The sequence below is a fragment of the Abramis brama genome (assembly GCF_963993115.1).
Source record: "Abramis brama genome assembly, chromosome: 18".
In the NCBI taxonomy this organism is placed as follows: domain Eukaryota; kingdom Metazoa; phylum Chordata; class Actinopteri; order Cypriniformes; family Leuciscidae; genus Abramis; species Abramis brama.
The window spans coordinates 12,085,455-12,229,633 of NC_139980.1; the positions used below are offsets into that span (position 1 = coordinate 12,085,455).

General features: G+C 38.9%; 2 protein-coding genes across 2 annotated transcripts; one reads left to right on the plus strand and one right to left on the minus strand.

The window, feature by feature from the left end:
- Window positions 1-1,364: 1,364 nt before the first annotated feature.
- On the minus strand, window positions 1,365-19,603 carry rhoj (ras homolog family member J). The gene is made up of 5 exons (XM_084091759.1): window positions 18,899-19,603; window positions 8,864-8,922; window positions 5,415-5,579; window positions 4,966-5,061; window positions 1,365-3,875 (listed from the first exon to the last, which is right to left on the minus strand). Exons 1-5 carry the CDS (start codon window positions 19,110-19,112, stop codon window positions 3,729-3,731), a joined length of 681 nt encoding a protein of 226 aa, XP_083947885.1. The 5' UTR covers window positions 19,113-19,603; the 3' UTR covers window positions 1,365-3,728.
- A 1,118-nt stretch (window positions 19,604-20,721) lies between these two features.
- Window positions 20,722-108,209, plus strand: kcnh5a (potassium voltage-gated channel, subfamily H (eag-related), member 5a). Its single transcript, XM_084090133.1, has 11 exons — window positions 20,722-20,866; window positions 33,469-33,592; window positions 35,419-35,525; window positions 37,844-37,972; window positions 45,830-45,945; window positions 47,313-47,705; window positions 55,989-56,418; window positions 78,409-78,608; window positions 80,310-80,562; window positions 83,576-83,772; window positions 106,957-108,209. The coding sequence occupies exons 1-11, from the start codon at window positions 20,794-20,796 to the stop codon at window positions 108,118-108,120; spliced, it is 3,186 nt and encodes a 1,061-aa protein (XP_083946259.1). The 5' UTR covers window positions 20,722-20,793; the 3' UTR covers window positions 108,121-108,209.
- The last annotated feature ends 35,970 nt before the right edge of the window (window positions 108,210-144,179 follow it).

A 144,179-nucleotide genomic window follows, 5' to 3' on the forward strand; every position in this document is an offset into this window, starting at 1 on the left:
CCGTACCGTACCATGCAGTGGAAATGCGCCATAAGTGAGCCGAACCGAGCCGTACCGTACCATGCAGTGGAAATGCGCCATAAGTGAGCCGAACCGAGCCGTACTGTACCATGCAGTGGAAAAGCGCCAAAACGTGCCGTACCGAACCGAGCCGTACCGTACCATGCAATGGAAAAGCGCCATAAACCTACCAATACTAAGGGGGGTTATAATCGGGCGGGGGTCAGAATTCAGCACAAATTTATATACGCATCGTAAAGTATTTTGTACCAATGTAAGACATCTAAGATTTTTGTACCAACCTAAGATCTTTGACCTGAAACATGGCTTAATCTGCACAACAGCAAAAAAAGCCAGTGACTCTGGAAAAGTGGATTCACGTGTGCTTTCTAATAATGGCCATGACTACGAAAGCGGCTTGATTCAAGACGAGCATCTGGTAAAAGATGAAGAATTTCCGCTATTCCCTGCAAAACTGTCACAAAAAAAGCCAACCTTTTCCAAAGTTCATGCTGGAAATATATCTAATTCCGATGATATCATTACAATGCTTGCTAATATCTTATCTTATCTTAATATCAAGACGTGATGCCCTGTAAACGATGGTGCAAACCGCCTGTGCAGAAATAAAAGCACTGAAAACCAAAATGCTTTACATCAAGAAACAGATGGACAGGGACGAACGAACAACCAGAGTGTGCATGAGTTGGGTGATGGATTTGGCGCTGGAACCTGCGGCAGAGAGGAGGTTATCCTGTGTGCCAAGAAGTCTTACCACATTGAGCAACAAACTACCAGATTCTATAATATTTCTCACCGACTGGGAACCAGAAGTGCTAATGAGACGATGTCCCGTGCAACAATCATTCGGTTCACTGCCAGAAGATTCAGAGATGCAGTATGGAAGGTGGCTAAAATCAGCGAGTTTCTCTTGAACCAAGGCATGCAGGAGGATCTGACGAAGGAGGACAAAAACTAGACAGTAGTTGTGACCAGCAACTGATCAAAAAAGCGAGAGATGATGACAAATCTGCTTACTTTGTTGGAGGTCGCAGATTTATTGAAGGAACAGAAATTACATGGTGAGAGGAGCAGACAGAGAAAGGACAAATTTTCAATACTTTCTCAAGATTCTCCGAATTTCAAGTTCCTCTGTTACACTGAATGGTAGGCTCTGGTATGCTGGTACCGGCTGGTACGCTGCTCCGAACTCTACTCTAATTTGCAGCTTCTGGGATAAAGTCAATAAGGAGAATGCATTTTGTTCAAGTTGGGAACTTCTGAAATTTGAGGTCACCAAATACTAAAGGAAATTTGGCAGCCGAATACAAAAGAATTGAAGAAACCAACATTATAGACAAAGACAATTTCAAAAGTTTTATTACAAGCTTTAATCACTCTGTGTATATTTACAACATATTTTTAGCTTTGGCAAAGAAAGCTGTCACGTTTCTTAAGCAAATAAACCAATACATGAAATTTAAAGATGAAAAAAACAAACATATTAAAAATATTAAATATAAGTTTACAGTTGAGTTCAAGACTGAGTTCAAGTTATAGCTCTTTCAACCAGCGACTGAAAACTGGTCTTCTTATTAGCATTAGAGTATAACAATTGCATAGGACAATGCAAGGCACAGTATTGTAAGTGCACTTAAACTGAGTGAAGAAACAATCTCTATGCTACATTAAAGGTAAGTGAATGAAGGCTCATTCTTCCTCCTCTCTGTGGAGCAGGTTTGATTCATCAGCCCGAGGAAGGTCGCTAGCACCTTGCGGGCTCTGGAAAGAAGTCCCTGAGGTCAAACTAAGGAACGACTGATGTGAAGAGCAATCACAACAAGAAATCAGTACCAGTTCTGGTGTCCAAAAGCATGGTCGTCTGAGAACTACAAGTTTTTGGTAAGTGGAGTGATGATATGGAGACTTGAACTGCAAGGTTTCAGTTCATTGCTTTGGCAGATGGTTAATATACTTAAAAATTGTTATGTCCCATGTCCAAAACAAAAAGGTAAGGGCTGCACATAATATTGTCCAAACGATTTTGACACTTGTTCCAAAATACAGTAGGGAACGTCCTCATTATGAAAAGACCAAATAAGGCGGGACTGCAATTTACAGCATAACCACACGCTACACATGAGGGGAAAAAAACAAGTTTGAAGAACAAAGCCATTTGTGTTTGAGCTGATCTTTAAAGGGGAAAATAAGGGGGTGGCTTTAGCCAGAGGAAAAACACAACAGTTAGACAGTGTATAAGCCTGGTTCTTAGTCAACACACCAGCATTTGAGCTGAAATATGGATGTGTTTTTTTCACAGTTGTAAGATCATAATGAGTACTATGAGTGCCACTTAATAATAATAAATATTAAAAGTAAACATTTGACATTGAATTTATGATTAATGATTAAAACTAAAATAATACATCAATTAGGCTACCTTTTTAAATGCATTTAGAAAAAACAACAACTGGCAAATGGATAAGAAAAGCAATTTGAACATGCTTTATAAAAATATAATTTAAATGTTGCATTTAAAATGATTTATCAATTTATCATTACATTTTACAAAATTGTTAATTTAATTTGAAAAGTGATTTATCTATATTGAAATTTTGGAATTAGTACATTAGTTACTTCTTTTTATTTTTAAGTGGCACTTACGGTCCTCCATCGGCTCATTTTTAAAGAGAACAATGAGAGCATGTTTTAAAATGTGTATAGGCAGAGTAATTTGTGATCAAATACAGAAAAATCTTCTTTTATTCATTATTTTAGCTGTAGTTTATACTTCAAAAATCTAAATCTAAATGCGTATGAAAAATGTAATAATTACAGCACCATTAAATGGCATCATTGTTCTGCACCTACATTGTATAAAGATCAAACTCTGATGGCTCATAAAAATGTGACTAAGTACACTTCATGGCATCTCAGTTTTAAAAAAGTGAAAATTAAAAAAGTAAATACGAATGATTCATGGGCTAATGTTGTCACAATATACATTTTCCCTTTATCCTGTCACTGACAGACTTCAGTCTCCACATAGTGTGCTTGATTGTCACTCTTTTTAAAGTATTATTGTTGGTGTCTTTGGATGTGTAGGTAGGCAACGGTTTATAAGTGTTTATTTGCTAATCGTTAGTTGCTAATTTTATATGACCCAATGATTTGTGGTAAAGATGCACTTCTTACACTTGCGCTCTCTCTTCTTCTTTCTGCTCTACCTCTATTCATGAGTTGGCCATCCTCCAGAGAATTTCCCTTATTAACTAGCTCGAACTGCTGAAGCATTGACTCCAGAAAGAGCACAATATTGATTTGAGGTGACTGAGAAAAAAACAGCTTGCATGGAGGAATGGATTTTCATTTTTTCATAAGCCTTGAGAAACCATATAATATATGGCCCAGAGCTGAATCTAAAACGTTTGTTTGATTGAGATTGGCGACGTCGCGCCATGTCGGTTCAAGTAACCGCAGTCCAGTCTGAAACTTCTTTGGCTTGAGAAGTGAATCCTGTAAGGCAACGTGGGGAGAAATTAAGGCACTTGTTTTGGAAGCTCTCCACGAGACACACAACCCGAGGGCAAGACCGCTCATTGTCCTGAGGGACAACAGGCGGATGGAGAAAGGAAGGATGTACAGCAGACTGGAGGCGGTTTAGGGTCTGTTACATTGCCTGAAGCTTTGGAGGACTGTGGGTTTTCACAGTTGGAGATGTTTTATCCTCACACGATAGCACAACATCTCCTGCAGGCTGCGCAGCCCCGTTTTTGTTTCTTAGGGCTGAAGATTGTCAGGATGGCCTCATCAAACACTGTCTTTAGTCCCTTCTGTGTCAATGCCGAACACTCCAGATAGCACTGGGCTCCAATCTGGGGATAGCAATATATAATAATAAGACAAAACACTCAGCTTTAGGTTGAAGGATAGTTCACTCAAGTACTCTGTCATCATTTACTCACCCTCATGTTGTTCCAAACCTGTATGACTTTTTTTCTTTCATAGAACACAAAAGGAAAAGTTTAGCAGAATGTCAGAGCTGCTCTTTTACATGCAATGAAAATGGACCGCAGTGACCAGGGGCAATCAAACTCCGAAAATTATTATCAAAACAGACCTTAAAGCTTGTCCTCTTATATAATCCCTGAATTTAACTGTTTATTCACTAAAAATGTTGCCTTGAAAATGTGGTCACCATTCACTTACTGAATAGGAAAAAAACAGCTCAAACATTCTGTCATTCTTTTTCGTGTTCCGCATGAGAAAGAAAGTCATACAGGCTTGGAACGACATAAGGGTGAGACAGAATTTACATTTTTGTGTGAACTAATGGCGCTTTTCCATTACCAGCACCAGCTCGACTCGACTCGCCTCGGCTCGGCTCGCTTTTCGCTCCGTTTTCCATTGCAGATAGTACCTCCACAATAGTACCTGGTTGTCATAGCGACGCCGCAGGAAACTGCCGTGACTTAATCTTCTACGCAAGACGCGCGAGACACACCTGCTACCCACACACACAGGACAATGGAGGAAATCGAGTATATGCTGTTTTTGGATGTTTTTGTTTTTGCGTTTTTTTTATTGAGGATACTCCGTCTGGCGCGTGCAATGATGACGCAGTGAATAGTGACGATTCTCTCTGACCAATCAGCAATCTGTCGTGTTTTCACGTCACATTTTAGTATCGCCTCAGCTCGCCTCAGCCCGCTTAGAACCTCGCCGGAGGTGGTACGAAAAAAAGTACCTGGAAGCAGGTACAGGTACAGGTACAACTTTTACACAGTGGAAAACCAAACAGAGCCGAGTCGAGTCGAGCCGAGGCGAGCTGGTACTGTGTAGTGGAAAAGCGCCATAATTCTTTCAGTGCTTTGACACACAGTGGTGATTGTTCATAAATCATGCTTTCTGTTTTTTGAAACCTGGAGAGATAAAGAACAAAAAAGCGTTAAAAAAACCCATCACCTCTCGGGCTAGTTTGAGGCCTTGTTCATAGGTCAGGGGCTTCTCCTTCATCTGGAGCAGACGTGCCAGTGTCTTTGGGTCATCTCGCAAGTCAATCTGAATGAATTGGAACACAATTTCAATAAATAAATGCCAAAATAAAAAATGTATTAAAAAAATGCCACAATGTTCTGGGATCTTTTCCTGGGTTCAAGCTCCTCCATATTCAGATTTTTATTTGATCTGATGCCTAATCTCAATATTTGATCTAATAACAATTATTATCATTATTAATAATATTAATGGTTGATCTGATAATATAAATACAACAACAATAATTATTTTTCAATAATAATAAAATGCATTATTATTATTTGATCTGATAATTAAATATAAACAACAACAACATTATTATTATTATTATTATTAATAAAAAATCACATCACTGTCTGAATTAGAAACTCTTGCACCTGTGTTCCAATGAGGATGTAGGGCACGTGAGGCATGCAGGATTTGAGCTCAGGTACCCATTCCTCCTGAACATTGTGATAGGAAGCTGGATTCACGACGGAGTAGCAGATGAGAAAGACGTCTGTGTTGGGGTAAGAGAGGGGTCGCAGCTGATTGTAATCCTCCTATAACACATGACCAAGATGACGAGGAGTGAATAAAGACCTGCTTTAGACTCAGTTCATCTCATCAACCGAAACATATCATTTGGAAAAACTAATAATAAGATAAAGAGGGCAGATAATTCATTTAAAGGTTAAAGCTTCTAAATCAGTGTTTCCAACAGTTTTTTGTAACAATAAATATATTTATTGAAATGTTTCTTAGGCAGAAAGCCAGCCAATTAGTATGATTTCTGAAGGATCATGTGACACTGAAGACTGGAATAATGGCTGCTGAAAATTAAGTTTCGCCATTACAGAAATAAATTACATTTTAAAATATATTAAAATACTTATTTTAAATTGTAATAATATTTCAAAATACTACAGTTTTTACTACTTTTTTTGGAAGAAAAAAAATTATAATAAAGAGACTTATAATTTAAAAAAAAAAAAAACCTTACAGACCACAAACTTTTGAATGGTAGAGTAAATGAAAACCAGTCAACACAGTAATTACATTTTTACAGGTTTTAAGTACAACTTTGGAAGAAAAAAAATTATAATAAAGAGACTTATAATTTTTTTTTTTTTTAAACTTACAGACCACAAACTTTTGAATGGTAGAGTAAATGAAAACCAGTCAACACAGTAATTAAATTTTTACAGGTTTAAGTACAACTTGGTATGCATGTACCCCTGTTTGGAGATCACCAGACTAAACCACTGCATGTAAAGAAGTGTCATATCTGAGTATTTTATATTGGCCATTTAAAAGTGCATATTAAAAATGAGGACCCTGAATGTTCTGGTAAAATAAAAGTAACAAGTTGAGCATCATTAACATCTATGACTTTATTCTGTCTCTTATTATGAAATGCAAATGAACATTAATAATTTACATTAGGCTTTTAAAGTGTCAGTGCCAAATGATAACTCCGCACCAGCGCCAGCATCTTGTAAAAGTCAGTTCTTCTTGAGTGCAATTGATCTCTTAGTCAGTGATCAATAGAAGAGAAGGGCCAAACATCACACAAATGCTCCTCTGTATCATTGAACTGCTTAAAGGAATAGACATGCTGAATTATATAACTTTCATTTATACAGCAATGTGCTGCACACTACATTAGTCAGTCTGTTAAATTCTGAAACACAGCAAATATGTATCATTACAGCTCATCATACTGTCCTTGCCACAGCTATAGATCCTAAGAAACATTTACATAATTATGCTGAACAAATACTCACACTTTAGCTTTCTTTATTACTTCAGTCCTTAAAACAAAGTCAAAAAATTGACCCTCAGTCAGTGCATTGTTGGTAAAAATGTATATTTGCAAATTGGTTCCCTATAGCTCTTCATGCCAGTCTAGTGCCGTATCTGAGACATCTATTGTTAAATATGCACATATTGCTATTCTCCTTGTACATATTGCATGTTTTTGCATATAAAAGAATTGTTTATTCCCTCATTATTTATTCAAATAGGCTATATACTCTGTAAGAAACTCCATACATCTTATTAAATGAATGCAGCCCCCCAGTGCAATGTCAGCAACTGCCAAAGTCAATATAGTCAATGATAGAATTTTCCCTGACAGGAATAATAGAATTATAGAAAATAATAGAAGGGCAAACTTAACAAGCTGACAGTAATGATCAATCATGAAAACAGAATAATTATCTGACTATAATTCTTTAATTATTTAAATTATAAACTATAAATCAGATAATTATTCTGTTTTCATGATTGATGAAATATATATATTTACATTATATTTTAATTATTATATATATTTTTTTTATAATGATCTAAATTCAGTAACAGCTATACACAAATGTCAAAAATGCCTCATTTCTATTTTTGGATTGGTGATGGTGTCATTTTCAGTTTAACTTTGTTCATTTAAAGTTCATTTAACTTTGACTTAAACAATTTTATCTTAAAATGCTGAAAAAACTGGGGGAAATGATACAACAACCAAGCCAGTATATATATATTATTTTATATATATATATATATATATATATATATATATATATATATATTTTTTTTTTTTTTTGTGTGTAATTGAAATAAATGAAATAAATTGAAAATATTAGATGAAAAAAAAGCATAAATTAGAAATGTTGCCCTTTCAACTAGCCTAACTAAAATAATTACTAAAATTACAAAAACTAAAACTGAAATAAAAATTAAAACTAAAAAGAAATATTTAAAAATACAAAAACTAATAAAAATGACAAAAGCACAATAGATAATAGAATTTAAACTTTAAAAAAAAATTAAAAAGAAATTCTAAATCCTATATAAAAAACTAAAATAACTGTCTGACACTGTACATAAAAAGTTAGAAACTAAAGTTAATTTGGATGTTACACAGGCACTGGATAGAAAGAGTGGAGGAGAGTCATAGTATGAACAAGTTCTTTATGTTTATGTTCAGATGTTGTAATCTGTTGCATTATTTATATTCCAGTATTAACTCTAACAACTGGGGTCCTATAATATGGTTATTGCAGAGATGGCTGACTCTGTGATGCCTTTAGACACACAAGAAAAGTAAACCGCTGGGCTTTGATTTAGATGTATTTCTTCAGGCTGTATCTGACTATTCATGTGAGTTTATTTTTGAAGAATCACTGCAATAATAAGCCAAAATCAAAGTCATTATGGTGGGCTGACAGTGACAAAAACAACCCAGCCTGTGGTTTGTTGTAATTTCAAGCCGCTGCTTGCAGCTTTATTTACATTATTCAAAACAGGCTGTACATTCTGCCATTAAACGCGACTGTAATTTAAAATCAGAGTGATATGATGCCACAATGTCACTTAGTGATGATTTTTTAAGAGTATTAATGTAAATCCTTTTGCCATTTTTTAAATGATGAAATTCTGCTGTATTTAGTAGGGAATGTTGAAGTAAACCTAGTGAAAAACATCAATTTGTTTAGTGTCAGGTCGGTTGCTGAACTCAGTTGTTATTTGGTAACAATAGTAAATGTATGAATGAATTTAAATGCAGTGTAGTCAGTTTTATTGAGGTTTTGTTATTGCGTGAATAATGTTTGAAATCGAAATGAAAAGATCTGAAATGCATGCCATAGATCTTATTCTTTTAATCAACCTTTTAAAATATCATACTTAATCTTCCAGTAAAATGACAGAATTCGTGACGTATGCCGGACTTCTTAAATATTATTGTCCGTTGGTGTGGATAATAATACAGTCATGTTCTTGGTGTGAACGGGCCTTACTCAGGTTGTTAAGCAGATGGGCTATATAGACCTCAAAAACATGAACTTACTTGTCCAGCAGTATCGTACAATCCCAGTAAGTGCTGCCTTCCAGATACTGTTACATTCACTGTAAAAAATCAAAACAAAACAACAGATTCATTATACTTGTAAAATAGAAGAACAGTGCAGAATATGTCTGCAAAAAGTGTTTATGCTCCTGCTGTATCACATCCCTCTGATGTACTTCCAGAACTCTGGACCTGCTGTTTGGTTGTGGGTGGGAAGAACGGAGGTTGATTTGGAACAGGACAGCTGTCAACAGCAAGGGGTGACCGGTTTTGGAAAACAGGGAGGAAAGAACGGTGCGTGCGTGCATACATTTTTTATTCTGTGTTGTGGGTGATGAGGGGGAGAGAACGGCTGTGTTGACACAAGTAAAAGAAAAACCCCCAGACAAGTCAAACTTTTGTCATCAAACAACATGCAATAAAGGACCACTGCTGAGAACAGGAAAACAGCTGGACTCAATTGAGATATCAAACAAACTGCAGTTACTATCCACTGTGCATCCACACTCTTCACAGACTCAATGTTTTGAGCATGAAGTGGTTTGCTAAGGCTGATAAACTTTAAAGGAATGTGTGAGAAAAAAAATCAACTCCATGATGGCCTGAAATACTGATGCCTGGGATGACATAATTAATGCTTAGGATCTTATCCAATTTTTGATAGCCCACAAACTGTACTGAGCCAGATACCCATTAATGCTTCCAACATGGCCAATGCAATGACCTTCCAGTCATGAAAACTGTGGACAGAACCAAAGCACTTCCTGCAAACTATTGCTCTGGCTCCCTGGATGAGTCAAGAAGTTTCTGGAAAAGGAGAAGACAGACAACCTCTCCAACGTTCCTCGAAAACAAGCCCAGCAAAATGTTCAGAAGAAATTCAATACAGATGATTCAAATTAAACTCTCCAATATTGTGACAATAAAAATATGGCAATGCAGAGTTTGAACATAGATGAACACCACTGACTATCAAAATAATTTGATCTTTAAAATCAAGGCTCTCCTTTTAGCCTGCTGCCTTCAAGCTTCAAAAATGACAAAAAGCACCATAAAAAACTATAAAACCGGTTCATACAACTCGTGTGTCATATTACAAGCCCACTGAAGTCATATGATTGCCTTGTGATAGTATCAATGTCAGATTCATGAACAAATTGTTTGACATGAACTGTCCCATAAATATTGTTTCTTATGCTCAAATAGCATTTAAAAAGTATATATATCAGGTTGGTTCAGCCAATGTGCATGTCAGGACACTGACTGTTTCTGTTTCCATTTCTCTTGTAACAACAGATGCAGTGATGCGATGACTTTTGGGGGTGTATTCCACCAATAATGCCTGTTACAATTTCTTTTATTGATAATAATACAAGTGAATCATCTTTGCATATACAGTCTTTGAATATTGTGATCCAGTTCTCACGTTCAAGTCATTGATTCAATGATCCAGTTACAGCAGTTAACAGCTCATTTGAAGGAAAGATTATCATGGAATATTGAGTAAAATTTGAGTTCAGAAAGCTGGAAATGTAGCGCAAGTCATTGGATGCACTTTTATTACAATTCTTTAGTACTTAGCAATTTTAAGGAAATGTATCTTTTATTTCAACTTGCAAAAAGAGTGCTAAAGAAAATAATGTCAATAGCCTATGACTTTCACAATATTTTATTATGAGAAAAGTTGCTTTGTTGCTAAACGTATATACTGAAAGCATAATTTGAACGGACCTAATCAGTTATAAACAAATATTAAATCCTAAAAGACACTAAAAAGCCCTAAAGACGTGCTTATGTTAGCTGTACTGCTTCACTTGACAGGGCATAATGTTTGTTTCATAAATTATGATTACAAGAAAGGACTATGCAGCCCTTTTAAAATTCAAATCTTACACCGCTTTGAGCGATTGCTAATCTCAATGCTAATTTTAACAATCATGTGCTCAACACTGGGGACAAGAGACAAATTCAAAGCAGCACTAGCCCTAATGCTCCTAGCTTAGCTGCATGTATGAACACGGGGTCACTGAGGAGCCACGTGGACAGTGGTGTGCAAGAACCTCCAGGGTGGTGTTTTGCTGAAAGAATGGGGCGAGGTATTGCAGCTGTGGGAATCTAGCCAAGCGGTGTTTTGATTAGATGTGCTTAGAAGTTCTTTCCCTGTAGACTGTGAAGATGGACCTGAAACAGTGGCCTTGATTCTGCCACTGCTTATCAGCTGTTCCTGACAAGTCTTTTTACCAGCACGATTCTCTTCCCCTCCTGGGGCCAGGCTAAATAAGGAGTCTGAACTAAGTGCAGACACACACACACAAAAAGTTTTTCCTCATTTACTGCTTCTCTGACTCTTTCTTTACCTATATATGAGGAGAACTGCTAATACAAAACAAGGCTGAGGTAAAAGTTTGAGAAGTAGAAGCTGTGTAGAAGCAGGTCGGTGGAGACAAAGAAGGGTTAGTGGCTGTGAATCAGGCTCTCAGCTGTTCTCTCCTGTCAGCTGCTTTTCCCCATGAGGCTCGAGCTCTCGGCAAACCCCAGCCCCCATTCTGTGGCCTGGAGAAAAATCAATGTTGGGTTACAGTCTCACTCAAGACTAACCCACTGTTGTGAAACGTGATTTGGGGCGTCAGAAGCACCCACGTCCTTCCAGGCCAACTTTCTCACCTCTTTTCTCTTCACAGACAGGCCTGTACACATTGGAGTCAGCCACTATCTGCATTCAAGAGCTTTAGCCCATAAGAACAGTACAGCGAATTGTATAGATACTCACATGGTAATGGCAAGAGACTGCAAATTTAATTTAGACACTTTCCATTCCAGCACAGATGCATTAGGTCTCATTTACTGTAGGTGCTTTCACCGCTAATCGCAAATGACACCCATTCTTGATGGACTGTTGTCCACCATCCAGTCCAGCAAATTTCCCATAAAATTGTATTTTAGAAATAAATGTATTGGTGTCTAAACTGCAATCTGGTAATCAGTGTGTTGTGCCCCATTCAGAATTGAACTGAGAATGCCTCAAAAAGGTTTTTCTCAATTGCAGTCTTAACATTCTCTAAACTGTATAAGTGCAATTGTCACTGTTTTATGTGACATCACAACTCTATTGCATGTCTAAAAACATCTAGTAACTTACCCAAAATATTTAATTCATGCTTCAAAGCCAAGTTATTTTGTCAGTAAATTGGCAAATGCCACCAAAATGAGACCATGGCAATCAACCCTGGAGATGATTGATACAAATAAATGTTTTGTTGACACTGTACATTTTGTCTTGCTTAATGCTATTGTGTATCAAACTGAGTTATTTAGATACTTATTTCAGCAGGTTGTTTACTGGACAAAAGTCAATCTATAGTAAACAGATAAAGAATATGCATATTTGTATGTATACAGTTACAGTACATATATTTATAGCAATGTGTGCATGTAAACAAAAACATTCAATGTGAAAGATATTTATGAAATATACCTGTATGTCAGACAGATTTTGATAATTTTCATTTTGCATGTGATGGCTCACATGATGGAAAAAATGTTGTGGAGAGTGACAATTTAAATCAACTCATCAGCTTTGATCACCAAGCCATGTGCATTTAGTTACTTTGAAATTGTAGACAATTGTACTTATTCTTTTGCACATGTGCCAAAACACATGTAATTTGCCCAAATGAATAAGAAATTCAAATCTGATCTTATTGTTTTGAGAATTGAGCCATAGCGATAGTGAAAATTCCAGTTCAATTCCTGAAATTGAATTTAGTAAACAGGATGCAGAATTGCAATAGAAATTTGAATGTAAGGAAGTAGAATTGATATGATTTGAAATAAAAAATAATAATTTGAAAAGCAGAATTTGTCAAAAGAACATATTTACCAGGACTTGTAAATGCTGTATGTACATAATTTCCTACACAGTATTCTATAAGATCTGCTCTTCGCCCAAGAAAGCAAAAGCTTTACGTCGACATGCCAAATATATCCAGTATGTGCTTGCAGTGTGATGTACAGTGAGGAAAATAAGTATTTGAACACCCTGCTATTTTGCAAGTTCTCCCACTTGGAAATCATGGAGGGGTCTGAAATTGTTATCGTAGGTGCATGTCCACTGTGAGAGACATAATATAAAAAAAAAAAATCCAGAAATCACAATATATGATTTTTTTTAAACTATTTATTTGTATGATACAGCTGCAAATAAGTATTTGAACACCTGTCTATCAGCTAGAATTCTGACCCTCAAAGACCTGTTAGTCTGCCTTTAAAATGTCCACCTCCACTCCATTTATTATCCTAAATTAGATGCACCTATTTGAGGTCGTTAGCTGCATAAAGACACCTGTCCACCCCATACAATCAGTAAGAATCCAACTACTAACATGGCCAAGACCAAAGAGCTGTCCAAAGACACTAGAGACAAAATTGTACACCTCCACAAGGCTGGAAAGGGCTACAGGGAAATTGCCAAGCAGCTTGGTGAAAAAAGGTCCACTGTTGGAGCAATCATTAGAAAATGGAAGAAGCTAAACATGACTGTCAATCTCCCTCGGACTGGGGCTCCATGCAAGATCTCACCTCGTGGGGTCTCAATGATCCTAAGAAAGGTGAGAAATCAGCCCAGAACTACACGGGAGGAGCTGGTCAATGACCTGAAAAGAGCTGGGACCACCGTTTCCAAGGTTACTGTTGGTAATACACTAAGACGTCATGGTTTGAAATCATGCATGGCACGGAAGGTTCCCCTGCTTAAACCAGCACATGTCAAGGCCCGTCTTAAGTTTGCCAATGACCATTTGGATGATCCAGAGGAGTCATGGGAGAAAGTCATGTGGTCAGATGAGACCAAAATAGAACTTTTTGGTCATAATTCCACTAAATGTGTTTGGAGGAAGAAGAATGATGAGTACCATCCCAAGAACACCATCCCTACTGTGAAGCATGGGGGTGGTAGCATCATGCTTTGGGGGTGTTTTTCTGCACATGGGACAGGGCGACTGTACTGTATTAAGGAGAGGATGACCGGGGCCATGTATTGCGAGATTTTGGGGAACAACCTCCTTCCCTCAGTTAGAGCACTGAAGATGGGTCGAGGCTGGGTCTTCCAACATGACAATGACCCGAAGCACACAGCCAGGATAACCAAGGAGTGGCTCTGTAAGAAGCATATCAAGGTTCTGGCGTGGCCTAGCCAGTCTCCAGACCTAAACCCAATAGAGAATCTTTGGAGGGAGCTCAAACTTCGTGCTTCTCAGCGACAGCCCAGAAACCTGACTGATCTAGAGAAGATCTGTGTGGAGGAGTGGGCCAAAATCCCTCCTGCAGTGTGTGCAAACCTGGTGAAAAACTACAGGAAACGTTTGACCTCTGTAATTGCAAACAAAGGCTACTGTACCAAATATTAACATTGATTTTCTCAGGTGTTCAAATACTTATTTGCAACTGTATCATACAAATAAATAGTTAAAAAATCATACATTGTGATTTCAGAATTTTTTTTTTTAGATTATGTCTCTCACAGTGGACATGCACCTACGATGACAATTTCAGACCCCTCCATGATTTCCAAGTGGGAGAACTTGCAAAATAGCAGGGTGTTCAAATACTTATTTTCCTCACTGTATAAATGGGTTTGTATATTTTTCGAGTGGTTGGCATTCCTGAAGTGTGATTTCTAAAGAAGCTTGTACCGCTAGTGTTCATTTGAAGGCATTGGTGGGTCAAAGTCCAAAATAAGCCACAGGGTTTCATCCTAATTTTAATTCCTGTTGCTGCAGAACTGTGCTTGCCAGAGGTTCGAAGTGTACATAATCTACACATTTTGCATAGCATACCTAAAAAAATGCATTAATGTGATTAATCTTGCGTTCTGAAGCCAAAAGAATCTGTAAGACCCTTACACAGCACTTGTTATAAGATTAAGCATTGCCTGCTGGTGAATGTTTTGTGACAGTACTTTCACTCAGCAAAACATTAAATAGGCTTAACCACTCACTGTACATACCCCAGTAATTATGAGCTTTTATTTAATTACTTATTTATGAACTCTCTCTTTCTACTCTCAAAAATTAATAAATTTATGATATCACCTAAAGGGACAGTTTACCCAAAAATGGAAATTCTGTCATCATTTACTCACCCTATTGTCATCGGAAACCTGTATGATTTTCTCTCTTCTGTGGAACAGAAGAAAATACTTTGAAAAATGTTTCAGTTAAGTTTTGGACCCCATTGACTTTCATTGTATGGACAAAACAGTTGAAACATTATTGTTTTGTGTTCCACAGAGGAAATAAAGTCATAAGATCAAATTAGCATTTTTTTCTCAATAATTTAATTATCTAGAACTAATTCAAGTGAGCTTTAGACGTACTCAAGTAAACATTTACCGCTAAGTAAAAGTGACAAGTTCAAAAGAAGGTTTACTTCTTTCAACCACTCCAACCAATTTCAACTTTTGTTCTTTCCACCAACCAACCACTAACCAAATCTGGCATGTTTATACCACTAACCATCAAACCACATGCATATTATGGGGCAACAAAGAATAAAATACATCTTCAAAACCAGAACAAAACTCAACAGAACTTTCCTGGGTGTTTCTGGTATCTTTTACTGGTATTAATTTAACTATTATGGATGTCAGTGTTAAGAAACACTGATAGGCTATTGTTTTATTTATGACTTATCTCAAACATAAATAGTTTTATTTTGTACAGAATATTCTTGCTTATGGTGAGTTAAAAAAAAAAAAACTTTCAAAGAACTTAGGTGCTTTTACAGATCTGACAATCCAAGGATAGAAAATGCGAACTGCTACTTTCCTATCCTGCCCCTGACAAAAAAAAAAAAAAAAAACTTTAGCTTTACAGCTATATATGACATTTCAGTATTGACCATGTGGGAATATCTACAATGCAATATAATTGGCGGATTAGTTGATTTTGTTAGGAGTCTAGTGGGAGCCACACTAGACGATGACTCATCTCAAACACATTAGCAGGCACTGTGTCATGTCCCGGGAATGTCATCGGTTTGTTTTGGACAAGGGAATTCTGATCCCATGGGATTTATTGACGGAAACCATAGTCCCACATACTCCTGGGTTGAGCTCTGACTCTAATAGGTTGCAATCACAGTGGTTCTGGTGAAAAGAATATAATGTCAGTTCACTCCTGATGAATATATTATATTTGGCCTTATTTACAGAGTTATGTCAGCAAAAGTAGTGGGTATGTAAGCCACCAACCCAACCAAATAAAAATAGATTGTTTAGACAACAAACTAGCTGGAAAGGTGAAATGCTGTACTAAAATATATCATCATTACACTCGTGTTTCAAAGTTTGGGGTCAGTAAGATTTTTTTTTTTTTCTAATTAATAATTTTATCCAGCAAGGATGCATTATTGATCAAATGTGACAGTAAAGACTTACATGGTTAAAAAAAAATCCTGACATGAATGTATCATGGTTTTCACAAATATTGAGCAGTTGTTTGAACACTGATAATAATAATAATTAATGTTTATTGAATTATATGTTTATTTAAATCTTTATATTCTACTATATTACCTTGATGAGCATAAGAGACTTCTTTCAAAAGCATCTTAGAGACTCCAAACTTTGAACAGTAATATATATATATTCAAACAAAACTGTATTTTAAATTATTTAAATATTTAAACAATATAAATAAATATCCAAATACCTGCAGCTTGAATTCCTCAGTTCACAATTTCAGTTCATACAATTTGAAAAAGACGTATACTTATTAATTATATTTTCACTGATAATTTGATTGCAGTATTCCCAATGCGTTATATTGCAAACTGTTCAATTACTGCTGGAGCATGAATGGTATAAATGCAGAGTTTTTCATTTAAGACCAATTCTAGCATAGCAGCACAGTAAAGCTTTCAGTGGCCTACAATGGGAGCTCTGTGCTCTTCAGCTTGGACATTAAGCCACTATGTGACAATTCACTACTTTATTATGATGCTGTGTTAAGGCCCCTCTCAATGTGGAGACAGTAGTGGGGCCTAATATGAATGTAAGTGATTGATTGGTACTAGAAGAATATTGTTACTGTTCTCTCTCAATTTCCCTTTTGCTCTCTCTAGAAAATGCTGTATAGTGATGATACCAAAAAACACCTCTTTCTGGATGGGCAATATAAAATTATTTCATAAAAAGAATTCCAATGCAAATCTCAATTGCTGATATTCAACAGAACAACAGAGTATTTGATGGACACTTAAAGGGTTTTACCAAATTAAAACCTACATGCATTTCTACTTTCATGTACTGTAATGATGGCATTCTACCTATAAAGTGTTTGAGTGCTTCTACCTTTTACAAACCATGCATTCAATATGTTTGCAGCACACTATAATGGAACCAAATAAAAATGCCTTTATGTGTCCTCTATTTTTTATGAGCACCGTTTCATTTCCTTAGGTGAAGTGTGTAATTTATGCACCACTAACATAAACAAAATGAATTGTAAAAATATTGATATAAAGTATTAATGAAAAAAAAGGATATGAGAAAGCTTTAAACTTCATTCCTTATTTTTTCATTAACATGTCTCCATTCAAAATTTTGGTCTGTGACAACATCCATTTAAGTGTCCTCTGGATGGCCTCCACATCATAACTCATCAGCTTCATTTAACCAGAGGAGTTGACCAAGAATCACACTCCTTGAAAATCTTTCCATCTCATTCAGCTCCCAAGAGTTTAAAAGTTTTACTCACTCCTTGAATTAGTTCAGTCTGTCTTTATGTCTTGAGCCTGCAATGACCAGCTGGAGAAAATTACAACACAGGATACTATTAAAATCTCATAAAATGGAAACTGCCCAGATAAACATGCCTTATTTGATCAAATTGCACATTAGAAAAAAAGGAAAGAAAATCACTTGACAATACCTGTTTAAAAGTTTTAGAGCTTTCACAAATGAGAGAGCCATAAAGATATATATATATATACATTTGAAGATGAAGATTGCTGGATAAGAGACTTTGCAAACATTGGAAATAAGACAATCTCTCTCCTCCCTTTTTCTCTCTAGCCTGTAAAAATGATAACTTTTCCCACTGCTAATAACACCAAAAGAAAAAAGCCAAGCATTGCATTGGGAAGGTCTACTTTTGTAGCACTCATCACTTTAAAAGTGTTAACAAGCAATTTTTCAGCGTATAATTTTGGAGTGCTTGGGAGAATTGAGTAAGGGAAAACTGATAGTAAAATATATTGTTGGTAATATTTCTTCCTATAAGTTCTTTGTTTTGGCATACATTGTATTTATGAGGGAAATGCCATGCTGCTCTCACAGAGCTGTACCACGTTCAGAGGATGTTGAAGCTGACCTGTCAGCCACTGTGTAATTATGACTTGATCCTCATGATTCTCAGAGCATGCATCACGGGGGCTTTCCCTGCAAAGAAACCAAAGCCTTATGCTGTAGTGCATATGCATGAGAGTCAGAGAGAACGAGAGAGAGAGAAAAAAAACTTAATAGACGGTAAACTTAATGATTGGCAACACATTTGTGCAAAACACTGTGGTTCCACAAAGATGCATAAAGCACAGTACTGACAGCGCGTTTAGATCTCGTCTGCTCCTGTGATCAACAGGTTGCCGGCACGCGAGCTCTGACACGCACCTCGCTGCTATTACCCGTCTTGCGGAACATAAAGTGTCTTTGACGTCCCTAGCACAGTAAGAAACTACCTTAAAGAAGTTTTAAGCACATAATAACAAACACTTAATTATTTTTGCATTATTATATAATCTTTGATTAACCTAAATTAGCGGAGACAGACCCTCCCCCCGTACCCCGTTTCTACTTTTTAGTCTGTCGGCCCTGCAGTCCTCGCTCTGGAAGTTGATATCTCCTCTTTCAGGCGGCTATTCTTGGGACCGTCCCCTACCCGACTGTATGGGGTAGACAAGGATTAGGTAGACATGCTGTAAACTTCACTTCATAAACAGGGATAGCAGTTGAATGTTTTGAGCTAGAAACCAACTTACCTGCGTAGTGATCGAATACAGTTGGCACATATTCCTCGGGAAAAGCATCATTTGCGTAACTCATCAGCAAACAGGTTTTTCCCACCGCTCCATCGCCGACCACAACACACTTCAACATCTTCTTGGTCGTAGTATCGACAGGATTGCTGTTACTGCCTCCATCCTCAACCGCTTCCACTGCATTCTGCCTACTTTTCGAGCTGAGAGTAGGCATGATAGTTGGACAAGTCCAGAAACTATATTCACCACAGGTAGCCAAGTCTTCTGTCGACAGAAATATCAATCTTTGAGACGTTAATCTTGGTTTGACCAGTTTAAACACTCGAGTTTAAGTGTCGTAGGCTTCGGTGAGCAGGCAAATCCGTCAAGTAGGTGACCCACGCTTTAGCTCGCGCTTCCGAAACAATCCGGCGCCATCGAGAGCAGCTTCATGAAAACTCACAATAACTCCTACAACTTGCATTCCGTCATTTTACATTTTGCAGGTCCGACGACGAAACCAATACAAAAGCCGTGTCTGTGACCCTGGTTTAGCCTACTCCCCTTAATACTCCAAACAGCTTTCCACATTCGCCCCTACGCTGCTACGCATCGTCAGTGTCAGGAAATCATTGGTTTCCTTGCGAAATTCCATATTAGGCAGGAGTGGGCTGGGAACAATAGGGGCTCTGTCCACAGCCTACTCAGACAGGGGACTTCAGCGGCACTGGAGGGGCGGGAGGGAGGACGTCCCCAATCTAACTGCATTTCCGAAAATATGGCGCCACAGGATGGCTTGAGTTGGATTTTCATTCATTCATTCATTCATTCATTCATTCATTTCTTTCTTTCTTTCTTTCTTTCTTTCTTTCTTTCTTTCTTTCTTTCTTTCTAAGAAAGTCGCTCATATTTGTTAAGCAATAATACAATATAATAATAATTTATCTATAGTTTCGTTTAATTAATTTATTCGATGTTTCTTTTCTTAAAGTAGCGGCAGTCTCGTGATGATAAACTTTTAACCTCATTCATGCATAATGTTGGTGAACGATCATTGAAAGTTTTAGGCTATAAAATATTCACTATGATATTGGCGTAGTTTGGAACAATTAAGATGATATTATTCATTTACTCTAACTCTGACTGGGTTATGGTATCACTATATCCATGGGACCGGGCATCGAAATTCCTGTGCCAGTCAATTTTTATTGTTACAGCTTAAGCTTGCAAGTGCGCAGAGCCGGGGAGCGCTCTGTGGCTCCTCCATCATTTTAGTTGAAACCCTAAAACACCCCAGGCTTTAAATTGCACTTGGCAGGATAGTTATGAGGCTTTGTGTCTTTGTCCCTCATTTACCCAGCTCCTACCTGGTCTTCTCCTTTGTTTGGGGACAGTGCCGTTTGTTTGAGTTTTGCCAGACCAATTAAGGCCAGTCAACTTTTATAAGGCTTAAAGAAACTATCATACAGTTTTATAAAATATGCACTATTTATATTAACGTAATTTAGAGCAACTGATATCATTAAGATTGCGCGAATATTTCCTTCCTTCCCCCTGTTCATGAATTATAGCATTCCGCTACTGTGAGTGTTCAGTGAGTTTTCATTAAATCGCGCGCAATTGGCGCCATCTGTTGCATGAGACTATCTCCATGGCACCGGGCATCGATGTCGAGATTCCTGTGCCAGTCAATTTTTATTGTTACAGTTTGCAAGTGCGCAGGCGCAGAGAAGGGGAGCGCGGAGCCTGCAGAACTGCCAGCGCTTTGTGGTACAAAGGACCCATAACAGTCAGACACGGCGCAGCGTTACAATGATCTTCTCCATCCCACCGATAGATTCCCATCCCGCCTGCATCACTTTTACGACCAGCTTCCACCAAGTCCGCGAGCCTGACCGACACTGCCCGACCGCAGAATGCACGGGGGAAAAAGAGGACTGGTGGCACCACAGAACACTTTTTTGGAAAATATTGTCCGTCGCTCAAGTGGTAAGATGATCGGTTTCTTCAGATTGCAGTACCTGATAAAGCAAAGAGGGAAAGTCTTATGATAGCTTAAGATATGTATAAATTCTCTCTCGCTTTCTTTAACTTTAATAGTGTATTTGCTTAGAATTATGCGTAAAAACAAAGCTTGTAGGCTACGTTTCTTTCTATAAAAATGGGAAACCTAATCTGATCAAAGTAAGCTTGAATATTTGCATACGACGCGACTATAGCCTACGTATAGTCACTTCTAGCTTATTGACAGTTTAATAAAAACTTTATTTATAATTATTAATGCTTAATATTAAAAAGAGCGGCAATACAGGGAGCAACCGTGAGCAAAACATGATCGCACTATTACCATAATAATAGTAATTAAACACTGTTAATAGCACATTGCCCAATTGCTTCTCAAAAAATTACCTTTCTACTATTGCTGCCCATTATCGGCAATAATGTATTAATGCATCAGTAAGACTGTTAGTCATCTATTCCTCAAAGAATTCCGAATAAAATATCTAAATTTCCACAAAAATATCAAGCAATTACAAAATGTTTTCAACATTGATAATAATAATAATATGCCATATTATTTGATGACATCTACAACCTATATTCGGGATGAATCTCATACGGGGAAACATTTATTTGCGTCAATTGACGCTTGTGAAAAGTGCGTGTATTTTGTGTGGAGTCTCACCAACAGCCATTTCGTCACACGAACAATCTTTCTAGCTTACGTGTAAAACTTTAAACCAAAAATTTAAACTAGCACTTCAGGTTCATAGTGTTTGATGGGAACTTCACTATTATAAATAATAAATTATTTTATTTTTAAGTTAAATTATGCATTGTAATCACTTTTTAATAGCATGCATTTTCAGTTTTATTTATATAATAAAAATGATTATTATCATTATTATTAATTTCATCCAAGTAGTCAAAGAGGGTCTAGAATCATCATGGGTTTATTTACATGTTCATTTCTCAATTGCTTATATCATTAAATTATTTTTAATCATAGCAAAAGTTCATTTAAAGTTGATACTGATTTTCTTGGCTGCTTTGCGGTGGATCTTCTCATTTGTGAAGGGCTTGACGCCTGTAGTGTGAATTGCAGTCGTTTTGTGTCACATACATTTTCCATGTGAATCTGCCACTGGACTTCACCAGCAGAGGTCACACATGATTACTGCATCAAAAGCTATTAATATCCCTGCACACAAATACACAGACTTAAAAGGCATAAACTTGGTGTTTTTGTATATTGAGACCAGACAGTTCTGTCTGATAAACTCTGCGTGTGTGTGTTTTCATGCGGTACCCTCAGCTCGTAATACCATGCCTTGACATTTGCTGTGGGCAGCTCTCTGACTTCCAAGGGTCTCCGGATCTCCCACACACTCTTTACCAAATCTGAGGCAGAGCTTGTATCTTTTGAGAAAAAAAAAAGGCTCTACATAATTTTTTTTATAAATCCTGATCATATTCACTGTTTTAACGAGATGCTGATGTTTGCTCTGTGAGCTCCCCTGTCACTGTGATCATCGTTTAATGTTTCATCAATGCATTAAGTGGAAGAATTTAGAATTCCAGTTCAGATGAAGTTGTTAAGCACATCTCATGTTGTTTTTGGACATCCTGCCTCATCCCATTACTAATTCAAATATGCTGACAGAATCTGAATGGGCTGGATAATTGGTTCTTGCATTTAAATTTACATTTATTTTCTTGTCAAGGATTTTTAAATAAGAAAGTTCATGCATCTGTATCTGGATGAATGAACTCTTTCACAGGCGTCAATTGGTGCAAGTCAAAAAGAGTCAAGAAGTATTTAATGCCTGAGAGGTTGAGTGTAAATAAAAGGGAAGGTAAGAGCATCATCCTTCCCACAATTTCACCAAGGTACATTTACAAAATAGTCAGTGCCGAGTCAGTGCCGATAGGCTGCCAATGAGCTGCCAGCTCCCACTGAGGCTCCATGCTGATGGTGATTTTAAAATTATATGGATGAACACTACAAAATTCTCTTAACATTTTAGAATTGTAGAGCTGATAATTATTTACAATATGATTTTGCAGCTATAATATGGTGGTGGTGTGCAAGTGGTAAATAAAGTAAGTTAACACTGATTTTTGGAATAAATTGGAGAGAGTTTGGCAGGAACTGGATCTCGGTCTAGTTGGAATCTACAGAGGTATTAGAAGTCTTTTATGTTGTCTTTATGAAGTTAGGATGCTAAGGTTTCAAAAAATATTTTCCAAAAAAGATGAGACTTGATTTGGTTTGACTACCTCCTTCATCATTTTGAAACCCCAAAACACCCCAGGCTTTAAATTGCAGTTGGCTGGTTGAACGAGGCGTAAAAAGCTAAGCAATCAAAACTCTTCATTATTGTCAATTATGTAATAGCCAAAAATGATCCAATCTTTGAGCATAATTCAGTCAATTCGTCAAATCGTTCAGGCAATTTGTTTATCATATACCTCTTATAACATCATACGCAGCATGTCCACCTCGAAATAATGAAGCCTTTGACGAGTTCAGGTGTTTCTGCGGCTTTGTGTCTCTGTCCCTCATTTACCCAGATCCTCCCTGCTCTTCTCCTTTGTTTGGGGACAGAAGAGTTTGTTTGAATTTTGCCAGTACACTTAGGGCAGTCGAAACACACAGCTGGGGGCAAACAAAGTCAACTTTTATAAGGCTTTTTCTCTTGTTTGAACAGCAAAAGCAGTGCATATTTCTCTCCAATTTTCTTATGTATGTATAGAAACAACTGTGGTGAATTATAATGTGTTAAAGAAGCTTTTTGTAGTCAGGTTGATGTTTGGCTAATCAGTGACAGCAGGAGCTCTCACTGACTGGGAAATTAAATGATTTCACAAGTGCTTTTTGACATTGAGGAAGCCCATACCTGCTGAACCAGCTTTCAAGGCTGACAATTCCAAGAACAAATTGCATATGTTTGGTTATATGGGTTAAGTTTTTTTGTTTATTTTTTATTTTGTTTTATTTTATTCTATTTTAATTTATTTAAATTATTTAATTTATTTATTTAATTTATTTATTTATTCATTTTTATTTTTGTATTATATATTTATTTTTAATAATAATAATAATTATTATTTTTATTGTTGCTGTTATTTTCAGTATGCAGTGCTGTATATTTTCTCCCATTCTTGTACTCATTTATTCTCTCTCTTTTCCTACCTCCTTAGAACTGTTCATTTGCGTATTGCGTATGGGGCTTATGTAATAATGTACCACAGCTCGTCTGAGCATGGTTGCCCCTGGCCATCCTCAGCTTGCTCTTTTGTAACGCTTGTCACAGTGTAAGGTATACATGCACACTACACACTCTCAAAGAGAGAAAGACACACACACACACACACACACACACACACTGAAAAGGGATGTTTACGGTTTAAAAAGATAAGTAAAATAAACAAGCATTTATTACACACATTATATTACATATATACTTCAGCAACAAACTTATGAAAGGGAAGCTAGAGGAATTGATAAAGTTGGGTTTGTTTGGTAAAAGGAAACTTTTGAAAGAACCAAAAAAAAAAAATCCTTAAGGAGATCATAAGACTAGTGAGGAAAAAAGATATCCATGCCAAACCAAAGCAGAAAAAAGAAAGTGCTAACCACTGTTTGCCAGGTCAGAGAGCTGGTTATGTTTTGCGTTCAATAAACCGGAGGAAACCAATATCTGATGTGTATCTAAACTGAAAATTCTTCTTTTTTTTTTTTACATGCTTGTGATCCATAATGGCTAACATAAATTTATTTTTCACAAAGATCACAGGCGCTAAAAATGGTGTACTCCTTGTAAATATAGGTTTATCTTAATAGGATCTGTTTCTTCTTCCACTTTCCCTGTAGTCGTCCTTTCACCCAGAAGCAGGTGTACCAACCTGCTTCCACGTAAGCAGTGCAAGAACACACACAATGCAATAGCATCACATACACAGAAAAATCTGAATGTTAATGGATCCAAAAATAGAAGAATGTACGCTTGTTTATTGGCATTACTCCCAACTGCAGTGACCGCCAGTAACATGCAGATGAGAGCTGGAGAAGACACTTTGCACCTCCTAATGGCAACTATAGGGAGCATGTACTTGGTGAATTGTTTGTTACGGTCTCGATTTGCCCCACCATCTTCTTTTCTAGCGTAGAAGACTGGTAGAACATCTCTGACAGCTCCCTCAGAAAGTACAGGCTGCTCTATGTTTTCTTCTACAGCCTCGCTGTGCTGTCAGTCCAGTCTACTGTTCGATGGATTTTCTATGTATTTGTGGCTTTGTACCATCCCCATTTGTTCATTCTGAATGGTTGCTGTATGAAAATCCACCACCAACTCCACTGTCTCACTTAAGTTTAACTGTAGGTTGTTTTCCATAAGAAAATTCTGTCATTAATTACTCGCCAAACCCCAACAGAATGCCACTACAAACTTCCTTCCGGGGTAGGACAAAATTTGATTTGTAGAAAGTGTTTAGATTAGAATATACCCAATATAAATAAATGGGGACTAGATCTATCAAGACCAAAAAAGAACAAAAAGCGCCATAAAATACCATCGAATGTTCCATATGACTCATGAACTTGTCAAGACTCATGAACTTGAACTCACTCTTGTGCACTATCGAGACGCAAGTCTCACCTCAGAATCATCCTAATCTACATTTCCTTCCCTCTTCCCCCGTCCCTTCTCCCTCATGCTGAGATCACCAAAATTCACCCAAGAATCTATATGGTTTAATGTGAATAATTATCATACAATATTATACATATTTGGTATCATTTGAAATGTCTCAGTGCGTCTGGTACAAATGTAAACCAAAAGGTAATAAAGTTTTTAAGAGTTTAGAGAACTTGCACACAAAGGAGGGTGGGTCTTCCAGGCAAATGGTCTCCTGCTCTCGAAAGGTGTAAACTCTGAATGTTAGCAAATGTTTCCATGTGAAAAGAAGTTTCTGGCTAGATAATGAAATGCAACAGGAGGCTCAGGGCGATTCTGTAACTCAGATCAGCCCATAATGTTGAAGGACCTCAAGGACTTCAGCATTATGTATTTTTTTAAATGTCGGGTTTAGCCTACATCTTTTACTCTTTATCTCTGAGCATATTGATGTTATTGTATTGATTATCTTTGAACTGATTATGAAATTGGCATGATACATTTACCTGACATAATAAATTGTAAACAATTGATTTTATTCTAACTGACTCTGAGTTAAAAAGAAAAGTCAAACATTTGCTTGCAGTCACGTCCAATTCAATATGTCGCACTAACCCATTAAAAGTATTAGTTAAAAAAAAAAAAAAAGAACAATCCGGCTCACTACCATTTAAAAGTATGGGGTCGATACGATTTTTTTGGTAACACTTTATTTTACAGTGTCGTTGTTACACGTTACATGTAATAAATGTAGTAATAACTATAAATTATGCATAATTGCATGCAATTAACCCTAAACCAAACCCTCATCCTAACCCTAACCCTATAGTAAGTACATGTAGTTAATTAATATTACTCAGTACTTAAATATATAATAACAGTGTAACAAAGACACCTTAAAATAAAGTGTTACCGATTTTTTTTAAATTATCTTTCTTTTTTCTTAACATGCTGCAATTATTTGATAAAAAATACAGTAAAAACAGTAATGTTGTGAAATATTATTTCAATTTAAAATAACTTCTATTTGAATATATTTTAAAAAGTAATTTAATCTTGTGATGGCCCAGCTGAATTTTCAGCATCTTTACTCCAGTCTTCAGTGTCACATGATCCAGAAATCATGCTCAAGAAACATTTATTATTATGTTGAAACATTGTGTAATTGCTTAATATTTTTTTTGTATAAATTGTGATACTGTTTTTCTGAATTCTTTGAGGAATAGAAAGTTCATAAGAACAGCATTTATTTGAAAGAGAAAGTCTTCACTGTCACTGTTGCTCAATTTAATACATCCTTGCCTAATAAAAAATCTTACTGTAGTGTATGTCCCATAAAACACACTGTACAGTAGGCTCAAAAAATGCCACCAATTGGTAAAGCAATGAATGATTCATGAGACTGGGGTTCTCCACCTGATTTGTCTTTGGCTTGATTCTAAGTCAGCTTGGCCAGATGTATTTATAACATTTAAACATAATAAAACGGGCCATTTGTGAAGCTGAAATAAACTTGTGGCAAATTGTGTATTATAAAAAAGTGACATATTAGCCCTCAGGAAATCTCGAAGTTCGTCAGACCTGGCCTGAACCTTCCCTATTGGAATTCCTAAGTGTACGCTTGAGATTAAATTGACAACGATCCTCAAAGCCGTTTGCTTAAGGCAGGACCTTAGGTCGGAGATTGGCAGTGGTTATTTCCTAATGCACACGCCGTGGACATCTCTCTTCTTGCTGGAAGTAATGGAGTCAAATGCTGACACACACAAAGTGTCACACCGTAATTGAATAGAGAATTAAAGAGGGATAAAGAATGACAGCGAGAGGCGATGAAGCCAGAGAAAAGGTCACAAATTGTCTCAAAGCAGAGAGTCTATCGCACAGCGTTTAATAATCCGTGCAATTTATAAGTCTGCTACCCTCTTTTGTCAAACTTAAAAGTTTTTGAATCTGAATCATGGCCTGTCTTTCTTGTTAGAACACTGCATTCCAAATGTCAAAGAATAACATTTTCTATAGCATGATTTTGAGTCACAAATGCTAAGAAATGTGAATTTGGATACATAAAAACACGTGTGAGACCAATAATATTTCCCTCAAATGTTGTTGCTATAGCCTTAGAGAGTTGTTTGAACAAACAGTTTCATAATGAAAAATATTGCTGACTTGCACATTCCCAGCATGCATTGCAGCAGGAATAAACTGTGTGGATTGCATTGTGATGCATCATTTTGTCTTTTGCTGACATTATGCTGTTGAGGTGTATTGATTGTCAGCATTATTTTAGTCTTGCGTAGTCAGACGCTTGACCTGTGGCATAAGATCAGGACCTGATCCTCAATTGTTGCAACTTTTTGCTGTGTCCGAAATCACATACTGAGTAGTAGGTACTACATTTGGTTTCAAACTTACTTCGCGACTGTTAAAAAAGTATGTTCTAAATAGTATGAATGTGTGTAGTATGAATTTAATTCGGATGTACAACATACGGCATGTTGTCATTGTCTTGTGACTGGCATCAGTCGCGTTGCTTCACCTCCATTCACAAATCTTCTCCCATGGCCTCATGGGACAGTAAAGTGCTCATCAAATGCACACTTCACAATCTCTCCGGAAGTGGTAGGCCATCCAGGTACTTTCCACCTGTTTAATGAATACTATGAATTCGGACATACTCACACACTGTTTTTCACCTACTTTATAGCATGGATGTTGGCATATTCGGACACAGCAAAGAACTTCCATTTTCAGCAGGAAGTGACTGTCTGATTGACATTTAAAGTGACCAACCACAGTTTGTTTGTTTTTAAGGGGTGGGTTTAAGGAATATATATATACAGTATTTATCTAGAGGCATTTAGGGACAGGTTTAAATGAAATATATATTTTATTAAACACGCCCCATAGGCAAACAAACAAACTGTGGTTGGTCTCTTTAAATGTTAGTCAGACAGTCTCACCGTAAAATATATGTTGTTCATTTCTGACTGATAGAAAAAAGAAAGTTGGCAGTCAATCAGATTATAACTTGCTACCATTTGTGTGAGTTTTTTTATGCAGTTTTTACGTGCATCTAAACGTAACTATTTCATATAATATTAATAAATATTTGCCTTGATATTCTCTTCCTCACTGTTTTTAATATCCGTCATACACATAATTGATGACATTTAAAATTATGAACACTAAATTTGTTTACTGAAATGTATAAGTCATCCAGTGCAAAAAAGCTTAACATAATTAAAAACGCATCACGTTTCTCAGCATTGATGTATAACTGTTCCCAATTTCTTTTTATAGTGCATTTTATTATGTTGCATTTACATGTGTTGTGCAAAAGAAGATGCAGCTGTTTCATGAGTTTGTGTGAGTGGGCAAGTAAAGCGGAAAGAAAATGATATGTACATATGTAAATGTGGCCATGTGAGTGCTGATATGAGATGTTTTTCCTGTAAACACACTGCTGTGGAATTGTAGGAGCAACCTAGCAGCTGTCTGTTGGCCTCCCACGTGGGGTTGGCACGCACATCACTAAGTCTTTCATCACTGTCAATATGCCTCTTATTCACCATTTACACAATAAGCTTTCGGCAGCATCATATATTACACATAAAGTGCTGATGGACTGCCGTATGCTTCACATGGATCTGGAAGTGCAATCAATGCGTATGTTACAACCACTTGGGCTATTTAAGGTCTGAATCAGCTGACATGAGCTGCTCTTAAAAACAACAAGACTAATTCAATAGAGACACAGGTAAACCTAAGTGTTAATTTGCCTCAAGTGAGATTATAAAGATTAAAGTCTTTCTAGCCTCAATATTCCATTGATTTTACATGCCGCCAGACAAAACAGCTGTGTCCTCTTATGGCCTGTGAAATGGATGCTCTTTTTGCCTTGAGGTGGATCTGGATGTGTGCCGTCTGTGTATTGCATTGCTTTATACAGCGTGGTTCAATTGTTTCAACTGTCTTTGTCCATATCATTTTAATTATAAATAAATAATGTTCATAATAATTTGTTTCATTAATAAGTAATGGGTTTGTTAACAAAGACTGAAATAAAAAATATAAATGGAAAAAAACTTTAACTAAAATAATTTTTTAAAATGGGCAAAAATGATTTTAAGCTTTAGTTTTTGATATATAGTATATTATAAAGCTTGAAACCTTTCAAATACCTGCATTAAACATACCACTATAACAGTAGAGTGTCCTGAGAAATTTCATTTGAAATTTTGAAATTATACTAGTCAGTGCATTAACTTTGGCAGCCACACTATAACCAGAATAAAAGATAGAAAGCTCTGAAAAAATTAAAACCAACATTGACAGATTGAAAACTTGTCCATAAGGGGTCATGGTGATGGATAAAAATGATTATTTCTTTGCTTTTGCTTTCACTCAAACTTTTGTGTTCCCAGAGAAACCTTGAACTCGCTCACTTGAGCATTTTACCGCAAAAGTTTTGTGAGCCAGTGTTGTTTTGTACCATTGAGATACCATTATAGTTGTTATTAATATTTTGAATTCATTTTTATTTTCCATTTTCCATGTCTTGTGCATTTTGCCCTTGATTACCTAAACTTTGTCAACAAGGCTATTAAGTGAATGCGAGTGCATTAGCAGGTAGTTGTGAATCACAGGTGTTTATATGAGATGAGGACATTGCTGCAGCCGCTGATGAGGCTGAAACCAGCATATCCCGTGCAAGTAGGCTTTGACCTTTAATTATATGAAACATTATTTTATTTATGCGTTATATTGAAGAGAACTTTTGAAGGATATTGGTTAACTTTTGCATTTTTGAGCACTTGAGCTTAACTGAGACTTGAGTCTTTGTAGACAGATAAGAGGCTCTTGTGTCAATTGCAATACTGAGGAGTTCATTTTTTCTGAATAAACGTGATCGTTCTCCTCACAAATCACTTTCTTATTTTTTAATTGGCATGTCTCTTAGGTGTCGAGGACTAGTGCATCTTTGAGCCTACAAGTGCTGTTAAAATCAGACACTCCAAAACTTACTCAAGTGGTATTGTGACTTGTGACTTGTAATTGCGTCATGTTCGCTGTAAGGTGTCTGTACTTTTACTTACTAGTATGGTTTTCATGTACTCTTTACACCTCTGATTGAAAAAAAAAAATTCTTTACCCTTCACCATGTCCCTTTAGGGGCTATGTAAAAATTGAGAAAAACTGGGCTATGTAAAAATTGAGAAAAACTAAAATAAATGAAAAATAATTCTAACAAATTAACAAAAAATAAATAATTAAAATGGCAATAAAAAATCTAAACTTTTATGACTCCCATTGCAACAACATCTCAGTCAACCCAACGGTCATTCCTCGCAAAGACTATTCTTTGTTATTGTTATGCTGTGGAAGTGACTGCTCCACTCGCCTGAACTCCTTTTCTATATTAGTTATTAATGCTTGACTTCTTGCCAGAATCTGTATTAGTCTGAACGTGCTGTCTTGGCTGAGAATATGATATATCATCAGTGACAGAGCTTTACATGATTATCATATCCGAGCCCTGATCTGCAAAACAGGATCTGGGTCTCTTGCATCCTCAGGGAGTACAGTACTTCCTCGCAATTGGCCCCTGATCCAAGGGCAGGGGCCATGGCGTGGAGACCGCTGTAATGAGTCTCCACTCTCCTTCCTCAAGGGGACAGCACTTCACTTTATCCTTTCCGCTTCTCCTTTCAGCTGGTCCTGCGGAGGCAAACTGAAAGAGGAGGAGGAGGAGAGATAATGGAGACTATTCAATGGAGGAGAGAAGCAGCCACTTTTTTTAAAATGGCTGTGTCAAATGCCACGCTCTCTCTCTCTCTCTCTCTCTCCTCTCTCTCTCTCTCATCTTCTCTCTCTCTTCTCTCTCTCTCTCTCTCTCTCTTCTCTCTCTCTCTCTCTCTCTCTTCCTCAGGGGGGACTGCATGTGTCCAGAGAGAACTGTAGCTCTGCCGCAGTATAAAAGCCTTGTGTGTATGTGTGAGCCAAGGTGATTCTGTTTGTGGGTGTCTTTATTTGTGCAAGGATTTGTATTGTCACAGACATTTCTATGACAATTTGTGTCCTGATTTGTGCTGTAATGTCTTCTTTGCCTGGCTATTTTTATACCTGCGTTGGAGGCTGAAGTCAGCTGGCTTTAGCCTCACTAAAAAGCTAATGAAGTCTAGAGAGGATGACTTAGTCTCTTTAATGGCATAAGTCCTCACAGGAAAAATGTTCAGGTCTTTGACCCACCGGCTATGCCACCTTGCATCAATTACATTGATGTCAAGACTGCATTGCAATTCAATTTGTCAAATGAAAAAATTAACTAATTAAGGCTGTTTCCACAAATTAAGTCCAAAATAGGACTTGAAACTCAAGTCTTTTTTTCTTTTCAGCAAAGTGCCATTGAAAGTGAGAGCTTAAATGAGTCTGTCCACCTCACGTGATTAGACTAAATGTTATATGTTGCTGTTCTATTTGATATTTATTTAAATTTATTTGCAGTCACACATCTACAAAAACTACAAATGTAGTTTTATACCATAATTTGTTAAATAGGTTAATTTAACAGATTTAACCACCACATGTTAGTTTGTAGTTAGTATATTTAGTATATATTGTTTTGATAAATAAAAGAAAATATATGTATATATACTGTTCAAAGGTTAGGGACCAGTAAGATATGAATGAATACTTTTGTTCAGCAAAGATGCAATAGAACTGATCAAAAGTGTCAGTAAAGCCTTTTATAATGGAACAAATATTTCTATTTCAAATATATGCTGTTATTTTAAATTTTATTTTCATCAAAGAATTCTGGGGGGAAAAAGGCATCAGTTTCCAAAAAAAAAAATTAAGCAGCACAACTGTTTTCAACATTGATAATAATAAGAAATGTTTCTTGAGCAGCAAATCGACATATTGGAATGATTTCTGAAGGATCATGTGAAGACTGGAGTAATGATTTTGACAATTCAGCTTTGCCATCACAAGAATAAATTACTTTTAAAAATGTATTAAAATAGAAAACAGTCAAAATTGTCATAAAATTACTGTTCTTACTGAATTTTTGAGTAAATAAATGCAGCCATGATGAGCATAAGATAATTCTTTAAAAAACACATTAACCACAGTTACAACATCTACCAGCAGGGGGCTAATAGTGTCATAGGTCCCAACTATGCAGAAATTCTATTCTGTTCTTAAACTTCTGAGAGTTTTGGCTTTCAGGAAAGCATCTACAAATTATTAAGTACAAAACTGTTTTTGCTGTTCAAATATTTTGTCTTATCCCGAATCACTACGGTACACCTATAATAAGTGTTTATATTTGGACTATTTTAGACTGGTTCGGGTCGGCACTGCTCCGGAGTAGCCCAGTACCTGCGTGACTCGTCATAGACATAAACAGAGAGAAGTAGCTCCGGCTACAATGCCGTTTTCTTTATTAACTGCTAGAATGGCAAAATTGACATAGTGTACCTTTAAGATCTGTTAAACCATTTAAAGCACTGGTCTCAAACTCAGTTCCTGGAGGGCCACAGTTCTACACAGTTTTGCTCCATCCATAATTAAACCCAGCTAATGAAGGTCTTCAGGATTACTAGAAGTTTCCAAGCAGGTATTAGTTGGAGCTAAACTCTGCAGGGCTGTGTCCCTCCAGGATCTGAGTTTGAGACCACTGATTTAAAGTGTTTTTTTTTTAAATTCCATTAATTCCATAAAGCTGGTTTAACTGAAGTGCAATAAAATCCAGGACACAAACTGGTTTTTAACTGGAGACATGAATCTCTGAACTACACCCAACCATGTATTAAGATAATAATATGTACACTAAATATACATACTGTAATAGTTATTTAGGCACAGTAATAAATGTGTCCTTCTGCCTTCTCTTATTTTTCAATGCAGAGACAAGTTTCTTGTTGGGGAATGCGCAAATCGTGGAGTGGCCTATAGTTTACAGTAATGACGGATTCTGCAAGCTCTCTGGTTACCACAGGGCAGAGGTCATGCAGAAGAGTAGCACCTGCAGGTGAGTCCCTCTCCCAAATGTCCACTTGTACCGTCTTTATTCTTTAGTCAAGGACAGACAGTGAAAGATAAATTTATATTCGCAAGGCATGCAGGATTCAAAAACGCATTAGTGTGCATCATAACTAAATGATGTGTTTTTACAGAATTAAATTGTTTTGAATATGGAAAGGAAGCCTCACACACTCTTCCAGAGAGATTATGCCTGGGTACCTGAAGCTAAATCTATTAAACTGATGCAGTGCAGAATGTGAAGTAGTGGAAAGACAGGAAGGACAGAGTTTGATTGTTTTGTTTTGTTGATTTATTTCTCAAGTGAGTACTAACCTCTCTATGCCTGCCAGTTTCACTCATCACAGGAGTGAGGATATTACTTGAATGATTTGGTGAAGTGTTAGAGACAGAAGTGTCATTTTCTCACTCTGCTTGAGTTAGCAAAGCTGCTACAGCATACTTCTCACATCAGTTCAGCTGCGTTAAGCCATAGTAGAATCTGCTTGCGCCATTTAGCCACTCAGAGAGCGCATTTCTCCTGAGCTATCACTGAACACCTTGTTAGCGCTAAATAAGCTCAGTAAGGTGCCAATCATCGGAGCAGAAATAGAAATACCAACTACAGTGATTTGGCTCTGCCTACATACAGTGATATGGATCTGCCTACAGACTGTGATAAGCCTCCAGATTGACTCAAGGATTCAATGGGAATTTTAGAGGTAGAACTGGCACAAGCCTTTGTCAGCTAAAGCAATAAGGGTGAAGATTTGATACTAAAAATCTTTGAGTAGCTTATAGCCACAAAACTCAAATGCACCATAAATCTCTGTATTTTTGGTTTTATGGAAGCTGAAGTGATAATAAGATCCAAAGGAAATTTCTGGGGAATTCCGTGCATGCTAAAGAAGTTGCAAAGTCTTCCAGTCCTGATTGTAGTAATTTGCTAAAATCACTATTTTGTTAAAACAAATGTGAGTTTAATGTTTTATCTAATATATAATATATATCATGAAAATGATCCACCCCACATTCTCACATATTCAGCTTTGCCAATGTCTATTGCACATTTTTGTTTTCCAATAAATATATATATTTTTTGTCAATTTAAATATTTAGTCAAATGATAATTTAAGCAATTTGATGTATGCCTATGTCTCATTTGTTATCATTAAATTGTATTATCCCAAAGTCTGAAACTATGATGCTTCCAGTTGACATTTAATGCAAAAATTATATAATAAGCATATGAATTTCAATGAAAAGTTGAATTGGAAAATGTTTTTTTGTGTGTGTGTGTGTATTTCTCCCTTTAATGACATTATTTGCTTATTTGATAAGCAAGAATTTTAATGATTTTGTAAATTCATTTTATGTTTCCTATAACCTATCATATTTTTCCAGGCTAAAATCATATTTTGAATGCTAGATTTTCAAATATGATTTCAGACTTTTAAACTCCACTGATCACAGACACCTTATTCGCACAATTTGCAAGAACTTTAAACCCATACCTTGTTTTTGCTGCTGTTTGAAACTTGTCTGAACAAGGGCTTCGTATCTACTGTTTGACCAGCCTCCATAAGTTAAATAGAGCGGCTGCAGTAACTGACAGCCCGTGTCATCAGCCTCTCCCCTTGTGCACACTCTGTGTATTAACTGACAGTGAAAGACAAGGTAGAGTTTATCGAGCGGATGTGTGTGCCACACAGGTGTGTGCGCTCCCCTAACTCTCTCTCATTTTCATCACCTGCTTCTCCCTTTCCCACCCACTTCTCCCACTCTCACAACCTTTTTTTGACTTGTACTCTTATGTGTCTCTGTCCCTCCCGGCAGTTTCATGTACGGCGAGCTGACAGACAAGAAGACAATAGACAAAGTCAGACAGACCTTCGATAACTATGAATCCAATTGCTTTGAAGTGCTGCTGTATAAGAAGAACAGTGAGTATTCCCAGCTATGATTGTTTGCTGTCCTTGCTGCATCTAGCAGAAGATTGAAAGTGCAGAGATGCAGTTGTGCTCTATATAAGAAGCTGAATTCTAGAAATAAATGAAAATAACTTGAGAAAATGACTTAAGACTAAATTTATATATATATTAAAATATTTAAAGTTTTAGCCATTCATGTGGATGCATTCATGTGGATTTGAGGACCGGTTGCAATGAGCCTATCATAGAAACTGTGGCATGATCCGCGTGAATGTGAAAGCAACTCGAACTCGGGTGCGCACTTGTTCAGGAAGTAAAGTAACCTGCGCATGCATTTTAGCCAATGGCAACGTCAATAGTTCAACAAAACACATGTTATAATTGATGACAGTGGTGATGATTTACCTTGGATACAAGCAAGAGTGAGCGTGCAGCGTAGTCGCACATAGTGAGTACTATCAGAGCGGATAATGAATGGTCCACAATCTGCTGTCTCCCCAAGAGTCAGTTTTCAAGCAGCAGAATGCCGTCCTCATGCGACACACATACAGTAAACCCAAGCAGTTCCCTCTTCTGTGCATAATCAAAAGATTTTAAAACATAATATATTGACCCCCATCATGTTTTCTATCATGCGCCGTGCATGTTTGTGATGACGTGAGATGAACACAATTGCACACGGGTTCGAAAGAATCAAGTTGAAGCTGTATCCCAATTCAGAGGCTGCATCCTTCAAAGGCGCGAACGTCAGACTGAGCATTGTTAAATGGGACAGTCTAGCCAACTGTCTGAAAAAAAAAAGAAAGAAAAAAAACAGTGTTCACTAACTGTCTAAATATGTTAATCTTGGTCCATTTCTGTATATAATAAAGAGTATAAACTATATAAAACCACTTCTTAGTAAGATATAAGTCAGTTTCTCTGCAATGTTTCTCAAAAAAATCCTGCCGTCACTGGCGCGCAATGAATTCTGAGGTAAGCAAGGCTGCAAAGGATCCATCTGTTGTATCGTACATTGCCCAGGAAATGAAGGACACATTTCAAGCCGCATTTGAAGGAGCCTTCGAATTGAGACAGCCTTTGTTTTTTTGGGTAACCTTGCAGGCTTGCCTTCAAGTGTCTTTGATGCAGCCTCTGAATTGGGACGCAGCTTTGAGTGTGAAACTTGACCAACGCTGCGGGGGCCGCCGGGAACAATCGCACTCAGACCACAGCAAACGTGACCAGTGTGAAAGCCTCCCATTGAACAGCATTTAAACCTTAAAACTTGCATTATATAAACTTTATTTTCATGGATCTGCCTGGGTGGGTGGGCAAGCTGGCAATCGTAGCTCCGCCCCTGAGCTAAAAGCAGGCAAAAGATGTCATTCTGAAACTTTTCTCCGCTCTTTCGCGAAAAAGGTGTCCTACTAAAAATGGGTTTGGGCATTTTAGCCGTTTTGTCGAGTACTCGGGGTAGGCTAATGTGCAGATACTTAAAAAAAAAATCATTTTTATATTCGTCATACGGACGTTTGGTTATTACATCGCGTTTTTTTTTTTTTTTTTTTTTTGTGATTGCGATGCAGCCCGCTTTCTGTTTCCGTCACTTGCAATCAGTGTTGCATGTTTAGTACGCAATAAGAAGTTAAAATATTATTTTAAAGACTGAAAAACCTGTGTTCTGTTTTATTCAGTTGCACGCCGTTTAGCTGATAAGGATAGAATACCGGGTGTGCGGGTACACACACACACACACTCGGTATTTTATCCTTATCTAGATTCTGTGAAAGTCAAGTAATTTGTGATCATGACTGATTATCGTCTACTCTGACCATCCCTAAAAACCCAACATATTTGCTGAGTTATTTGACCATTTACACTTTGAGGCATCTTGCATTGTGGGCACAATTGCATCCTCTCTGCACTTGAATTTCTGTAATGCAGTTACTTTGAAGATATATCACCTCATGTTGCCTCTGAAAGATAAAGCTGCCCTGTTAAGCTTAAATGTAATGACCCATTAGGCACAAGAGTTACATAGTATATTTCTCTTATGGGTGAATGAGGACCTTGGTCTCATTGATCTTTGTGTCTCCTTTTTTCCTGTCTTTCTCTTGCCATCTTTATTTGCCACCATAATCTCATAATTTATTCCTCTCCTTCCCTTCTTTTAACCACTATGTCACTTTCACTTTCTCTCACTATTCTCATCATTTTCATCATGTCTTTTATCTTCTTGGTCATGACTTCTTTTAAACCCTCTATTTGCTTCTTACCACTTTTCATCCTTTCCTTTCCTTTCATCCTGCTTTCTCTCCTCTCTCATTGCGTTCACCCGGTGCTGTCAGGAACCCCTGTGTGGCTCTACATGCAGGTGGCCCCCATCAGGAATGAGAACGATAAGGTGGTCCTGTTCCTCTGCACTTTTAAGGATATCACTGTCTTCAAGCAGCCCATTGAAGATGAGACCACCAGAGGTAAGGACTCTAAACCTCATCTTAAAAGTGTACAATTTTTGTTGTAGAAATTGCATCAGCACACCAAAAAACTTGATTTGATGCATCGTTTCATTTTTTTTTTTTTTTCTCTTGAATGAAATTATGCAACTCATTTATGTCAAATGGTTGCATAAATGCAATCTGGATGATCAATGATATTTTATTAGACTACAATTTAAATGTCAACATCCCATAAAAATTGTTAGTTTGTCTTATACACAACACTCTACAAAATCATATTTTAATAATTAAACATTTTAGATTTTTTAATAATTTTATTTGTATTTTTCTCTTGTTTTCATGTAAACAATATTCTTAAAACAAGATAAATCTACATGGGAAGCAATACTTTTTGATTTCAGAGAATATATCTTGAATTGAGTTTATTTTTCATAACCTGTTAACAAATTTCTTTATTTAAATTACTTGATTTAATGATTGATTATTTATTTATTTGTCTATTTTATTTTTAAAAGTATAAGTTAAAGTACAGATCACAAAAAATAGAGGTTTAAATAAAAAAGTCCCTAATATCTTACAACATAATATTCCTAATAAATATCCCTAATATTTTCTACAATATTTCAAGTAGATTGATCTTATTTGAAAGATGTTTAGATATTTTTACTGAAAAAAGACAAAAATACTGATTAAGGTTAGTTGGATGCAGTGATGAGGCCAGACATTTTAAAGGTGAGTGGACCTTGTTGAAATAGGGTGTAGAAAATGCCTACTCTTAAATTACATCATTGTACAATACATGGGATAAAAATAATTAGACAATTAAGATTAGTTAAATGTGATTTATTGTCAGCCAACAGTTTCATGAAAACATCATAATCCATTTATAAATAAAATAACCAATGAACAGAATAAGAACAATAAACAAAAATAATCATTGAAGGAGTGTGTGTAAGGCTTAGGGTGCGTCTCAATCTGATCCCTAGCTTCCCTAGGTTGTGAATCAGTATATTGTGTACATTAATTTGGGCTCTGGTAAGGACAGTAAGGCTCACTACACATTGGGACACTGATGACTCTATTTCCAGTGACATGAAAACATATTCTACAACATCACAACTGGTATTTACGTATGAACATCAGAACAACTTTCTGACATGATGTTTTAATGTTATTTAAAGTACATTATGATAAATGCTTTGCTTGTTACATATGTGCAACATTTCAGCCTTTGATAAATTATAAATATTAGCTAGATTATGTTCAGTTACCTGTCTAGCGATGAATGTTTATGCTGAAATGTAATTAAATAATGGTTTGTATTTTAAAAGAAATCTTTCGAGTGTCATTATGTGAAGTGAGTTGGCGCACATGATTTATGTTTCGCGCTTCAATGCTCAATGCTTTGTGGTTTTCATGGTGCATTGTGGGACTTTTTAGGGAGCAAACGTTTTAGTGCACTGGGAAGATTTCGCGATTTAGACAGCCCTTAAAAAGGCCCTGACAGGCCCTTAATCAGTTCCCTGACTACTGAACTAGGGAGCTGATTGAGACGCACCCTTAGTCTTCCTCTGGCCACGGGCTTGAGACTAGCATGGAATTTTCTCACTCAAACCACTGCCTGCTGTTGCTTTTGATTGCTTTTAGAAGGAAAAGCTGCTCATAACTGCTGGTCTAAGATCAGTTTTCACCGTAGCACATTGGCAATTTGACAAAAGATTATTAGTGTATTGGTGTTTGCACTTTGGAGAGCATCATATGTTTCTATTTACAATGTAGACAGCTTTATTGATTATAACGGAACTTCATGATATTGCGTCATCATGCCTAAAATGTCACCTAAAAAAGGCGATGTATAAGCAATTCAGAATTTGAATGCATCTTTTGTATTTCATGCTTGACCAGCAGCCACGTACACGCTGTAAAATTTTGGGAGTGACATTTCCTTAATTCATGTATATTCATGTAATTGTCTCATTTGATTGTATGGAACAGACTGTCAATCTGAGTGTGCCAGTGCCACCCTGGTCCTTATAAAACCTCGCCACTGGTTGGATGTGTTTTTACTGTGTGGTGCAGCCTGCTTGGCACAATAGTGCATGGTAGTTTAATGAGATTGACAAGCTGTCACTTTAGGTTGGAGAGTGCTGCTTATGGGCAGAACTGCAGTCAGCCGTAGAGCGTTCCTTGTATATATGTGCATTTATGATTGATGGGCATTGTCAGATCCCACTTTTTCCTCCATTTACTCTCTCTTTCTGCTTTTCTCTCTCTCGATCTCTTATAAACCAGTGGCTATTTTCCTTGTCAGCTTGTGCCACTGCTAAACTGAAGCACTTGTCCTTTGACAGTGATCCTAGCCCACACAGGAGCTCTTTGAAGACACATACAAACACACACACACACAGGTATATATATATGGAATTTCCCCTCAGAGACTTGATAGCAGCTGCCGTCACTTTATGGCAGTGCACCTGTGCCCAGCTGAGTCTCTTGTCAGTGGGTGTGTACAGAGCGACAGGAAGTGGCATTAAAGTTCAGTGAATATCACTATCTAACAGATGGATAGCCAATCAGATGGATAAACCTGGTGAAATGAAACCTCTCTGCAGTTATTGACATCTGTGATAGGCAGCATAGTCATAGTCTAGCTATAGTGCTTGCATCAATCATAATATACCTGCTTTGGCAATTGCAGTCACATGGTATATTAAAATGCATAAGCGTAATTTGCGGGTGGGACATGTTCCCACCACTTTTTCTCAGGGTCGATATTGTCCCCACGACTTTTTGAAACAGATCGAGGCACGGATGAATACAAATAAATAAAACATCTCCAGTTAAATAGCAGAGCATTAATTTAGTTAATTATTAAATAGAGACGATCTAGCGCATAAATGTGTTGTTTTTAAAATCATGCAGAGAGAGTGATCGTTGCCGCTGCTATCAGTGGCGCGGATACAGTGTTTTCTTGTGGCTCGGGCACTGTCTTCACTCGGACCCACGCTTCAATCTATCACTTGACGCTGTTGCGGAGACTCTATATTCGTTCCAGTGAAATCACAAAACAAAATGCACACAAACGTGTCCCTGCTTTAACCACTGATGAACATGTTCGGTTTTGATGAAATTTTTTTTTACGAGTGCGGATTAGAACCCGTAACCTCTGACATGCTTGGCAAAAGTTCTAACCACCATGTTCTTGTGTACATTACAGTACAAAAGAAAAATTACCGGATCTATGGATTTATTTAACAATATATATTAGTAGATTTCATTAAAAGACAGATTAAACCCAATGTTACTTTACTATTAAAATTGATTTCTAGATATCGTAATGTTTTTTTTTTTCCTAAAATTGTTATTGTACATATATACAAAAAAACCCCACCCCCACTCACACTCACACCTGTACCACCCACTTTTTAAACAGTGATTTCAGTATGACTGTGGGCTCAACCAATAACTGCATACCTTCTCCGAATTGTTTAAAGGGGTGCTATAATGAGCTTTTCACAACATGTAAAATAAGTCTTTGATGTCCCCAGAGTGTGTATGTGAAGTTTTAGCTCAAAATACCCCACAGATATTTTTATATAGCATGTTAAAGTTGTCACCGTTTTTGTGCCTGTCCCTTTAAATGCAAATGAGCTGCTGCTCCCAGCACATGGGGTGGAGCTTCAAGAGCTCGTGTCCTTTTACCTCACACAGACATGCACTGAAATTTTAAAAACTTTTAGCCTTTTATGTTCAAACCGAAGTCAGAAAGATGGAGAGACTCGAGAAGAAGTGACAACATGTAGACATTTCTGAATGGTTAGTTGGTGAATTTATGTAGCTTATGTGTAGTTATCTTCTAGTCATTGATTAGCATATTCTGTCTTGATAATCTATAAATCGTGTTCTGGGGGCAGGGTTTATGTAAAATAGGGTTGGTGATGTCACAAACCTGGGAGGAATGTTGTGTAGTCCCCATCGTTTGTTGTAGTCCTTAAAAAGCAATTTCTTTAAAAGAAAATATCTCCCTTTGCTTTGAACTTTGAGCGTCAGAACTTTGCAGATGTTGTTTATGCTCAAACAGCAACATTACACACTAACTAAAGTTAGAAAAGTGAAATCATATTCAACCATCCCTTTAACCAAAAACACTTCTTGCCTGGCCATATGTATCCATATGACTTTTATTAAATATTTATGAATATAGAAAATGATGCATCACAGGTGACTGCACTAACATTCCGTTGACATAGAAGGGCCTCTATTGTGGCCGTGTCGAGAATATGAGTTGCTTATCTCCACACCATACCACTAACTTTATTTAAGCATCTATCAGGCATTCAAATAACCTACAGTGATTACTTTGTAAATGAAGGACTCTTTGCCCTTATCAAAATGTTAATCTATGCCGCTCCTGACCCTTGATGCACTAATAAATATTAACAGCACAATCAGATTATTCATAGCCTGGCACGTCTCCTGAGCTTGTTGTTTGGTAAATATGAGATCTGTTGTTCTAAAGGGGCATTTGTTAAACGTCACACTCCAGGTGTGTATTCAGTATTGCTTCATGAATAGCTCATGTGCACGTATTGATGAGACTGTTCCTTTAAGCCAGACTTTGCCTTCCGCTGTTGTTTTTTAAGGTAAAGAATTACACGCATTGTGCATAGTTAGTGAAGCTTTTAGTTTTATTTGCATCACAGGAAGTTAGTAATTAGTTGTATAACAGAGATCTTCCCTAGAGCTTAATTCCATGTGACTGTACCACCCCTGGGGAGAAGGATAGAGCTAAAAGCAAGAGTTCTGTATGTGTGTTCATGTATGTGTCCATGTATGCTGGGTTCAAAATCCCATTGGAATAGTGTTCCTGTCTGTAAGGCTCTGCTCTGCACTGGTGGTCCAATGAAATATGCAAAGTATATGCATAATAAAGCACCATTCGGCATCAGTTTTCCCAATGAACACTGGGTTATTTTGTGTTGACTGTGTATTCGTCCCTAGAGTTTAAATGATTTGTGAATAAATTTAAAGCACAATAGAGTGTGTCCTCTCTCTGAAGACCTCTGACCTATCAGCATGATCACATTGATGGTGACTTACCCAGGGGCACAAACTTCAAATAATAGCAAATAGGGAAGGAAAACGAGGAATGAATATGGGCTCCATGGCAACAGTGAAACCCTTTGATATCCTTCCAGATCTTTCTGTAAGCATCTGATAGTTACCTGGAGAGGATTTTCAGCTCATCAAAAGTATACTTTAGGACCTCAGGATTGACAAGAGCATAAATTGAGAGCTAGCCAGTAGAAGTTGAAGGGAACATAGTTAGCAGCACTCAAAAAGGAAGAAACTGTGTTTATACGGTAGTTAGGTTCAGAGCTATAAATATATATAAAAAACTGCATTCAGAATTAGTTTGTTCATGTGTTTCATTACCTTATTTGCTTAATTCCTTTAGTGAATTGGGCGGCAAAACAATGTAAATATCATGTGCAAATAAATGCTGCTATCAGTGGCTGTGATTCTTAGTGAAATCTCCCTTTAGTCTGTGTTTTCTTGACTGTTGCATGTCTGCAGTCTAGCAGGCACAGTTTGCCACTCTTCTGCCAGATGTGTTGCATTTGGGGAAACATATGCTCCATTGTAGTTTAGGTCTGATAGTGTTCTATTAGGCTGTGATGGCCAAACCGAGACTTCCCTGAGGCTTTGCCATGTGGCCACTCGACACTGGCTACCCAGCGCCGTTTTTCCCCTGTGGAAGGACTATATCTGGAAGACGCCTAAGGTGTCCTATGCAGTGACTCTTTGCCCTTAAACAGCCAGATGGCCTGAACCATCCATTGTTTTTCTCCTTTTCTTCCTTCTGTCTGTGACATTTTTTTGTCTCTTTCCTTTTCCCCGTCATATATCGTTTTCTAAACTTTTTTTTACAATATTGTCACTATGACAATGGTACACTGTAAACCCTAAAACGACCGAAAAAACAAAACAATTTAAACAACTTTTAATAATACACATTCAGTTACATTAAGTGACACGGGGGTTTGCTTTATTAAAAGAAAAGGAGGGATGAGTCGAAATGACTTTTTATGGTAAAAAAACAAAACATTATTTCATAAATGCTTGACTTGTATTGATTGAGTTTAACTTGTAATGAATCTAGAAACTTCTTTTAACTTACATGTAGCCAGTTTGCTCTGACATAAATCTGTTCCCCCCTGAATAGAGACAGAGCGCAATGCGTCATAATCTGAAGACCACGCCCACTGGGGGGGAAAACAGTCCAACTGTCTCCATTGACTTTGCATTGCGAGAGGCTGCCTCCTTGTCATTTCTTGCTTCTAACAAAAGACAGAATTATGCCTAAAAGCTGCTATGTGACAAGGTGTTCAGCAAACTAAGAAACCCAGAAATAAGTTTTCATAAGCTGTCGACCATAAGCGTTTGAGGACATAAAAGTGGATACAGGGTGGAACGAATGGGTAAATTGTGGGATCCTGACACTCAGTATGCACTAAAAATACACCACGTGTGCAGTAAGTTAAACATTTGGTCACTGGTGAGTCAAATATCCAAATGTCAGTTTTATATATTATATTTCTGTAAAATAAACTATCCTGTGTTGCCGATTATGGTCTCCTCCAGCGGGCGTACATTAGTTCTCAGAGTAATGAGACACGTGACGCTCTGTCTCAACTGCCTGTATCCACTTTTATGTCCTAAACACTCGTTTTTTGGGGTCGAGAGCTAATAAAAACGTATTTCTGTGTTTTTTAGCTTGTTTGCTGTACACCTTGTCACACAGCAGCTTTTAGGCATTTTCTGTCTTTTGTTAGAAGCAAGAAATGACAAGGAGGCAGCCTCTCGCAATGCAAAGTCAATGGAGACGGTTGGATTGTTTTCCCCCCGGGTGTGGGCGTGGCCTAAATACGCTCTGTCTCTATGGGCTTGAACAGACCAGCGTGCTATTTTCATACATCCTACCAATAAGTGCACACGGCTGATTTCCTCTCCTTATCCCTTCACTGAGTTCATTGTTCATGTGGCCGTGCAGAAAGACTTCCCCTCTATGTCCCTGTTGTAATGAGAGAGAGTGGCTGCAAGAGCCCCGATGTGCTCAAACTTACTCTGGCACTGTATTGTTGTGTTTGTACATTCATGAGATGTGACTTAAATGGGTGAGCCGCACTGTTATTAATGTTTTACTTCTTTTCCCACCTTTTAAAAGCGTTCCGTCCGTTGTGAAAGCAAAAAGAGCGTGAATGAGATTAATGGTAAAACATGGCAGTTACATTGGAATACACTTTGTAATCACTTGTTAAAGATCTTCTTGTGCAGTACTCAACTAACTCAACTGACTTTAGGGTTATTGGGCTCAAAAGAAAAAACTTCCCATTAGTCTTTATTAATGAGAAAGCAATAACTTCAAAAGAGGCTCTCCATCGGATGCAACTTCTCCCTTCATGTCTCCAGCATGCTTTCATTTTAAAGTCATAAAGAAGCGTATGCCTTTGTGAAGATCCCCAAAGGTTCATAAGTCTCAATGTGAATAGATGAGGAAAGAGTTAGGCTGGTTAAGTTTGTGACATGTTGATGGCATAGACTTTAAAAATGGGATGTGGGTACACAAAATATGGGACTTTATTTGGAAGGAAAGGATGGGGAAGAACAGTTTTCACTGGTGTCAGCAATTGAAGGAGCCTCAGTGGAAATCAGCATGGGCCATTGTTTTTCGGTTGTGGAGCGTGATGCCAGCAGCGCTACTAGTTGTGTGGAAAAGTGTGATTGTGAGTAAAGTAAACAGGAAGAAAGGAAGAGAAGAGGCAAAAAAGTGTTACAAGTTGCTGATACACCATTTGGTGCTCTGTGTGGCAGGATGGACCAAGTTTGCCAGGCTGACCAGGGCATTAACCAATAGCCGGGGTACACTTCAGCAGCTCACGCCTATGAACAAGACTGAGGTCAGCCACAAGCATTCACGACTGGCAGAGGTGAGTGTCACGCGAAAAAAAAAAAAAAAATCAACCTGTTGGGGACTTTCCATTTACTTTTATACTGAGCTAATGACATTTTATGTTTTATGACATATTTGCATTTTTATATTTTCATTAAAACTGCATTAAGTTTTTTTCCTCGCTTGGACCTTTGAGTGGTCAGGTTTTAGGGCTGATTTTCATTACTTTTTGGAGACTTCTGGGCCTCACAATGTAGGAAAAACCTAACCCACACATATATAATCTATATGCACATACAAAAAGGTCAGCTGTCTTTGTCTTCAGTCCCACATTGCAGAAATAAATTCTGACATCATTTCCAGACAAATGATTGTTGACTCAGCTGTCCAATAGCTGCTGAAGTAAGCTTTATGTCTCTAAGCATTGGGTGTATTATATCGTATGGTTCCCTTACAACATGAATGGCCTTTTAATTCATGAGTTACAGTATAGTATATATTCCTTACAGTGCATAATTTTGACAGAGAAAAGACCAGCTTAGACCAGCATGATTTCTTTTTGTAGTGGCTTTGATGCACTGCAAAAAAAAATCCCAGTATTATTTTCTAGAAAAAAATAAATAAATACAGACATCCTTTATACAAAATCAATTGACTTTATATGGTACGATTTTTTTTGCGCCATTGTTTTAAGCAAAATTCTAACAAAAATGTATTGAGGTTTAAGGCCCGTTCACACCAAGAATAATAACTGTAATTATAACTATATTAGTGTTCACACCAACAGGTGATAATATTCTGTTTATTGTAGTCATGCACTGCAGTTTGCTGTCTGCCACTTTAAATGCTCAAACTCTTTTAAGCTGTGTGATTGGCTGATTGGCTGCCAGTGTTTTTATTGTTCATCAGCTGGAAAAATGTTCTGAAAGTGATTCCAAAGATATAATTATTCTGTGTTGTTATAGTTGTGGTGTTGATATCGCTATTCTCATAACTATTACTTTATAGTTTATAGAAATCTTATAGTGATCGTCACCATCCTTGGTGTGAACAGACCTTTATGGTTAAATCAGCAAAAAAAAAGTATGCAAATAAATGCATCTCGTTTTAAGGATGTTTGCATATGTTTACTTAAAAACAAGGCAAAAATACTGAGGAAAAAATCCCGATGGGCCCGCATAGCATGATATAAACCAGCAAATCTGGATGACTTTCTTTTTTAGCAAAGCTGGTTGATAAAGGTAGGCTTTAGTCAAGCAGTTAAGAAACCATGTGGTGACACCAGAACATTAAAATTCCATTCAAAACATATGCTGGTGACTAAAAATCTCAACGTCTGACCCCTTTTTCATCTCTCTCTCTCTCATTTTTTTTATTAACTCATTCAGTTTCTGTCTCATTCAGGCTCTTCAGCTGGGCTCTGACATCCTCCCTCAATACAAGCAAGAGGCTCCTAAAACTCCACCTCACATTATATTGCACTACTGCACCTTTAAGACCACTTGGGACTGGGTCATCCTCATCCTCACCTTCTACACAGCCATCATGGTGCCATATAATGTGTCATTTAAGACCAAACAGAACAACCTGGTGTGGTTGGTACTGGACAGCGTGGTGGATGTCATCTTCCTAGTGGATATTGTGTTGAACTTTCATACAACTTTTGTGGGACCTGGAGGAGAGGTCATATCTGACCCAAAGCTCATACGTATGAACTACTTGAAGACCTGGTTTGTCATAGACCTGCTGTCTTGCCTGCCCTATGACATCATCAATGCCTTTGAAAATGTGGATGAGGTAAGCACATGTTTTTATTAAAGCAATATTAATTGATTATTTAAATACAAATATGAATAATAATAATAATAATCATGCACACACGCATACACACACACACACACACACACATATATTCAGCAAGGACATTACATTTATCAAAAGTGACAGTAAAACTTAAAAAAAAAATAATAATTCAAATCAATGCTGTTCTTTTGAACTTTGCTTTAAAGAATGTTAAAAAAAAATGTATCATGGTTTCAACAAAAATATTAAGCAGCCATTGATAATAAGAAATGTTTCTTGAGCACCAAACCAACATACTTGAATGATTTGACAACATTGACATAAAAATTCGTCATATGTAACGAATCATTCAATCATTCAAAGGAATCATTAATGGAACTGTTAATGAATCTTTAAGAGTAATCCGAATCATTACCAGAAAGGTTAAATTCCTTATGATTCCCATAGTGTATAATATACTCTGATTCACACTCGTTTGGAGAGGATGTATGAATGATGTGATTCTGTTTCATCTGCATAGATTTGCTTTTATGTGTTGGTCTCTGCTGTGATAATGACTTAACTAAATACTTTAGCAACTTGAATGATGATTTAACTTTAAGACTTTGAAACAATTTACTCTGTGCATTATGTCTTTCATCCAAATGCCAAACTAAAATCTTTTGTATACAGTTTATTTGATCAGATGTAACATATCTGATTGTTCTCATATGACCAATTATGGTCAATAATCTTTCATCATCTTTGCTTTTATTAGCTTTGGTCTCGTGTTAATGAAGTATTTCAATCAAGTTTTCTGTGCTCAGCTCTTCTGTGCTCGCATTAAAATTGATCCTCCTCCATGTTACTAAAGTTGGTTATTTATCTGTGGTTCTTGTTTGTGGTAATTATTGTTTGCACAGGACTTCTCCAGCATACATTTTCAACTCTTACTGAGAAGAAACGAATGCAGCTTTTGTTCTGTCTTTCCCTTGCACAAGCGGTGCTGCTGAATGCGTGCTTTTGTGCGTGTCAGTAATGCTTTATTTTTCTCACCGAATGGGATTAGGGTTTTAGTGGACTCCTCCTCAACATTTCTAGCGGCTGAAGCTCTGACATGAAAACTATATCCATTATTGCCATCTCTTTCCATGTCAGTGGCTGCTCACTGTACTGGGTATTAGCCTACCCACCCAGACAGTTCAGTGATAAGTGAACTGGTTGAATCCTGGAGTCTGAAGATATTTTGAGAAATGCTTTCAGTGATTTATTTTTTGTTAAATGCTTTGAATGGAATGGAAATATTAAATGGGTTTGGTTACCAACTTTCTTCAAAATATTTTCTTTTGTGTTCCGCAGAAGAAAGAAAGTCATACAGGTTTGGAAAGACATGAGTGATTAAATGATGATCTATCCCTTTACATGTTCTTGAAGTAGATTATAGTGGAGGTTAGGGTTAGTTCCTGGATAAACTACACCTGTGTTTTGAGTGTAAAGCACTTCCAGTGCTCTTTTTGTACTTCTGTGTATTTGGAGTTCTTCTGGAGGATCTGCTGGAGATTTTACTCGCCATGTTTTTTAATCTGTCCTGTCTGGAGGCATCAGTCCAGCTAATATTAGAGTGCTGAGAAGGAAGTGATCATCCGAAAAACTTTAAATGGGCACAGGCGTCCTAATGGCTGTAGGTTGAATTGGGCAACTGTGGACATTCAGAATAAAATATGATTCTCCTTTAAGCTTCTTTACATTATTCATCTCCATATGCATGGTATGATATATTTATCCAACAAAATACCTATTCGGCTTCCTACTGGTGCCCATAAGTTCATGGTTGCCCAGGCAACTGGCATCCTCTCCCTTTGTGGTGATGTTGTTGGAATGCATTAGTCTCTGCATCATTGGAACACAATGAAGCCCCAAAACTGCCCTGATCTCAGTGAAGTGTTCCTGTGTCATCTGGGACTGAGCAGGCACTGCTCTGTCACTCTTGATGTGGTTGAAATCTGCATGTACAGGCTGAGTTCAGCTAAGGTTACATCTCAGATACTTATTAAAATAGGGGAGATTAAATGTTTGTTTGTGTGGCTGCTTTATTTCCTTAAGCTTAGTGATAATTCTGTGATCAAGAGCAACTCATATTACACTTTTAGTGAGATGGTATTGGACTATACAGCGGGAATGTTTTGGGTGTTATGTTCAATAGGTTTTGGGATCTTTTCTAGTTTACCATAATTTTAGGAATATAATGAAATCCAAAGAAATACACTTAAGCTTAAAATCAGAGTGGAAGAGTTAAGATTTCCATACTGTGTTTGCAAGTTTCAGAGCCCATGCTGTTCTTACACCTTATGTCATTATCTTGTCAAAAAACAGCCACCAGTTATTAAAAAGTTATGATTTGAGCGTTAAACCCCTGCCCCAGAAACCAATAAGCTGAGGTGAAAAACTTGTAATGTAATATCAAAGACTTTTTACATTTTATTTCATTGAGCAATATGGCAACTCAATACTGAATGGTTTCTTGATAAGAAGGAATTTCTTTGAACCTGCGATGCTGTAAATAACCATTTAAGAACCTTTATTAATAATAGTGTGAGGAGATGATCTCTGTCAGCTGACAGCTTTAGATTAAGTTTTAATAAAGAAGGAAACAGATCAAGATAGATAATTAAAAGGATAGAGAACAGAGGAGAAATAGAATAAAGCAATAAGCCCCGCGAAGCCGTGATTTACAGTGAATACAGTGATCAGAATCAAGGACCGGAACTATCCGTTTTACAAAATTTGATTGATCAAACTCAAAAGCATTAGGTAATTTAGGGAAGGAATAAAATAAATGTTGATTAAAACATCATATGCCAATGTGTTCATATTGTGCACACTGAATACATTTACCAGCAGAGATTGTTTTTATGAAAGCTGATGGTCTCTTACACAGCTGCTGTTGAAATGTCATACCCAGTTTTTTCAGCTGACCCCCAATGAATTCTGTTTTGTCTCCCAAACCTGAAACAAACCACAATCTCAACAGGACACTTGTTGAGCTGGCAGACGTTATTGCTAGATGCCCACTGAGCCCTGAAAACCAAAGAGGGTTTTGAGGACGGCAGTGCAATTTTATCAACACTAAAAGTAATAATTAGTATTTCAATAACTAATAATCTAAAAAAAACAAAACATATTTCATATTTTTATTATAATAATCATGTTGAAATAATTGAATGCCTTACCCATTGGCAAACATTTTTTTGTTTTGTTTTAAGCAGAAAAGTTTGCTAAACCTGGGAAAACAAATGACTAATGGGAAAAGAAAAATATATGCATAAAAGTAATGAAAATATAAATTATATTATTTAAGAATCTTGTTTATTAGATTTTAAATTACAAAAATACTGACTGAAAAATGATTTGCTGTGATGAAAAATGCCTTTGAAACTTTAGCAAACAGAAAACTTGTGATGTCACTAACAATAAAAAAATCTGCTCATAATAATAATAAAAAAAAAAAAAATCTGCTCATAATAAAATGCTGCAAAGTGTGTTATAAATATTTGAAGGCACAGGCAGTTGACAAGAGTGCGACTGTCTGTCATGGGGATTGATGTGCAGCTGTCAGATGTTTTCCTATGAGCTGGAGCCTGTTCTGTCTTTGTGTCCCCTGTGGACCACATGTCCCTGTCTATGGCTATTCCGGTCTCTTGACTTGTGTTGTAAAATACTTGCTCTTTTTCTGCACATATTATAGGGATATATTATAAATGAAGATTCTGCCATGTACTCGCCCTCATCTTGTTCCAAACTTTCTTTCTTTTGTGGAAAATAAAAGGAAATTAAGAAGCTCTTAGGAAGTAGCTCTCCAATGTTTTGTTATATGCCTCAATACACAAGAACACACACACATATATATATATAAAACAATATGAAGGTGAGTGAGTGATGACAGAATTCTCAAGTAAACTATTTCTTTAATCATTTCACAATATCCATTGTTCAGAAGGTGTATAGGCTACATCAATTGTTGTTACATAACGCTTGTGTTTTTTTTAGCATCTTGATTTGCTTACAGCTGCTGTTCTGTACATTCTAATTACTTTGACACGTTCAGTGTGCTGCTGTCCAGATCTAATATCTGTAAATGGGTCTCTTGAATCCTGAAGTCCATCTCTGAGCTTATTATATGCATGCGCCAGTGTAGTTTGGCGTGATGCGAAACGTCTGCCTCTGTCTTTCTGACTTAGGATCCCATTGTAGACCCTTCTGCGGTGGGCCACTTGCCAGCTACAGCCCACTCTTCACGCAACGCCACACGTGCGGAGGACTCTGTGTTGCCTGTAAGTTCGCACTCCTTTCTTGTGTTGTTTATGGTCCTTCTGCACCATTTTCTAATTTGTACTGCAGTTCAGTAACCTCTCCCCTATTCAATGTTGAGCAGAGATGCACTAATGGCTCTCTAATTTATGCTAATGTTGCTCTGAATGCTGCACCCCTTAGTGTGTTTGTTTATCTAAAGTGATTTTAGATGCAAGTCAATTCAAATTAGATGGCGCAAGCTTCATTCTCCATGCCCTGACACACACAACCACACACAACATGTTTCTCCAATAGGCATTAATGTTTCTCTTCCATTATCCCATGTTACATCTATGGGGTCGTCACATCTAACTGAACATTTATGAGCACACATAACCTTCTACTATTCACACCCTTTCAGCTATTCATCTGTTTGGCCTTAAAGACAAAGACAAAAAAAAAAACGTTATTATTTACTAAATGCTACATAAGCACAGTTGCAAATTAGATATAGGCCCTCAAAATGATAAATTACTTGGAAAAGTATCCATTAGGAGCTGCTCTGCCTGGGGAGTTGACTGTGTTGGCAAAATTAGCATCAGTTTTTTTGCTAGTGTAATAAAAGCCTTAGGTTTTCATGCAATATTGCAGAATGAACACATCTATTTTTACCTTCCTTCCTCCGTGTCGGTGTCTAGGGAAAATTGCTCCTTTCAGGAACATAAAGCATGTTTGAAAATTAGCCTTTTGATTATGTGACGGCTGGAACAAAAAAGCAGAAATCCTCAGTGGAGGAAATGCTAATTAAACCTGTGAGGTACATATCACGGTCACTATTTATAAACAGTTCTGGGCTGACAGTCCAAAGCTGTTGAGGATGCAACAATTAGGTATACTTACTTCTCACCCCCTCATTTTCACTCTGCCAGCTTAAAAAGTGAATTCCATCAAGTGTCTGCAGAGAACGTGTTGTTCCATTTTTTTTTCCTCCAGATAACCTACCAGTTGTCCTCTGGAAGATAAAATACATTTGACTGAAACATTTAGGATCAATTACAAAGTTCTATATGTGCTTCTGCTCTCTCGTGTTTATTCAATATTTAATTCATATTTATTAATGCTTATTAATAAAGTTATTGAATATTTAATTGTTTGGATATCTCAAAATGGGTATCCATTTCTACAATATAAAGTTGTGAAGCCAAAATTCATTTGTAGCATTTAAGTCTGCTTTAGTTTTTAAGTGTTTTATTTTATTTTTTTATGCAATATAGTACGGATGTTTAATGTCGGAGATTTATTGGTTATTGGCCATAATATAAATATATAGTTAAGCCATGAATTCTGCGCAGGCTGATAGGTACTTTACATGCAGTCAGTAAGCAATCATATCATTACCACATGGCATAAGCTGATTGGCCTCTGGCCAATGAGATTGCTTGTTCAAAATATCAGAGTTCCTCTAAAACCCTCCATCTCCCCCCAGCTCCACATGCCTAGAGCTGCAAGTTTATTTATGCAGCAACAGCATATCTCACATGCTCACAGCAGCGTGTCTGTGAATCTACCGTACCAGTAGTACTGGTACCAGTCGGTACTAGAAAAAAAAAAGTTAACACTAACAACATTTCTTCAGTAACTGAGTGCCAGGTATATTTGGTACACGCTGATAGACGCTGCTTTCAAATGCTCTCGTTCATGTTTGTTTGAGCGCTCTCTGAGTGTCAAAGGTTTCTATTAACACCGTGTTTTTATAAGTTTGAGCATTGTAGCCAATCACAATCATATCTGTTGAGCGCGTGAACACAAGTTTGTTGAACTTGAGCTGCGTGTGCGGGAATCCTGTGTAAACACGATGTATATAAGACATTCATTGTACAATTAAGACAGCTTTTTTATTATAATGGGTGTTTTCGCTAAAGTACAAAATTCAGTGAGCTTGCGATTTAGAGATTGACAGCCTTAGTGATTATAAAGAGATGGCTATGCTCTTGCTTTCTGTTTATTACCCTTACACAATCTGAATACAAGTTTAGTTTTTGATGCCACTAAATACACTGCACAGTTTCTGGATTGAAAACTGTATTTTAATGCACGATTGAATCGGAAACTGCCATGATTGACAGTGATAACCAATGGACAGGACAAAATTATAATTCAGCAGTTTTTGCTCGGGTTACCGAAATTGGTACAGAGAACTGCAAATATTTACTGGTATTGGTAGCGACTACTGAAATTTTGGTACCGTGTCAACCTTGGTAGCATGTCAATACTAGCAGATCTAGTCCACCAAGGCCAAATACATTAACATTTCCATATTCATTAACATGCTAAAACTATTTTGAGAGTTAAATAAATATAATTATGGCTTAATGATATAATATAAACAATTATCAAAACTATCGCATTGACTAGAATTGTAATATTGGTGTGACCCTAATTTTCAGTTTCACTGGAACAAGTCTTTCATTTTCACTGGGAGTTACTGCGACCACTGGTGATGCCAAGCAATCTAAGCAAAAACTACAACCAGTAAGAGAGTGCAAGCAGTTGTGTCATGTGATCTGATTCCTGATACACTTTAATATTGCATTTGTGTAGAAACGCCTACTAGCAAGCAAACTCCAGTGATTAAACCTCTGTCACTGTGACCCTTTCTTAGTGGCCCTTTAGAATTGTTGCACTTTCGTTTAACCCCATATTTAGTCTAGATCTTCCCCCACATTCCTTGCAGAAAATGTCTGCATATTTTACGTAGGCCTACCTATGAGTTAATGCTGTATTTGTGTATGTTAAGAAAACTCTTAACAAATATATGTTAATCAGAGTGGGCTTTTATTTCCCTTTAAAGACCTATAATCAGCATTGGCCTGAAGTTGACAAGCAATGTTTAAGCTTTTGTTCAAAGGAATACAGTGCAAGTGTGGGCATAGCTGAGTGAAAGCATCCTCTTTATTTTGCTTCCAGAGCCAAAAAGACTATATTTATTTCACCCTTTAATGACACAGACTAGACAACATACATCCAAACTATTAGCTGTTATCTTTCATACACTTAAAAGAATTTGCCTGATCAGTAAAACAACTTTGTTCACTCATGAGATCTAAGGTTCTCTTTGGATGTGCCCTGTGGAGTTGTAGGATCAGTCAAGGAACCTAGCTATCCATTGTCTCCTGCTCCTCTGACATGAAAGGTGTCTGATCAAAGTGGCTATAGGCTGAAAGAGCAGGTCTCTGGAGCTATATGACACCCATCAACATGGAATTATTCATGTTCAAGTGAACATGGAAGATCTTACCTTGAAATCCACACCTGGCTTTTTAAAGTCATGATCTGTATTTACTAAGCCTTTCAAGTGTACCTTATGAATATAAGCCTATTTATATGTGCCTACATACATCTTTATTGTTTAGGTTTGTATGCTTTTTTAAAACCCAGATTGTTTTCTTTTCAGTCTGATATGTTTATGTTGCACACATATAGGTATGTAATCTTCCAAACCTATGCAAAAATGTGCTGCATATAAGTAAAATGTAATGTAATCTATTAATTTATTTAAAAATACATGAATGTATTTTGCTACATATAATGACTTGAATACAACTCTTCTAAAAAGAGCATAATTTATTTCTAAATTAAAATTAATATGAATAATTTTTAGAGGCATTAAGTCAAAAATAAGTGATATCATAATGAATCATTTGATGCGACCAGTGTGTAGTAACATGCGGGGAAAACAGAAAACAGAAAATTATAGAGAGAACCTGGAGACCCTGTCATTTCATGAAATAAATTCCATGTATACCCACCGAAATACATAATATCATGAATTACTAGTTCATATTTTGTGAAAAAATTTTTTTACCTTTTGAAAATGATGATTAAGGTGTGCACACTTGCATGTATTTATGGCAGATCTTCTTAGTCTTACTTGGGTGTTATTATTTCTTTTGTCTGTAGGTCATCTAGTTTTAACATGTTCTTACCATCTCTCTTTTTCTTTGCCAGGGTCTCAGCAGCCTGTTCAGCTCACTGAAAGTGGTGCGTTTACTCCGCCTGGGTCGAGTGGCACGCAAACTGGACCACTATCTGGAATACGGTGCTGCTGTATTAGTTTTACTGGTGTGTGTCTTTGGCCTGGTCGCACATTGGCTGGCCTGCATCTGGTACAGCATTGGAGATTACGAGGTCATCGATGAGGCCACCAACAGCATCAAGACGGACAGCTGGCTTTATCAGTTAGCTAACAGCATTGGCATGCCATACCGCTACAATGCCAGCGGTTCTGGCCAGTGGGAGGGTGGTCCCAGTAAGCACACGCTCTACATATCATCTCTCTATTTCACCATGACAAGTCTCACCACCATTGGCTTTGGGAACATTGCACCAACTACAGACGGGGAGAAGATCTTCTCTGTGGCCATGATGATGGTGGGCTGTAAGTATCACTAAATGGTTTCCTTGCTTTCATGCTTCATCAGAAAGTTGGTTAATGCACGGACATTAAGTATGCGCGATATCTTGGTGTCGTACCGGTTATTGGCCAATATTAGAGATGTTTTGGGTAATGCTCAATATTGTATATTTAATTGGACATGGTAATTTTTGATTGCCATCTTCTAACACTCACTTAAATTTAATGTTTAAAAACCTTAAAGCTGCAGTCTTAACTTTTTTGTGTGTTTAGAATTGACAAAATCTATATAATGAGCGAGTACATCATTAATCCATTTTCCAAACCGTGTTTTTGTATTATCCTGAATAACTACGGTACTCCTATAATACGCGTTTATATTCTGACTATTTAAGACCGGTCGGGTCGTACCACTGCGGAGTAGCCCAGTACGTGTGTGACTCGTCATATAGACATAAACAGAGAGAAGTAGCTCCTGCTACAATGTTCTTCCGCAAGACTCATGCAGTTCTGTTTATTAACCGCTAGAGCGCCAAAAGTTACGGACTGCAGCTTTAACAAAGGAATATCCATTTTTCATACTGTACATTTGGATAAAATAAACTTAAAATACACCTAAATTAACCTATAGCATTTAAAATAACTGATTTTAGTTTTTAATGTTTTATTTTGTATTTATTTAGACAAAAATAGTGTCGAATTTGATACTGACCAATTATGAAATATTGGCTAGAATTTTAATATCAGCGCATCCTGTACGGTTTAAGCTAATCTTCTCAGTTGGGAATATGCTTCAATTAGCATCAGCGGAGTGCCTATTATATTCTCACCAATCAGCGCATGTCAGCAAACTTTAAGTGGAATTTAAAAGCATTGCAGACATATTGATAGGTATCATATAACATCATATAATTTGATATAAAACAATTTTCTGCCCTTGCAGGATTTCTGTTTAGAAAAACATTTGCATCATGTCCTAATATGACCTGTGATGCATCTTTGAAAACATTTCCTGAAATTTCTCTCTCTAAGCTGCTACATTTGATCAAAAATTAATAAGATTGTACAGGCTTTAAACCTCCTCAGACTGTAACGCCTCACTTTGCTCTTCGTCACCTAATCACTTGCTGTTATCTTCAGAGTTCTCCAAGGATCCTAAGTACTGTAGCAGTGCATGTCAGCTTTTGAATTACAGAGAGCAGGTCCATCAGAAATCCATTAGAGATCCACAGGTCTAACAGATAGCATGAGATACAGTAAACTAAGCTGTGACTAGTAGCTTTTGGCTGAGATGGCGAGTGGTAGGCAGCCAGGAGTGAGTCAGTGGGGAATAATGGCACTGCTTAATACATCATTTAGGAAGAGACATATTGTGCAATACTTCTGACAAATTAAATGGCAGTTAGATTACTGTTCAAGGTGAAGTGTGTAATTTTTTTGACGCTAATATACTACCTTCTATACCAGTTTAAGATGCAGAGACAACTGAGTCAGCCTTTTTCAAAACATCCTTGCAAAAAAATAATAAAGAAATGAAATAAAAAGAAATTATATATATATATATATATATATATATGTGTGTGTATATATATATGTGTGTGTATATATATATATATATAAAATGTTTTTTTTTCTTAATGAGTGTTTTTGTCTAGTTTTCTAAAATATCTAAACATCCTTACAAGATAAATAGAATTCAAAAAAATTAATTGACATTAAAAAAAAACATCCATCAATTTATCCAGTCTTTATAGAGTCGCTGGGATGCTGGAGCCTGTTTATTTATTTATTTATTCATCCAAACTGCTTGACCTATGTAGGATCGCTGGGATGCTATAGTCAGGATCTTTTAGCAAGCAGTCTTTATTCCATGAACACACAAACACAAAGATAATCCAAACTTTTTATTTAATTTTTCATAAAATGTACAGTTCTTTAGATTTATTTCTTTAAAAAATATCAAAATAGTTGTGTAATGATACCCTTATGGGACGATTCGATACATATCACAAATTGAACTCACAATATAATATTATTGTGATACTCCAAGACATATAGTAAAAGGTTAACAAAAAATGTACAGTTGATTATTGGCTTGGACTTGGTGCTGGTAACCCAATGCACAGGAAGATGGTGACACCAGAATAAAAATATGATTCTGAAGCTGAAAATACAGAATTATTTTAGACGAACATGTTTGCACTCTGTCACTGGCTAGATATATTTAAAATAATGTAGGCCACTTTTTACTGGTAACATAAGACATTTGGCATTATCAGGACCCACAAATATTCCCCCATTGGCACTGCATTATTATACATTATATTCAACATTATAAATAGTAGTTTAATGCAGTACTGACACTAAAACTCTGTAAACCTGAATTTTTTCTCACAAAGAAATTTTCATTTTGGGTGAACTATAAATAATACATATTGTCACTATAACAATACATGCATTTTTGTATTGCAATATATTGTGACATGATATATTGTTATATACAAAATATATTTGAGCAGTGATTGCTGTTTATTTTAATAGTATGACACTTGTGGCTCAGTATGGTGTGAGATTTCATTTTTAGACTTTCAGTGAGTGTCACTAGTAGCGCAGAAATTACATGCTTCAGCTTTAAAGTTTTAATTAGAAAGCTGACTAAAGGTAGTTTAATTTGGCAGACTCTAGCTTATAAAGCACAACTGGCTTCAGATAAGATTTAGCGGTAGTGGGCCGCAGTGCTAATCATTTCCTGATGTGTACTGTAGTAGTGCAGTGCTTGCTGTTGGTTTATTGCTTGGTTGTTCTGCACCGTCTGAGTTTCTTGTCATACTTCTCTCTGCGAACACAAATGACAGCAGATGGGGAGAAAGTACTGTGTTGTTTGTGGATTTATCTCACAGTGCTACAATATGGTGCATTGCGTAGTATTCTGTTGTACTACATAAGCCAAATCCTATACTAAATTATGATGAAGCAGACATTTTGCATTAATGAACCATATGAATTCATAAAGACCAGCAGATTTACACAAACTGAGTTTAATTGCCTGTTCGCAGAGTGCTAATCACGGACATGTGGATGTACTTTTTCTGTGGTCTTGTAGAATAAATGTTTAATGCACAGTATGAATGGGACTGGATTTATATTAGATCTGTGGAATTACCATTAGACTAATCACCATGGCAAAGCCAGCTGTGCTGATCTGACCCTTTTTATTTAAGTGAAACATAGAGCTACAGTTTAGACTCTTGTTCTTCTCCTTTGTTGCATAAATCTTCTTTGTTCTTCTTTTTTAAAATGTAAATCCTGGGCTTCTAGGCTTGCTAAGGTTGTATGTATCTTTGTGGGACTGAGAGAGAGCAATTAGGACTGCTAATTGCTGCCCTTAAAGGGACAGTTCATCCCTCATTACTCATGTTGTTCCAAACCCATATGACATTTATTCTATGGAACACAACATGTAAGTGATTATATTCACTGCATATGTTCACTTCCAGTGAGCTGTTATCTCAAAAATTGCTGTCAGTTATTAGAACTCTGAATTGTGAATAAATCAATCAGAAATTTTGATTCTGTTTCAGAATGATTATTTTAATATGATTTATACTGTTATAGTATTTATTCATATTTTAAATGAGCTTAAATGAGCTCCTGATCAAAACACAGGTGATGAAGAAGCAGAAACAATAATAATATGTAAAATAACACAATCACCAAAATTTTGATATATTGCATGTTTTACAACAAAATATTCTGTGGGCCATGAAAATTTGGTGAAAATAAAAAAAATGACAACTTTAAAAAAAGAAAAGAAAACGCTGGCGGGGAAAGAGTTAAGCTGATTTCATTTCAGTTATTTCTAAATTTCTCTTACATTTTTTTTCCATCTCATATTTATATTTTATTTTATTTCAGCATTAAAACAAAAATGATTTTTAACAGTTTATGTTAACATACAACAATGCTAAAGAAGAATTTTGAATGAGATCAATCAGTTCTTTGAAAAGAAGCAGCTCAAAAGAATGATTTATTCACTGATCCAGGTCTCAAGTCATTTTTGCTCACTATAAACTATTGTTGTATGTTTTTGTGTTTTTCAGTCATTCTCCATTTGTGTTCTACTGGAAAACAAAGTAACATCAAATGGGTTTGGAATCACATGAGGGCGAGAAAACTAGGATTTTCATTTTTTTGCGTGAGCTATTCCTTAAAGACCTCTCTGAACTGATTAATAAAACATACATTACATAACAAATTGCCCGGTCCACATCTCCCTCTCTTTACCTCATGCACTCAAGCATGTTACCTTAGGGTGTAAGACACATGTGTGACTGTAGTTCAGAAGAATCCAAGCAGCACACCATTTTAATACTGTCGGTATAAGAGTTATGGTGTGTGCTGACTAAGGAAATTGATGCTCTGTGTATCAGGACTCCTTGGAGCCACACTGTCATGTGACCACTGTCTTATAGGTCCTGAATCTACCGATACCTCTGGCAGTGACCAGAGTGCTACTGCAGTACAGTTCAGTCAGCAGTAATGGTCTCACCCAGGGGCTTTCCAAAGGTTTATGTGTTCCTGGTACACCAATATGATAGTTTCTCCATCTCATAGACCTACAGTACCCATAATGACCCTCAGTGGCTCATTTTTGAGCTATCTTTGAGCATCAACTGTTGTAGGGGACTGTTACAGTCAGCACAGGGGATACATTTGCCTTCAGTGAAGCAGACAATATCAGAGGAAACAGATCTATGTCTAATGGAATCACATCTCGTAAAGTGACATTAAAGTCAGCAAGTGTCTGTTCACTCTCAGCATGTCAACAAACAACAGGGGCATCTGTTAACAACCCCGCAGCAAATATGAGCATGCATATGAGAAGATGAGTTTATGTTACTTTGCTTGTTGCCTTGTTCAGAAGCTTGAGTATCTCTGTGCAGTGGCTTGTAATCCTGTAATGTAATGATTTTTCATAAAGGGATGTTGAGAATCCTTGTGAAAAAGAAGTGCACCTAATTGTATTGAATTTGCACTTGTATTGTACGTCAAATCTTAAAAGTATATTTAAAAAAAACTACTTGCAGATAATATATTAATGAAATTTCTTTGAAGTTTCTTAACACACGTAAGTACACTTGAAACATTAAAAAGTGCACTTTGTAATACTGTCAAATTGAAAGTTTTACTGTAGAGTACATTTTAAATCAATCTTTTAATAATCTTTTGTCATGCTTTTAAGTACACTTATTTTTGATGTGTTGACTGACATCCTAAAGCAGGTGTTTTATTCAATATTGAAGTTAATATATTTTAAATGTGATAAATTTCAACTTTGTCATTACAAATATTTTACTGATACAGGTAACACTTTATTTCACAGTCTCCTTGTTACTTATGTTACATGGACTTGCATGTACGTACAAGCAACTAACCCTAAACAAACCCTATTCATATAGTAAGTACATGTTGTTAATTGATATTACTCAGTACGTAAATGTATAATTACACTGTAACAAGTACACCTTAAAATAAAATTAAACCGTTTATATTTTAGTTTACATTAAATGCTAGTAAATTCGGCAAAACACTGACCATATTTCAAAGACAATAGAAGAAATTATGAAATTGCATAGAAAGTTGTACTTCAGTATAAAGTATACTAAAACACTCTAAAGTTCAGCTAATTGCATTTAATATAAATTCAAACTATAAGACATTTTCATTTAATTGTAATTAGAGTGCAAACATCATCGCACACCTGCAGGTGATAGGTGCGTGGGAAAAAAAGACTATGTAGGTAGGTCAAGTAAAATAAAAAACAAAGAACTCCTGCACACTATCCGTACTTGCAAAAAAGTATCAAAAATTCTTTATTGGCAACGTTTCAGTCTCATGACCTTCATCAGGCACATACAAACATTACAAACTCAATCACATTTAAAATAGTCACATGACCAATCAATGTAAGGATCCATTTGTATCCAATTAGGCTAAGTGATTAAATACATAATTAGCGTCACATCACCATCATAGACAGGTACAAAACAATTGTAAATAGTATCAGCATTTCATAACATCACATTAAATACTGCTTCATCATTCATCCCCCTAGGTGATAAAGTCTGAAGGGTAAAAATCCAAAACAGTTCACGTCTCTGTAAGAGCAATTCAATATCACCCCCTCTAAATGGCACATTCACTTTTTCAATCCCACAAAAACGTAAGGAAGAGACATCGTGATTAAAAGATAAAAAATTAGCCGCAACTGGATAATTTACATATTTTCTTCTAATAGAACTCTTATGCTCACTAATTCTTTGTTTCAATTGACGTGCACGTTTTCCCCACATAACCTAAACCACAGGGACAACGAATCAAATAAACAACATGAGTAGAAACACAAGTAATCACAGAATTGATTATATATTTTTTACCAGTTTTTGGATGACAAAAAAATGATGTTTTAAATGTATTATTGCACTGAGCACAATTCCCACAACGATAGTTACCATTCTGCATAGGACTAAGTAAACTCTGAGACGGCCGAGGACTAACACTAAACGAGCATGTACTAGACGATCTTTTAAATTACGAGCCCGTTTATACACAATTAAAGGAGGATGCTGAAAAATTTCACTCAGCTCAGGATCAGAAGACAGCAAATGCCAATGCCTTTTAAAAATATGTTTTATCGCAGAGGACTTGGGTGAATGAGTAGTAATAAAAGTGAAAGAATGCTTTTTTACCTTTCTTAACAACTCATAACGTGTCTTTCGAAATTATGTATTAAATGCTTCATCAACCCATGCTAAAGGGTAACCCCTATCTAAAAAATGTTTTTTCATGATCTTCGATTTTTCAATAAAATCTGAATCAGAATGACAAATTCTCCTCAATCTATAGAACTGACTCTTAGGCAGTCCTTTCTTTAAAGAAGTCGGATGAAAACTAGTGGCGAGTAAAAGTGTGTTGCGATCGGTCTCTTTTGTAAACAAGGTAGTAATCAAATTTCCATCATTCTTCTGTATCCACATATCTAGGATGTGGACTCTAGAAGAGTCAATTTCCGAGGTAAATTCTAAGTCGTCAATCAAGTTGTTTAAAAAAACAATGTCTGAAAACATTACATTCAGTTCTCTCTTAAGGATATATCTTTCTGTAATAAGTACTCTTTTTAATAAGTATGCTAAAGTGTACTTTTTTTTTTACAAGGGCAATGATAAATAATAAAGGAAATAAGCACAGTTAGATTTGTAAGATCAGCATTATTTTAACAGCTATAATTTCAAGGAGACTTAAAAATGTACAGCATGTTGCACAGTTTAAATGTGTTACATATGACAAGATGTCACCCCACTGGGAAAATCATTTCCACTCACCAGTTGCACAGTATTGTGTTGGATGTCGTTTGCTTCATTGCTTCATATGTCAATAAGCAGCAGTATTCACAAATCAAAGGTGATATGTTAGCTTGTTCATTCAGTGCAATACAGTGATCCATTCCTGTGTTTGTGAAGTTATTGATCTGCCGTCTCTGAGTAATTACTGACTGTGGCTGACTGACTGACCATATGCTGTTTTTACCATCTCTCCCTTTGCATTTCCCATGAAACCATGTTCTTCTGGTAGTAGTAGTGCTGCCAAGCACTTAAACATTTTAAAGGGGTATTGACATGGATTTTTTTCACTTATAATGTTAATAAAGTTTTTGCACAAAACACAAATAAAAATATTCGCAGAAAATGTGTTTATTTTCAACCCACATTCTAACCCTCGGATCCTTAAGGCTTGTCAGTAAAACGGCCACTCTTATGATTACTGACATTATTGCACGTGAGTTAGTGTTTTGAAAACTATTAACCATATAGAACCATCATTTACAGACAGGGCATTATGAAATTGTTTACCTACGTTTTGCCTTGCAGCTACCTGTTGCCTTTTGGCTTGCTTAGTTGGGGACACTTAAAGGGATAGTTCGGCCAAAAATTATATTAAACCCATGATTTACTCACCCTCAAGCCTTTCGGGATGCATATGTCAATCATTTTTTCAGACGAACACATTTTCAGTTATTTTAGAAAATGTCTTAGATCTTTCAGTGGTTATAATGTCAAGTTATGGGGTCCACCTCCTTCAAGTCCCAAAAATGTGCATGCATCCTTCACAAAAGTAATCCATCCGGCTCCAGGGGGATAAACGAAGGCCTTCTGAGGGTAATCTGTGCGGTTTTGTCGTAAAAATATACATATTTAAAACTTTAGAAATGAAAATAACTGGCTTCCGGCAGCGGTCGACGCGCGTTCACGGAGATGGATGCTGGCGTATGACGTAGGACGTAGCGTAGGAAGCGTCGTGACGTAAAGAACTATATGACAAACGCGACAGCGACTACAAAAATCTTGATAAAAGAGAACTGTTATGGAGTGGTATTGCAGAGCAAATGGGCCTTGATGGTGAGTTTCATTTCACTTAATTGCCTTTCATGTACATAGGCTTGTAACATTAAGCGCCATCTAATGTCAGGGAATGAATTTGCATGTTCACTCGGCTCATCGTCAGCGAAAATCGATTGGGTGTGAACACAAAAAACGCGTTGAAAAACGCTGGCGAATAACGCGCGCCGATATTCGTCCCGGTGTGTACGGCCATTTAAACTACACATATCATAAAATAACATACAACATATACATTCCAAACACTCTCACCCACCCCTACCCAATAGCTGATGTCTTGCTCTAGAGGCAGTCCTATGCAAATGTATTTGACCATGTGACGTCCCAGATCCCACAATATCCAGATAAGCTGTTTTTGGAGCTTGATTAAATAAATGCTTTGTTTATAATGAGGAGGAAGTTTTAAGCTATGAAACTTGCAGGATATTTTACTGGTACAAAAACCTCTCATATGTCAAAAGCTCAAGGAAAATTTTATTTATCATGTCATGACACCTTTAATCAAATTAATTACATGATATAATGGCATTCCATCACTTAATATGGGATTTAGCATGGCTTACAGGACATAATTACATTTATTTTTTCATTATATAATTAATTGTACAAAAAGAACAAGTTGTATTGACAGCCCTACTCTCCCTGGCAAAAAGCTCATTGTTCTATTTGAAGGGCAAACGAACCCAAAGGGGAAAACAATATGTATAATTACTCAAATGAGTATTCTCTCCTGTATGCGCACATCTGATGATCATCTGTTGTTTACTTTGCAAAGAAATTTTGGGATTGCATGTATTATGCTAAATCAAATCTTTTTTTTTTTTCCTGCTGATGTCATGGGAAAAAGAAACTAGATTGCCCATCATGTCTTACAGCAAGCAGGGACAGTGGCTGACATGTATTATGCAATGCATCATTATGTGCAGCATTTTAAGTGGGAGCTAGAATGTGTCAGGAGATTAAGGTCCAGAGAGTTTATTGATCTTGCACATACGTGGTTTGAGCAGTCCATTTAAATGACAGGTATATTGATTCTACAATCAATATTGTACAGAAACAGAATAAACAGCTGTTTGTTTTCAAATTGTGTCTAATTTAAGAACAGCATACTACATTGTAAATGCATGTAAAATTATTTCATCTTAATTGGAGACTCATAAGTCCCTGGGTTATTTCGGATAATATTGTGAACTATAGATACGTGTCAAGATATTTCATTGGGTCTATTGCCTAATGAGCAAGCAAAATGTTTGCGCCAAAGCTGGATTTGAAAATGAGTACAAACCAGTGTGCACTACTGGGAGATAGATAGTGATAGACACTATTGTGGTGCATCCTCTGCTTTTGGGAACTCAGTGCCTCTCTGAGATGACGTATTGATTGTTGTGATGCAGAGAGAGGAGGACGTTACTTAATGCAGCAGGGGAAGGAGGGTTCGTTTCGGGAAGATAGAGAACACGTTGTGAATCTCTGTTCTTGTAGCTGAGAGAGATTGCTGACCTCACTATTGAGAAAGAGTGAGTGCTCCGATAAATGATTATGAAAACTAGTGTCCGAAATTAACTTTATAGAGTTGATTGTAAGTGGCATACAGTATATCCTTTTTATTACTTATTTGAATCTATGTCTAATAGCCGACTATTAACCCTTTTCATTTCCGGGCTTCTCAGAACCAGAAGTCATAGTTGGGTAAAGTTCTATAGTGGTGAATGGAAACTACAAAGAATTTTTGTGTTCTCATTTTCTATAATAACAAAAGATAAAATCAGCAAATCATTTCTATGACTTTACAAAAGTGGAAAAAAATATAGAGATATTGAAATGGTGGTCAGAAGAGAGAAACGTCAATTTGCCATCACTTTCTAATGCCATCAGCTGTGGTAGAAAATATCATGCAGCAGCATTAACTAGTTTTCTGAAATTTAATTCCAAGATATTGAAACATAACGTATAGTCTTAGAAATTAACATTCACTTCAAAAAAATGTAAAATCTAAAAAATGGCTATAGTTACAATCTAATAACGGACACGTGTCATGACAGTCTATGAAAAGGGATTGGAGGGGAACATGTCCTGCTCTATAGCAGTATTCAAAGGACACAGAGGAGGCTGTTACGGGCTGCTTCGTATAATCCAAGGGACAAGGAGCGGGACACGGAATGAATGACTATAATACTTTTAATTACCATGAAGAGCGAGAGCATACATCAAACAACTAACATAACAATTAATACTGGACAAGGAACTAAGGAAAACTCAGGGCTTAAATACACAGGGAGTAATCAATGAAACACGAACAGGTGTGAAACATAACTAATAATGACAGGGGACACTGGCACATATTCTAGTCGGTTACAGATAGACTGTCAGTACACTAGTCATTTACAGATACAATTGATAGAATCATTTAGGTCATTTGGTAGCATTTTTCCTGGAGCCCTGGTTAATTTTTTGACCCTGCTGTGTGGACCTTATAAATCTTCAGCTTAAGTGACACCTTGATAGATTGACTGTGAATGTGGCACTTGCTCATGAGCAAACCCTAGACATCTCCACCTGGATGACAGCACACATAAGTCATAGCTCCATGCTGTATGACAGCTGTGGAGGAATGTACTGTCAAACACACTCTGCTTTTTTGACACTAATGTCATAGTCATGTGCCAAGAACTTGCTGTCATAAAGATACAGACTAATGACCATATTACCTTTTGTCATAATGCAGTTGACATTGTTTTTATTTCTTAATAATACTATCAGAGGACAAAATATGTTTGTCCTGCTTTATAGCAGTGTTCAAAGTTCAGAGGAGGAATTTGAAATGATATAGGAGAGAAGTACAACACAGGGAGAGAGAAATAGAGTGATGGACAGAAATGGTGTCTGCCTCCAGGCTCTGTAGTAATTGCTAAACCTGACCGGGTGTGTTAAGGCATCTATCCCTGTTGGGCTGATGCTGGAACTGAGCCGACTTTATTCCTCCAAGCACAAGAGCATTACATTAACTTACAAATACTGGCTCATCTGGGTCATCGCCCTATAAGGGCTGAAAATGACTGAATCGTATCAGAAATACTTCACTAAACAGTTGCCGCAATTTATTGTGGTATTTCAGTGCTAAAACATGAACTTTATTTACTAATAACTACCCATAGTCCAACTTAATAGGCAGCAGTGTTGTCAGTGAAGGAATTCTCCATGCATGCTGATATGTAAATCAATATTTGCCAAAACAATGAAAGATTGCAACGCTGTAGATTTTATTATCATACTATTTTGCTTTCACTGGTAATTAAGCTTAAAGTACACAAATATCTTAAAGTATCTTGATAATTAATGACTCATTATAATCTCTCATGAAACCATGTCTTGTTAGTATTGTAAGCTAAATGAGCAATATGCATAGTATGTGGGATCATCCACTCCTTGATTGTGGCAGATTTATAAATGATTCTGTCATTCAGTCTTTCTCTTTCCCTTTTCGTTACCTGATTTGCATAATGCCTTTAGTGAGCCGAGTATGTTCTTCATCTATAAAGTAAATAAAGCGTATACAACATTTATTTATTAAATAGGGAACTAAAAGTGACATGCCTGTATGATGACCTGGCTGTGACTGTGCATTAAATAAGCTCATTCATTTGTTCAAGACTGTTATATAATACAGAGAAATCTTTGCTTCAAAGATTTTTGCTTTGTCCTCTGGGGAAAATTTCTTATGTGATTCTAGCTATTTAAAAAAAATATATATATATGACTTGATCAAATCTCTGTTAACCTCTACTTCCAGATGGACCTTCCATTTCCCATGTACTGATCATTACTGCAGAGGTGTAAGGAACAACTTCTTTCTCCTCTTGAATAAATCATGCTCAGGGAGATCTCTGGGTGATGACTCATCAATATGAAAGAATGCTAATATAAACCTCATTAGCAATGAGTCACATTATTCAGATATCTTTACCCATCACTACATCAGCAGTATTACGTCTGTACATCTAGGGAGAGGAGTGCAGCAAGTTTCAGTCAGTCAGTCAGGGCTTTTCTGACGGGCTCACATAACGTCAAACATTTTCCAAGTGATGATTTATGAATAGAAGTGAAAGAGAGAGAAAGGACAGAAAATATCTCATCACATGCATCTTTTCTTGAAAGGAAGCATGTTTATATATCACTTTGAAGAATGTATTTGAACATCTTCATTAAGTGGGAGAGTTTGATCTGAGAGTTCTCATTTCATTCTCGCATCAGTATTTCTGCTTTTAATTTCCATCTATGTCTGGTGGGGTTTTACAGATAGTAAAAGTTATACTGTGGTTTGATTGGTATGTACGGTATGGTGGTTATGGTGGTTAGTGCTCACATTTGTTTGTATTTGCTGATGGCACAGAGATTGATCAAAGGAGCTCACTCAATTCCATTGGTAATGACTGAAGGCTTCTTTCATAGTTCTACCAGAAAGACTCGGGAGGCAAAATTACATAACAAAGCATAAATTTATTAACGGCCCAGCAAGCAAGTATTGTGATATAACGTTCTTTGGCGTAGCTCGCAATCCGAGGGTACGGATTCTGAATTTCCTGCCTGAAGATTTCCCGACCCCTTGGGAGGTATGGGAAGGAACCATCCTGGTGGTGGGGAGGATGGAGGTGAATGTTGGCGTCAGCATCTGCGAACTCAGACATGTGTAAGTACCGATCTTTTATACTACGAGTATTAGAACACGATTGGTTAGATGAGAAGGTAATAAGTGACGTAACAATTGAGTCTTCCTGGCAGAACTTACGCTAAAGCCTCCATTTCTTCCTCTCATTTGGCCTTACTTTTAAAGTGTGTATGGTGCACAGCTATAAATACATTTAATGTTTGACTCTCTGTTCTTTTAAGACCCCAAAACAGCACTATTGAATAAAATTAAGTCAATCAAGTCTATTTCTTTCATTTTTTTCTGAGATCTGTCTACATATAAATTTATAGAGATGTTTCAGGGAGTGCACTGTTCAGCAGTTGGGGAAGAGATTGATAGACAAACATACAGACAGACAGGCAGATAGGTAGGTAGGTACTGTAGATAGATAGTGTATATAGACAGACAGGTAGGTAGGTAAGGTAGATAGATAGTAAGAGAATCTAAGAGAATGTGGGCGAATTTAGCAGGTATGTGTGTGCTTTGCTTTAGGGTGTGATGTGTCAGCAAACAGCGACCACACATTCACTTGAGCTAAAAAATATGAACATGGCCTTTAGCTCTGTATATTTGAACATAAAGTATAAAGGTTTTTCCCTGACAAGTCCACTAAATGTAGACCACTATAGCTGCATGAATGTATGGCATGTCAACCATCATCTCTGCTCTAAGTTTTAGACAGAGCTCCTCTCATAGACAGTAGCATTGAGGGATGAAAGTCAGAGATGGCGGCAGAGGGTTGTTCTCAAATTGTAGATTTAATTGGTCCCCTTCGGTCAGAATTACATGCTCATTACCGCCTAAAGTGCAGCACATGGCCCTATTATCATTATGCCCTTGAGCAAAGTGCTTAACCCCAGGTTGCCCCAGGGGGACTGTCCCTGCAATTGTTATACTTTAGATCCATTATTCCAGAACAAAAAGCTGTTGAGGATGTTGAACATGTTGAATTTGGCCTTTAATCTAAGTCCGTTAAGGTTAAGCTAACATCATCAAATTAGTGTTAATCATTATTCCTGATAGAGAGCGAAAATGTTTTCTCCTTAGCTCAACTACTGTTTGTTTGAGATGTTGCATTAATACTCAGAATGATGGTTAAACTCTGGCAGAAGCACGATAAACAAACTCACAATTGGCAAAATAAGCCAGAGATGCTGTGGACTCCTGCGAAACTAGAAGGGTTAGACCAGTTATTTTAATGATAATAAAGTTTATTCTCCATGAAGAAGTTCTTGCGTAGATCTAAATTTGATGTCAGTATGGTGACTGCATACACACCTGGCTTTCAGAAGACACTGGGGTTCAGTTCTTCCTGATCAAGCTGTCATAGAGTTACGGTTCCCACAGTCACTTCAAAGACGCACAGATAGACTCACACGAAACAGACCATTCTGATGAAGGCCACCACACTGCGTTCATGTTCAGCTCTGCTGAGACCTTAAAGCACTTTTTCCCTAGTACTAAATAATAGGCCTACATTGCGTTAAATCCTAATAGGATGGCCTCATTACCAACAGTACATTACAGTCTCTCAATACATTGCAAACACTACACAGACAATGTTTCTCTATGTGTGAAGGTTTTGGCCAGAGGAGGAATTGAATAGCAAGCTTGACTACACAGTACATTTGAGTTCCTCCGCATACATCTCAGAGCTCACAGGCCTACTTCTCGTGTGTAACAAAATAAAGACACTGTGGAGCTCTGGGATTCTGGGACCCTGCACGATCAACTGTACTTACATGTATTAAGTCATCGCCTTCCTAATCTTGTTAATATGGTTCTGCATTGCTGCGCTTATTTTTTTGGGATGTGTTCAACACAATTACTCGCGCTGGGCTTGTGTGGACTCTGCGGGGTTGCATCTCATGACTTTGTGCCACCGGGCAGCATAGCTGACTGGAACAGCGCATGAGTCAGCCCTGTAAATATTTAATAAGAGCTTGGAAATTGAGCAGTGGAGATATTACAAGGGATTTGCTTTGTAGTGCTGTCATCACTCTTAATATCACTGTCACATCCCAGAGACCGTCACCTCTTCAATGCAGCAATGAATCATTCATTTGATGCTTTGAGTGAAGGCGCTCTGAGGAATCGTTCTGAGACTGAGCTTTTTGCAAAGTCGAGTGTATGAAAGATCTATATTTAAATGAATCAAAACGGTTGCTATTTAACACCTGCCTGAACAGACTGTTACTGTGACCCAGATGCCTTTGGGAATCGCTGTGCCTAGTGTAGATCCTTTACTGTGCTGATTGTTCAAAAGGACAGCCATTGTGATTCCACTTTTTTTCTTTCTGGCCATCTAAACATCCTTAAAAGAAGATATATGGACTTGAGATATTAGGCCTTTATTTTTAGAAAAATCGAACGATATTGAATGAGGTTCATGATTATGCACGTTAAGAAAAAAATACCTAATTTCAAAGTACCTTAAATGTGAATTTTTTACTGTATGATATGATTATTGTCTGATAAAATAATCATGATTTCACAATTTCTACAATTATTGCAAATTGACCTTTTATGCAACAACAAAAAACCCCACAAACATATCACAATTTTATTGCACCATTTGTGAAGATATGCCGTTCAAATACACATTGCTGCTTCTAACTGAAAACAAGTACTTCTATTTAAAGGTGCACTGTGTAATTTTTACACAGCATCTAGTGGTGAGGTTGCGAGTTGCAACCAACAGAAGTTATGGTGGCCGACAGGAAAAGATGTAGTCGTCTGAGACAGCAGAGAGTAGCCAGTTCAGCAATGAGGTTTCTTTACAAAGATAAAGAAATTATGTTTACTTAATTATTCAGTATAATGGTATTGTCAGGGTTTCACCAGATCTGCACACTCCGCCCACTCGTTCACTCTCCCCTGATTACTGATTCACCTCACCAGCACCTCATCATCATCAGTATCCTATATAACACCACTTCACCTTCAGATCACTGTCTGGTCTCGTCTATACCAAGACATGCAAGACTCACTCCCAAGACTTGCTTGTTCTACTTACCTGCAATACTCATCTTCAGTCTGTGTTCCTGTTTACCATCTGCCATCACCGCTGATCTCCTTCATCCTCCGTTCACCAGCCTGGTCTACCTCCATCTGCAAAAGACATTCTGTTATTTCTCCAGCTAAGTTCATCAACTCATTACAACATCTGATGGTTCCGTGCTTCTGTTCCAAATAAAACTACTGTTTATTTTACTCACCTGTCTGACTCATCTCTAAACCTGACAGGTATGTTATAGCGAATATTATTGTTACTTGTTCATCATTGTGTCATTGTTTTATTCGCTTGCTTCTTTGCATGAAGAACAACATAGTGACGAAACGCGTCTGTCCGTTTAGAGCTACTGTAGAAACATGTCGGCGCATTTCAGTGTAAGGGGACCTGTGGTGTATGTAGATAGAAATGGCTCATTCTAAGGTACTGTAATAAAAAACATAACGGTTCATTAAGTAAGGTCTACACCACTGAAAACATATGTATATGATATTGCATTTCTGTCAACAGATCCTCCTAAATATCACACAATGCACCTTTAAGTTTCCCGCCACAGAATAAAACATTTTGAAAGATAATTGCGACTTTTTATCTCGCAATTGCGAGTTTATATCCCGCCATTCTGACTTCTGTTCTCAGAATTATGAGATATAAAGTCGTAATTGCGAGTTATAAAGTCCAATTCTGAAGAAAGAAAGACTGAATTTAATTTAACTGAATTGAGATATAAACTCGCAATTCGGAGAAAAAAAAAACTGATTTGTGAGATAAAAAGTCGCAATTACCTTTTTATTCTTAGGTGGAAACAAGATTTCATAGTATACCCTTTAAGTAAATATAAATATAAATAAAAATAAAATATAAATTAAAATATAAATACTATAATATTATGTAAAAATTAACAACTAAACCCGAACTATTAGATTCAATGGCTATTTACTTTCAGAAATAATCATCAGCAGAGTTGTATTCAAACATTTAAATTGCACATTTTTAAGACTATTTTTATACTTTCTGATGATATACTTATGTTTCTACACCAAGTCGTTGTTAAAAATAATTATTTATCTATCTCTGTATAATGACCATTTGTGATTGGTTCCCGCAAATTTGTAAAGGAAGCAACAGAGATAAATGTACAGGTTTCCAGCCTGAGCTGCAGGGTGAAATTAAATTGCTGGCAGATCAGGCTGGGTTTACCCAGTCTAACAAAACCCTACAGTTCCATCAAAATCCTCTAGGGGCTGTGAAACTTTGTTTGGGAAACACTGCATTAGAATATTTTGATGATTCTAATAAACAGTATTTTCTTAAAGGTGTGGTTGATTATGATTTCACTTTTCTAACTTTAGTTAGTGTGTAATGTTGCTGTTTGAGCATAAACAACATCTGCAAAGTTACGATGCTCCAAGTTCAAAGCAAAGGGAGATATTTGTTTTTAAAGAAATTGCTTTTTAAGGACTACAACAGACAGCTGATATTAACTACATGACATTCCTCCCGGGTTAGTGACATCACTAACCCTAGAATTTACATAAACCCCGCCCCCGGAACACGATTTATAGATGATCAAGACAGAATATGCTAATCAATGACTAGAAGATAACTACACATAAGCTACATAAATTCACCAACTAACCATTCAGAAATGTCTACATGTTGTCACTTCTTCTCGAGTCTCTCCATCTTTCTGACTTCGGTTTGAAAATAAAAGGCTATAAACGTTTTTGAGTTTTTCAGTGCATGTCTGTGTGAGGTAAAAGGACACAAGCTCTTGAAGCTCCGCCCCCTGTGCCGGGAGCAGCAGCTCATTTGCATTTAAAGGAACAGACACAAAAATGGTGCGTTTTTGCTCACCCTCAAAAAGTCACAACTTTAACATGCTATATAAAAATATCTGTGGGGTATTTTGAGCTAAAACTTCACATACACACACTGGGGACATCGGAGACTTATTTTACATCTTGTGAAAACCGCATTATACCACCCCTTTAATCAGGGCTGTTTCAGGTCCCGTGACAAATTTTTTATAGGTGGACCTTCTACATGCACTCAGTTCAAAACCCATCTTGCTGCTGAATACAGTAAACGTCACAAGGCAAGCTTCCTCCACTGTACATGTATCATTTTACTGTAATTGCAAAGGGCAAGGGTGACTCTTTCCTTCTTCTGCATTCAGCCCATTAGAAATCCAGTCCAATTGAAAATTCTCTCCAGCCCGGTACCACTCTTTCTTATTCTATCAACCATCATCAAAAATGCATCTGCAAGGCCTTTGTTATTCCCATTATCGCCCCATAAAATGGCATAAAATTGTCTATTACCCTGACCTAATGAGAAAATGTCTGCTTCAGTGGAGAAGAGAAGACATTTATGAAAACGATGGTGCCAGAAATGACGATGAGGAATGATGTCTGGCTAACACGCAACCATTCTTTTGACTCCATCAATCAACATTTATTCAACACCCATAGGGATATAATATACCCTTCTCATGAGGGGACCACCCACTATCATGTCTTCAGTAGATTTGATTAGGCCATGAATACGAAGTAATGCGGAATTGATGGGGCTTGATGCTCATTGAGAGCAAGTAAAACTACAGAGCTGAAGAGATGGAGTGATATCATAATTTCATGTGCATCATTCCCCCTCCAAATCTAATCATCATGCTATCTTTGCTTATGGACAATTTTCCACAGCTGTCCACTTTTGTTGAATGGAAAAAAAACCCCAGCTTGGACATTCTGCTAAATATCTTCTTTTCTGTTTCATGCAAGAAAAACAAATCTTTTATAGTTTTGCATTTTTTAATATAGCTTTAACGGATAGTTCACCGAAAAATGAAAATTATATCATCATTTACTCGCCCTCAAGTTGTTCCTAACTTGTATGAATTTCTTTCTTTTTTTTTGAACACAAAAGAAGATATTTTGAAGAATGCTGGTAACCAGACAGTTGACGGTAGCCATTGACTTCCATAGTATTTTTTTCCTACTATGAAAGTCAGTGGCTACCGTAATTTATTACTCCAGACGTCATTGTCACATGATCCTTCAGAAATCATTCTAATATGCTGATTTGGTGCTCAAGAAACATTTCTTAGTATTACCATGTTGAAAACAGTTGCTGATAATATTTTTGTGGAAACCATTTAACTTTTTCTTTTTTCAAGATTTGTTAATGAACAGAAAGTTAAAAAAGTTTTTTTTTTTTAAAAACAGTTTTTTTAAATTCTTTTGTAACATTACAGATGTTTTGCTGTCATTTCTTATTAATTTAATGCATCCTTGCACAATAAAAATATTAATTTCTTTAAAAACAAAAATCGTACAGAGTATCAAACATTAATTTCTCTCTCTTTTTTTGTTTTTGTTATAGCTCTAAATTTTCAATTTTCGCATAGTCTGTGCAATGCAGTGATATTCATTTAATTGGCTCATTTTCTTAGTTCATCATGTTCTTGCATGACCTTTATAATAACAGTAAACACAGCTACTGAAAAAACAACACTATCAATTAACTGTAAGCTCTGGCTAATCCCTGCTTAATTACTAATCAAACACATATTTGCATATTTACATTATGTAAAACTGAACTTATTGTACTGCAATTGCCTGTGTGTATAAATGACACTGTCTTTGCCCTGTTGAATATTATTCAGGTGTGTGTTATCATGTGGTTTGGCACGTATTCGTCTTACGCGCATATTTCTAGACTACCAGGCAAGTTTAAATGTCGCTGTTGATGACCCTTTATTGTGCTCATTTATATTGATTGCACTAGTAAAAACAGGCAGACGACTGACACATGAATGAATCATTGGCTCGAAATTGATCTGTATCACTGGTATCTTGGCTAGAAATGAATTGCTGCATTAGAGTGCAAACACTATTATCATCACTCAGCCTGCGTTCACTCACATGGGCAGTCAATTAATGCTTTGGTTTGCATAGACCATTAATGTTGATAGAGCTCCCGCTGGTCTTTGGCATGCGTGTCAAAAGAGTGTGAATGCAAGGATGACTGGTGCACAGACCCTGCTCTGTTCTCTGAATGACTGGGATCTTGTCAATCACTGATGTGATTTAAAGTGCATTACCCACACCTCTTGGTTTTCACTGGAATCTTACCTCTCTGCCGATGCTGATCATCCTTTCTGTCTAAGCCATTTTCCTGTCCACCCTCTGAGAACATACTGGTAACAAAATAACAATAGATTTCAGAAACTATTTTGGTCTGTGTTTCCATGGAAACGCTCGGGTGTAAGTTGGGATAGGATTAGGAGGATATTGCCAATTAATGTCTGCAAATATATATTTGCAGACTAAAAAACTACTGTACATAGCTGACTGTTGCAAGGAAGAGATTTCTGTGAATACTTGAATACTTGAATACTTTTGCTAGTTTAACGACGGGAAAAATGGTTGGCGCGCCTGGTGCGTGGTCCAAAAGGGTTGTCCCTATTCTCATAATGAGTAATGGGTGTGTTTTGGGATTTATGTGCGTTAAACCAATCAGAGTCTCATCTCCCATTCCCTTTAAATGCCAGTTGCGCTCGCGCCATGGTAGATTCGTTATTTACATGATGGAATTTGGAATTTGGAATCCTTTTATGTTAAATATTTGCCATGTTTGTGTGCTGCTGTGCGTCCCTGTGTGTTTAATAAGCAGAGTGTACACGCGTTGTGGACCCGCCACATAAAAAAAAAATATTGCACCATTGACTTTAGACCAGGTTTCAATTGGTCAATGGTGCAGTCTATTTCTTTTGCCTCAAAATAGCAACGCACCAACAATGCACCAGAACACACCTCGTTTTCAGACCAGCATGCCCATGGGCACACAAATGGTCACAAATGCATTTGCTATTTAAACAACGTGGCGCAGGACGTGAAAATGATAACTGCGTCGGACTGAAACTAGCAAAAAACACGTGCGTCACGCTTGGCGCTGCATTGCGCTGGGTGTATGATAGGGTGTAAAATTATTGATGAAACATGAATTTTGTGTGAAAATATTTGCAAAGAGCTTTTATCCAAATATATGTGCATACATACAGTTAATAATTTAAATGATTGATTTCAGCTGTCAGTCAGAATCATGTTTTTAACAGTGCTGCAGGTTTTACTTTGCTAATAGAAAATGTGATAGATAGGTGTCATGGGTGCTTCTACCAGGAACCACATGAAGACTGAGATTCAAACAAAATAGTCTTTACAGTTTTTTCCAATTGCTAACACACTAAACTGACACACAGAGAGCAAACTCTCTTCTCAAGTCTCCAAAAGTCTAAACACATTTTCTGCTGTACACACATTTTGCAATTCAAAATGGCACTTTTTAAATGCACTGAACACGGTTCTCTGCATAAGACACAACAATCTGACATAAAGTCACATGTTTGCCATTTCAAAACACTGCCCTTCAAAATGGAGAACTCAAGGAATAGACAAAACACATCTTAACATTGACAACACTGACTATGAGGAAGACAGGACTTAAATACACAGAGCTAATTAATAGGCAACAGGTGAATGGGATATACAGTCAAGGGAACAAACTGGCACACGCTAGGAAACTTGGTCACACAGGCAAACAGGCACTGAACTTAAAAAACACTGAAGCATATCAAACCCCTGACATAAAGTATATTACTGTGATTTAATACAAATTGCATCTAATCTCTATTTCACCCACAAGCATTGATATGAAGCTCTCCTCAAGCAGAAATTCACCACCCCCATTTCTCTTCACTTTTAGATTCTCTCTCACTTCAGTCTAGCCTTTGATTTTTATATATAGCAGCTTTCTAAAGTTCCCTGTGTAGTTTATTCTCTCCCCTCTCTGATTTGCAGCTCTTTTGTACGCCACTATCTTTGGAAACGTGACCACCATCTTTCAGCAGATGTACACGAACACCAATCGCTACCATGAGATGCTGAACAATGTGAGAGACTTCCTGAAGCTCTATCAGGTGCCTAAAGGACTGAGTGAGAGAGTTATGGACTACATTGTGTCCACATGGGCCATGACCAAAGGCATAGACACAGAGAAGGTGAGTAAACCTGTTCCTCTTTCTGATGCACTTAACACGTCCTCTGTGCAGAGATCTAAATGAAGGGTACAAAGTGTAGAAAAGCCCTCTTGAGGGAAATGTGGTATTTTCGCTTATTTAATTGTTTTGAATATTGATGGAGAAATATCATTTGTGTAAGTAACGGAAAGTTTGGATATTTTAGTTTTGATTGAAAATCATGTAAATATAAAATTTAGAGGGGCATTTTCACCCCACACTAAAAATGTCATCATAAAACAAATTATTGTGTCTTTTCTTTGTGGGGTCTTTTTTAAATTTAACTGTCTGTATAATTTTTGAATTATTTAGGCTATATAGATTTAATTTCTTCAGACATGGGCAATCATGGCTGATTCCACCAGTTCTTGTTGACTGGGAAAGACACATTTTAAAAATACCAACACTTTTTATTTATTTAGTTCAGTGGGCTAAGGATTGAGTTTTTATAATGGAAGGCATTGTTTAATTATTTTCTCCTTATTCTTTATAGTGGTAACATAAATAATGGCTCATGAGCAATCTCTATCCTCTCTTTCTGAATTTAATTTAATTATGGACCCCAAATCAAGATATTTGGATGTAGGCAGTGATCCCAAATGCTAAACTAAAGAGAAATAATATACGTTCTTTTTTATGATGGATGCTATCATTCTGTCAGAAAAGTTAAACAAAAAATAGTGGAGGTGGAGAAAAGAAGAACATCTTTTTGTCCAATAAGACCCCCTTTTTATTCCATTCTAGAAGAGGAATGGGAAATTGCATTATATCCCAGGAGACATCAACCCTCAGGGAATATGACAGATCTATTCAACCCCTGGTTTAAATTTAGACTTATAAAAGATTCTCATAACTGGTTTTCATGCAGCGTGGGGTGAGAAATCCTGAGAAATTTATTGACATATGATGGGCAAACTTGAACATAGAATAGGCCTGATCAGAAAGATCCTGTACAGGTGACTGAGGCACAAATTATAATTGGTTTCTGCAAAGTTTTAATTGCATTCTGGTGAAGTGAAGTGTATTAGATATTTTCCATGCACTGAACCTGCATGCATGTGCTTCTGCCCATAATGGAAACATTAGCTTATGAAGCGTCCAGTACATGCCAAATTTTTTATGGGCACTTAATGATATAATATTAATGCTGTAACCCCACACACGCTGACACGCATACTGTACATATTCATACCTACACACACCGAATTTCTGGTCAGTGCATTCAAATTATATTTTTTTAATTATCCTACACTGCTGCAAGGTCTTATTTTTATCAGACTTATACAGATGACAGCAAAAAAATAAATAAAAAAAAATTATAATAATATATATATATATTATTATATATATATATTTAATGAATCCTTATTATTGGTCCTGTCAGTTATTTTAGAGTGACTGTGTAATCCACTCGAATATATACTTTATATGGAATGTATGAAGACAAACAGTTATAGATATAAATTTACAGATAATAAGATGTATTTGTCTTAGTATTCTCCCTAAACCCCTATTTGATACGATGTCAAATTTTGTGATTTTGCTGTTGCCAAAATCTAAATTAGACACTTAATATCACTAATGAGGGACTGTATTTGGTATTTTATTGGAATCAATACACAGTATGTATTACGTTTGAGAGAATGTGTCATTAAGACAAGGTTTTCTTGCTTTACTCGTTAGGTTCTGTCCATCTGTCCTAAGGACATGCGTGCAGACATTTGTGTGCACCTGAACCGCCAGGTTTTCAACGAGCACCCTGCCTTCCGGCTGGCCAGTGACGGCTGTCTGCGCTCTTTGGCGGTAGAGTTCCAGACCACACACTGCGCTCCAGGAGATCTCATCTTCCACGCAGGGGAGAGTGTGGACACTCTTTGCTTCGTGGTGTCTGGATCGCTGGAAGTTATTCAGGATGATGAGGTTATTGCCATTTTAGGTAAGCTAAATTATTCTATCCACTCTGGAAATAAAAAATAAAAAAATTCAAGGGAGACATCAGGGGTTAGTCGTCACTTTGGGTAGTTGTCACAAGGGCTTGCACATAACTTTTTTTGGTCTGGTTCTCAAGGGAGCACCTGGAGATGCTGCTTTATGCGGCAGACTTTTCCTACAAGCTGTCGTCATCACTTTCTTCCTGACTGCTCTCTTCACTATCTTTTTTTCTCTCAAACATGGTAGATGATGATGTTTTATTTTATTTTATTAACATTAATGACACAGACAACTGCAGGAATATAAGGCTGCTCTCAAGACTGAATGCATAGACCGAATATACTGACACACATCTGGTTTCTTTCTCAACTGTTCACTTATAACATAACCGAGAGAATAATTACTGAGATGGGTATTTTGACATAATTTTTGTGTATGTGTCCGTTCAAGCGCAAGTAAATGCAAAAGAAGAATCAATTTGGTGTTCGAGGGCTGTCTGAAACGCGCCTTTCTCTCTCTCTCTCTCTCTCTCTCTCTCTCTCTCTCTGTCTATGTGTAAATTGGCAAGACAAAACACATCCAAATGAAAAATTTTTACTCTATGATGATTAAATTTAGCAGTTAATCCGCGAATCACATGCGTGCCGAACCGTGGGGCCTAGTCAATACGCATCACGGATCAACTGCGATCCATTGCACCCAATAATTAATGAACACAATAATCATCATGATTGCTATGCTATCTTACCAGAAATGGAGAAAAATCCTACTCCAGTAAGTAAATGTTTCCCTGTCCCCAAAAATGTTGGTAGATTATAAAATAATATGATAAAAGATAAAATCTTCCTTTGTCTTCAAGCAAAACAAAGGTTCTTCTATAGCATCACTGCGAAAACACCCTTTTGAAACTTTTATTTTGAAGAGAGTACGTTGGTCGGTAAAATGTAGTTGTCGTGTTTAGTTAGTATTCATTTCATTTTCAAGGACTTTTAGTTTCCTTTGTTCTAGTTTCCCGCCACTATCAGTTGTCATGAATACTCTTTTAACAAGCACACCTGTTCGTAATGAAGTTCGTCACATTGCGTATTTAAGTTTCTCTGTATCTCACGGTCATTAGGAGCGTTTATGCCATGTCACAGTTATCGCAATTACGTGATTTCAACTTGTAAAAAGCGTTCACAATCCTTGTAGAGCTCGTTATTACAGCTTGTAAGATGGGAACTGTCTGGAAGCTCCTACTTGTAGCATGTGACTGCTGTACCACCTGACCGCTGCAGATTAATTTAGACATTGATATTGGTGCCATAGAACCGTATAATTCCCAGTCTGAGGACGTGAATAGCACTGAACATGACATCATGTGTTGTCCTCTTGAGACTACGGTAATAACGACATGGCATGAATGCAGTTATTGTCGAGAATTGTTTGTGCATGGCATACTGTTTCGTTTGTGTTAGTTATTATTCCATTGCCTAAGTTTTCTTCATGTTAATATGTCTGATATTTTTTTATACTACCATTTAGAATTTTTTTTACTTCACATTTTGATAACAAGGCTGTAATAAGCACTGTTATTTTTGTATTATCTACTATATACTATTATAGTATACTTTGATATCATAACAACATCCGAGCATTCTCATTAAGCTCAAGAAAGGCCGATGCTGCACAAATGGGCAGTTTGTAGTACTGTAATACTTCAGAGCTCTGCAGGTTTTCCCTAGGGCACATACCACCGCTCCAAAAACCTATCAAGCTTCAGATAAGTGCAGAAAAATAACAAACTTATAAAGGACACAGTACTAACGCGGTGGATCCTAAAATATGGTTTTCACACAGGGTCTTGCACAGTGAACTCTCTAACATCCATTCTCTGAAGAAACATAAAAGCCCACAGTTCACTCCATGTGCTATATGTGGCATTTGTTACTCTGTCCACGGCGTCTTCTTATCCTGCTGTAATGGAACTGTGGGGACCGATTCTCCATCAATTGATTGTTGAGTCTTTTGTTTCACAGGGATGTTCACTGATAGTTCACACAGTCTCAGTTCAGCCAGTGCTATAACGATGACCAGAGAAACAGGCATATTTTTAAGCACAAATACAGACTGCTCTTGTAAAAGATGAGGAAGCCTAGGCTCGTAAACGTCTTATTTGAATTTGAGAAAGCAACAACAATCCTGGCCTTGTGCATCTTCTAGTTCTATTGTAGCTTTATTTTTTCACCTGAAATGTCTCTGCAACAAAGGGACAGTTACTAACGCTGTATTGAACTCTGATTTAACTCTCATTTACTGTAAGAGATTTCTCGCTCTCTTTGACTGGAGTATTTCTTGATCTCTTTATCTCTCGAGTCTTGCTGATGTACCACTGGCGCAAGAATGTGACGTGCCCTTCACTGACGCGGTGTAATAGCAAATGACATGACATTAGACCTTATGAGACACCGTAGAGGGGAAGTTAATGCCTCTTCTCTCTAATGGGGAATCAGATCAGATGCTCTTTTGTTTTAATGATTATGAAATGAAATAAGATGCGAGTGCTGTGAGTTAATTAGCCCCAAGGCGTTTACTTGAACCCACCAGACTAAACCTGCTGGGCTCCTAATGATGCCCCACATCAAAAGCCCTGAACACTGGGTACTTTGTACAGATTCTCTCATGAGTGTGGTGTGAGAACTTAGAAGATACTTAGGTCCTACTGTAGGAAGATCAAGTCAGTCTGTTTGATTCAGAGTAGCTACAAAAAAGAAAAGCTCAAATACAAGCCCATAGCTAGAACTATCAACAATTACAGTTGCAGTAAAACATATTAAGAAGCTCAACTGTTTTTAACTTCGACAATAATAAGAAATGCAGCTGAACAACATGCTGAAGACTAATGTCTGCTAAATTCACTGGGATCATTTTATGGCCAATTGCAGAAATCCAAGCAAATCCAAAGGGTTCACATGTTTTTTTCCTGCAACTTTATTAATGGTGTCATTTAAAACTATAATTCCTCTCTTCTGTCCCAGGTAAGGGTGATGTGTTCGGTGACGTGTTCTGGAAGGAATCCTCACTGGCACATGCCTGTGCTAATGTGAGGGCTCTGACGTACTGTGACCTGCATGTCATCAGGAGGGATGCTTTACTCAAAGTGCTGGAGTTCTACACAGCCTTCGCCAACTCCTTCTCCCGAAATCTCTTCCTCACCTGCAACCTCCGCAAGCGGGTAAGCGCCACATACTCGCTCTTGTCGTGACCAAATATCACATTCTAATGGGAATAGACTTTGCTGAATCCATTCTGATATTTGAAAAGCCTTGGAGAATAGAATGCAAGCATGATCGCTCACTTTTTCTCCAGTCTTGGTTCAAGAAGACTTTTTTCCCCATTCATTTTCTGCATTGGCATTTAAAAATAAGGGCATTAAAAACCTGAACAAAATTAACCAGCTATGCGATGAATTACATGATGATAAACTGATTTAAAGCAAAATGAACCAGAAAAATTGAACGACAATCCCATGAATCATTGCGAATAACATATTTGGATAAAAAATTCCTAGGGATTTGCGGCATATGGATAGCATTTTGGTTATCAGCATTATTAGTTTTATTTATTTTAATCTTTTTTTTTTGTTTATCAGTAGCTATTGATCAACATTGGATATTTGATTGTTCATGCTTATTTCCTCAATTTTTACATTTAGATTACCTTTGCTGTCATCTAACGCTCACAGTTAATATTTGAAAACACTTAATAGTTATAACAGCAGATGTGATCTTGTGCAAATCTCAAAATGAATATGCATTTTTCATACTGTGCATTATAATGCTTAGAGGCCTAAATTCACTTTTAAAATCAATTTAAAATGATTGTCTTTTTTTATTTTTTCATTAATTTTAGGCAAAATTATGATGACATGCTTCATGAAAATGTTGCTGCAGTGCTCTTGAAACTTTTGTTTTGTTTTTCTTATGTATATATATAGAAATGTGTATGTATGTATGTGTGTGTATATATATATTTTTTTCCATGTCGCATCAATCAGATTATTTGTCTCAGAGACTCAAGCACATCCTTGTGCACTTTGACCTGAATGTGTGGTGTGCAGTCCTGCTGTGTGCTGTGTTGGCATTAGTTCAGAGCTCTGTTGTGGCTTTCAGACCTGACCTCACATTCCTTAAATACATAAATGATTCACTCTGACAGACCGCCCATGGAGAACTTTGGATCTCTTGACGAAAGAAAGACCCTGTGCACTCACAACACAATTAGGAGACCTCAGCTGTGCATTTTACTGCCATTGAGTTACATAATTAGTGAGCATTGTGTAAAACTATATTTAGATGCAAAGATTTCCTCTGTTGCTATATCTAATCTCTATCATTGAGGAAACGATGCACTGAAATTAGGTGTGTTAATGTCATCTTTAAATAATGAGGGAGGAGATCTTGCATTCTCCCAAGTAAACGAGTTAAATTGGTAAATTTTTTCATAGAGCTGCTGGACTTCTTGGACACAGACAGGAATCACTGAGCCACGATATTAATTTATTTCCTCTGGCCACAGCAAAAGAGGACCTGTCTAATGAGAGGATACTTTGCTAAGGGCACTAATTAATTGATTTAAAGGTTTATGGTTCTTCAAGGTCTCTGAGTAAATTTGAGTTCATGAATTTTGCATGTAGTTGATTGCATGCAGTTGGAGCTCGGCGTACATCTTTCATTATTAGACATGGTTTATTTGAAAAATTCTTGTTGCAATATTCATTTTGTCATAGTGTCTTACATACTGTGATTTTTCTGATGGGTTTTACTGTTGATTATTATTTGAATATGCTAACTTAGGCTTACCACAGAGGTTACAGCAAGCAGATAACCATCAATTATACTGACCAGGATGAGGTGAAAATAGTGTGAAGTGTTTTAAGGGCAGAGCGTTGGTTTCTTTGTCAGTGGAGTGACAGAGGCCGTCCCATTGCCCCGCTGTGCTCATTCGACTGGGTAAAGCTGCTGATGGGCCGGCTTTACTGAGGAGGAACGGCCCCCCGCAGCGCACACTCTGAATAAAGCATGAGTCAAATCATCGGGAATACACGCACACACACTGACTCACACACACCACACACATTTATCATGCATATTAACAAGAGGTGTGGCCTCCTACTAATATTATGAAATTAATGTCATTATACTGTATCTGCAACCTACACACAACATGACCAATGTTGTTCACGTTGTGTTGGTGTTAGTCAAACATTGATTTGAATTGCTAAAATAAGAAGACTAATGCCGGGTTCAGACTACATAATATTTTAGTCTGTTACTAAAGTCACTGTGTCAGATTAGGCAATTTTGACTCCTCAATTCTTGTTGTGTTGTGGACAAGAAACATATCAGACTACACACTGCTTCCCGACCAGTCATCGCTTGCTGTCTTTAATGGTGTGCGTGAAGGCGAAAGGGGCGGAAACTTTGTTAAAGTAACTTTGTTTAAAATAGAGAGTGTGTGTGGGTGGAAATAGAATCAATTTGTCATTGCACTGGACTATTTTAATTATAAAAATTAAAGATTCACAGCCGAAGTTCTCATACTTTCTTTAAATGCTTTCTCATCTATCCTTCAGACTCCCTCATTATCTCCACTGGTCAATGTCTGAATGACTCACAGAGGTTCTGATTGGAAGGAAAAAAGCTCAGTGAAAGCCTTGTAAATGTCTTCCACGGCTCTACATCCACTCATGGATTAGATGTGTGGTGCGATTGGCCTGTAAAGACTGTTCCTGTGAACTATTTTTTTGTTTTTGTTAAAGTAAATCTTGGTTCATGTTGGCTAGAGTAATCACATTAAGCTTTGCTGAGCTGATGACCTTTGTTTGATCTTGACAGACAGCTTTGTATAACATACAGTTCAAAAGTAAATGCCTGAGAGTGTCTATCCCGTTCTGAGGCCACATGTTCACTAGACAATCCCTTTGCTAGATCAGCAGACAATCCAAACCAATCTCAAACAAATACTTCACCATCACCCGCTGGGCTCACAACTATTTGTCTTTGGCTGCTGATTAGTGTCAGATCAGAGTCTTTTTTGCCCAAGCTGATTCATCTCAGCAGCAAACGTAAAGAGGAAACCGAATCCTCCACACCTGCCACGCTTTCCTCCTAACAAGATTTACAAGGCCTTCGGAAAGCTGCAAACCCCTGCCAATAAGGTGGGCGAAGCAACTTTATCATCCCCTCCATTACCAACAGGACAGGCAGAGAGATGCTCTCTCAGCAACAAGAGAAAGATTCACAAAAAAATCATCAGCAAACAGTGTGTCCACACAAAGAACAGTTCATTTGTTTGGTGCAGTGAACAGTGTGACTATTTGTATCTGTCCCCCAGTGAAACCTTTTCAAAAACTGTGACGTTTGAATTGTACATTCATTGATCTCACATTTTTTATGCCATGTAAACATTTGGTTTTCTGTGATATACTCTACATTGTTGCTGCAAATTCTGCTGATTTGTCAATGTTATAGCTAGCTGACATGTATGATGTTCTGTTTAATTTGTATTAAGGACATGTGATCAACTTGGAAGCATCAGTAATTTTGTGTGTGTGTGTATGTGGTACTGGTAAACCCTACGTTATGGGGACAAAATGTCCCCACAAAGATGGCAATATCCAAAATCATTATCATGAGGAAAACAGCTTATAAATCATCCTAAGTGATGTTTTTTAAAAATGTAAAAATGCAGAAAATTTTCTGTGATGGGAGGTTTAGGGGCAGGGTTAGTGTAAGGGGATAGAATATACAGTTTGTATAGTATAAAAAACATTATGTCTATGGAAAGTCCCCAAAAAACATGAAAACACAACGTGTGTGTGTGTGTGTAAACTGTATACTACCATTCAAAACTTTATGGTCAGTAAGATATTTTTCAAATAAATAAATAAATCAAGTCAATTAGTGTAGAATAGTACCCTGGAAATCCAGAGTTCTCGCGGGAGCACAAGTTGGATTTGCTCAGCAAGTTACTTTGCCGTCGAGTAATGATGCTCATTAAATATGCCCTTGTATCCGAGCTGCACCAATCACATCGGGTTATCTGATATAGGCGGGCCAGAGGCGAGCTAAACGGATGACGACAGCGCTGTGACGTCAAAGTCATTAGTAAACATTGCAAGATGGCTATGGATGAACACCAGTTGTTTGAAACGGCTTTGGCCACTACAATGAACGAGTTAGACTTGGCTTTTTATCTAAAAGAGGAACAGAAGACGGCGCTCGAATCGTTGAAGGGCGTTTTTGCTGTTTTGCCGACCGGATACGGCAAGAGTCTAATCTACCAGTTAGCTCCGCTGGTGGCTAAGCGTATGGGGCTTGTTGTGATTGGTCGTAGTGTTATCCAATTGCGTGCAGTGAGATTTTCAAATGCATGCTTGGTGCCGCCCCTCGAGCTGGTCGATTTTCATTAGTCGATGCCAGACCATTAATCTTTCAGATTTAGGTCTGGATTTCCAGGCTAGTAGAATAGGCAAATATGAGGAAATCTGCTATTAAGCTGCAGTCTGATTGCAGTACATATGGTTGTGTGTCTGTGTGCATACATGGGCATCTAAAAACGTGAAACAGAGAACATTCAAGTATTAGATCATTTTGAGAGATGTTGTGGAAGAAAAGTGGTCAGTTGTCTCCCAAAGAGGCAAGACACATTTTTTCCATTTTTCTTTGGTAAATAATGAATAGAAACAATTAAAGCTGCTCTGTCTTTCTGCCAGAGAGCACAGCATCAGCAGTATGATCTATCTGTACAGATGCTTCCTAGAAACTGGGCAGGACCCAAAATAAGTAGATCACAATGTTTTATAGCCACTGTGGACATTATTGATACAAAAATTTAACTCTAATGGGCCATAAGGCTTCTCTTATAGAATTACTTACTACTTGGGTTAGATCTAAACTTCAAAGGTATTTTTTCACTGTACCAAAATTACTTAAAAAGTACCCAAGCTGCATTTGTCCTAAACTATAAAGTCTATTTTAAGTTCTGTGAACTTTGTGGAGACATTAAATAAATTCAATAATCCTAAACAACATGCATGTACAGATTGCACATAGGTGATCTGAAACTTGATATAGCGAACATGAATCCTATAGCAGTGGAAGAGTCCTTCCACCATTTTTTCTTAAATTAGACCAAGTGAATTTTGCACCAAAAAATGTAATATGCGTTTTATTTCTATGTTGTCGAGAGGTAATATTGAACTCAAGATTTGAATGAATAATCTAATTTTAGTCAACTCTTTGCTGATTTTCTTCTTTGTTAGTGTCTTGAGATTTATTCCACTAGATTGTCATTAAATCTGCTGATCCGGAAATGATCCTTTAGACTTTGGCTGGTAGGTCTGTAGGCAGAGACATGCATTAATTAAATGCAGCCTTTTGGCTCAGAGAGCAAAGGCCAAGGTAGGTATTGATCCCCAAACAGAGACTCTAATTTTATGACTTGCAAAATGGCACCAGCTCTCTGTAGCCATTGTATTTTTGCCAGGAATGAAAAGAGGCACTTGAATGTCTGAATGCAGAGAAATGGACGTGATTGTCTGAGAGGGACTATCATAGTCCTGACTCTTTATAGTGGGCAGTAATCTGCTGATTGGCTGGCAGTGATTGGAAAATGCTGAGCGGGGTGTTCCTGGGCTGGTGATGCCTCAGCATTGGGATGGGGGGTGGAGTGGACCCCATCTCTGGCAGATCTTCAGCATCCCGCTAGACTTAAAGTAGCAAAGCGGAGGAGTGTTGAATGGGAGGGGGGCTGCGAAGGAAGGGTAAATGCTTGCCAGATCCCATTAATCTACAATGTTGGATTTTGCTGTGTTGGAAGACTCAGTGCTCTTTTGTTTCAATTCCCTGTGCCTTTTGCCGTTACACCCCTTTGCACTGAAGAAAATCATCTGAATCTTTCAAAACTCATGGGCATATTTTCTTAACATTTCAAATGTCCTACAGTGATTGTCACTAGGTTGTTTCACACCCAAACATAACTACTATAGCACTAATAACAATAAAAACAAGTACCTTTGCAGGTCTCGTTTTTTTAGTTTGTTTGCCCCTTTATTTATTTACAACCTATGGCTTATTTTCAGCTGATATGCAATCATAGACTTTTTGCATAAAGCCGAAGTGCTCAGTCATCTTTCAAAATTTAGTTCCAGTTCTGCTCTAACACACATTCCTGTCATTTTGAGTGAGCCTAAAAACTTAATTTGTGTTTGATTGAACTGGAGGATACTTCTGCAGCTAGACAGATCTCCATACTGTAAGTGCAAACAGGAATAAGCTCAAACAATCCCAAATGCATCTTTTGGTTATTAGACTTTTACTGTATATCATCTTTATGTATGTCATGGTACTTTAGACCTCGATGGAAATGCAGACAGCAACAGGTCTGGGGGGAAAAAGTTGATGGGACAAATTGTTCCGGGTAATTTCGGTGGAAACACAAGACCAGTGGAGTTTTGAGGAAAGTTTTTTCATCATGTTTAGTTTAAGTGACTGTAAATTGCCTTTTTCTGTTTTTGCCATATTCACATTTCAGTGGGACTGTTTAGAAGTTTTAACGAAATGAAAACCAGTAACCATATAGTTGCATTTTGGTCATGGTATAGCAGAGCAGTGTCTGTGATCAGATTAGGTTCAGCTTTAAACCACTTGCCTAGACTAGCATTCCAGTTCACAGATACTTGATTTATCTTCAGCTGCTACTGGGTGGATTTACAACAGTTTCTAACCAAACTAAAGCTAGAACAGCTGTATGAAAGACCACAGAGACTGGAAGGCTTTCATGTTACTACACATCAGCAGGGCTAATGTGAGTAATCTGAATAATTTCAAACCATGCACAGAAATAAACCCTGTGAGTTGATTATCATTTAATATACAAAAAAAAAAGGTCTCTGCACCTGGGTATAATATGACTCGTGACCTTTTCAAACCGTGTCACAATGCAAACCAGAACAAGGGGGAATGTTTTAATTCTTCTCCAGAAAAAGAAGTGTAAGCAATCATGCTGTGCTTTTGAATTTTTTTTGATTAATTTTCCATTGCTGGTTGTGTTTCTTGCTCAATATAGAATGATAAACACCTAACCAGTTAAGGATAATTTAGCTACATATGAAATATAAATTACTCTTACAGTACATGTGCACACAGGCACACACACTGTATACAGTTTATCATATTTCTTCTATTGGATCAGAATACCCAAGAGAACACAGGCTTAATAAAAAAAAAAAAAAGCTCATATAAAAGTTTGCACGGTATTTTATAACTAAAAAAAACCTCTGTACTTTGTCATTGTTAACCTTCACGCTCCAACGTGCAGTACAAATACCACTCAACTACATTTAAGTGCTTACTGAACCGAAATGTATGTATTTATTTTATTATTTAATCCATTTAATTAATTCATTCATTTATTGTATTTTTGCAAATTCTGGACATTGGCTTTTGAAGTGATTCTTTGAATTAATATTAATGTTTCATTTATTTTATTTTTTTACATTTTTAATCAATAACACCCTTACTTCAATTTCCATTATAGTCCAAAAAGGTTTACTTTTGTGTTAGTTGTCAAAAATATGATGTCAACATGACAACAGCTTTATCATCAATTTATCATTGTAAATCTAATTGGTAGCAAAACAACTGTAGAAGGAAGATCTATTTATAGTGTTTATCTTCATGCATATCAATATATTCTGTGAGAAGGAAGAGGTATTCATAAAAAAACAACAGCCTGAATGAGAAGAAAGAAATGGATTTTTGTACTTTGAGGCCTTTTCTCATAATCCACCTCATCCCCAAGGATAAGGCAGGGTGGTTTAACTGTCACTGTTCCCGCTGTCTGTCACTTAGTCACTATCAAGGCATGTTATGTTACATGTGGCTCTTGTCATGAGTGATGAAAGTGCCATCTCATTCCCTTCATGTATTTATCAAAGTCATGAGAATATTTTCTTTGGAAAAGGGGCCCCTTTTGTTGTGTATTTGTGTAAATAAATAAATGTATTTATTAAAGGTCCCGTATTATGCCCCTTTTCACAAGATGTAAAATAAGTCTCTGATGTCCCCAGAGTGCGTATGTGAAGTTTCAGCTCAAAATACCCAACAGATCATTTTTTACAGCATGTTTAAATTGTCATTTTTTGGGGCACAGAAAAACGCGCTGTTTTAGTGTGTGCCCTTTAAATGCAAATAAGCTGCTGCTGGACGACCCAGGGGGCGGAGCCTCACGAGCTCGCGCTCAGTCTGTCAGGACAATTTCATCTCACGGAATGATGATAATATCAGAAACTCTCAGTAACGGTGTTCATTTCGAGTCGGACAATAATGCCTACAGAGTCAGAGTGCTGTATAGAGATGGAAAAGGTATAGTTTAGTAGTTTAATTACGGTTATTATAACGTATTTGTCATCTGCTTGTATGTATCCATTATTTATTAATAGCCTACAAGTCTGCTGTCTGAATGATGATCAAACATATACTGATGAGTTTAATAAAGTTTATTGTACATCACACAAAAGATGAAGCGTCAGTTTTACTTCAGAAAATCACCTTAAGAGCTGAGTAAACACAGTAAGTTATAAGAAGTGCGCAAGTAGCCTACATAAACAAATTTCGGTAGAGTTGAGGGAGCATTCCTGTGGGCGGAGGTTAGTCAAAAAACGGTTAATACTAATATTAATGTTCTAGTAGTACTTGTAAGTGTACTGTTTCAATACTATTTGGAACTAAATTGGCCCACTTTTAGTGCATACTTTTAAGTATACTTTAAGTGTAACAGTAATAAACTTTGAGTACACAAGTAGTTTACAACTAAGTTTTTCGTTTGTACTGCAACTACTACAAGTGAACTTAGTAATACTGATAGTTTACTGGACAAATACTTTTTTAGTTTATGAAAGTACACTTTGAAGTATTTTCTCAATAAAATACTAGTAGTTTTATACTGCAAGTATACTTGTAAGTTTAAAGGTGCAGTCTGTAAGAATGACAACTAGTGGTCGAAATAGGTACTGTAGTCCAAATTCAAAATATTGGAGATCGTCGTTTCTCCCACCACCTGCTCCTCAGACTGGACGGCGCTCACACGGGTTGCCAGTTTGAGCACACGCAACAGGAACGAGCGCAATGGACAATGGAAATTGTCAAAAAAATGTGGGTACAGCTGATTTCGGCGCCAGCAGCGGAAAACAAACAAAAGGGAACACAAGATTTTCCACCCGGCCCTCTTCCGGGGGAGGGAGTGGTGCGGTCACCATCTCCTGAAGAGCAGTCCCATCCATCTCCAGGTCGCCCGTTCTAGGGCCGCTTACCTTTGGCTTTGCCGCCCCTCTTGGCGGGGGCCAGGACAGGCGGGGTGGCCTGCCTGCGACTGGCTCCTCTGCGCCGCTTAGGTGGAGGCTGCTGTTGCGGCGCGGGAGTGAGGGTAATCGCAGGACGACGCCCTCAGTGATGAGTAGACTGAGGAGCTGCGGGCAGTTGGGTGGAGGCAGGATATGCTTAATCGCCTCTGTCTGCTTCTGTACAGCCGAGGACTTCGCCCAGCAGTCACCGAAGAGGCCGGTCTCTTCGCCAGAGCCAGAGATGGCGTTCATAGTGGACATTGCACGACCCACTGACCATGCAGTCACCTTCGTCGCACGAAGCGCGAGGTCCGTCGCGACACGAAGTTCTTGGAGAACTTGGGGATCATGACCACTCCTGTGCAGGTCCTTCAGTGCCTTGGCCTGATGAGCCTGCAACAACGCCATGGCGTTTATGGCAGAGGCGGCTTCCCCACAGGCCTTGTAAGCCTTGCCGGTTAAGTCCGACGAGTACTTACAGGCCTGGGAAGGGAGACACGGCTCTCTGCGCCAAGTGAAGTTAGGGCACAGTTGCATAGCAACGGCCTGCTCCACTGCCTGGGGGATGCGTGTGTAACCCTTAGCCGCCCCGCCATCAAGGGTGGTGAGGGAGGAGGAGCCATCAGGACGGTTTCTGGCAGTGAAAGGTGCCGTCCACGCTCCAGTGATCTCCTCATGCACCTCCGGGAAGAAAGGCACCGGGAAACCAATCATCCAGCCTCGAGGGCTCGGGACACGGTGGAGGGTTCCACACGAGCCCGATCCTGTTGGCGGCCCGGGAAAGCATGGCCATCATCTCCAGGTCCGACTCGGGCACCACTGTCACACCCGAAGGTGGCAGCGGCGCCTAATCGTTATCCTCAGAGAAGTCTGACCCACCCTCCGATGTAGCGCTCGACATCTGTTCATCGTGGGGAGCGCCGAAGGAAACGACTGGTGCACACCTCGTGGATGGTCCAGCACGTTCCGTCGGCGGCTCTACTGGCTGCGGAGCGTGGGAGGGATGAGGGTTCCTAGGGGGTTGGTTCCCCGAAGGAAGCGCTCACCGTGATCCTCAGGTCACCCGCACTACTGCCTGAAGTAAACCTCTGAGGCAGAGATGCAGATCTCGCGGCAGAGATGCAGGAACTCCGCCCTTTGCAGGAACGAGAGCCTCGACCGTAGCTCCGAGATGGTCATTTTCCCACAATGGGTACATGACTCATCCACGAACACTGCCTCAGCGTGTGCAATGCCCAGACACACGATGCCGCTTTCGTGACCATCCCACGATCCCAGGTAACGACCGCATCCAGAAACACATAGGTAGAGTGACATCTTTAAAAAGACGCGCTCCACCCGTGTAAGCTCTTTCAGGGGACTGCTCTCCTTGGTGCTGAAGCATGCAGGGGAACGGTCGTAGCGGACACAGACAGGGAAGTGTGCAGCCTGTCTTGCGCTGTCTCTCTCTCACGGTCGATCTTACCAGCCATAAGAATGGCTTTTCAGAGCTCTTGGTGCACCGTACCAGCTGTAAGAACAGCCTTTTTGTTTTGCTCAGTGACAAACAACACAAACACAAAAAGACAGAAAGAGAGAGAGAAAAGTCGACCCTGCTGCCGCGCTGTATCGCCCACACCAGACGTGAGAGATCCTCCTGGAGAGCTCGCTCGTTTAATATAAACACTCACTGAAGAGAACAGCATCGAAACGCTCAGCTCTGTTTGATAAAATACTGTTATGAGTTTCTTACAGTAATTCCCAGTGCTCACATTTTAGGCATATAAATGAGAAACTGTACCATTTAAGTTGGACATCTCTTGAGAGCAATTGCTAAATAGTTCAGCTAAATGCTTTATTTAAAAGTATTGCATGTGTCAGGTATACCAAACATTGTTTAATAGTACTCTAGCTACCCTTTATGTCACAATACTTCTAAAGAAAAGCAACCAAAACTAATATAAAAATCCTCCCTACAGAGAGTGGCTTATTAACATCACTTAAGCTCACTTTGTTCCTTAATCTTAGTAATCTTGGACTAAATAGTTATAAACTCTATCTGTTTCATTTAAAGTGCCCCTATTATGCTATTTTGAAGGTTCTTCATTTTGTTTTGGATGTCTCCTACAATAGGTTTACATACATCCAAGGTCAAAAACGCAAAGTTTCTCAAACATTGCACATCACCTCATTTCTCAAATAGTCTGCAAACACTTTGTTCAAAGATTGGGTTTCTCTAGTCCTAAACCCTCTTTTCCACAAGCCTACTCTGCTCGGTCAGATGGCCCAGTCTGTTATGATTGGTTTAATGCTTACAGTCCTTGTCAGAAACAAAACACTCATTACCATATTTGAATTTCAACTCTGGATGCTTCTTCAGTGTTTGTATATACCGTGATATGAGCAGTTGCAATGACGTCAGTTTTACAGTATCAATTAGACCCCGAGTCATCATCCTTTGGAAGTTCATGCAAAGTGGATTTGCGTGGATCAAAGTGGATCTTGACATGTCGACTGCACAAACCAAACTCTTCCAGGCCTCAGCTACAACTACAGTGGCTACATGTACATGCACAACTTTTGTTTCAATCGGACTGAATTCATTCTGATTGATGAATCCGAACGTAGTGTTTACATGAACGCTAAACGTGATCGGGTTGATGTGCGTGTTTATATGTCACAAGCTTCTAATCGGAATAGATTTTTTGACATGCTCAAACTGCATGAATATACAGAGTTTCCTGCTGTTCCCCTTCGAGGGAACTCGCACTGCGTCGTCGTCGTGACGACACTATGGGAACGCCCCCAGCGTAACGCATCTGAAGCATGAATGAAATCTGTCCAATCCTGATTGGTGCTGCGTCATGACGTAGTGGATGACGGCATAGCCGGAAGATACAAAGGGACGCCGGTTCAAACACACGTTAGCTTTTTGCTCTTCAGCTAAAGCGCTCTGTGTTTCTGTGAGTCTTATTTGGTGTTGTTTGTCCAAGTTTCACAAGCATTATTAGCATGGCAAGCGAGCAGTTTAAGAAGTGTGTGCATCCGTGTCCACGTTACATTTCGGGCACGGACACACACCACATGTGTGTGCATTGTCTCGGCGCGCAGCACGCTAGAGCGGCTCTCGAGGGAGCCGCTTGTAGCGAGTGTGAGAAGCTGCCGCTGAGGGTATTGCGCTCGCGCCTCGCTATATTTGATCAGCTCGGCCAAGCTCGCGAGCCTCGCGGTTCTGGGCCCGCTGTTGCCGAGGCAGCACGGCGCCGCAGATCGTGGGGTTCGCAGATGGATCTTTCAGCGGGACATGGGACTGATTCGTCATCTTCCCAGTCCTCGTCTGAAGATCCTGACGCTCTCCCGCCTCGTGTGGAAGCCCGCGATGCGGCTTCTTCCCGCGAGGTAGAGGCACCGATGCTTCAGCTATCTGGCTCTGAGGGGTCAGATGCTGTGAGCATCGAGGCGGGTGTTATGGAGCCCCATCCACCGCTTCATACACCCGCTCAAGAAGAGCTGGTGGAGGTTTTAACCCGCGCTGTGGCCAAATTAAATATTCATTGGCCACAAGAAGAACCTGTAGTCCAGCCATCTAGTAAACTGGATGAGAGGTTCTTTAAGCGCCGGGCTCAGCCTCCACGCCGGGGCCTTCCGTTTTTTCCTGACTTGCACAATGAGTTGTGCAAGTCGTGGGAAAAACCTTATTCAGCCAGGCTCTCCAATCCCCCAGTGCTTGATTTCGCTAATGTTCTGGGGACGGCTGAGCACGGTTATGGGAAGATCCCACGGGTAGAAGAAGCTCTCGCGAGCTATCTTTCTCCCGAGGCCGCATCTTCCCTGAAGGCCCCGGTATTGCCCACCAAGCCATGCCGAGAAACATCTTCTCTGGTGGGCAGAGCTTTTATGGCGGCCGGGCGGGCTGGTAGCTGCCTGCATACCATGGCGGTATTGCAGGCCTATCAGGCTGATCTCCTCAAAGAGCTAGATGAAGGCGAGGGTCCTTCCCCTGATGATATTTTGGAACTGAGGAAGGCTACTGATTTGTCTCTCCGCATCACCAAAGAGACGGCCCGTGCAATCGGCCGCTCTATGGCGGGTCTGGTATGCGTAGAGAGACATCTCTGGTTAAATTTATCAGGGATGAAGGAGAGGGAGAAGCATTTTCTTCTCGACTCTCCGATTTCGCCTTCTGGCCTCTTCGGCGGCGCGGTTAATTCCGTAGTCGAGAGGTTTCAGGAGGTGAAAAAGCAGTCGGCTGCCTTCCATCAGTACCTCCCTCGCCGCCCTGGCTCTTCGGGGAAGACTGCTGCAAAAGGGCAGTCTCAGCCGTCTACCAGCTCCATGCACCGTCAGGTGCAGAAAGAGAGTGTCGCCACCCGCGCCCCTCCTGAGGGAGTCTGGCAAAGGAGGCGACGCTCTCGAGGTAAGCCCTCCCAGCCTAAGGTTGATCTGAGGACCGTCCTTCAGGCGAAGAAGGCTTCCTCCAAGCGGTCCTAGGCGTGGCTGGACCGCTGAGAGCTGTCCCCCCCGGGTTGGAGCGATTGAGGTCGCCTCCGTCCCGGAGCTCTCGGGGAATCAGTGCTGTGCACCCGCCGTCCAGTACGCTTCGGGCCACACTGATTTCCCGCGCACACACGCCGCTCCACCCGCCTCAAGTAAGACCTGCGGCTGGGCAGCAAACGCGTACGCACACCGAAAATCATTCTCGACTACTTCCTGCCGGTCAGCCGCTTCAGGGGGTCGGGAACGAGGCTCGGTTGACACCCGAGGCCAGCCTCGAGAGGCTGGTTCCCTTAGTAGATTATCTCGGCGCATGGTCATGCCTTCCGAATATATCTGCGTGGGCCCTGCGTACTGTAGAGCTGGGTTACAGACTGCAGTTCAGCTCCCCTCCCCCGAAGTTCAACGGGGTGGTCTGGACTGTGGTCGGCCCAGAGCAGGTTCGGGTTATGGAACAGGAAGTTCAATCCCTGTTGGTAAAAGAGGCCATAGAACGCGTTCCTCTGCCACACAGGGAGTCCGGGTTCTACAGCCGGTACTTCATAGTTCCCAAGAAGGATGGGGGGTTGCGTCCAATAATAGATCTCAGGCACTTGAATCGTTCTCTGAGGAGATTCAGGTTCAAAATGCTCACAATTCCAGCCATCGTGAGTCAGATCCAGTTCGAGGACTGGTTCGTCACGATAGATCTAAAGGACGCATACTTCCATATCTCCATCCTTCCATGTCACAGGAAGTTCCTGAGGTTCGCTTTCGGGGGCGAAGCGTACCAATATCGGGTTCTTCCCTTTGGTCTAGCTCTTTCCCCTCGCACCTTCACCAAGTGCATGGATGCAGCGCTGGCTCCGCTGAGACTCCAGGGCATTCGCGTACTCAATTACATAGACGACTGGCTAATATTAGCCAAGTCGTACGATATGGCAGTTCGACATCGAGATGTCGTTCTCGCTCATATCGGGTGCTTGGGGCTGAGACTCAACACGAAGAAAAGCGTGTTGACGCCCTCCCAGAGGACTACGTTCCTGGGAGTAGTATGGGACTCCACGACGATGCGGGCACAAATGTCTCCTGCTCGGGTGGGTTCCATACAGGCGTTGGTCTCCAGAGTGAAGCTAGGCCACAACCTCACTGTGAAGCAGTTTCAAATACTGCTGGGGCACATGGCAGCAGCGTCCAACGTCATACCTTTTGGCCTGCTACACATGAGACCCCTACAGTGGTGGTTGAAAGCCAAGGGGTTTTCCCCGAAGGGGAATCCGTTCCGTATGATCAGAGTAACGCGCAGATGCCTTCGTTCTCTCGTCATATGGAGGAAACCTTGGTTCCTGTCCCAGGGACCAATGCTGGGAGCATCATGTTGCCGGAAAACCGTTTCAACAGATGCCTCCCTCACTGGTTGGGGCGCTGTCATGGACGGCCGCTTTGCGAGAGGTCTGTGGGAGACCCGGCACTCTTCCTGGCACATCAACTGCCTGGAAATGCTGGCGGTCTACAAAGCTCTGAGGAGCTTTTTCCCAGACCTCCGCGGCCACCATGTCCTGATACGCTCGGACAACACTTCCGTTGTCGCGTATCTGAATCACCAGGGGGGTCTGAGGTCGCGCCCTCTATGCAGACTGGCACACCAGATCCTCCTGTGGTCCCAGGGGAAACTGTCGTCTCTCAGAGCGATGTATGTCCCCGGGGACCAAAATCAGGGAGCAGACGTACTGTCGAGGCAGGGGCTGAGGCCCGGGGAGTGGCGACTCCACCCAGAGGTGGTGAAAGCCATATGCGTGAGATTTGGCCCGGTGGAAGTGGATCTCTTTGCGTCTCAAGAGACGTCCCACTGCCCACTGTGGTTCTCTCTCAGGCATCCAGCTCCGCTGGGGCTGGATGCCATGATGCAGACGTGGCCGAGGCTGCGTCTGTACGCATTTCCCCCGATCGCTCTGCTCCCGGGAGTTTTGGAGCGGGTTCGCCGAGAGGGGATCAGTCTACTTTTAGTAGCACCCCGCTGGCCGACCCGAGTTTGGTTCTCGGACATTATAGCTCTGCTAGACGGCCTCCCGTGGCAGGTCCCTCTGAGGAGGGATCTGCTGTCTCAGGCAGGGGGCACAATATTTCACCCCCGGCCAGAGCTGTGGAACCTTTGGGTATGGCCCCTGAGGGGGCTCGGTACCTAGAGGCTGGCCTGTCAGCAGATGTTGTCGAGACCTTACTCAGCTCCAGGGCTCCCTCTACCAGGAGATTGTACAGCCTGAAGTGGAATGTGTTTTCCACTTGGTGTAGAGAGCGTGAGGTGGACCCAGTTGACTGCCCAGTGGCTTCAGTGCTGGAGTTCCTCCAAGATCGTTTCTCCGCCGCTCTAACCCCGTCCACACTTAAGGTGTATGTGGCTGCCATTGCGGCTTTCCACTCGCCTGTAGGTGATGGGCCTTTGGGGAAGCACCATCTGGTTGTACGTTTCAGAGTTCCAACCTGGGACCTGGCGGTGGTTCTTGAAGGGTTGGCTGAGGCCCCCTTCGAGCCACTGGAGTCGGCTGAGGCAAAGAACCTGACCCTTAAGGTGGCCTTTCTCCTTGCTATCACTTCTCTGAGGAGGGTGGGGGATCTCCAGGCCTTGGCTATAATGCCAACTTGCCTGGAGTTTGCCCCTGGCGGAGTTAAGGCCATCTTAGACCGGGCTATGTGCCCAAGGTGCCATCTAATGTGGCACGGTCAGTGGTTCTTCAGGCATTCCATCCTCCACCTCACGTGACGGCGGAAGAGGGGAGACTTCACCTGCTCTGCCCAGTCAGAGCCCTGAGAGTGTACCTTGAGAGGTCCTCTCAGTGGAGGAAGTCAGACCAGTTATTGGTGTGCTTTGGTTCACCCAAGAAAGGGCTGCCTGCATCCAAGCAGACAATCAGTAATTGGATTGTTCAGGCTATAGCCACGGCTTATCAGGTGCGCAATCTGCCTTCACCTATAGCTGTGAGGGCTCATTCTACCAGGAGCATGGCCTCCTCGGTAGCCCTCCTTTCTGGAGCCTCGCTTCAAGATATTTGCGAAGCGGCTGGGTGGGCCACTCCGCACACCTTCATAAGATTTTATAGTCTGCAACTCCCTGTGACGCCTGGCGCCAGAGTGCTCGCGTCCTAAGTGTGCCTGGTCTTCTAGCTTCACACTAGGGTGGCGTGCTTACGGTGTGGCATAGTGGGCATTGCGTTCCCATAGTGTCGTCACGACGACGACGCAGTGCGAGTTCCCTCGAAGGGGAACGTCTCGGGTTACGACTGTAACCCTTGTTCCCCGAGAAGGGAACGAGACACTGCGTCTCGCCGCCACACCTATCACGTTCAGAGCGCTTGCTTCATCGCAAAGTAGCTAACGTGTGTTTGAACCGGCGTCCCTTTGGATCTTCCGGCTATGCCGTCATCCACTACGTCATGACGCAGCACCAATCAGGATTGGACAGATTTCATTCATGCTTCAGATGCGTTACGCTGGGGGCGTTCCCATAGTGTCGTCACGACGACGACGCAGTGTCTCGTTCCCTTCTCGGGGAACAAGGGTTACAGTCGTAACCCGAGACGTTTTTTTCTCCTGCATGAATATACAGAGTCTTTATTTGTTTTAAACTGCACTTAATCCCATTTCTGGTCATAATGTTGAGACGATGAGCATATTAACCGTTGTGCCGTGCTGCTTATATTTATCACGCAGTAAAAATGCCCCTCCCCGAGCCCAAAACCAGTCGTCTGTGGATGAGAATCCGAAACAAGGACTGGTGGGACGTTGTCCTGCTCCACTTCACAGACGCTGAGTGAAAGGATAATTTTAGAATGATGGGACACTCATTTATATGACACTTTATTCAACAGGAAGAAACAGCTCGTTTCGCGTTTCATACGTCATAATGCAATTTCAATGTCATTGCACACGCGCAGTCCTTACAGTTTCGGTTTTCAATCCGATCAAGTGTTTACATGTTCTCTCGATCGGATTAGAAAAGGAATAAACCATTCCTTTCAATCCAATCGAAATTTAATTCGGATCAAAGCTCAATCAGATTGATTAAGGTGTTTACATGAAGGCTTTTCAGTCCGATAGAGCCGTCAATCCGATTACTAACAAATTATTTGGTTGCATGTAAACATAGCCAGTGTTTGAGGGTCAATGTAGACATTGTTCACGGGCAGCCAATGAAGAACATAGGCTGCCATTATGCAAATTTGAAATTAAGTGAAACTGGAATTGCTGACGACTCGTTTTGGCAGTTCAGAGTCGATTTGTTCTTTTAGGTGACAATAACTTTATTTGTCATGCAATTTGATCTCTGAACCTTTTACATTCACAAACAGCTATATTACACACCGCATGAAAGGTAATAATTTAAAAAAAGCATAATAGGGGCACTTTAAAATCAGGTAAAGTGAGATGAAGCAAGCACATTCTGCTGGTTGAAAAAATCATTCATGTTGTCTTTTTTCCTCTGTAACCATGTAGCCTCTTTTCTGAGCTTGTGGATCTACTCTACTTCTGTCTCAATATCAGTTTGCATAAAGTCGGCCTAACGCTAAGTACATTCCACGTGGTGTTGGTGTTTGTGTTGAACTGAAATTTCTACCGGTAAACTTAAAGGGTTAGTTCACCCAAAAATGAAAAAATTCTAACTTTATTAACCCCCTGGTGTCACATGGATTACTTTTATGATGCATGGATGCACTTTTTTGGACTTCAAAATCAGGACCGCGATTCACTGGAAAAGCAATGATATTTTTTAATATAACTCCGATTGTGTTCGTCTGAAAGAAGATAGTCATATCATATATACCTAGAATGGCTTGAGGGTGAGTAAATCATGGGGTAATTTTCATTTTTGGGTGAACTATCCCTTTAGCCTTTTTGACATTTTTCTTGATACTGTTGTTCACCTTAAAGGGACATTTCACACAAAAATAAACACGCTGTTATAATTTACTCACCCTCAGATTGTTCCAAACCTAAATTACTGACTTTCAAAACACAAAAGAATATATTTCGAAGACATTTTTTTTTTTGTCCATTCAATTAAAGTCAATGGGGTCCAAAACAGCAGTCAGTAGGACCCCATTCATTTTCAATGCACCATAACATAAAAAAATAAAAAAAAATTCTTAGGTTCCCTGTTGAACAAGTTTGAATTGCAGACAAAATCGTCTGCCATTGGTTGGCCAAACAGATTGCCCCGCCCCCAAACGTATGCCATTGGTTGAGCTGCTGTTGCTGTGTGGGGCTGATGTTATCTCTGGAAATCTAGAAGAAATGCTGTGTAGATTTGTCCCTGATACTCTTACTGTGACAGTTCTCTTGAATTGCAGGCTGGACAGTTTTTGGTGTTCAGACATGCAGCAACACTACTTTAATACTACAGCTCATTAGTTTGAGTTTCTGTCCAGAAATGAACTCACAGCTGTGTTAAATAAAACAAGATTGACCCGGCATGCCTGTGCAATTATTCCAATTATGCAATCCGTCTTTGTTGGAAGAGAAAAAAAAGTCACTTCACACAGGTGAAGAATGTTAGAATAATAACACTGGCTCCAGAGAGTGTAAATGAAATATTGGATTCTTCATTTAAATTCCCCATGGATGCTAAGAGATCATTATAAATGCCTAATCAGTTTCCCTCTGCAGCAGAGATGCAGGCTGTTGACACGTGTTTTTTCTTTATTTCGGTCTCTGCTTTTATTCAGCAGATAGCTTGAGCATTGTGATAATTGTCATTATCCAATAAGCTGCACAAAGGGAATAATTAAACCGCATACATAGCCGAGGCCAAAGAGTAAATTCTTCATATTCTGGCACTCCACATAATTCACAGCTCTTTTTGTTTTTCATTTCATGGGCACATCACATCGCATCCATATATCATACACATAATTTCCACTGCATTTTCACATTTATATATGTAATGGTATTTAATGGTGGACAGGGATAGATTAGTTTTATTAAGCAGCTTTACCCTTCACCCTTTAGAGGATGTGGGTTGTTTTAAAAGTTTTCTCAGATACACATATGGCTGTTTTAAACTTGAGATGCATTATCAGTATCATACTGGTTAAAGGCAATATTATATATTGTTTTAATTGACTGGTATCAGTTGATAATGAATATTTAATTGTGTGTGCTCATTTTCCCTCTTTACCTTTAGATTACTTTTGTTGTCATCTACACATTTAAAGTTGATCTTTAAAAACACTAATTTATAAAGCACTGTTAAATGTATTCTTTAGCAAATCTCAAAATGAATATATATTTTCCATACTGTATATAATAATGTTATGATGCTTTTTGTGTTTTCTATTTATTTAGACAAAATAGCATTGCATTATAATATTGACCATTATTGGACTATCAGTTATGACATAAAAAAAAAAATTAACGGCTTATCAGTATTGGCCAAACTTTTAATATCAGTGCATGCCAAATTTGAACTGTTCTGAATAGTGACTAAATAGACGTTTGTCAAATTCAGAATGCAAATTAGATGTCACAACTGTTAATAGCAGTTATGTGATGATTAGTGTTTCCAACAAAACATATTTAGCATCCATCACTGCTCACACCTCTGTTTCTTTTGTAGCATTCTCATTCTGCATCCTAGCACTTACTTTGTATTTGGCTACACAGCGTTCATAGCCCACTCTCACTTTTTTTCTAGTTTACTCCATCACTCCCATCTCGTTCTGCTCGTACTAAGCGACATTTAAATAATATGAAGAGGCAGAAGGGGGCTGGATTCATTATTTACCAGAGTCCTCCTGGGAGATGAGAAGTGACATGCGCCGCAGCACTTCAGGGTGCCGAAAGACTGCACGGGGATAACTAAAGGGCACGTGACACGCTCTGTTCTATTTTTAACACTACAGACCAATGTTTGCCCGGAGGATTTTTTTTTTAAGTCAGCACGGTCGCTGTTATGTTATCGCACACGACAGTGATAGTGAAAAAAATGTAGCAATTTTCTATGAGTTTTTTTTTTTACTATAATGTGTAAGTGATATAAAGATTAGACCTCTCTACAAGTGTGAGTTTTACACAAAACAAAATGCGTTATTCCAGGCTGGTCTTTGAATTTGTGATGAAATCCCATTAAAACTAACAAGCCGTGTGGCCGCATGACCTCCTCAGTATGTCAGGTGAGGTGGGGCTGTACAGACCTCCCCAGGGTCCTCAGCTAGGGGGCTTGGGTGGCTAATTAGCACTCTCTAATTAAAATGTATGCGATCAAAGCTAGTGCCATGCGTATGCACACAGCCGAAAGAGAAGTGATGAGGAGGGAAGGCAGAGAGGCAGGCGGTCTATTTCTGCGAGGTGTCATGTTACTGGGTGAAAGCTCTACAACAGTGTACAGATCTGTGGTAGCATCGAGGTATTGGTGGTTTAAATGCTAAAACTTTTGATACCATTGTAATTCCTGAACCTGAATGTTGACCCACCTGGCATAACTCCAGTGTTGTTAATTTAATTTGTGTACTACTGTCCAGCGCAATACTGTCATGCCTCAGGAACCATGCAAATGGCACTTCACCCTATAGCTGGCTGAAAGCATGAGAGCAATACTACATCTTTTATACTGATATGTAAATCATTAAGGGCTCTCGTTGAAACAAAACCCAGCCAGCTTTACAACAGAATAGCCCCCATTCCAAAATTCCAGTGAATGGTTCATTCAGTAAAAAGTTTATATAAAAGTTTATATATAAATAAATGTATATATTTTTTTATATTTTTTAATGAAATTATACTCTAAATATGAAACTAAAACTGCCAGTAGGTGGCGTTAAATGTCTCCATTTATTTATTCAATTCGATTTGATTCCATTCGTTCAAGCGGCTGATTCATTCAGGAGTGAAGTAAATGGTTCTCTTAATAAATGGTCAATTGAAACTTTGGTTCACCCCATTCGTTCAAAACCCAGATTCAGAAATGACGAACAGTTCTGCTTTGTCTTTATATTTTCGTTGGCAAAACTGTGCAAAACAGACAATATTGTGTCTAAAATAACACAATATTAACCTCTTATTTGTTGAACAGTTGTATAAAATCAGTGTTGCATTTGCACTCGTGCTATTCAGAACAGAAAAACAGCACTCGTTACTCATGTGATATAGCATATAGCGTAATTATATCATATGATTTAAATATGAGACAAAAACTCATAGGGGTATTTTTGCCCCATATCTTGAATTTTAGGGACATTCTAACTGCATTCTGTAGGCTCCATCATGCAGTGAGTTTTTGCCCTGCATCATATTCATCATCAATCAACTGTATGAAATGTCAGATGACCTACATAGATCTGGGGCAGGGCGAGTGCATGAAATGTAATTTTTTACTGTAATTAATTGATCTAAGTAACGAGTTAAATTGACAGCTCTAATCATTATTGTTATACTTTATATATATACATAAAGTATACTTTATACTTTGTCACAATTTGACCTTATTTCTATAACTCTCAACTCTCAGGATAGATTGGTGTGTTAGTGAATATGACAATGTTAATGCATTTGGCCTTGGTGGACACGATCTGCTACACATGCTGCTTCTGGTGCTGTTGTTGCTGCTGCTGCAGAGCAAGTATAGAGATTTGCTACTGCCAATACCTGCCGCTGCTGCGCAAATAGCTTACATAATATTACTCATAGCAATCTAGACAGGTGGAGCTGGGGGAGGTAGAGGATTTCAGAGGAACTCCAATAGCACACTGTAGGACCAGCTTATAGCAAACTATGAACCAGACTATTTAAATGCTGATTAAGCAAGCTCACTGGCTGCCAATGCAACAGAGACCTATCAGCTTGTTCCATGTAGTGATGATGTGATGGCCAGCAGAATGCATTAAGGACCCATTAGTCTGTGCTATCTAGAGATTCATGACAGAACTAGGTATGTCTTGCAATTGCAACTTTCTTTTAATTGTGACTTTTACATCTCCCAATTCTGACTTAATATCCCACAATGTGACTATTTCTGAAATATGCCACTTTTTCTGTCAGGACCACTATCGTCAAATACAATTGACAGTTAGCATTCAGTTTGGATTGGCAGTATGGTTCTGTTCTGGGCAAGAACTCCCCTTTGGGTAAACAGAACAGAACCAACATGAATGTATTGCAGATATCATTAATTAATTTTAATGTACAACATAATTAGAGAATTTTAGTCTGATTCAGGAATAATCAGAATGCCAAATCCTGACTGATGAGAGGAGGAGCTTGGGATGGAGGAGGGAACTGGCTCCTGAGAAACGCGATAGCTGTTGATAATACTGAAGGAGCTTATATATGAATACAGTGACAGGTGTCATATTCCTATAGGTAGACGTGGATCAGCTGAGAGTCAGCTGATGCGAGCTTGACTAACGTGACGTGATGATTTAACCAGCATAATAATTCTTTATTCCTTCTTATGTTCATATTATCTGTAGAGCCTTTTTAGAGCTTGAAATCAAGTCTTTATTTAATTCATTCAGTGCAGACAAGGACTCCAGACATGCAGATTTCTTACATATCATTGTGTCTCCACAGATTGTTTTTCGCAAGATTATCGATGTGAAGAAAGAAGAAGAGGAGAGGAGACACCAGAAAAACGAGGTGACCCTGTCTATCCCCGTGGACCATCCTGTCCGCAAACTTTTCCAAAAGTTTAAGCAGCAGAAGGAGATGCGTACGCAAGGTTCATCCCAGCATGACCTGGAGAGGAACCAATTTCAGGTGGAACATCACCTCCAACCACTGTCCCACCAGCTTCATCAGCAGCAATATCAGCCCCAGTACCAGGGCCACCATCCCCTTCAACACCAACATGTGACCACCATGCAAAACGGGACCCCTGGCTCAGGAAACGGGAACGGTGGTTCTAGCGTTGTAACGGTCTCACAAATAACCCCAATCCAGAACGCCCTAGCCTACGTTCAGACCGAGGAACCCAACAGCGAAGGCCATGAGGCTATGGAGCTCAAGCCCAGCTTTGGCGTAGAGGACTCGAATTGTCTAAAAGTAACTAGTCCTGTGAGACCCAGAGGAGGAAGGGGACGAGGCTGGATGCGTTTCCATAACATTGCATCAGGATCATCTCCCATGCCTCCGCTGGAACTAGAGAAGCAGCCGCAGCAGAAGGAAGAGGAGTGGGGGGATGTGTCCCAGCCCCTGAATGTGATCTCAGACAATGGGAAGAACCAGGAAGCAGAGGGTGGGGGATCTAACGAAAGGGGTACTGGTGGAAACGGTAACAGTAGTGATGAGACTGATGAGAATACTGCCCTACACAAGACTGATTCCTGCGACAGCGGAATAACAAAGAGTGACTTGCGTATTGACCGGGTAGGTGATTCACGGAGCCCGTACGACAGGGCCTCGATAGAAAGGAACCCATATGATCAGCCTAGTCCCGGAGTGGGTGACGTGACCCTTCGGGGGATTCAATTTCAGCCTGTCTCTGAACAGGCAGCGCTTCAAAACAGCCTGTATGAGGCAAAGCTTGAACTAAAAGAAGACATCCAGACGTTAAATAGCCGGCTAGCAGCTCTGGAGGACCAGGTGGGGGAGATTTTGAGACTTCTGTCAGAGAAGAGGAAACCTTCCCCACCTCCTCAGACCTCCTCGCCAAAAACTACACATCAGTGCCAGGACATCTTTGCCCTTTCTCAGCCTGTCACTCCAGAGACAGAGGGGGACGATGGACCCCTTTGAATAGGATAAATATATTTAGATATTGATATGCTGTTTTTATTTATCGTTTCCCTTCCTCTCACTCAGGAAGGAAAGGTGACTACTGATGATTAGGGGAAGGATCCTTGCTGTTGTAAATATATACTTGCATGTCCAGCTGGAATCTGGCCTGCCAATGAAATCTTCTCTATGGATAGTAGTTGCTTGTAAATGTATGGAATCGGTTGCATGCGGAGATGATTTTATTCTGACATTGCACATGGAATCTTCTAACCAGGTGATATTTCAGGGCATTTTCTGTTTGAGTGATGGCTTGGTGCCCCAGATTAGGGATCTTGGGTTGCTGTAAGGCAGAATCAGGCTTGGTCAATACCTCCATCGGTCATTCTTCATAGTGAAATGGCTATTAATAGCTACAGTCATTTAAAGGTATGGCTTGCCCAAAAAATTAAATTCTGCCATCATTTATTCACCCTCATGTCACTCCAAAGCACAAAAGGAGATATTTTGAATAACATCTATTTATTTATTTTTTCATACTGTGTGACTACTTGGTACTTTCAAAGCAAATGTGTAATGATCCGTAATGAATTTACTTCCAATTAGGGGTGGGAATATTTAGGCACCTCAAAATCTGATCCGATTCCAAAATGATCTACATTTTATCGTAATTAGTTTACCAACTTTTAATCTCAAATTTTTGTGTGCATTTTTATTTAATTACTTGTATAATTTAATTTAATTGCAAATTAAAAATTAAATTAAAATGTTAAGAGTTTTCAACTGACTATAGCTTCAAAACATACAAGCAAATCATAAATAATAAAGAGGAACAATGAAACATATTATAAGCAATAAATGGTGTGCTTAAGTATCTGAATGTTTTCTAGTCAAGAGCAGTGATTTTTCTCTTTCTCAGCTTTACTGCTGTTTGATTATTACTGATGACATCATAGACAGCATGAGATCTAATAGGCTGCATTCACACAAATGCACAGATCTATTTTGACATATCAGATGTTTTATCCTGCCCGTTTAATTCCTTAAGATATAATTGACCGTGTTTACGTTAATTTCGTGTCATAAAGGCATTTTGAGATGCAAGTGCATTTAATCGCTTACTTGACAGAGTTGCACACAACCGCTTTCTGTACGTGAGTTTTGTATATTGAGTATATAGACCAATTGCATTTCAAACTATAGACTTTCAGTGTATGGACAAAAAACCACTAAGACATTTTGCAAGATTTTGTGAAACACTGAAGAAAGAAAGTCATACAGATTTGAAGGATACACACCAGGGTGAGTAAATTATGACAGAACTTTCATTTTTAGGTGAACTATCCCTGATTGCTCAAATGATTGGAAGTTTATGAAATTGTTTGCCTAGATGATTTCTTGGATGTGATTAAGGAGATAATCCAATAACTAAACTCACTTTTGATATGTGAAACCCATTTCATTACCACCGCTGTTTCAAATTCCATTATTTTGTGGAACGTTATGATAGATGAGAGAGAAATGATTTAGCCCAATTTTTGGGGAGCTGTTTTACATGTTTTAGAGAGATATATCTGCATGCTGGATGGATTTAGCTCTGGCATGGTAGGACTACGGACTAATTGTTTTTCCCTTATCAATTATGCAAACATACAAAGTGCAAGTCACAAAGTGGGGGAGGGGAGGGGAGGGGAGGGGAGGGGGGGGGGTTGCATTTGGAAAGCATGAACACATTCAGGTCATTTGGAAATTATACAAGCATGCACTGAATTATTTGCATGACATCAACATTGTGTTTCATATAAAAGGTCATGGATCCCTGGTATTGTTTCCCAATAGATATCAATATATAGTACCCACAATTAATTTCAGTCCAGATGCATATTTCAAAACCTTCACATTTTAATACAGTACCCAAACTAAAGCCACACTGAACCGCCTACTAAGGTGTTGTTTTTGAAAGAACCTAATGGTTGGTAATTTGAAAGTGCTGTGGGGAACTTTCTTAATGATATTATATCCACAGGCGGTGACTCACTGCATATCAGCATAAAGGGTGCTTTAGAGGGTTTATAACATAATGACTAATGCTCATTCACCTCTTATTTCCCATCAGTTCTATTGTAATGTTATTAGTCCATTCTGGTGATGTTCATACCAACACAAGGGATGTTCAGTTGTGAATGGGGTTCAAAAGAGAGACTATTAAGATTAATACTACACCAACAGGAGTGTGGTTGTATTAATTTTACTTTTAATGCCTATAGATCCTTTACAATGAAAATGTTCTGTCATAAAGCAATCCGCAAACAAGCAACAGTTCTTCAGTGGTACTTTCTACTCTCTAGTTATTCCCTAATTTGGTTCTGTCTTTGATAAACACATGCTCATCACTGTAAGTGCTTGGATAATAATATTAGGTCACTACTATTGTTTAATCATCATTTCAGAGGTTATGATGTTCATGGGGACCAAAGACATTAGAACTGTTGTACTAATAACATTACATCAGTGTCCTGCTCAAATTCCCAATCCCATTATTACCTGTCACCAGTGGATGATGATAAAAGCCTTATTAGGTTACTGATGTGTAAATGACATCACTGTTTTGCTACTTAAGCAAAATAAACATTTCAAAGATGACAGGATTCAGATAAATATAATTTACTGGCTGTAGTATTTCTAAACCACATTATTTTAAATTTAGAATAGTTTTAAGGGATAGTTCACAACAACAACAACAACAATTCTGTCATAATTTTATCACCATTTAACTTCAAACCTGTATGACTTTCTTCAGAGGAACACAAAATGAGAAATGTTGATGTACTGGTCAATTTGACATCTTTTTTGTTTTGTTTTGTTTTGTTTTGCTTGGATTCTCATTAACTTAAATGTGGAAAAGATGGGCTAGTACATTCTTTAACATATCACCTTTGGTCATATAAGTCATATAGGTTTTAATGATATGAGAGTGAGTAAAGGATGACAGAAGTTTCATCTTTGGGTGAACTTTTTAAAGCATGAAAATAATAACAATTACACCTTGTCTACATTGGACTTGATGTCGGCTGTCTACAATGTAGTCACAACGTGACAAAGCGACCACTGCAAATCGATTTGTTCTTCATATCTAAAGTCTGCATCAGCAATAGTGTGGGGCATCAGTTTACTGTCGTGTTGCGTCGCGCCAAATCCAGTGTAGACAGCATCGCTGATTATAATGGGTTCTATTAGCTTTTGACGCGCCACTTTTGTCTGGTGTAGACATGATGTAATATCTTCTAATAATATCTCACACTTTGATCAGCATCATGAAACATAAAACACCCTTGATTATGTGCTTTTTTCATTCACTGGTTTCATGCTTTGAGATTTCAGTGTCCTGTGCTCCTTCATTCTGTTTGAGTTATTTTTCCTGTCATTCAGCCCAGCAGAGAGGAGCACAGACAGTGAAAGGATTATTCTTTGAGTCTCCCATGAAATTGAAGAGATGGATATAATAGATGCTAAAAGCTGTAAAAGTGTGGCAGATTACGCGAGTCTCTGTAATCGAATGGAGCTGGCTCGCTGCGTGAATCCAAGGGTGCCTGTTCCGAGGATTACATACAGTTTTCAGAAAATTATGAGGGTATTCAACTCCACTGGGTATTGAAACTTTTTGGAGTGGGGTGGGTTTGGAATGACGTGCCTGATCCTTACACACGCTGGGAGCCGATGGTGAGCACCATGTGCCTAGTGAGGCGTTGGACTCTGGGCATCTGACTGCATGCTGCATTTTTGAACTGTATAAAACTTAATGCCAATGGGAATGATATTTGCCTGCCAAAGCAGTGTTTTGCTGCGACTTTTCATGCACACACACACACACACACACACAATGGGCAGAGGCCTGGGCACTAAATCACAAAAAACACATCACAAAATACAATATTATGCTGTTCATTAAAATACATTACATGCCAATACAGGAAGTTTTTGATGACTATCAATACATGCTGGCCATTGCAACATAATCATCAGATTAATAGTAGGTCTAACTGATTTTAAATTGCCATTTATCTCCAGTCTCCATAAAAGAAAAAGAAAAGAAAATGTAAAACCAAAAGGTGGGATGATGTTAAAAAAAAATCATTTTTTGGCCTACAATAGTTTATTTAATAACATGAATATTGATTGTCTCTCACCAAATATTAGCTACAGTGCCTTTAAAAAGGATTCATGCCATCATAAGTTTTTGTGTTGTATCGTTTTACAACATTAAACCTCACTGGCTTTTTTTTTTTGTACACTAATATTTTATGTCAAATATCTACATTGCCCATTGGTCAGAACTTCTTACAGTTGTTATACAAAATGATTGCTTAAGGATAGCTTAAGTAGATGAGCCTTTATCAAGTGCAACCCATAAATCAAAAAATGTTTTGATTGACATCTGGACTTTTGGATTTGTTCATATTAAACATTAGCTTTATACTTGAGGTCACCATTTTGCTGGAAATGGATTCATTTGTAGGTGTCTTTGCAGACTCCATCAGAATTTCTCTGTATTTTGCTGCATTCGTTTTACGCTCCACCTTCACAAACCTGCCACGGCCTTTTTGCAGAGAAGCATCCCCATGAGGGTGTGTTTCTGATCATGTGCAGTTTGGCTTTCAACAAACATGCCGTTAAGTCTGATGGCCAGAAAGCTTGATTTTATTCTCATCAGACAACAGAACCTACTTCCAGCTTGTTTCGGAATCTCCCACATGTCTTCTGGCAAACTGTAGACGAGATCTCATATGCAACAGTGACTTATCTTTGTCACTCCCTTATAAAGCTGTGACTAAAGCTTGTCTATTTCTTAATTACGGATTTAACTTGGAACTGTTTTTGCATCCATTTCCTGGCTTGTGCCTTTCTATTGCTTTTTGTTTGCAGAGTTGCTTGGAATATTAGTTTTTCTTCATGGTTTATGTACAGCCGCAGTTCTGACTCACCAAAACTTGGACCTTGCAGATAGAGGTATTTATAATCATCAGAGACTACACACAAGCGAGATCCATTTAACATTGACTATTTATATGGCTACAAACCAGTTGGCTGCACCAGTGATGATTTTGACAAGTCACATTAACACGAATACTTACCATTATTATATTTATAGTTATTTTAATCACTGTATAAAGATCTGCTTTACCTTTTGAAATTAAAGTCTTTTTTGTTGTTGTTGTTGTTGTTGATCACTGACAAAAAGCCAAATGATTCAGTCCACCATGATTCAGTTTCAGTGCTGTACAACAATAAAACATGAAAAATAGAGTGAATATATTTTATAGGCACTGTAAAGGCAAAGATTAGACATTTACTTAAAAAGAACCTCGTGTTTTTTAATTGAAAAAAAAGCAGCCAAGGTTATAACTAACTTTCTAACAGGCTAGAAATAGGTGTCAGATAAATCATTTCAGTTCATTCACACACTTGAGGGAGGGTTAATCATCACTTTCTTTTAGGACGGCATTTTTTCAGACCTCAGCAGAATTTCATTGCTCTCATCTGTTCTCATAGCTGAAGTGCTGCCCAGGCTCCTCTTACCCTTTTGGAAGCAGTGACCACTGAGTTTATTATTAAGCTCCTTTTCCACTGTAAATGAGACTACCTTTTTATCAGTGTAAAAATATTGTTATGATAATATTTCTGAGGGAGGTGGGGGAAAGTGTTTATTTTTACCACACTGGCATGAATATTAATAATTTGTTATATACAGTGTAGTACACTGATGTTATAAAATAAAAAAATAATTGTGCTAATTTACTCATCTTGTCATTTTTTTCATTTAACTTATATTACAATGCACATTGTTTTTGTATTATTAGAAATGTCATTGCATCACACACTGTTTTAATATTGTCCACTATGTCTATATTGTCCTGTTTCAATGATTCAGTTTGTCACTGATAATCTCAATTGTAAAAAAAAAAAAAAAGCACTGAATGATCTGACACACTGACCCAACTCCAACAGAACCTCCACAAGTTGTGATACAGTGCAGCTGTTTCCTTGACAACTTCGATCTTAATCTCTGTGGAAATGTTTTACCTTGCCAACAGTGTTGACCTGAGGACTTTTAAATCTATTTTCTATAATCAGATCCCTCAAGATGGACTGGAGAGTTACTCTGTAAATCAAGGTCATTCGCTGAAACCATTCAGGCAAATTTCACCAATATCAAATGCGGAATGACTAGAGTTGAATAATAAGCCATCCTGACACTATACCGAGGTAAGCAATTTTGTAAGGAGAGCGCAAGTACACAATTCAAATCTGCAACATGGATTGATTTAAACTTTTTCTCTTTATATGGTTTTAAGTGTGTTAAGTGTGTGATACACATATTAGTCATAGGTACAATTTTATAAATTACCATGTTTTTTTAATTTTTTTAAATATATATTATATATGTATTTAATATTCTATGGCATTTTTAAAGGTTGAAGTGAAAGTGAAAAAGGAAACTCTATGCTCCATCAGACAAACTGTGATGCTGCTTCATGTGTGTCAAGCCAAATGGTTGAGAAGTCATTTAGTGAGGCATTTGTCATAATAATTTGACAGTGCTTAGTTTACATGATATGTGTACTTGTTGTAGGAGGGAGAAAATTTCATCAAGGTTTTGTATGTTACAATTATGTTGCATCATGATTCCAGCATTGTTAAAGGGGATTCTGAATGCTCTACCTAACTGTTTTACATTTTGGCCCAGAGATGCACAATACCAACCCAGTCTCATAAGAAAATCTAACTGTTTTACATTTTGGCAAATTCATAATTTTCATAGGAAAATGTATGATTTTGAGGGGGGGAAAAGCATGAAAGTCCACCCCTAAACTTAACCCTTAGTGGAGTTTATGCATATTGTATTCATACAAATTAGCAAACGAAAAACAGTTCTCTTTCATCATCTCGTGTTCGAGATCCACCTATGGGAAGGGCATCCATACCTGACCTCTGCAGAAGCATCCAATTGCACCAAGTCTGGCTAGACAGACAGAAGCGCGCAGCCAATGCCAGGTGAGGCCACACCCCCTCACCTACGGGCATATAACAGCTGGGCGCGCTGCTATTCCACAGTTGACATTCGCTTCTCACGATCTCTGCATCTCACAGCTCGGTTGATTTTTACACTGCTCACCTCGTGTCTTCAGGAGGACATATCGGCCAGATCAGCCTCCGCCGGACGTGACAGTTGTTTATTTTTCAACTGCTGCTGCTTTGCATTCGGAGCCGCCCACGCTCTCGCTATTTTCACCGTTTCTCCTCATTGCTGCCCGCCACGGATTTCTCTGATTTCTTCGCTGGTATGTCACTGTCCAAGCCTGCAGCCTCTCCAGGGGATAGCCTTTCACGGGCCTGCCCGGCCGCGTGTGGTGCCCTTATCGCAGCTAAGGATCTTCATCAGCTTTGCGTTGTCTGTTTGGGTTCTAAGCACGCTCGAGAAGCCCTGGAGAACCCGGAGAATTGCAGCTTCTGCCTCATGCTGCCTAGGAAGCTGCTTAAACGCCGTTTTAAGGTGGCAGTGACACAGTGCTCCGAGCTCAGCCCTTCTGACTCGGACGGGGGACACGGTGATGGCGACGCGCTACCGGGGGCCTCCCGGGGCGCAACGTCTCTCGTCTGGGCTGACCAGCCCAATCCCGCCTTCCCCGAAGAGGACATCTTCGGGGACAACCTCGCTCTTGCCCACGAACCGGCCGGTTCTGGCGAAGAGGAGGATGCGGCCATTCTTGGGGTTTCAGAGGACGAGGAGGCCATCCCGCCCTCTGGTGTTCCCCAGGCTACCGCCCACGCGGCTTTGCCTAAAGCCATCCTCCTGGAAGTGTGTGAGCGAGCGGCCGCTCGTCTCAACATTGAATGGCCGGCGCCACAGAGCGCCACCGACCAGGAGAGGGATATATATGATGGGAAAGTGCTGGGACCCCCTCCCGGCCCGAGGAAACAACTCTTCCCCATCCTCCCGGCGTGCGCGAAGCACATGAAAAATTATTGGAGCGACCCGCTCGACTTCAGACACGGTCTCACGGGACTCGAGTTTAAGGGCATGGCAGCGCACGGTATGGGCGAACCTCCCGCCATTGAGCTTTCCATCGCCAGGCACCTTAACCCCGCTCAGGGCGGGCTGCTCGCTCCCCCTAAGCCGGTCTTGCCTAACAAGATGGACCGTTTTGCTGCCTCCGTTCACCAGGCAGCTTATAAGTCCTCGGCCGTGGCTGTCAGGGCCCTTAATGTTTCTTCGCTTCTCTCCGCCTACCAGGCGGAGATCCTCGAGGAATTAGGGCAACAGTTGGAAAAGGGAAATCCTTCTGAGACCCTCTGGAAGGAGATCGTTACGGTGAACGACCTCGTCCTCCGTAACGCTCGGCAGGCTGTCCAAGCTTGCGGGCACTCCATGGCGCTTTCCGTGGTGGGAGAGCGCGCGCTCTGGCTGAACCTGTCGGGACTCCCTGACAGCGAGAAGCGGCGCATCGCGGGCGCGCCGGAGGAGCCCGGCCGGGCTCTCTTCGGCCCCGCCGTCGCACTGATGCAACAACGGTGTGACGATAAGAAGAAGGAGGATGAGGCTTTCAAGCTATGCCTTCCCAGGAAGGCGGTCCCACGCCAGGCGCCCCGTGTGCGTTTGCCTAACCCACCGGCCACGGGACGACAGTTTCATCAGGGCAAGACCACCGCCAAACAAACCACCGCCACGGCAACATAACCCAGCACCTACAAACAAGCACTGGGGTAAGCCCGCTCCCGCCGCGGCCGGGAGACCTGCGAATCCCAACCCCACCGACTCGAAACGCAAGCGGCCTGCCTGATGTTCAGCCGATGGGGGCATCGAGTCCATGTTCACGTGCCGCGAGCCCTTCGGACTCCCCTCCTCTTCTAGGACCCCCGTCCAAAAGACTCAGGGGGTCCCGCGGATGGGTCAGCTCACCGCCTGTCGAGACTGCCCAGCTCGTGTGTTCAGGAAATGTGTGTTTTCCCCCCACGTTCAGGGGGCCCTTTGTGAGGGAAAGTTTAAGCACAGTGACACCACACTGGCCACATTCTGTTCCCCTCACTCTCTCAATAAAGGCTTCGGCCCCAGTGTTTGCCCAACACAAAACACACAAAACACAAAAAATACGAATCGAATGAATTCGTTTCGGAGAGAAAACCTCTCTCCGCAGAGAGAACTGATCTCACCACAGAGAGAGGAAATCCCTCCGAACCCCTGCATGTCGCCTCCAGTGTGCCCACTAGATGGCGCCATTGCATCACAAATAAAGCTGTTGGTCTCACACAGCTCCGCTCTGGCCCGAGCGGGAGCACTCGCGAGTCACGAAGCGGCTTGGCGAACCGTTTCGGCTCCCGAGTGGGTGATGCATACAGTAATGCAGGGTTACAGATTGCAATTCGCAGTAAAACCCCCGCATTTCAACGGCATTCTATTTTCTCACACGGAAGAGAACGCCTCACACATTCTGAAAGGGGAGATTTCATCTCTCCTAAACAAGGGAGCGATTCAGATGGTACCCCCCAATCTGATGAACCAGGGTTTTTATTCCCGTTATTTTCTGGTCCCGAAAAAAGGCGGCTCTCTCCGCCCTATCTTGGACCTTCGAGTGTTGAACAAACATTTGAGGAAATACAATTTCAGAATGCTGACACAAGGCGCACTCGCCCGTGCCATAAAACAGAACGACTGGTTCACATCAGTCGATCTGAAAGATGCTTTCTTTCACATAAGCATCTATCCTCCGCACAGGAAGTTTCTTCGTTTCGCCTACCAGGGCATATGTTACGAATTCACAGTTCTTGCGTTTGGACTCAGTTTGAGTCCCCGGTCTTTCTGTCTGTGTGCGGAGGCGGGCTTAGCACCTCTGAGAATATCAGGTCTGAGAATCCTGACTTACATAGACGATTGGCTCATCATAGCCGAATCAAAGGAGAAGGTGTTGCAGGACACCGGCCGTGTGCTCGCACACATCACATCGCTCGGGTTCCAAGTGAATGTGAGCAAGAGCAATTTCACGCCCAGTCAGAATGTCATTTTCCTGGGCTTGGAGTTGAACTCGGTCTCCATGCGAGCGCGTCTCTCTCAAGAGCGCGTTCGCTCTCTGATGAACTGTCTGTCACAGTTCAGAGAAGGGGCGAAAGTAAAATATTGCACGTGTCTCAGGCTGCAGGGTCTCATGGCTTCATCCACCCAGGTTGTGCCGTTGGGACTCCTGAGGATGAGGGCGTTCATGAAATGGGTTTTGTCACTACATTTCAGCCCGATTCGCGACCTTTGCCGCTCGGTAACAGTGACACGCGCCTTTACAGGCATATATGACCAGGACCAGCGCTTTCCGGAAGAGCGACCAGCTCTTTGTTTCATGGGCCTCCCTGCACAGAGGGAGTCCCATATCGAAGCAGCGCCTCTCACATTGGGTTGTGGACGCTATAACTATGGCTTATGAAGCAAAGGGAGTGCAGCCCCCAAGGGGCATCAGAGCTCATTCCACAAGGGGCTTAGCCGCCTCTTGGGCTTTGTTTAGGGGAGTGTCACTGCAGGACATCTGCTCCGCTGCCAGTTGGGCTTCTCCTCATACCTTTGTGCGTTACTACCGGCTGGATGTCACCAGAACCTCGGTAGCACATTCGGTTTTAGGAGTGGGGTCTTCTTAGCTCTTCCCTGTAACCCTGTTGGGTAAACCAAGAGTGAATGGGCCGGCTGGCCATGTTCATTCCTGTCACCAAACATTTACTTCCCTTCTTGGGTATAGTTTATGTGTCTCGGTGGGTTGGGGTTACTATCATGTATGTGTCTCATGCATGTTTCATGTCCTGCTTGTCCACAGCAGTTAGGTGTGGCGTCACCTTTGCAGGTTCATGATTAATGGACGTGTCAGGCACCGCCTCCCCGAGGTGACCGTCCTTTTCTGGCTTTCGGAACCTCACTGTGAGTGTACTGGGCAATCGGGGAGCTGTCCATGTCTCTCCCATAGGTGGATCTCGAACACGAGATGATGAAAGAGAACAATAGGTTACTATCGTAACCCCGGTTCTCTGAAACATCGAGTGGAGAGATCCACCAGCTTTGCCCCGCTTGCCGCACGAGAAGCGAATATACTTACTGAGGAATAGCAGCGCGCCCAGCTGTTATATGCCCGTAGGTGAGGGGGTGTGGCCTCACCTGGCATTGGCTGCGCGCTTCTGTCTGTCTAGCCAGACTTGGTGCAATTGGATGCTTTTGCAGAGGTCAGGTACGGATGCCCTTCCCATAGGTGGATCTCTCCACTCGATGTTTCAGAGAACCGGGGTTACGATAGTAACCTATTGTTTTGAATTGCCATGAGACCGTGTTGACAATACTGTAAAAAGAACTGCCGCTTATCCAACTATCAGATATACTCTGTGTTCACATAATATTTTATGGTCAATTTATCTGATATCAGTTATCTCCAAACACCACAAACCGCACAAGAAAACTCTTTAAATGCCAAAATAAAACATGCACTATTTGTGCAACACAGCTATACTTAGCATGAAGCCTTCCTGAAGAGCTGACGCTACCACCCACACAATTCTCTTCGCTTCATATAATTGTGTGAAAATAATATCAGGAAAAGATGTGCTTTTTGATATTTAATTCTTTTTCTTTTCTTTTTTTTTCTTTCTGGGACAAGCTATTTCTCAGAATACCAGAGTATCTGAATATCTGTCAGTGTGTTTCGACACTGTGATGTCTCGCCAAAAAACACCATCTTTGCAAGAAGACACAAGGCTTCTCTAAATACTTACTGGACTGAAATCAAAGTCTGCCTGCCAGCTTTCCAGGGGCTGTCGGCCAATGTTGTATTTTAATCTAATTAGTACATCAAACATTCAATGCATTTTTACAACATTTGGTCATATTTCTCAAGTCAACATATTGCTGTTGATAACATACACTGTACAAAAAAAAAAAAAAACCTGTTAGTGTGTTTTACAAGAAAATACTATTTCAGTCTTTCTAATTTAAAATTTCACATTTAATTCAGTTTGTTACTTGACAATTCTTTGTAATTATTTGTGAAATTGACTTGAAATTTCTGAGTGAAAAACTGTATTGATTTATTTAACCCTTAAAGCTTAAAAACGTAGGCTCACATCAGGCCAGCATCACACACATGACCAGCATCAGCCAATAGTGAGCCTACGTTCTGACGTACAACACAGAAGCGCGGCGCTGTTACACTACATGAACTCACCAGAGGCCCACACAGAAGAAAATGAATAGTTGAATAGTTTAATTTTTTTTCTTCTTTTTTTTTTGCGCACAAAAAGTATTCTCGTCGCTTGATAAACTTAAGGTTGAGCCACTGTAGTCACTTGGACTATTTTAAACATTGTCTTTACTAACTTTTCTGGGCCGGCAAGTTTCAATAGCATAGAAGCCTATGGAGGAGTGAGACAGCTCTCAGATTTAATCAAAAATATCTTAATTTGTGTTCCAAAGATGAACGAAAGTCTTATGGGGTTGGAACAACATGAGGATGAGTAATTACTGACAGAATTTTCATTTTTGGGTGAACTAACCCTTTAAATGCAAGAATGTTTCCCCAATCATTATTACATATTCGGGTCTTTAGCGACCCGGATATATCTAACAAGGATTAAGCTCTACCTGTCATGATAATATAAAACTCTTCTGATATTAAAGTAACAATTACAGAAGAATGAAATAAAGCATTTGTTACCTTTGGGAGCTTGGAAGGGTTCAGTTTGAGCAGATGTTTTATACCATCGTCACTGTCCTCGTCAAAGCTCATTTCCCAGAAGTACATTCAGCATCAGGCTCATGTTTGCCATATATTCTCAAAACTATAATTTTCAACATCTTCAAAACAATATTTTGATCGCTGATAGCTTCTTCGGCAGATCCACCATCAAGTGACAGTGATACTAATATTTGATTGCGTTCAGTCCTTGCTTGCAGTAAATCGCTGAGCCATTTCAAGTTTTGCTGATGATACTTCCTTTTTTTCTGTGAGTGAAACGTTACTTGATCATTGTGTATCGGACATTGCCACCTTGAGGAATAAATGTGAATTGCACTTATTCAGTCATCAAAAATTCAATTATTGTTGCGCAGATAAAAGATACTTTGTTACACAACTCGGGTCATTAGCGATCCTATAAATTTTTTACAAAAAATGAATGGGAAAACAGGTATTCTTTTATAATGTTATTGTTTATAATGAATTGATTGAGGAATACTAAGAAGGTTGATGTTTAACTTTAAAAATTGTACAATAACATAACTCACTTTATTAATTAGGTAGTTCCCGAAACTGAAGAAACTTTGTTGCACATCTCACCATATTGTTTCAACAATATAGAGTTGCAGTTTATGCCATCAATTTACATTACATCTGAGGAATACTTAGCTATTTTTGTTCTCCGTTGCTTTGCTTTTTGCTTACCAATGTTTGATTCAATTGTTGGTTCCTCCAGGGTACTAGAGCACATTAGCACATTAAAGCTCTTCAAAACTGGCGTTGTCATTCTCTTGAATTGAACTATATTTCTAACCATAGAACTTGTGACTATAATTGGCTAAAGCCCAAAGTATACTTCAGTTCCCTATCTGTCACTCACTTCAACGTTGTGTCGATGTGATGACACTAGGGGTCACACTTGGGAGCCATAAAAGTGCCTCTGATACATCAGAAAAACCCACTAAGAATTCACTAACCCTCCATCACCTCCATTAAGATCTACAAGTGCTCTCTGGTAGCGAAGTGTGCCTTGAGTCTGGCCCGGCACACTCTCACTTTGTCCTGAGACTTTGGCCCGGCTATGTGCCCAAAGTTCCCACTACCCCTTTTAGGGATCAAGTGGGGAACTTGCAAGCACTCCTTTGTGTCAAGGCAGACCCAGCCTTATCCTTGCTGTGTCCAGTGCGCACCTGGTGCATTTATTTGCTCTTTGTCTTTTTCAGTGGACAATAGAAAGGGAAGGCTGTCTCCAAACAGAGGATCATCCACTGGATTGTGAATGACATTTCATGGCATATCAATCCCAGGGTTTGCCGTGCCTCCTGGGAGTGAGAGCACTCCATTAGATCTCCGGGTTGAGCTGGTTATCGGGTACAAACAGGCACATTTTGGGCAACTGGCAGGGTGTATAGCTTGCACATAGCGCCGTTCCCCTCCCTGAGGTGTAATTCCCCCGTATCCAGCAAACCGTGGACGTCCTTCTATTCTCCAGCACTCATCGGTAGCCGAATTCGGAATTCACTGTCAGGTCCATAACTCCCATTATGAGAGGTGTTGATGTAATGGCTTAAAAAATGCTGATTTTATTTTTGTGTGTGGATGGAGCTTAACTTGCATCAGTTTAAAGAATATATTTTTTTGCCTTTTATTATGATAGGACAGTATAGTATCAAGAAAGTTTGACTAACCTGGCCTTGAACTCAGGTCGCAATAAGCTGAAATTGAATGAATTACTGTGCAGAGTGTACTGACCACTAGGGTATTGGGTTTGGTAGTTAGCTCCAATGTGATACATATCAAAACCTCATTGTGTAAGAAACATAGGGGGAACAGAATCCGACGGCAAATAGTTCAGCTGTCGAAATCCGTTCCCCCACCCCAATGATGAGAGATGTTGATGTATCGGCTTAAAATGTGCTTATTCTATTCTGTGTGTGGAAGGAGCTTAAACAGCATCAATTTGATAAATATTACAACCTCAGTGTGTCAGAAATATGGGGGGAACAGAATCCGACGGCAATAAAAAACAGCTGTCAGAACCCGTTCCCCCACTCCCATTATGAGAGGTGTTTATGTAATGGCTTAAAAAATGCTGATTTTATTTTTGTGTGTGGATGGAGCTTAACTTGCATCAGTATAAAGAATATATTTTTGCCTTTTATTATGATAGGACAGTATAGTATCAAGAAAGTTTGACGAACCGGGACTTGAACTCAGGTCGCAATAAGATGAACTTCATTGAATTACAGTGCAGAGTGTACTGACCACCAGGCTATTGGGTTTGGTAGATAGCTTCAATGTGATACATATCAAAACCTCACTGTGTGAGAAACATAGGGGGAACAGAATCCGACGGCAAATAGTTCAGCTGTCGAAATCCGTTCCCCCACCCCAATGATGAGAGATGTTGATGTATCGGCTTAAAATGTGCTTATTCTATTCTGTGTGTGGAGGGAGCTTAAACAGCATCAATTTGATAAATATTACAACCTCAGTGTGTCAGAAATATGGGGGCAACAGAATCCGACGGCAATAAAAAACAGCTGTCGGAATCCGTTCCCCCAGAAGTGTTTATGTAATGGCTTAAAAAATGCTGATTTTATTTTTGTGTGTGGATGGAGCTTAACTTGCATCAGTATAAAGGATATATTTTTTACCTTTTATTATGATAGGACAGTATAGTATCAAGAAAGTTTGACGAACCGGGACTTGAACTCAGGTCGCAATAAGATGAACTTCATTGAATTACAGTGCAGAGTGTACTGACCACTAGCCTATTGGTTTTGGTAAGTAAGTAAAATGCGAAAAATTTTAGAACCTTATTGTGTAAGAAACATAGGGGGAACAGAATCCGACGGCAAATAGTTCAGCTGTCGAAATCCGTTCCCCCACCCCAATGATGAGAGATGTTGATGTTTCGGCTTAAAATGTGCTTATTCTATTCTGTGTGTGGAGGGAGCTTAAACAGCATCAATTTGATAAATATTACAACCTCAGTGTGTCAGAAATATGGGGGGAACATAATCCGACGGCAAAAAAAACAGCTGTCGGAATCCGTTCCCCCACTCCCATTATGAGAGGTGTTTATGTAATGGCTTAAAAAATGCTGATTTTATTTTTGTGTGTGGATAGAGCCTAACTTGCATCAGTTTAAAGAATATATCATTTTTTGCCTTTTATTATGATAGGACAGTATAGTATCAAGAAACTTTGACGAACCGGGACTTGAACTCAGGTCGCAATAAGATGAAATTCATTTAAATACAGTACAGAGTGTACTGACCACTAGGCTAATGGGCTTATATGTTAGATTCAATGTGATTAATATTAGAACCTCATTGTGTAAGAAACATAGGGGGAACAGAATCCGACGGCAAATAGTTCAGCTGTCGAAATCCGTTCCCCCACCCCAATGATGAGAGATGTTGATGTATCGGCTTAAAATGTGCTTATTCTATTCTGTGTGTGGAGGGAGCTTATACAGCATCAATTTGATAAATATTACAACCTCAGTGTGTCAGAAATATGGGGGGAACATAATCCGACGGCAAAAAAACAGCTGTCGGAATCCGTTTCCCCACTCCCATTATGAGAGGTGTTTATGTAATGGCTTAAAAAATGCTGATTTTATTTTTGTGTGTGGATAGAGCCTAACTTGCATCAGTTTAAAGAATATATTTTTTTGCCTTTTATTATGATAGGACAGTATAGTATCATGAAAGTTTGACAGACCGGGACTTGAACTCAGGTCGCAATAAGATGAATTTGAATGAATTACAGTGCAGAGTGTACTGACCACTAGGCTATTGGGTTTGGTAATTTTTTCCAATGTGAGAAATATTAGAACCTTATTGTGTAAGAAACATAGGGGGAACAGAATCCGACGGCAAATAGTTCAGCTGTCGAAATCCGTTCCCCCACCCCAATGATGAGAGATGTTGATGTATCGGCTTAAAATGTGCTTATTCTATTCTGTGTGTGGAAGGAGCTTAAACAGCATCAATTTGATAAATATTACAACCTCAGTGTGTCAGAAATATGGGGGGAACAGAATCCGACGGCAATAAAAAACAGCTGTCGGAACCCGTTCCCCCACTCCCATTATGAGAGGTGTTTATGTAATGGCTTAAAAAATGCTGATTTTATTTTTGTGTGTGGATGGAGCTTAACTTGCATCAGTTTAAAGAATATATTTTTTTGCCTTTTATTATGATAGGACAGTATAGTATCAAGAAAGTTTGACGAACCGGGACTTGAACTCAGGTCGCAATAAGATGAACCTCATTGAATTACAGTGCAGAGTGTACTGCCAACTAGGCTATTGGGTTTGGTAGTTTCATGCAATGTGATACATATCAAAACCTCACTGTGTGAGAAACATAGGGGGAACAGAATCCGACGGCAAATAGTTCAGCTGTCGAAATCCGTTCCCCCACCCCAATGATGAGAGATGTTGATGTATCGGCTTAAAATGTGCTTATTCTATTCTGTGTGTGGAGGGAGCTTAAACAGCATCAATTTGATAAATATTACAACCTCAGTGTGTCAGAAATATGGGGGCAACAGAATCCGACGGCAATAAAAAACAGCTGTCGGAACCCGTTCCCCCACTCCCATTATGAGAGGTGTTTATGTAATGGCTTAAAAAATGCTGATTTTATTTTTGTGTGTGGATGGAGCTTAACTTGCATCAGTATAAAGAATATATTTTTTGCCTTTTATTATGATAGGACAGTATAGTATCAAGAAACTTTGACGAACCGGGACTTGAACTCAGGTCGCAATAAGATGAAATTCATTTAAATACAGTACAGAGTGTAATGACCACTAGGCTAATGGGTTTATATGTTAGCTTCAATGTGATTAATATTAGAACCTCATTGTGTAAGAAACATAGGGGGAACAGAATCCGACGGCAAATAGTTCAGCTGTCGAAATCCGTTCCCCCACCCCAATGATGAGAGATGTTGATGTATCGGCTTAAAATGTGCTTATTCTATTCTGTGTGTGGAGGGAGCTTATACAGCATCAATTTGATAAATATTACAACCTCAGTGTGTCAGAAATATGGGGGGAACATAATCCGACGGCAAAAAAACAGCTGTCGGAATCCGTTTCCCCACTCCCATTATGAGAGGTGTTTATGTAATGGCTTAAAAAATGCTGATTTTATTTTTGTGTGTGGATAGAGCCTAACTTGCATCAGTTTAAAGAATATATTTTTTTGCCTTTTATTATGATAGGACAGTATAGTATCATGAAAGTTTGACAGACCGGGACTTGAACTCAGGTCGCAATAAGATGAATTTGAATGAATTACAGTGCAGAGTGTACTGACCACTAGGCTATTGGGTTTGGTAATTTTTTCCAATGTGAGAAATATTAGAACCTTATTGTGTAAGAAACATAGGGGGAACAGAATCCGACGGCAAATAGTTCAGCTGTCGAAATCCGTTCCCCCACCCCAATGATGAGAGATGTTGATGTATCGGCTTAAAATGTGCTTATTCTATTCTGTGTGTGGAAGGAGCTTAAACAGCATCAATTTGATAAATATTACAACCTCAGTGTGTCAGAAATATGGGGGGAACAGAATCCGACGGCAATAAAAAACAGCTGTCGGAACCCGTTCCCCCACTCCCATTATGAGAGGTGTTTATGTAATGGCTTAAAAAATGCTGATTTTATTTTTGTGTGTGGATGGAGCTTAACTTGCATCAGTTTAAAGAATATATTTTTTTGCCTTTTATTATGATAGGACAGTATAGTATCAAGAAAGTTTGACGAACCGGGACTTGAACTCAGGTCGCAATAAGATGAACCTCATTGAATTACAGTGCAGAGTGTACTGCCAACTAGGCTATTGGGTTTGGTAGTTTCATGCAATGTGATACATATCAAAACCTCACTGTGTGAGAAACATAGGGGGAACAGAATCCGACGGCAAATAGTTCAGCTGTCGAAATCCGTTCCCCCACCCCAATGATGAGAGATGTTGATGTATCGGCTTAAAATGTGCTTATTCTATTCTGTGTGTGGAGGGAGCTTAAACAGCATCAATTTGATAAATATTACAACCTCAGTGTGTCAGAAATATGGGGGCAACAGAATCCGACGGCAATAAAAAACAGCTGTCGGAACCCGTTCCCCCACTCCCATTATGAGAGGTGTTTATGTAATGGCTTAAAAAATGCTGATTTTATTTTTGTGTGTGGATGGAGCTTAACTTGCATCAGTATAAAGAATATATTTTTTGCCTTTTATTATGATAGGACAGTATAGTATCAAGAAACTTTGACGAACCGGGACTTGAACTCAGGTCGCAATAAGATGAAATTCATTTAAATACAGTACAGAGTGTAATGACCACTAGGCTAATGGGTTTATATGTTAGCTTCAATGTGATTAATATTAGAACCTCATTGTGTAAGAAACATAGGGGGAACAGAATCCGACGGCAAATAGTTCAGCTGTCGAAATCCGTTCCCCCACCCCAATGATGAGAGATGTTGATGTATCGGCTTAAAATGTGCTTATTCTATTCTGTGTGTGGAGGGAGCTTATACAGCATCAATTTGATAAATATTACAACCTCAGTGTGTCAGAAATATGGGGGGAACATAATCCGATGGCAAAAAAACAGCTGTCGGAATCCGTTTCCCCACTCCCATTATGAGAGGTGTTTATGTAATGGCTTAAAAAATGCTGATTTTATTTTTGTGTGTGGATAGAGCCTAACTTGCATCAGTTTAAAGAATATATTTTTTTGCCTTTTATTATGATAGGACAGTATAGTATCATGAAAGTTTGACAGACCGGGACTTGAACTCAGGGCGCAATAAGATGAATTTGAATGAATTACAGTGCAGAGTGTACTGACCACTAGGCTATTGGGTTTGGTAAATTCTTCCAATGTGATAAATATTAGAACCTTATTGTGTAAGAAACATAGGGGGAACAGAATCCGACGGCAAATAGTTCAGCTGTCGAAATCCGTTCCCCCACCCCAATGATGAGAGATGTTGATGTATCGGCTTAAAATGTGCTTATTCTATTCTGTGTGTGGAAGGAGCTTAAACAGCATCAATTTGATAAATATTACAACCTCAGTGTGTCAGAAATATGGGGGGAACAGAATCCGACGGCAATAAAAAACAGCTGTCGGAACCCGTTCCCCCACTCCCATTATGAGAGGTGTTTATGTAATGGCTTAAAAAATGCTGATTTTATTTTTGTGTGTGGATGGAGCTTAACTTGCATCAGTTTAAAGAATATATTTTTTTGCCTTTTATTATGATAGGACAGTATAGTATCAAGAAAGTTTGACGAACCGGGACTTGAACTCAGGTCGCAATAAGATGAACTTCATTGAATTACAGTGCAGAGTGTACTGCCCACTAGGCTATTGGGTTTGGTAGTTTCGTGCAATGTGATACATATCAAAACCTCACTGTGTGAGAAACATAGGGTGAACAGAATCCGACGGCAAATAGTTCAGCTGTCGAAATCCGTTCCCCCACCCCAATGATGAGAGATGTTGATGTATCGGCTTAAAATGTTCTTATTCTATTCTGTATGTGGAGGGAGCTTAAACAGCATCAATTTGATAAATATTACAACCTCAGTGTGTCAGAAATATGGGGGCAACAGAATCCGACGGCAATAAAAAACAGCTGTCGGAACCCGTTCCCCCACTCCCATTATGAGAGGTGTTTATGTAATGGCTTAAAAAATGCTGATTTTATTTTTGTGTGTGGATGGAGCTTAACTTGCATCAGTATAAAGAATATATTTTTTGCCTTTTATTATGATAGGACAGTATAGTATCAAGAAAGTTTGACGAACCGGGACTTGAACTCAGGTCGCAATAAGATGAACTTCATTGAATTACAGTGCAGAGTGTACAGACCGCTACGCTATTGGGTTGGTAGTTAGCTTCAATGTGATACATATCAAAACCTCACTGTGTGAGAAACATAGGGGGAACAGAATCCGACGGCAAATAGTTCAGCTGTCGAAATCCGTTCCCCCACCCCAATGATGAAAGATGTTGATGTATCGGCTTAAAATGTTCTTATTCTATTCTGTATGTGGAGGGAGCTTAAACAGCATCAATTTGATAAATATTACAACCTCAGTGTGTCGGAAATATGGGGGCAACAGAATCCGACGGCAATAAAAAACAGCTGTCGGAACCCGTTCCCCCACTCCCATTATGAGAGGTGTTTATGTAATGGCTTAAAAAATGCTGATTTTATTTTTGTGTGTGGATGGAGCTTAACTTGCATCAGTATAAAGAATATATTTTTTGCCTTTTATTATGATAGGACAGTATAGTATCAAGAATGTTTGACGAATCGGGACTTGAACTCAGGTCGCAATAAGATGAACTTCATTGAATTACAGTGCAGAGTGTACAGATCGCTAGGCTATTGGGTTTGGTAATTAGCTCCAATGTGATACATATCAAAACCTCACTGTGTGAGAAACATAGGGGGAACAGAATCCGACGGCAAATAGTTCAGCTGTCGAAATCCGTTCCCCCACCACAATGATGAGAGATGTTGATGTATCGGCTTAAAATGTGCTTATTCTATTCTGTATGTGGAGAGAGCTTAAACAGCATCAATTTGATAAATATTACAACCTCAGTGTGTCAGAAATATGGGGGGAACAGAATCCGACGGCAAAAAAAACAGCTGTCGGAATCCGTTCCCCACTCCCATTATGAGAGGTGTTGATGTAATGGCTTAAAAAATGCTGATTTTATTTTTGTGTGTGGATGGAGCTTAACTTGCATCAGTTTAAAGAATATATTTTTTTGCCTTTTATTATGAAAGGACAGTATAGTATCAAGAAAGTTTGACTAACCTGGCCTTGAACTCAGGTCGCAATAAGCTGAAATTGAATGAATTACAGTGCAGAGTGTACTGACCACTAGGCTTTTGAGTTTGGTAGTTAGCTCCAATGTGATACATATCAAAACCTCACTGTGTGAGAAACATAGGGGGAACAGAATCCGACGGCAAATAGTTCAGCTGTCGAAATCCGTTCCCCCACCCCAATGATGAGAGATGTTGATGTATCGGCTTAAAATGTTCTTATTCTATTCTGTATGTGGAGGGAGCTTAAACAGCATCAATTTGATAAATATTACAACCTCAGTGTGTCAGAAATATGGGGGCAACAGAATCCGACGGCAATAAAAAACAGCTGTCGGAACCCGTTCCCCCACTCCCATTATGAGAGGTGTTTATGTAATGGCTTAAAAAATGCTGATTTTATTTTTGTGTGTGGATGGAGCTTAACTTGCATCAGTATGAAGAATATATTTTTTGCCTTTTATTATGATAGGACAGTATAGTATCAAGAAAGTTTGACGAACCGGGACTTGAACTCAGGTCGCAATAAGATGAACTTCATTGAATTACAGTGCAGAGTGTACAGACCACTAGGCTTTTGGGTTGGTAGTTAGCTCCAATGTGATACATATCAAAACCTCACTGTGTGAGAAACATAGGGGGAACAGAATCCGACGGCAAATAGTTCAGCTGTCGAAATCCGTTCCCCCACCCCAATGATGAGAGATGTTGATGTATCGGCTTAAAATGTTCTTATTCTATTCTGTATGTGGAGGGAGCTTAAACAGCATCAATTTGATAAATTTTACAACCTCAGTGTGTCAGAAATATGGGGGGAACATAATCCGACGGCAAAAAAACAGCTGTCGGAATCCGTTTCCCCACTCCCATTATGAGAGGTGTTTATGTAATGGCTTAAAAAATGCTGATTTTATTTTTGTGTGTGGATACAGCCTAACTTGCATCAGTTTAAAGAATATATTTTTTTGCCTTTTATTATGATAGGACAGTATAGTATCATGAAAGTTTGACAAACCGGGACTTGAACTCAGGTCGCAATAAGATGAATTTGAATGAATTACAGTGCAGAGTATACTGAACACTTGGCTATTGGGTTTGGTAGTTTCTTCCAATGTGATAAATATTAGAACCTTATTGTGTAAGAAACATAGGGGGAACAGAATCCGACGGCAAATAGTTCAGCTGTCGAAATCCGTTCCCCCACCCCAATGATGAGAGATGTTGATGTATCGGCTTAAAATGTGCTTATTCTATTCTGTGTGTGGAAGGAGCTTAAACAGCATCAATTTGATAAATATTACAACCTCAGTGTGTCAGAAATATGGGGGGAACAGAATCCGACGGCAATAAAAAACAGCTGTCGGAACCCGTTCCCCCACTCCCATTATGAGAGGTGTTTATGTAATGGCTTAAAAAATGCTGATTTTATTTTTGTGTGTGGATGGAGCTCAACTTGCATCAGTATAAAGAATATATTTTTTGCCTTTTATTATGATAGGACAGTATAGTATCAAGAAAGTTTGACGAACCGGGACTTGAACTCAGGTCGCAATAAGATGAACTTCATTGAATTACAGTGCAGAGTGTACTGCCCACTAGGCTATTGGGTTTGGTAGTTTTATGCAATGTGATAAATATTAGAACCTTATTGTGTAAGAAACATAAGGGGAACAGAATCCGACGGCAAATAGTTCAGCTGTCGAAATTCGTTCCCCCACCCCAGTGATGAGAGATGTTGATGTATAGGCTTAAAATGTTCTTATTCTATTCTGTATGTGGAGGGAGCTTAAACAGCATCAATTTGATAAATATTACAACCTCAGTGTGTCAGAAATATGGGGGGAACAGAATCCGACGGCAAAAAAAACAGCTGTCGGAATCCGTTGCCCCACTCCCATTATGAGAGGTGTTGATGTAATGGCTTAAAAAATGCTGATTTTATTTTTGTGTGTGGATGGAGCTCAACTTGCATCAGTATAAAGAATATATTTTTTGCCTTTTATTATGATAGGACAGTATAGTATCAGTGCAGAGTGTACAGACCACTAGGCTTTTGGGTTGGGTAGTTAGCTCTAATGTGAAACATATCAAAACCTCACTGTGTGAGAAACATAGGGGGAACAGAATCCGACGGCAAATAGTTCAGCTGTCGAAATCCGTTCCCCCACCCCAGTGATGAGAGATGTTGATGTATCGGCTTAAAATTTTCTTATTCTATTCTGTGTGTGGAGGGAGCTTAAACAGCATCAATTTGATAAATATTACAACCTCAGTGTGTCAGAAATATGGGGGGAACATAATCCGACGGCAAAAAAAAACAGCTGTCGGAATCCGTTCCCCCACTCCCATTATGAGAGGTGTTGATGTAATGGCTTAAAAAATGCAGATTTTATTTTTGTGTGTGGATGGAGCTCAACTTGCATCAGTAAAAAGAATATTTTTTTTGCCTTTTATTATGATAGGACAGTATAGTATCAAGAAAGTTTGACGAACCGGGACTTGAACTCAGGTCGGAATAAGATGAACTTCATTGAATTACAGTGCAGAGTGTACAGACCACTAGGCTATTGGGTTTGGTAATTAGCTCCAATGTGATACATATCAAAGCCTCACTGTGTGAGAAACATAGGTGGAACAGAATCCGACGGCAAATAGTTCAGCTGTCGAAATCCGTTCCCCCACCCCAGTGATGAGAGATGTTGATGTATCGGCTTAAAATGTTCTTATTCTATTCTGTATGTGGAGGGAGCTTAAACAGCATCAATTTGATAAATATTACAACCTCAGTGTGTCAGAAATATGGGGGGAACAGAATCCGACGGCAAAAAAAACAGCTGTCGGAATCTGTTCCCCCACTCCCATTATGAGAGGTGTTGATGTAATGGCTTAAAAAATGCTGATTTTATTTTTGTGTGTGGATAGAGCCTAACTTGCATCAGTTTAAAGAATATATTTTTTTGCCTTTTATTATGATAGGACAGTATACTATCAAGAAAGTTGGACTAAGCTGGCCTTGAACTCAGGTCGCAATAAGCTGAAATTGAATGAATTACAGTGGAGAGTGTACTGACCACTAGGCTACTGGGTTTGGTAGATAGCTACAATGTGATACATATCAAAACCTCACTGTGTGAGAAACATAGGGGGAACAGAATCCGACGGCAAATAGTTCAGCTGTCGAGATCCATTCCCCCACCCCAATGATGAGAGATGTTGATGTATGGGCTTAAAATGTGCTTATTCTATTCTGTATGTGGAGGGAGCTTAAACAGCATCAATTTGATAAATATTACAACCTCAGTGTGTCAGAAATATGGGGGGAACAGAATCCGAAGGCAAAAAAAACAGCTGTCGGAACCCGTTCCCCCACTCCCATTATGAGAGGTGTTTATGTAATGGCTTAAAAAATGCTGATTTTATTTTTGTGTGTGGATGGAGCTTAACTTGCATCAGTTTAAAGAATATATTTTTTGCCTTTTATTATGATAGGACAGTATAGTATCAAGAAAGTTTGACGAACCGGGACCTGAACTCAAGTCGCAATAAGATGAACTTCATTGAAATACAGTACAGAGTGTACTGACCACTAGGCTATTGGGTTTGTTAGTTAGTTTTAATGTGATTAATATTAGAACCTCATTATGTAAGAAACATAGGGGGAACAGAATCCGACGGCAAATAGTTCAGCTGTCGAAATCCGTTCCCCCACCCCAATGATGAGAGATGTTGATGTATCGGCTTAAAATGTTCTTATTCTATTCTGTATGTGGAGGGAGCTTAAACAGCATCAATTTGATAAATATTACAACCTCAGTGTGTCAGAAATATGGGGGGAACATAATCCGACGGCAAAAAAAAAACAGCTGTCGGAATCCGTTCCCCCCACTCCCATTATGAGAGGTGTTTATGTAATGGCTTAAAAAATGCTGATTTTATTTTTGTGTGTGGATGGAGCTTAACTTGCATCAGTATAAAGAATATATTTTTTGCCTTTTATTATGATAGGACAGTATAGTATCAAGAAAGTTTGACGAACCGGGACTTGATCTCAGGTCGCAATAAGATGAACTTAATTGAATTATAGTGCAGAGTGTACTGACCACTAGGCTATTGGGTTTGGTAGTTTCAACCAATGTGATAAATATTAGAACCTTATTGTGTAAGAAACATAGGGGGAACAGAATCCGACGGCAAATAGTTCAGCTGTCGAAATCCGTTCCCCCACCCCAGTGATGAGAGATGTTGATGTATCGGCTTAAAATTTTCTTATTCTATTCTGTGTGTGGAGGGAGCTTAAACAGCATCAATTTGATAAATATTACAACCTCAGTGTGTCAGAAATATGGGGGGAACATAATCCGACGGCAAAAAAACAGCTGTCGGAATCCGTTCCCCCTAAGGTGTTTATGTAATGGCTTAAAAAAATGCTGATTTTATTTTTGTGTGTGGATGGAGCTTAACTTGCATCAGTATAAAGGATATATTTTTTACCTTTGATTATGATAGGACAGTATAGTATCAAGAAAGTTTGACGAACCGGGACTTAAACTCAGGTCGCAATAAGATGAACTTCATTGAATTACAGTGCAGAGTGTACTGACCACTAGGCTATTGGTTTTGGTAATTAGGTAAAATGCGATAAATATTAGAATCTTATTGTGTAAGAAACATAGGGGGAACAGAATCCGACAGCAAATAGTTCAGCTGTCGAAATCCGTTCCCCCACCCCAATGATGAGAGATGTTGATGTTTCGGCTTAAAATGTGCTTATTCTATTCTGTGTGTGGAGGGAGCTTAAACAGCATCAATTTGATAAATATTACAACCTCAGTGTGTCAGAAATATGGGGCGAACATAATCCGACGGGAAAAAAAAACAGCTGTTGGAATCCGTTCCCCCACTCCCATTATGAGAGATGTTTATGTAATGGCTTAAAAAATGCTGATTTTATTTTTGTGTGTGGATAGAGCCTAACTTGCATCAGTTTAAAGAATATATAATTTTTTGCCTTTAATTATGATAGGACAGTATAGTATCAAGAAAGTTTGACGAACCGGGACTTGAACTCAGGTCGCAATAAGATGAAATCCATTGAAATACAGTACAGACTGTACTGACCACTAGGCTAATGGGTTTGCTAGTTAGCTTCAATGTGATTAATATTAGAACCTCATTGTGTAAGAAACATAGGGGGAACAGAATCCGACGGCAAATAGTTCAGCTGTCGAAATCAGTTCCCCCACCCCAATGATGAGAGATGTTGATGTATCGGCTTAAAATATGCTTATTCTATTCTGTGTGTGGAGGGAGCTTATACAGCATCAATTTGATAAATATTACAACCTCAGTGTGTCAGAAATATGGGGGGAACAGAATCCGACGGTAAAAAAAACAGCTGTCGGAATCCGTTCCCCCACTCCCATTATGAGAGGTGTTTATGTAATGGCTTAAAAAATGCTGATTTTATTTTTGTGCGTGGATAGAGCCTAACTTGCATCAGTTTAAAGAATATATTTTTTTGCCTTTTATTATGATAGGACAGTATAGTATCAAGAAAGTTTGACAAACCGGGACTTGAACTCAGGTCGCAATAATATGAATTTGAATGAATTACAATGCAGAGTGTACTGACCACTAGGCTATTGGATTTGGTAATGAGCTTCAATGTGATTAATATTAGAACCTTATTGTGTAAGAAACATAGGGGCAACAGAATCCGACGGCAAATAGTTCAGCTGTCGAAATCTGTTCCCCCACCCCAATGATGAGAGATGTTGATGTGTCGGCTTAAAATGTTCTTATTCTATTCTGTATGTGGAGGGAGCTTAAACAGCATCAATTTGATAAATATTACAACCTCAGTGTGTCAGAAATATGGGGGGAACAGAATCCGACGGCAAAAAAACAGCTGTCGGAATCCGTTCCCCCACTCCCATTATGAGAGGTGTTGATGTAATGGCTTAAAAAATGCTGATTTTATTTTTGTGTGTGGATGGAGCTCAACTTGCATCAGTATAAAGAATATTTTTTTTGCCTTTTATTATGATAGGACAGTATAGTATCAAGAACGGTTGACAAACCGGGACTTGAACTCAGGTCGCAATAAGATGAATTTGAATGAATTACAGTGCAGAGTGTACTGACCACTAGACTATTGGATCTGGTAATAAGCTTCAATGTGATTAATATTAGAACCTCATTGTGTAAGAAACATAGAGGGGGAACAGAATCCGACGGCAAATAGTTCAGCTGTCGAAATCCGTTCCCCCACCCCAATGATGAGAGATGTTGATGTATCGGCTTAAAATGTGCTTATTCTATTCTGTGTGTGGAAGGAGCTTAAACAGCATCAATTTGATAAATATTACAACCTCAGTGTGTCAGAAATATGGGGGGAACAGAATCCGACGGCAATAAAAAACAGCTGTCGGAACCCGTTCCCCCACTCCCATTATGAGAGGTGTTTATGTAATGGCTTAAAAATGCTGATTTTATTTTTGTGTGTGGATGGAGCTCAACTTGCATCAGTATAAAGAATATATTTTTTGCTTTTTATTATGATAGGACAGTATAGTATCAAGAAAGTTTGACGAACCGGGACTTGAACTCAGGTCGCAATAAGACAAAATTCATTGAATTACAGTGCAGAGTGTACTGCTCACTAGGCTATTGGGTTTGGTAGCTTTGCACAATGTGATAAATATTAGAACCTTATTGAGTAAGAAACATAGGGGGAACAGAATCCGACGGCAAATAGTTCAGCTGTCGAAATCCGTTCCCCCACCCCAGTGATGAGAGATGTTGATGTATCGGCTTAAAATGTTCTTATTCTATTCTGTATGTGGAGGGAGCTTAAACAGCATCAATTTGATAAATATTACAACCTCAGTGTGTCACAAATATGGGGGGAACAGAATCCGACGGCAAAAAAAACAGCTGTCGGAATCCGTTCCCCCACTCCCATTATGAGAGGTGTTGATGTAATGGCTTAAAAAATGCTGATTTTATTTTTGTGTGTGGATGGAGCTTAACTTGCATCAGTTTAAAGAATATATTTTTTTGCCTTTTATTATGAGAGGACAGTATAGTATCAAGAAAGTTTGACTAACCTGGCCTTGAACTCAGGTCGCAATAAGCTGAAATTGAATGAATTATAGTGGAGAGTGTACTGACCACTAGGCTATTGGGTTTGGTAGATAGCTACAATGTGATACATTTCAAAACCTCACTGTGTGAGAAACATAGGGGGAACAGAATCCGACGGCAAATAGTTCAGCTGTCGAAATCCGTTCCCCCACCCCAATGATGAGAGATGTTGATGTATGGGCTTAAAATGTGCTTATTCTATTCTGTATGTGGAGGGAGCTTAAACAGCATCAATTTGATAAATATTACAACCTCAGTGTGTCAGAAATATGGGGGGAAAAGAATCCGACGGCAAAAAAACAGCTGTCGGAATCCGTTCCCCCACTCCCATTATGAGAGGTGTTTATGTAATGGCTTAAAAAATGCTGATTTTATTTTTGTGTGTGGATGGAGCTTAACTTGCATCAGTTTAAAGAATATATTTTTTTGCCTTTTATTATGATAGGACAGTATAGTATCAAGAAAGTTTGACAAACCGGGACTTGAACTCAGGTCGCAATAAGATGAATTTGAATGAATTACAGTGCATAGTGTACTGACCACTAGGCTATTGTATTTGGTAATAAGCTTCAATGTGATTAATATTAGAACCTCATTGTGTAAGAAACATAGGGGGAACAGAATCCGACGGCAAATAGTTCAGCTGTCGAAATCCGTTCCCTCACCCCAATGATGAGAGATGTTGATGTATCGGCTTAAAATGTGCTTATTCTATTCTGTGTGTGGAAGGAGCTTAAACAGCATCAATTTGATAAATATTACAACCTCAGTGTGTCAGAAATATGGGGGGAACAGAATCCGAAGGCAATAAAAAACAGCTGTCGGAACCCGTTCCCCCACTCCCATTATGAGAGGTGTTTATGTAATGGCTTAAAAAATGCTGATTTTATTTTTGTGTGTGGATGGAGCTTAACTTGCATCAGTATAAAGAATATATTTTTTGCCTTTTATTATGATAGGACAGTATAGTATCAAGAAAGTTTGACGAACCGGGACTTGATCTCAGGTCGCAATAAGATGAACTTAATTGAATTATAGTGCAGAGTGTACTGACCACTAGGCTATTGGGTTTGGTAGTTTCAACCAATGTGATAAATATTAGAACCTTATTGTGTAAGAAACATAGGGGGAACAGAATCCGACGGCAAATAGTTCAGCTGTCGAAATCCGTTCCCCCACCCCAATGATGAGAGATGTTGATGTATCGGCTTAAAATTTTCTTATTCTATTCTGTGTGTGGAGGGAGCTTAAACAGCATCAATTTGATAAATATTACAACCTCAGTGTGTCAGAAATATGGGGGGAACATAATCCGATGGCAAAAAAAAACAGCTGTCGGAATCTGTTCCCCCACTCCCATTATGAGAGGTGTTTATGTAATGGCTTAAAAAATGCTGATTTTATTTTTGTGTGTGGATGGAGCTTAACTTGCATCAGTTTAAAGAATATATTTTTTTGCCTTTTATTATGATAGGACAGTATAGTATCAAGAAAGTTTGACAAACCGGGACTTGAACTCAGGTCGCAATAAGATGAATTTGAATGAATTACAGTGCAGAGTGTACTGACCACTAGGCTATTGGATTTGGTAATAAGCTTCAATGTGATTAATATTAGAACCTCATTGTGTAAGAAACATAGGGGGAACAGAATCCGACGGCAAATAGTTCAGCTGTCGAAATCCGTTCCCCCACCCCAATGATGAGAGATGTTGATGTATCGGCTTAAAATGTGCTTATTCTATTCTGTGTGTGGAAGGAGCTTAAACAGCATCAATTTGATAAATATTACAACCTCAGTGTGTCAGAAATATGGGGGGAACAGAATCCGAAGGCAATAAAAAACAGCTGTCGGAACCCGTTCCCCCACTCCCATTATGAGAGGTGTTTATGTAATGGCTTAAAAAATGCTGATTTTATTTTTGTGTGTGGATGGAGCTTAACTTGCATCAGTATAAAGAATATATTTTTTGCCTTTTATTATGATAGGACAGTATAGTATCAAGAAAGTTTGACGAACCGGGACTTGAACTCAGGTCGCAATAAGCTGAAATTGAATGAATTACAGTGCAGAGCGTACAGACCACTAGGCTTTTGGGTTTGGTAGTTAACTCAAATGTGAAACATATCAAAACCTCACTGTGTGAGAAACATAGGGGGAACAGAATCTGACGGCAAATAGTTCATCTGTCGAAATCCGTTCCCCCACCCCAATGATGAGAGATGTTGATGTATCGGCTTAAAATTTTCTTATTCTATTCTGTGTGTGGAGGGAGCTTAAACAGCATCAATTTGATAAATATTACAACCTCAGTGTGTCAGAAATATGGGGGGAACATAATCCGACGGCAAAAAAAAACAGCTGTCGGAATCCGTTCCCCCACTCCCCTTATGAGAGGTGTTGATGTAATGGCTTAAAAAATGCTGATTTTATTTTTGTGTGTGGATGGAGCTTAACTTGCATCAGTTTAAAGAATATATTTTTTTGCCTTTTATTATGATAGGACAGTATAGTATCAAGAAAGTTTGACTAACCTGGCCTTGAACTCAGGTCGCAATAAGATGAACTTCATTGAATTACAGTGCAGAGTGTACTGACCACTAGGCTATTGAGTTTGGTAGTTAGTACCAATGTGATACATATCAAAACCTCACTGTGTGAGAAACATAGGGGGAACAGAATCCGACGGCAAATAGTTCAGCTGTCGAAATCCGTTCCCCCACCCCAATGATGAGAGATGTTGATGTATGGGCTTAAAATGTGCTTATTCTATTCTGTATGTGGAGGGAGCTTAAACAGCATCAATTTGATAAATATTACAACCTCAGTGTGTCAGAAATATGGGGGGAACAGAATCCGACGGCAAAAAAACAGCTGTCGGAATCTGTTCCCCCACTCCCATTATGAGAGGTGTTGATGTAATGGCTTAAAAAAATGCTGATTTTATTTTTGTGTGTGGATGGAGCTTAACTTGCATCAGTATAAGGAATATATTTTTTGCCTTTTATTATGATAGGACAGTATAGTATCAAGAAAGTTTGACGAACCGGGACCTGAACTCAAGTCGCAATAAGATGAACTTCATTGAAATACAGTACAGAGTGTACTGACCACTAGGCTATTGGGTTTGGTAGTTTCAACCAATGTGATAAATATTAGAACCTTATTGTGTAAGAAACATAGGGGGAACAGAATCCGACGGCAAATAGTTCAGCTGTCGAAATCCGTTCCCCCTACCCCAATGATGAGAGATGTTGATGTTTCGGCTTAAAATGTGCTTATTCTATTCTGTGTGTGGAGGGAGCTTAAACAGCATCAATTTGATAAATATTACAACCTCAGTGTGTCAGAAATATGGGGGGAACATAATCCGACGGCAAATAAACAGCTGTCGGAATCCGTTCCCCCAGAGGTGTTTATGTAATGGCTTAAAAAATGCTGATTTTATTTTTGTGTGTGGATAGAGCCTAACTTGCATCAGTTTAAAGAATATATTTTTTGCCTTTTATTATGATAGGACAGTATAGTATCAAGAAAGTTTTACGAACCGGGACTTGATCTCAGGTCGCAATAAGATGAACTTCATTGAATTAGAGTGCAGAGTGTACTGACCACTAGGCTATTGGGTTTGGTAGATTCAACCAATGTGATAAATATTAGAACCTTATTGTGTAAGAAACATAGGGGGAACAGAATCCGACGGCAAATAGTTCAGCTGTCGAAATCCGTTCCCCCACCCCAATGATGAGAGATGTTGATGTTTCGGTTTAAAATGTGCTTATTCTATTCTGTATGTGGAGTGAGCTTAAACAGCATCAATTTGATAAATATTACAACCTCAGTGTGTCAGAAATATGGGGGGAACAGAATCCGACGGCAAAATAAACAGCTGTCGGAATCCGTTCCCCCACTCTGGGTATGCCCCTCTGCCCCTTTTCAGGTGAGCCCTTGTACTTGGGCTAAGTGCTCCATATATGCTGATTTCCTGGCGGTAATCCCACATGATATATTCTTCACTGTTCGGTTTCCCTGAGGGTAAACCCTGTGTCATCCCCTGGGCAGAGCCTCGCTCTGCTACCAGTCACTGTGGGTGTAGAGTTTCTCCCTTCTCAGGCAGAACCCACCACACAGACTTCTTTCCATGTTTGATATTTCCTGTTCAGTAAGTCGATGTGATGTATTCTCCACATGCTAACCCCCTTTTGGGGAGGATGTGGTCTTCGTAGTGTCCATTTTATTTCATAGTTAAAAGAAAAATTTCCAGCACAAACTCCTGGTCTGCACAGCTGTAAGTTCTTATTCTTTATTCAAAACATAAGAGAACATCAGATAATGAATGTCTTGGTTACTGTTGTAACCAGGGATGTAAATTTTCACAAATTCCCATGATCGATCGTCGTTTAAATTAACTATCAATTAATGGTTAGCCTTAATACTGTAATATGCATCTGCTGCAGTGGCATATGGCCAACAGCATGACATATAGTCTGCAAATGCTGCTCAAAATGACATGTTCCTCACCAAATGAATGAGAAGGTTTTTATTCTAAATAAAGGGCTAGTAGGATTGTAAAATGTTTTGAAGTGATTGATCATTTAATTAAATTACTTATTTAATAATCAAATATAACGACTAACACAACGTGTCACCAACGCCACCTCAGATGCGTGCTTGTCAGAATGTGTACACTCTTCGGAACAACGCGCAGAAAATGGCAACTAAACCCAATGATTTCACAATGATTTAATAAAATAGTGTTCTCATGTTATGTAGTATGACAGTCACAATCATAGTTATTATTAGTCGTGCATTGCTGCGTGCTGAATGAACATCGGTAAACTGGAGCACTTTGCTAGCGCGTTATTTAACTCAAAGAAATGCATCCTGTATGAGATTAATCAGATATATACAAAATAAACATAAAATTACAAATTATAACTGCACAAAATGATGTGAATGCACAAGTGAACTAATTTACGTGGCATTCAGAATGGCTCATGTTGTGAACGTGCTCTTCCTGGAGCAACGCTTTGAAACATGGCAACTAAACCCCAATAATTCACATTACAATTTTGTTTTGTAATCAATTTTTTTTTACCATATTGACAGTCCCAAACATAGTCATTATTAGTCGTGCATTGCCGTTAAGCTGTGCACGCTGAAGGTGAAGATGATCACCGGCAAGCTTTACTACAGCGTTAATTCTTAACCAAATGCATCCTATATGAGATTAATCAGATTTAGATAGGCCTACACAAAATAAACACAATATTACAACTTACATTTGCACAAAACAAAAGGCTGCGAATGTACACGCAAACTTATAGTCATGATGAAGGTGTAAAATGGTCCCAAACATATCTCCGGCGTGCTCGCTATACATGTTTCACGGTTGAGCAGCATGCATGAACCTGTTTAATCGTCAATCGATAAGTTTTATCGATTAAATGTATTATCGACAATTAATCGATCGCCGATTAATCGTTAATATCCCTAGTTGTAACCTCCGTTCCCTGATGGAGGAAGCAAGACATTGTGTCCCTCCTGCCACAACACTGAACTATCCACTGAAATGGCTGGGACACTGTCTCGGCTACTCAGCACAAACCTGAATGAATGGAGCAAGACACCTTCTAACTGTACAATATATGCTCAGTTCACACATGCTCCTTGAGGTTTTTTAGCACTAACTAGTTTTTTTTTTGTAATACTGCCAAGGCCAGTTGTTTTACAGTCGAAAAATAATCTAATGAGACAGAACAACAAGGATGAAACATTCATAGTGCTCACGAGTCGATCACCTTTGTTTGCGCACAAAATCAAATGTAATAACCTTTAAAAGGCTGTGTCTTTGGCTGCACACATATGCTAAGCATGCATTCACATCAAAACTGAAGTATACTTTGCTAGCAATGCTTTTGGGAAACACACCTCTGGACGAATGCTCAGACAAACATACCAGTGTAAGCTAATGGCTTTCTTACTTTCAGTACCTGTAGATGCCCTAGACTGATTTACAGAGATAATGAGCACAACATGTACATATGGGCACCCTATACACTCGTAATGCATATGCTAAAGATACTGCACTTCCTTTTCAGTGCCACAGCAGAATAACCGATCCCTTGGGTCGATCTTAATGATGACAGTCTGCAAGCGTTTACTGTTAGACAGCTCCTCTTCAGTGCTTTGTGAGAATGTGAAGTTACATTCGTATCAGCTCTGCAAATCACATTTCTGTGTAAACCCTGATGTGACATGCTAAAAGTAATTTAGTTATCAGACAAGTAGCATACAGTATATTATGCGATTTGAAAATGCAATTTTTAATGAGCTGGACTATCTCAAAAAGGTAAGTTTTAGAAAAGTAGCTTTTCTATTGATTGACCACTTTTTTTCAGCATTGCCACACACACACACAAAAATGGCTTTTGTTGAAGTAAAACTATTAAGTAAAACAACAACAACACTGCATTTTACTAAAATGTGGCACTTTTTTTTATAGTTATGAGGTGAAGACTTATTCTTATAATTACCTTCATCTGAGAAAGGTGGAAGTATAAAGCCAGTGACTGAGTGTTCATACTCAGAACTATAAATGGTATTACCACAGACCTGAACCATGGCAATCATTCTTGATAGGACCACTGCGTCTCCATGGAAACGGTAGCCAAGTCCTGTGCCACCAGCACTCAACCTTATAAGACAAGAAAACTGATTGAGATTTAACTTACCAAATGTATTACTGTAGATATGGAACAATTTATCTATACATTTTGAATTTATTTTATGAATTAAATATTTTAATGTAATATATTTGATAATGTATTCCGATGAAGGCAAAGCTGATTTTTTTTTGCAACCATTAATCCAGTCTTCAGTGTCACATGATACTTCAGAAATCATTCTAATACGCTGATTTGCTTACAAGAAACATTTATTATCATTATTAATAATATGGTTGGTCTCTCTTGGAGAACTGTTAATGATTGAAGATTTCTGTCTTTTACTAAAAATGCCCCATAGCAGCCATTACAAAATATACTATTAATTTTCAGAAGATACTTAGAAGATTAATTAAAGCCCTATTTCTAATATTAGCCTATGTTAGCATTTCTTGTCTTGTGTAACAGATGTCAGATGTCCGTTTTAAACCAGCACTCATTATTGTTTATGCGTTTCAGCTATCATCTTGTCTTCTGAAAGTCAGTGTCATTGTCACTTTGTGAAACCAATGAGGATGGTGCTGGTGGTGTACTTCACTTGTATAACACAGTCTCATACTGTGAAGGCCTGGTGT

Bases quoted from the DNA above. Each gene is read 5' to 3' on its own strand.
- rhoj (XM_084091759.1), bottom strand. From the start codon at position 19,112: ATGCCTACTCTCAGCTCGAAAAGTAGGCAGAATGCAGTGGAAGCGGTT. The intron at 8,923-18,898 runs GTAAGTTGGTTT...GATTTTTTACAG, and splicing joins TGTATTCGATCACTACGCAG to TGAATGTAACAGTATCTGGA. The intron at 3,876-4,965 runs GTGATGGGTTTT...TGCTATCCCCAG, and splicing joins GCCTCAAACTAGCCCGAGAG to ATTGGAGCCCAGTGCTATCT.
- kcnh5a (XM_084090133.1), top strand. From the start codon at position 20,794: ATGCACGGGGGAAAAAGAGGACTGGTGGCACCACAGAACACTTTTTTG. The intron at 20,867-33,468 runs GTAAGATGATCG...TTTTCAATGCAG, and splicing joins TATTGTCCGTCGCTCAAGTG to AGACAAGTTTCTTGTTGGGG. The intron at 37,973-45,829 runs GTAAGGACTCTA...TCTGTGTGGCAG, and splicing joins TGAAGATGAGACCACCAGAG to GATGGACCAAGTTTGCCAGG.